Raw genomic sequence first — 130452 nt, 5'->3', positions numbered from 1 at the left:
GATGACAGTGTCCTCGTTAAGGAGGTTTGCAGTGTTGTCTCTCGCCGCGCAGCACAGCTATGTGGTGCTGGTTTGGCTGCTGTGGTTGATAAAATCAGACAGAACCGCAACTTGCAGCAGCTCACCGTTACAGTTGGAGTTGATGGCACCTTATATAAGATGCACCCTCAGTAAGTATCTTTTGTCCCAGGTTTTTAAGGAAAATAGTTTGCTCTTTAACCTCTAATCCCTTAACCAAATAAAACTACTATTTCTCTCCAATCCAAAGTTTTGCAGGAGTCATGCAAGAGACATTGCAGGATCTGGCGCCACAGTGCAAAGTAACGTTCCATAAGTCTGAGGATGGAAGTGGCAAAGGAGCAGCACTCATAACTGCAGTGGCCTGTAGAATCAGGGGCAATTCCCTGGCTAATAGCACAAACTAATTTCTATATCTTGTGTGGCTGTCACTATCAAATATTTTTTCAGTTCTATCACCATCAATGAATCGAATAATAGAGAATGTATTTGCATTAACGTGTATTGCAAAAACAATTTTTACAATGACTGTTTTTAACCCATTGTTTATTCGTATTATTGTTATATAGTATTTTTCAGTGATTTAAAAAAAAAAAAAGCAACAATCAATCAATACCGCGGAAAAATGTTACACTATATTTACCAGCCCTTTTTAAATGCAATCAATGGTTCCGTCATTGTTTTCCAAGATAAAAGTAGATGTTTGCTTATTTTGAATAAACACAAAAGGTACACAATGACTACAGAACTCTATTAACTACTGTAGAGAGTCTTGAATCAGGGATTTTGGACAGTTTTAGGTTAAAGAATGGATCTAAATCAGGGGTGCCCACACTTTTTAACCCAGCAGTAATCATACATACAAGCACCCAGGAATAACTAGCTGAGTGCTAGAGTAAGCTGGGTGGTCATTGTCTGCGCTGTATTTCACTCATGATTTCATGAGCTGAAATTGCATTGTGTAAACAGTAGATTAAAACTCATGCCCTCATTAGTTGATGGTCGCGCGCATATATATATATATATATATATATATATATATATATATATATATATATATATATATATATATATATATATATATATATTATATATATATATATTATATATATATATATATATAGATAGATATGTAGATAGATATGTATATATATATGTATATATATAGATATGTATATATATATATATATATATATAGATATATATATATATATGTATATTATATATATATATATATATATATATATATATATATATATATATATATGTATATTATATATATATATATATATATATATATGTATATTATATATATATATATATATATATATATATATATATATATATATATATATATATATATGTATATTATATATATATATATATATGTTCATTGAATTAACAACAGGTGCAGTTCAGTGGCAACAATCAGAAAACCCTCAAAACAGGACTGGTTTTACATGTGGAGGTCATTTCAAGTTTCTCCCTCTTACTCTTTTTTGGCTGGTTTTCCACTCGTGCTGATTTTGGCTTGCGTATTTATCTCTAGTGGTAGTATGAGGCGATTCCTTAACCACACAGAAGCTGCACAGGTTGTCCAACTTTTCCAGAATTGCACATCCACATGTTCTGCAGCAAGAAGGTTTAATGGGTCTCCTAGCACAATCTCCATAACATGGATGAGATTTCAGGAGACTGGTGGTTATTCTCTGAGAGCTGGACAGGGCCACAGAAGGTCCTCAACCCCTCAGCAGGACCGATACCTGCTCCTTTGTGCAAGGCGGAACAGGCTGAGCACTGCTCGTGCCCTACAGTATGACCTCCAGAGGGCCACTGGTGTGAATGTCTCTTCCCTAACAATCAGGAACAGACTTCACTAAGGTGGCCTGAGGGCCCAACGTCCTGTAGTGGACCCTGTGCTCACTACCCAGCACCGTGGAGCTCAACTGGCATTTGCTCAAGAACACCTGAATTGGCAAGTCTGCCACTGTGCGAGAGCAGCTTCACCCTGAGCACCTGTGACAGACGTGAAAGATTCTGGAGAAGACAAGGAGAACGTTATGCTGCCTGCAACGTCGTTCAACATGGCAGGTTTGGCGGTGGGTTAGTGATGGTCTGGAGAGGCATATCCATGGAGGGAAGCACAGACCTCTACTGCCTAGGAAATGATGCTCTGACTGCCATATGGTATCGAGATGAAATCGAGAAGAACCCATTGTCAGACCCTACGCTGGTGCAGTAGGTCCGGGTTTCCTCCTAATGCACGACAAAGCCCGGCCTCACGTGGCAAGAGTATGAAGGTGGTACCTGGAGGATGAAGGAATTGAAATAATTGAATGGCCTTCACGATCCCCTGACTTAAAACCAATAGAACATCTCTGGGACTTTATGTTTCGGTCCATTAGGCGCTTGACAGGTTGCTCCTCAGATTGTACAACAGCTCAGGGATGCCCTCACACAGATCTGGGGGGAAATGCCACAAGACGCCATCAGTAGTCTCATTAGAAGCATGTCGCGACGTTGCCAAGCATGCATACAAGCTCGTGGGGGCCACACGAAATACTGAAAAGCGATTTGAGTTGCAGAAATTACGTTTTGGGAAAAATGGAGCTTTCTGCCACATCTTTATTTCACTCTGTTTTTATGGTGTCAACACAATTGAGCCCTCTGTATGCTTAAAACTTTTATTTCCATGAAAAGACTTGGCCTCCTTTTGTTCCTAAGACTCTGCCCTGTCGTTATTTGTATAGATATCCAACTTCATATTGCGATCTGATGTATCAAATGTGTCCTTTAAAGTGCTCCTTTAATTTTTGTGAGCAGTGTATACACCCACGCACACACACACACACACACACACACACACACACACACACACACACACACACACACACACACACACACAGCAAATAGTCAACTATCCAGAAAATGTGTGCTAGCCCATGAGTCTCTTGTGATTTGCTTCATGCGCAGAGAAAAAATGTTTGAACATAGCTCGTCAGTTAGGGCTAAAATTAGAGGTATGTTACTTTGGTTGATAATAAATTGAATTGATTTGTCCTGTACAGAATCTCATACTGTATGTGCTGTGTATAAATTCTTGTAAATACAGAAAACTGCACAAGACAGATCCTAAATCAAACAAGAATATCAGGTCAAGCACACTTTTCACTTGAGTCTCACACGTTGCTTTCAGTGACACATCAGAATGCGCTTCCCTCATTGGGCCAAGAACTGTCCTTCGATTTTGTTTTCATTTATTTATATATTCGTACGTCTACTAATTGCTATTTATATTACATGGTGAGTGCCAACCAGATGGGGGTAATCATGTTTGTTTTATCCACGGAAAGCGTAGGAGAAAAACTTTCATCAACGTAATTCAGATCACGTTTTGGGTGTCAGTTTGTGTCCTGTGTGCACTCGGGCAAGTTTCTGGTTTGTATGTCAGTCGTGAATATAAACAGGAAAAAAAGGAAATGGATGGTTTGTTTGCCAATCGTAAATAAGAGGGGGGGGGGGGGGGGGGGGAATTGGGGGTTCGCGTTTGCTCCACGCAGCAGTTTATTCTACACATTGGAGTTCATCCAACAAACACACAAGAAAATGCCAGCAAAAGCATTGCGGTACAACAAGAAATTACCTTTAGCTTTTAGCTTTTCCCTCTATCGCAGATGGCCGGCTGCTTGAGTTGTGTTAATACTTGCTAATCCTGTGTGGCTGGATCACAGTGTGGCGAGTAATGTAACGTACAGTATTGCAAAAGTAATGTAATTATTGTAATGCATTAATTTTTGCTGTGATGTGGGAGTGTAAAATATTACACACACAAAAAATAGTAAGACTGTATTTAAGTAATAGAGTTACTGAATCTATTACAATGCATTTTTGCCTAAAAGTGGTGTCCACTGGATGTGTGATGAGCATATTTATCTACATTTATGTAGAATGGCAAATCCATGTTTCCAGCTATACTGATGAGAGTAATACAAAAGTAATGCAATAGTAGTCTAATGCATTACATTTCAAATACAGTAGTCTATAATGTAAATAATTACGGTACTTTGAAATGACAGTAATAAGTAAGAAATAATGCTTTTCAGTTTTGAAGTAACTTTCCTGACACTGCTGGATAGCTGTCCAACATTGTACTTGACTGGGAAGAGTTGTGTTTTGATTTTCTTTATCTCAGCGGAAACCCGGGGTAACTAAGCAGCATTCACATATTTGCCTCAGCTTTGTAGGTTCCGCGCTATTATGCGCTGAAACCAATGGTGAATTGTATTTGTTAATGCGTTCTCTCAGATAGGTCTCTCTGTGACCTGTAATGTGTGTGCTAACCTTCACAGAACACTGGTAAAACTCAAAATATTCCACCCTTAGACTTTAAAGGGACCATTAATTCATGATTCTTTCACTGAAAAGAAGTAAAAAAAAACTGGCTCTTGTAGTGTCTTTTTTCCCCCCACGTTTTAAAACGTCACTGTTTTACTCAAACACAAACACTCAAACACCGGGATTAGTGATATACAATATTGCGATTGATGTCATACAGTAGTTGTATAAACGGTGGGTCGTTGAATATTTTTTATTTCTAATATAATTTTTAATAAAAGGGGATGAATTCATTTCTTAGGAAGTACATAAGGTATGATGGGGGTTGTGCTAAACGTTGCTTCACTTTGACATATGGAAAAGTATACATTTTTGTTGTTGTTGTTGTTGTTTTGAACAAAACAACTATAAAGTGGACTTTAAATGCATTGGCCAGCACATTTGCGCGGACTGCACCTGAGACGCTTTGGCAAGAGCTATCACATCTATCGAATCTTGCCGCCAGCCACCCACTTGCCTCTTAGGCGAACTGTGGTTGTTTACTCCTCCTCCCTTCGACCTCATCCGTGGCTTTTTGTAATCACATGCTTTCCTTCCATGACACAAAACACTAAAGCAGTGAGCAGTGTAGTTCACATGTGCATTTCCTTTTTTTGTGCGTTTTCCAGAGGTAAAGCCAGAACGGCCCTTTATAAAGACTCGGCAGTGAAGAGCTATTCAGAAGATTGGTTCCCTTGCAAACGTCAGATCTCGAAGTTTCATGAGTGGTGCTGTGTCAGTGCACGGTATGCACACATTACTGTATTTTTCATTGCAGTGTGTGTGCTGTTGAATTGCGATTCGAAGGTCAAAGAAGAGGATACTGTACCAAATGTTAGGTTAAGATCGTTGCCTGTGATACTGGTCAAAGTCACCAACGGGCAAAAGAATCTGGTTAAAAATGGAACTGTTCCATGCTTGCTCAGTTAAAATTCAGAACTAAAGCCTGCTGAGAATCTGATCTTTGGTGAGACGAAGACTGGGTTGCTTAGTGTAGGTACTTTCCAGACACCATCAAACCTAAATGAGCTTCAACAAGGAACAAGTGGCAAAAGCTTCAGTGAAAGGACGCCAAAAACATATGTCCCAAAAATTTCAGATGATTTAGATTTTATTTTTAAAACAATCACATGAAATCCAATCAACTACATTCATTTTTGGAATCAGCATTTTTTTGTCTTTCGATTAAACCTTTGTGAATACGTTTGCCAGTCAATTCATACTGTTATATCATCTGAAATACATGTGCATCCCATACATTTGCCACTATGTGGCAATAAATAACATGGAAGCTGGTGCAAAACAAGTCATCAATTTCTTTTACAAATATACAGTTGTACACACTTTATTGCACAGTGTGCGTGCTCTTGTATGTGTGTTGAGGATCTTATGGTTTTGCCGCCAACAATGTCAAAGACAGTGATCAAAAAAATACTTCAACATGAACAGTAATTTAAAGACAAACAAGATATACTCTAAACAGTGAAGGAACAAGAGAATACATACATTCAGATAACAACTTGCAACTATATTATTGCTGCAATACCACACAGTTGTACTAGCTACTAGCAGTACCACAGGTATATAAAGTGCAGCGTTCACATTTACAGCAAATTGTAATAACACTGGTCGGCGTCACAACAAACTGCACAAAGTAAAAGCAAAGCAGCCAACACCATTTCTAGGGTGATTTGATAAACACACTTGGGTGTTCATGCCCTAATAAATATATATAATACACAATCACAAATCCTAATCTAAGTGTGAAACATCAGAATTCCTTTGATGTTTAAATAGATTAGTAATCCCTGAAATCAGGTGGAATCTCATTTTGTAGTTACAGTTTGTTCTAATCATGTCAGACTTTGTTTATTTCTTCATACACTATGTAATCATAGTGTACTATAGTTGCAAAGAACAAATACTGTAACATTTTTTTTTTTATTTAATACCTCCTGAGAGTATCAACCGAATTGAGTGGTATGTCTTTGAGGCAGGAGATTAAATAGTTCTCTTATTGGATACCTGTGAAACATTCACCAGGTTTTTTTAAAAAAAAAAATTTATGTACAGTACAAAGTGTAAAAGTAATTGTTTCCTCGCCCACCTGGGCGGTAGGTATCTCCTTCAAGCTTGGGTCTTCTACAAAAAGCCTGGGAGCTTGAGCGTTTTGTGCAGGATTTTAGCTCCTCCAAGTAATACACTCTCTGCATGAAGATGTCAGATGTTCCGAGTATCAGCTGGAGCCATCCATCCAGTTTGGGGGTAACAGCCCCCAGTTCTTCTGAGCATTACTGGTACCCAGAGGTGGGCACTTCGTCAGCACTGAAAAAAAATGCTAAAAAAAAATGTAGAATCCAAAATGTCAGAATTCCAAATTTTATCCGCCTTCAGTGGGATAGACATTACGTCATACGTCCGTCAGCCGGCCACACCCCTTTTTGCTTACTGAAATATCATTCTACTGACTTGAATGTTTATCTTGCTGCATCTTTATCATTAAAATTGCAAACAGCCTGCAGTCAATGTGACAATAGTCACTTGACAGTACCACCAAGCTGTGGAGAAATATTCAGTTGAGTGAATAAAGGAGATTGGTTAAATTCACTACTTGGCACATGCATCAAGAACTGTCATGACTTGTGGGGTTGGCTGTGTTTTTGTTGTTTTGCCTTTCTCTTCAGGCTTTTTTTTTTCAAACTGCCTGCGCTGCAACGCATCAGTAAGATGCGGGTCTGCTTTTGGTCGGCGCCACGGTGTCACTAAGATGGCGACACGCTACAGACTTGATCTTTTGTGAGTGCTTACAATAAAGTATTTGTTGTGCATTTTAGTGCTTAATTCCAACTTTAATTGATTAGCCATGGGTCCCAGGATTCCTAGTGATGTCAAAGGTAAAAGTAAGAAGATGATTAGTATGGAAACGAAGCTGGAGGTATTCAAGAAATCCGAAGAAGGCCTAGCTAGGCTACCCTCGCGAGTTATTATGGTCGCAAGTAGCCCAAGTCAACGTCACTCAAAGGTAAATAAAATGTCATTTTTCCTTTAAATATTTTTATTTATGATGATATTTAATTGTAAACATGTATATCATATATGAGTAGCACTTACTATACTATTTAGTTTCTAATTTTTAATATGCATATTCAATTTGAATGTTTTTAAATGGGATTTTGCATGCATTAGCTAATTTCCATAGGTTTCTATTGCCCGCCATACGCCGATTTCGCCTTACGATCCCAACCCCGGAATGTACATAGATATGTGTGTGTGTGTGTGTGTGTGTGTGTATATATATATATATATATATATATATATATATATATATATATACAGTGGTACCTCGGTCCTCGAACGCCTCTATACTCGACCAAATCGGTGCTCGACCAAAAAAATCAAGTAGGTAATGCATCGGACCTCGATCAGATTTTCGGTTCTCGACGAGCCGAGCCGAGCCGACCCGAACGCGCTCCTCGGCTCTTTTCGGCCAACGGGTAAGCGCCAGTTCAACTCAGACCGCCAGCGGAGTAAGACGTTTGTTCGAGTATTTCTTCCCGGATTTAAACTTTTTCGTGTTGCTCTAGCCCTTAATAATGGGTCCAAAGAAAGACAGTGATAAGGGGAAGGCAAAGAGGAAAACAATGAGGACCACTATTGAACCGAAGAAGGAAATTATAGCAAAATATGAACGCGGTGTACCTCGCGTCGCAGTTAGCTAGCGTCATCATGGAAGGAGTAACTCCCTCCCGTCCTCTCCACATCCATTCCTGTATGCCATCAACCACTCTCCAAAACGTAAGTAAATTATACAAAATGGTTTATAATGCTTTATTTATCTTTATCTTTATCTTTATCTTTATCATGTACTGCTTGTGCACATTTACTTGTGCACACATACTTTCCATTATTTCTTATGGGAAAAATGGTTTCGGTGTTCGAACAAATCGGTGCTCGACCACCACCTCAGAACGGATTATGGTCGAGTACCGAGGTACCACTGTATATATATATATATATATATATATATACACACACACATATATATACACACACATATATATACACACACATATATATGGAATTTTTTTCATTCCCTCTTCACAGTATTCTCCCCACTTTGCGACAAAAACAACTGTCATGACCCAAGGGGCTTGGCTGTATTTGTGTTGTTTTGTCTCCATCTGCAGGCGTCTGTTGCCGTCAATGCCTCCATGCAATGCGTCACTACAATGCTGGTCTGCTATTGGTCGGCCTCACTCATTTCAAAATGGCGGAATGTAAAGCTTTGTTCTATCGTGAGTGGTTACAAAACCGTATTTATAGTGCATTTTACTGCTTAATTTAAACTTGAATGGTTTAGCCATGGGTCCCAAGATTGCTAGTGATGTTAAAGAGAAAAGTAAGAAGACGATTTCATTTCCTTATATGGAAATGATGCTGGAGATAATCAAGAAATACGAAACTAGCCTAGCCTAGGCTACCCTTACCAGGGAATATGGGCATAACAAACGGCACTCAAAGGTAAATACAGTAAATCCTTTCTATATTTTTTTTTAGTTTATGATGTTTTCTGATTGTATACATGTATATATACATAGCACTCACTATACTATTTTGATACCAATTTTTAATATGTATGTACAATTTTGATGTTTTTACCTGAGGGTTGTAAATGCATCAGCTATTTAACATAGGTTTGGATTGCCCGCCATACGGTGAATTCGCCTTACGAGCCCAACCGCGGAACGTATTAATCTCGTAACACGAGGCCCACTGTAGTTATTATAATTTTTGTAGTTTGTAATAGTTATGATAACGATGTCAGTTTATGTTAGGCCAGAAGAGAAGGCCTTGCTGGCCGTGACAGGCCACCACTGCATAAATGTATACCATGATTTTATTGGAATAAATTTTCCTCCATGCGCCCGCAATCTTTAACGAACTAGGAAATGAACAATTGTTTTAAATGTAATGGTTGTAACTTGTAATGCAGATGGGAAACGCAACAAATTATAACAGTTGTAAGTCTTCGAGTCAACGAGTTACATCCAGCGTTTTAAGTTTTACCAGTACACATTGGTCTATGCTAAATGAATCAGTTATCCCAGGCTTGATAGAGTGAGATCGACAGCGGGCTGGCCTTGGCCAATGCCTCATTGCGGCCGGCCTTTTTCATCGTTGCCATTTCTATCCCTTGATGTGAAGCGCTCCTCCCTGATCGGACCCCCACACCCACCCTAGTACTCCTGTTCAGCTTCCGATTGCCATTGTTTGACTTGTCATCGCGAACTCTGTTTCTCGCTCCAAATGACCTGTGGTTGTTATCGCCACAGCTATTTCTGTAATCAGTACCTTCTAAAGGTTCTTGCGCAGACCTTCGGCTCCTAAGACATGTTGTAATCCTCCTCCAGCCATGCCAATGCACTAGACTTGAGAAGCTCGAAGTATGGCACACGGCCTGGAATCCTCTTTTAAAGTTCTCATTGTAATAGCCATAGATTATGGGGTTGATGCTGGAGTTGGCAAAAGCCAGCCAATGAGCAAAGGGGAAGATGTAGCTGTTTAATAGTTCTAGTTGGTCTCTTTCCAAGCGTGCATAGTCTGACATCATCATAAGCGTCCAGAGTGGTAACCAGGACAGCATGAAGAACAAGGTCACAATGATTAGCATCTTAATCGCCTGAATCTTTTTCTGTGAGAACACTGGCTTACCCTGTCTCCTAGCCCTCATCTGGGTGTTGTTGGCTTCCTGCGGCATTCTATTTACAACCATAGATGAGCATAGTTTGGCACCAATGGTACCATACATAAGTGTAATGACCACCAATGGAACCAGGTAGATATGAGCAAAAAGAACTGCAGTGTAAACCTTAGTCATCTTTGGGTTGGCGAAGTTTTCATAGCATGTGTATAGGGGTAATGTGTGGTTATTGTCATTATTGTAGACCATGTAGTGCAAAGGAACTTCCTCCACAGTCAATGCAACTGCTGCTGGACACATCATCGCCATTGCCAGCAGCCAGATAAAAACAACAGCTGCCTTGGCAGTGACTATGGTCGACTTATTGTGCAGATACACTATGCAGCGAAACCTGTTGGAGAAAAAAAGAGTGGGTGTTACAAAAAGAATTACTTCAATAAAGAGTAAGATGTGATCAATTTCTTTGCCAGAAGTCCAACCAAAGCTTTTTTTACGCCCATTTTTTGGTGTGAATTGTCTTTCCTATTCCGTTTTGAGAGTTACAGGTTACGAAATAGATTTGTATTGTCTTGGGATTGTCACACATTTCATTTCCTCCATTTACAGCCGGTGTCTTTTTGCAAAAAGTAATGAAATGCCTCGTCGGAAAAATATTGTCTCCTGTTGCGAAGGAAAGTTCTCTACAAAAGACAAAAATTGGAATTAAATAATGACCCAAGACACTTGCGCTCACTCGACCAAGACTGTAACGTCATACAAATGTCTCGCCTCCGCTGCTCAAGCTGGTAATTCTAAAATGTACCCAACTTTCCCAGATATAAGATGCATCTGTGTATAAGACACAACTTTAATTTTGGGGTCAAATTTTGCTACGTATTGTTACCGCATATAAGACGTACCAACACTTTGTATGTAATACAATAATACATGTAAAACCATAGTAAAACAGAATAAATCTCATCTTTGGTAAACTCCTCATATTTTATTGGGTTCATATCTGTAAATTATATATTTGTTACGGGTTAAGTTTCAGGTTTACCACAGTGTGAGTGGTCAGCTGTTGTTTTTCCTTTTTCTCACGACGCGGTTTGAGTTCAATTTGCCATAAATACCCGAGGTTGAGCAGCATCCGTGTTTCACCAAGTTTAGGATTGTGTGTACACTACATGCCAAAAGAATGCAAGGAATAAAGGAGTCAAATGAGTTTACGTGTTCACTAACCGGTGCACGCTTAATTGAATCAGCTGAAGACATCACTTTTTCCTCTCGGTTTGGGTAATATTCTTGCCTTTGAACGAGGATGGACTCGGACCTTGGTTCAGTCTGTCCGCTTCTCTTATTGAAAGTAGTGCCGTGACGAGCTCAGTTACACAAGTGCTTTTAGCTGCAACGGGCCGATGCTAACAGTCAACTGACGTCCCCCTCCTCTAGCTCGTTACGGCAGTGCTTCTCAATTATATTTTGCCAAGACCCCGCCCTTAGAAAACTTTCCGCGCCCCCCCCACTCGACGCCGACACTGATGACGAATAAGAATATTATCTCTATAGAAATGTAAAAGTAAAGTAAAAAAGCAGAAACGTTCAACAACCGTAATGTATTTTTTACAGCGTTTATACGGGTTACGGCTTAGTCTAAAACAGCTCAAGATAACCAAGTGCATCAAAGTGCCTGAAGCAATAAACTAAAGATGAAGATTCTTATTTTATTGCAATATTTCCCCGGGTCATCCCCCCCCCCCCACACACATGTGTGGGGCAGGGACAACAGGAGGTGTTGCATTTACTGTACCATTGTCCATAGCTATAACAAACGTGGCAGCCTCAGGATGTCACTTCTGTCGAGGTTTTTCTGTTTTTGAATTTAGCTTAAGTAGTTTTTGGTTTGTTGCACCTGTCAAATTCGTGTTGGTTCCCCCTGCGTCTGCCTTTTTCTCTCGTCTGCGATCGCAGTTCTCGTGAGTTAAGTTTTGTTTCTCGTTTATTTTGCTACTTTGCCCAGTTTTTTGTCAAGCGTAGATACCGCCTTATTTTGTCATGAAACTCTATCTTTCGAGCACGATCTTTTCGTCGTCCTACATCTTTGGTCTCACTCCTTCCACCTCCGCACGCCGCCATGCCAAGACATGGCACAGGAAAAGTGCCATCCGCATGTAATGACATTTGATGATAGCTAGATCTAGGATCATATTTATTGTTGGTCATTAAAAACACATTTATTTTCAAGTTTTTGAAATTTATAATCATTTATTCCTTTTTAATGAAAACGGTCTAAGTCTTACACAGCGTCCCTCTAGGTAAGAATAAGGCCAGTATCAAAATGCACGTCTGTGCGTCAAAGCCCGACTTAAATAGGATGCACCCAAACTTTTGGCCTCTATTTTGGTGTGTCTTATATTTGGGGGATTACGGTATTTGTTACAGTCTTTGTCTGGTCTCTCTTGAATAAGAGGTCTGCAGTCTCATTGGGGCCACCCTGGTCAAATAAACATGAAACATATTTTTGAACTGCATTTTTTTTTTCATCATGGAAGTGTACTTTTTTGATACATTATTATTTATTATATAACAGGGTTGGTTATTATCATGTCAAAAAAATGGTATGTTTTGTTGAGATGTATGTTTGGGAACCTTCAAGATAAATGTATTTTTCCTTTCGTTCTTTTAAATCCAGTTCAACAAAGTAAATCATGTAAACAGTGCATATCAGTAAAATAAATAAATGTAACCTTTCGACAGCTATTGCCACTAATGTGAAGACTGATGCAGACACTGACACACCCTGCACAAAACCACTCATCTTGCACACGACGTTGGAAAAGGGCCAACCTGTAAAAAGAAAATCAAAGACTGAGAAAATGTAATGAGAAATGTAAAAATGTTCTTTGAAATCTCAAACGTGCTCTTTTAAGAGGAACTTAATACAGTATTTATGGCAGGAAGAATAGAAATCATTCCATTATCTTGATTGCTTATCCTCATTAGGGTCACAGGTGCGCTGGAGCCTATTATGCCACAGTTGTACTCCAAAATAGATCAAATTTCAAAATTCCTAATATTACACTAATACACCTTATTGACAACATCAAAATAGTTTTCGGGAGAGCTTTGAACATAAAGATTTTAAAACAAAAAAATACAAAAGAAAGAAATCACATATCCATAAATCTGTCTTTGCTCATTATTTTGTTGGCATCGATTTAATTGTCACATTTGTGTAGAACAGTGGTTCCCAAATTTTTCGGGTGAGGTGTTTAGCACTTATCTGGGAACGGAGGGGTGCTTTTTTGCTGTTTATCACACTAAAAGTCTGGTCACACACATACTGTATGTATTGCATAGCCTCTGTGTCACCTCTGTATGTTTGAAAATTTAGCGGCACTTGATGAAGCATAAAAGTCATTCAGTTTCAGAGTTGAACTTGTCCTATAATTGCATGTCACATTAGAGATCCATCAGTTCAAACTGCAGCTCCCGTGGCTCCGTTTCCGGGTTTTGTGAGACGGGACAAGACGCCAACTAAAGTTCCCTGTCAATTTTTCCAAAATCACAAAAGCGATGGCAAAATTCCTCATGCAGCTCATCCAGTGATTTCCTATATTTTTTTTCACGTTTTAACTGGTGAATTATGATGCAGTGAAGGAAAATTGCCACCTGCTTGTCCTCTTTCGTCTTGTCCCAAATTCTCTTGAGCATCTTGATGTATTTTCCTGTCAGATTTGGCGAGCCATCTATAGTAACATTGGCACGCACAGTCCAAGGTAACTTGTGCCTCTGTATGACCGCTGATATGCTGTTCAATAGGTACTCTCCGTGTGTTTTTCCTTTCAGGGATTCCATATCCAAAAACTCCTCAGTCAAATCTCTTCAAAATTTTAATTAATCCTGCTGATGAAAATGAAAAGTGGACGGGTGTCCTTTATATCATTGCTTTCTTTCAGTGCCAAAGAATATAATGAAAATGACATGTTTTGTTAAGCTTGCCGGGTAAGTGTTCAATGACTTCAAAATCGCGAGACCTTCGTGAGAAGTTTTCGGGGGATTTTTTTCTTTCAAATTTTGTTCCTGCTCTCAGCACATAAAATGCTTGCGGACCCGCCATGCACTCTTTAAGAAACTTCACTTCAGAGAAAGGCTTGCTGCCTTTATGGGTGTTCAAATGCCAGGAAATACTTGTCTTCCGGCTTGCTTCTTGTACAGTACTTGCTCAAATAAAGATGTTTTGCTGAGCCTGCAAGCTAGCTACCAACCTGTCAGCGCTAGTCCCACGTTCTCGTGTTGAAAACTTGCCGGCGTAATTAGACGCCGTGATGGAAAAGTGACAGCTGATGGTATATTATTTTCAAACCGCACCGGTTTCTTGGCAAATAAGACATACAGCCGTGGACCCGTCGATTCTTTCTGAAGAAGCCGGCCTTCACTGTTAACTTTTCTTTGACATTGCTGCAGATGGGTTCTGTTCTGACCAGTAGAAGGGTGATAGTTGAAAAGGGCTGGTTCACACGCGCTCTCATTCTTCCTCGAGGCTCTGCATAATCGTGTCACTGCGCCTACTCTGCCATCTGGTGTTGACACGCTTGTCATTGCAAGTGGAAATGAACCCAATCATTCACGCCACACCTTCGTTCTAAGACGGGCCGGATCTGGCTCGCGGGCCGCAGTTTGCTTAACCAGTTCTAAGAGCTACGTTGTCTGGGGGTTTATGCCCCTGATAAAGAAACCCCAATTGGGGGTGTTCCATTTTTCAATGTTATTTACACTGTTTTCAGTCTTTCAAAAAGTGAAGGTAACGTTTCATTCAATTTGAACAAAGCAGACCAGTCTTTCTACTCTTTCTATTCACAGTCATTGATTTGTTGAGGAATGCCATTACCATTTCCCTTTTCATTCATTCATCATTCCCTGTCGAACTCAATGGAGTTTATTTCGCCAGGGGTGTTTTATTTCCTTTCTTCTACTTCCTACTGTATATGGTGCGTGCATTACACTATATGGCATAGTGTAATTAGTGTTTACTTAGCCTTCAGGTGTTTGCTTTGCTCGTTGTACTTCTTATTGTATACTGTGCATGCATTGTACTATATGTCACTCAGAGAGTTTATGTGCACCTGCCAAATGTTTGCTCAAGGACACCTCTGGATTGCTCACCATATTGAAGAACATCTCTGCACCCAGGCTCCGTTTTCAAAGTTTCTATATATTCTTGTGTTGCAAGATTCAAACTTCCAACCGCGTGGTTCCCAATGCAAGATCTTAAGGATGAAACTACTGCACCCAAGATCAAAAACATTGGAATTGAAATGAACTACTGGAGAGAGGCTAGGCTGTATCATGTTGAAGTGCTTTTGAGACAGACACAAAAATGGATTTATGAAGGTTATACAGTATATTACATAGGGTGTTACGGTACCTGTAATGAGGTTGTCCACAAGTGTTGTAGGGATGCAAAAGATACCCACAAGGAGATCACTCACAGCCAAGTTTAAAATGAAGAGGTTAGTGACTGTGCGCATATGACGGCTTCCCAGGACGATCAAGCAGACCAGAATGTTCCCCACCATACACAGCAAGAAGATGAAGAGGTATGCCAGGATATAGCTGGTTGCCACATACAAGGAATGTTGGTAATAGGGGAATAGGGTAATATTCAAGGACTCCTCTTGGCTAATTTTAGCCGACATGTTGTCTGATCCAATTCCCATCTCCGCCGTTTCAGCTCGCAGGTTGTCCAGCATTTCCATTCTTTCCTGGAGAATAAAAATGGATGTGGAGATGATCACGCTCACCTAAATAAATAAATAAATAAATAAATAGGTTAGGTTTACAGTGCAGGACTTATAGTTCAATTCCATTTTTTGGTGAAATGCGATTTTTTTTATTTTTTTTATTTTTGGTGAGGTCATTCACATTTTCAAATAAATGTGACATGTATGTGACCTGTGTTTGAACACTAAAAGGCCCGAAACCGTCCCGCATGCGCATTGAGGAAATTGTTGCGTCACAGACAAAAGGCAGCGTAACATGTTTACCAAAGTACCTGGCCATGTTGAAATGGCTGTCATAACATAGCCAAAATATTTTTAATCTATTAATTTAAGGAGTAAATTAAAGAGGGGAAGGGCCAGGTTTTTTCTGTCAATGCATTTTGTACAGCGCAAATAAGGTCTCTCTCTCTCTCGCTCCGAGCGCTCACTGCACAAGAGGGAGAGAGACACAACAGCAAATAAAGTCTCTCTCTCTCTCTCTCTCTCTCTCGCTCCGAGCGCTCACTGCACAAGAGTGAGAGAGACAAAATAGACCTCGCCCTCCCTTAATTGAGTTGTCTTTGCCTCTTCCGCTATTGTTTTGTTTTTTCCAATGTGCTTACAACATAATTGTGATGTTTGTCGCTTATTAATTATGCGTGAGTCAGATGAATTCGACCTGACAGTTCAGACTTAAGTCACATGACAAAAGATTGGATACTTATTGGATTTAGTACCACATACCCCAGTGGCCTGGGTCACATTTGAAAAAATTCGTCGTTCACACTGCCATGAAAAGATCAGATTTCAAGTCAGTTAGGCGGTGAAAAAAAATCAACACTGTGTCACTTCTGGCTGCAGTTTGAACCTAGCCCTAGACCCCTGTTTGTATTAGGATCCAAAACTCATTTGATCTGGACTCATGATGAATTAAAAACAGTATGCCCCCTTCTTTGCTTCGAAGACAGCAAACAGCTCTTTAGAAATAATTAGGGCATTCTGATCATCTGGACCAAGGGTCGGGAACTCTGGAAACTTGAGAACTGTATCCTGCTTGTTTTCTATGGCTCGTGCTTTCAGCTTGCCTGATTCAAATGATCAGGAGAGTTACCAAGCTTACCAAGTTTTAGAACTTGTTGTATCAGATGTGTTGGGATCGGGAGACATCAAAAACAGATTGGGACGCATCTGTCGGAGAACCGCAGTTCCCTTTCCATTTTTTTTCACAAAATGACTAATTAAGATTACAGTCATTGATGCTGATGTATTGAACATTTCAACTACAACAAGTAGTGAATAAAAAGCTGCACTTTCATTTTAGATACTACAACTCATGCCATTCATACAGAACAAAACACTGTAAATAACATAGAATGGTGTTAATTATAAAAACAAAACCACAGCAAAAAAAAGAAAACATGAGTTCAAATGAGGTAGAGAGGTGGTTGCAGCCAGATTCATGTGAAAATTGTACTCTACACCAAATTATCAATTAGTCAATAGTAATGAGTCTATCTTCTCCTGCAATCTCTTTTCAGTAGTCACAACTCAACTTGTGGAGATGTATTTGTCTTTATTTTTTTTTAATCAAAATAATTATTTTTAATAGCAAACAAAAAAAAAAAAACGATTCCGAATCAAACTTAATTACAGGAATCTAAAAGTACTGATATTTTTTTATGTAGATATAAAAAAAAGGTTTGTAGCCAGGCCCCCTTAGCCAGACTTTGAAAGATCTGCCAGAAAGATCTTGCAGAGTTCAATTCACATCCATAGATCAGTGTGAATAAATGGAAGACTGCTATATAACACCACTTTGAAGACACAAAAAGAAAAAGACAGGAATAAGATATGACCCGTCTCACAGGCAATAATGGCTGCCATCAAAACTGGGGTACTTTGTGTGTTTCTGTATTCTTAACTTTTCTGTCGTGGATTTATATTTATCAACTGTAAATGCAAGCCTTGATCTGTCGTTTATGCAGTAGTGTATTCACACATTGATGATGGCCAGACGATGTAACTTGGGTTTATCGTGATGCTCTATTCAATGTTGCTGGTAGTCGAAATGGCACAAAGAAACGGCTCACTGCTCCAACATGTAATATGTTTTTTGTTCGACAGAGCTACTAACATGCCCAATGTACCAAAGATGACACAAATTCAGCCCATGTCAGGAAAACATATCATAGAAAATCACTATATAACAATATAGTTGTCCCACCACTTAAAGCGGGCATGTCCAAAGTCCGGCCCAGGGGCCAAATGCGGCCCGTGGTCAATTTCCATCCGGCCCGCAGCCTCCGTCGTAAAACCAATAACGTCTGACCCGCATGGAGAATGAATCCACTGGGCAGCAGCGCTGTTACGTGCGTGTGCTAATTGCTGCCATCTATAGGCTCAATTAGGAACAGCAAATTAGTCTATGAGTAATTGACTGTATGAGCCCCTAACTTTTTAAAATGGCGACAATCAACAAAAGAACGAAAGTCGGCTGCGAGGGCCCACGGTTCAAAGATGAGTGGAAATTGGACTATTTCTTCACTGAAATACGGAACAACTGCTTCTGCTTCATTTGTAAAGAGACAGTGGCTGTTTTTAAAGTGTTCAATGTGAAGCGACATTACCAAACAAAACATGTGACGTATATGGCGAGATCACAGGTAATGAACGCAGCGAGAAACTGAAACATCTTGAAGCTAGTTTCATCTCACAGCAGCAATATTTTACAACTTTTACCGACAGCTGGATAAGGACAAGTCCGAGAGATTCGAGCATTTGGAAAGAAAATGCTAAGCTTGTTCGGGTCGACGTATTTGTGTGAGTAGACATTCTCGGTTATGAACTTAAATAAGAGCCGCGTGAGGACACGGCTATCAGACTCTCACTTACAAGACATCTTGCGCATCCATACTACTGCCGTAGAGCCACACCTGGCCTTTGTCCTGCACTCCACATCTCAGTTTCACCCATCGCACTCATGCGGATGAGTCATTTTTCATTTAATTAGTCTGAGTTTTCATTAGTCTGAAAACGTTTTTTTTTTTTTTAACTTTTCACTCAGAATAATAACCATTTAAAAATACAATCGACATTTTTAGTTGCTAATGTCATCTTTTAAATGAGCCCTGCACTTGTTGATATGACTATTACTTGTTCATTTCTCTGTTATTGTGTTTACAATTTTTATAAATATTAAACTGCCGTGGTGAGATATTTTTTTTATGTTTCAAATGTAATTTGCACCCAAAAGTACATACAATTACTCCTGTTCAACTGTTACAAAAAAGCGAATGAAAGTGTTAAAAAAAGGGAAAATTCAATTTCAATCTTCAATGTCAATTCAATTTTGATATGCACGTTTCAAATGAACCAAAACACATGCTTAAGATAGCTGAAATTAAAATAAAAAAGCAAATGTGAAACACAGAACGGCTCGTTGAAATGTATTTAAATTAATTGCTGTTATATGTAAAGAACGCCCGCCAAGGTTGGCCCCCCTACATTTTTAACACACCAAATCTGGCCCCCTTTGCAAAAAGTTTGGACACCCCTGACTTAAAGTATGACCTGAATTGCAGTGTAAGAGTAATCCCAGTGTTTATTTTATAAGAAAGTATTGATGTTTTAAAACAGGGGTAGGGAACTCTGCTTTCTCAAGAACTATATCTCGCCTTTTTTCCAGGGGTGCAGCAGCATAACTGCTCTCGTGAGAATTGTATTCCACACACAGACTGGCAAACTCATAAGCATATCCTGGGAAGCTGACCAATCAAATGACTCTGAGACCCTTGGCTCTTTCACATCTGCTTCCCTATTCTCCTTAACGTCATAATCCACTTTATTAATAGATTTTCTTCTTACATTGTTTGTCCGTCTTGAATCAGCTTCTTTCTCTTTCATTGTTTGACTGGTATAATTTATATAATGACTCGACACGCACATTTTATCTTCTTACAGGCGGGCTTAGCAAGCGGCAACGCAAAATGGCTGCTGGCGGCTTCACCTCTCCAAACGGTAAGTAAGCAGTATTGTTAGTCCATTCATATAAGTGAGTCATTGGAAAATGTGACACTAAATATGAATCTAATTTCTGTAGCGGATGTGGAGGTTATATATTGTCGCCTATTTTAGAGGCTACTTGACAGGAACGTGTGGTTTACGTATCCCGTATTCAATAAAAGTAATTTAATAACACTGTTCTCATGACTGATCGCATGTTTGGAGTCAGTGCATGCATCAATAGAAAAGCAGGTAAGCCTGCCCTGCTTTTACAGCGTTGCCCAGCAACTACAGTATACTGGCGGTGCCGTGACACAAAAGGGCAAGACACTTTGTGGCAGTCTAATTTCACGACAGCAGATAAAAACTGTTTCAAAATGCCCCACCTGATGCAACTCACTGTATCTACACTGTTCAGTAAATGTGTGTGTACCCCCCCCCCCCCCCGCATTAACACACTACCGCAATCACTGGTACTTCTGAAGGTTTGCATTTGATTGTTTTTCACGTATTTCTTTTCTCACCCCAGGATGGTGGTGATATATATTTTTCAAAATATGGTTGCCACTTTACTGTGGTAAGCCATTTGATGCCTGACTTGGGGTCCCTAAGCACTACCCCAAGCAGGTGCCTGGCTTAGCTTGTTAAAAGAATCGCCTCTGGTAATATGTCATGTCGAAATGTAGGGATGAAACGTTTGGTTCCCTTGCCTTCACAACATCATAAGTCTGAAGCTACGTTTGAGTGCTCTATTGCTGAAGATCACAATGCAGTTTGATTTAGACTTTTTCCGCCTAGTTTATCAAGACAAAAAACATGTTCTTCTTTAGCAGCAATGTTTTGGCAGACTAGACATTTGTTTGTGAGGTTTTTACCCATAGATAAGTGATCTTGCAAATCCGAGGAAGCCTGTCTATTTTTTTTCCATTCCACCATTGTATAGCAGGAACAGAATGTCTTGTGAACTTTTACTGCAGATTGTCATTGTTTGCCAAGAATAAAGTCCTTTACTGTTCTTTGTTTGCCTTTCATTCACATTTCTTTCCTCATCTTTTAGCACATGTGATGCACAGAAAATGGATCTCAGTGTGTATAAGTGTATAAGATGGTTTTGAATAGTTTATTATACATTACATGTATTGAATTTCCCTATCACTCTCAGTTCACATTATGACCAATAATTTGTAAACTGTCACGGAGAATGCGTTTGTAACAAAGGTAAATGTGGATATTTGTCAATATCTGTGAATGTTTGGCTCAGATAGTATAGAATATAAGGTAACGGTGACAGTTATTTAGCAGAGTCTGTGTAAGCTGACTTATCATTCCCCCTCCATGCAAGCTGTGTAACCAAATTCACAAAAACAAGAATTCACCTGGAGGCATGAGGTGTAAACTAATTATAGCTGTCTCCCAGGAATTACCAAATGTCAAGACAAAGGAAAACCATCGGAGCTATTGAAATATCAGCTTTTATCTGGATCGCTGGTATTTTGATAATTGTTCTTTTGAATTGAAAACTGTTCATTCGGGAGCACCGCAGTCAGCGGTAAAACGTACGGCCCGCAGGCCGGATGCAGCCGTTGATGCGAGGTATTCAAAGAAAATGAATTGGACTAAACCCATAAGTCCGCTGTATATAGTACTGTCTGTGTCTAAATCAAATACCATATCCCCCAAATAAAGGATGCGCCTGTCTCTAGGAAGCATGCGGAATTTGAGTGTAAGCAATGTAAAACCTTTAGCAAGACAGAATGAATACATTTCTTATAATTACTATAATATTAATATATGTATATTTGTTGCAGGTAGAGAGTGAAATCTGTGCGGCTTGCGGGTGAATGAGTGGTCGAGCGAGTGAGATAGGGAGCACTGGAGTCTCTCGCAGCGGGAGGAGCGTTTGCAAATGATTGAATTGGAGGGATTGTCACAAAAACTATTGAAAGGAATGGAAATCTTACCTCCTTGTTTTCCTGTTTTATCAGCTACAGGCTACAGGCTATGATAGAGCTGTTAGCGCGTTAGACCAAAACTTGTGGCAGCCTCACTGTAACCTGCTCCGCCACAAAGAATCACTTTGTTCTTGCAAGCTGCTCTATGTTCCTGTGTGTGTGAACAAGGATGAACTCTGACTGGTTCGGCCTGCTTGCTTGTTTTAGACAACAAGCTGCTCTTGTCAGCCGAGGTTATTCGCCCTAGCTGCAAACAGGCAACTGACTGCCTGTGGTCTAGCGCAGTGGTCCCCAACCTTTTGATCGCCACGGACCGGTCAACGCCTTACATTTATGTTGGGGCCCTGTTATTTGCAAATGAAGCTGCAGTTTAAATATGCCATTCCAAGACGGTTACACACCAAGCTGCATGCTGGCTGTTGCACGCAGGTCACACATCAACAGCTTCTGATGTTTCTGATGGCGTTGCTTGCTTTGCATAACCACGTTGACCTTGAAGACCTGACAACTCCAACACAGCTTGTGCAATAGTATGTTGCTTTTGTTTAGCTTTTCTGTCTTTCATTCGCTTGTACCTTGTCATATGTTTTGTAGATTGATGTATTTGTACCCTGATGATGTGTTGGCTATTTCTGCCACAAGCTTTTGTGAAGGGGCCCAATCAGGATGTGTCTCATCAAAAAGATCTGCTGGCTTACCTATAAATCGTGAAATAAATAAATCAGCAACAGAAAATAACATACCTTGGCATATCTCATCTCGTGGTACTAAGTATTATAGTATCAATTACGCCAAATATACAATGATATATGACTGAATATAGACAACTATTTTGTCTTGTTTTGAAGTAAATTTTCTATTGTTCTGAAGGAAATCCATTTTGAGATAATCAATCTTATACAGAGCACAACTGCCAAACTTGCAAGATGACAGCCATGTTGTCTGATTTCTGGCATTTGTTTTTTAACCAGATGTAAACGTGGGAGAAACACAAGTTAGTATATAAAATGTTAAATATGTTTTATGTAAACTGTTGTAAGAATATACCATTACCTCATGGAGTGTGACAGATAACACAGATGACAGTTAATAACAGGGCGATTCCACTGCATCTGCTCCGCCACGGTCCGTCAACTTTACGCAAGACTTGAAAAAAGTCCACAGATCACAAAGCACAAAAAAGTAAATAAACAAATAAATAAAAAAACGTGTTCTACATCCGCATACTAAGGCAAAATTGTCTTCTCCTTGGCTGATTGAGTGAATGAAGACAAAAGCGACTGCTTCTGCTTGTCTGTGTCATTGCCATCGAGACAAAAGAAGCAAACACTTTCCTCCTGTTAATTGGCACTAACGAGTACAAATATATAATACTGTTTGCGTCGTGATTCAATTAATTCGCTAAAAGTTCAGCACAAATAGATGAATGCCAATATATTAAATGGCCATTCCTACTGTAGGTACCATCTCTCAAAGTCAAGTTTATTGTCAATTTCTTCACATGTGCTCAACATACAAAGGAATCGAAATTGCGTTTCTCACTATCCTCTGCGTTTTACATGTACAATAACAAAGTGCAGGTGCGCAAGACGAGACAAGCAAAGTGCAGGTGCGCAAGACGAGACACATATATCTACGTATATTTAACGCTTTAAAGGTTTTGTGAGAATACAAATGATGTTGTTATTGAAGTTTTAGAACAGTGAGCTTTATTATGGGGATTTTGATGTAGAATCGAGCATTTAACAGACGTGTAACATAGAAATCAGCATAATATATTACAATCACATAACGGTAAATTGCAGTTTAGCAATCTTACAATAATGTTCACCTTCAAAAAAACGGTCAGAACACACTTTCGTATGTTTTGTCGGTTGGAAATTCTTTGGATTTATCCTTGCAATCCGTGTGTTTCTTCTCCGCTCACTCCTGAGTTCCTTTGTTCGTTTGCTTTTGCGGTCTCCGGCAACAGGTATTCAGAAGCGGTATTCACCTTATTGTTGCAATCGTGAATGGCGCAGGTGTTTACCATTGTCAAGTATCTTTCTATAAACACACATTTTTTTTTTCAGATTTTCTCACCGACGTGTTAGGTAGCCCCACAATAAGCCGCTGGGTCAAATGGCTGGGCTCAGTGATGTCACGTGACTACTATGTATACAAATGTGCATCCTTAGGTCATAACTTGGCTTTTGTGGCTGATGGATGTAGAAGAAAGGTAGTGTCTCTATGTGAGGCTTGTGACGATGGCTTGCTAAAACTCAACTTCTTAATCTCTCTCGAGTAAATATGCTCCACGTAAATTCAGCGTCTCGTCAAATATGCCGGCCCTCACAATCTCCTCTCCTCACAAAGAAAAATGAATAACACATTCTCCATCACATACATTTCTCCACAAACCAAGCCTGAATTTCTGACTGCTTGTAATCCTGGTTTGCATCATGACCCAACACACACACACCAACACCTTCCCTCTCCACTTAAATGTGTGTCTCGAGATTTTGTGGCGGTTTCCTATATGACGCTTTTTGAATGTGAACGAGTTTTTCCAGCCTCATGCTATAGCCCTCGCAAGGGAAATGGCAGAAGACTGGATTCCTCCTCCTCATGGCTTGTGTTTTGCCTTTCTTATCCAAGACCTTGGGAGTTCTGCACAGCGGCTGCATCCTGACAGGCCTTACTGTCCTGTATTCCCCTGTTAGTTATTGTTTTTGTTTGTCTCTTGAACAGCTCAAACCTGTTCAACTGAATATTGTTGCCAGGTTGTCAGATGTACTGACAATAAAGCTAATGTGCAGGCATTTCAGATTTTTCGCGAGTGAAGGTATCGCCTACCTTTAGTTTTGGCTTTGAATGGTACAATAAAGCTATTGCTCTACAACTTTTTTACTTCAGTTAAGGTGTAATTTACAAAATTATAAAGTCTACCCCTTACTTAAGTGGTTACACGTATCGTGGCTGTCCAATTAACACATGGTGTGTGTTATTAAAATGATGAAAATATGTTAGTTTTAAACGCATTTCTTATTTCTTATATTGAATACTATAGTGTTGTGCTTTTGGGGGCGAAGGGGTGGCATGGAATCAAGACAGGTGTGAGGCAATGTACGAATGCGTGGACGCAAATGCGGAAACTAATGTTGCAACAATAAAACGATTTGAAGTTTCACTGCTTTACTTTTTCTGACACAGCTTAATATGAATTAGTCAAAAAGCCCTAGAAGTCATCATCACTATCAGACACGCCAAATTGCTCCTTCCATTTAAATGCCGGACATCCTGCGCATCATTTGCGCAAACAGCACACGTTACTCTTTCACGCAGTGGCGGCCCATGCATTTCACACTTAGGTCTTCAGTGATTAGACCGCTCATGTGCACACGTTCGCATTACTGGACTACACAAGCTATTTTTCAGAGCATTTACACATCAATAGACCCGCATCAGCGATTAAAACGTATCATTCTACGTGCCAAAACTTAGAATAAGTAATAATAATTCCAAATTATTTGTCCACAAAGTTTTATAAAGTCCACGAAGAGCAGGCAAACTTGAACAAGATTGTACGCTAAATTACAAATGGTAATTGAATATAAGTGTCACGTCTGGGCATGGTGAGTTGAGTTGGGAGGAGGAAGGAAGGGGACCCCAAAAATGCAGGAAAACTGTGAAATATGTAGTTCAAAAAAGGAAGTTTGAACAAGGAAATGAGGCACCGGGAGCAAAACTGGACAAAGTATCACCAGACAGGTGGACCAAATCAAACAAACGCGAATGGAAAAGAAACGTGAACAAAACCCCACAACAAAGGGCAACCAAACATGACAATTGAATATGAATGACATCACATGACAAAAACATATCAACTCACCCAAAATGGCTGTCCCCAAGTTATTTCAGTACAAAATCTATTCTCCTTTTTTTCCTCAGAAAGACTTTCATGACTTGCTTGTAGAGTTTGTCTTTGCCTTTCATTTCCAATAATAAATCCTTTTGTATTGACATGGATGCCAATGCTGAAAGTCGTGTCGGTCCAATTCCCGTTTGGTCTTCTTCGGCTATTGTGGGTTTTCAAGAAAAAAAGTGTCTGCGGGTATGGCTTTGATGTACGTTCACGTTAACGTTAGCTGTTTGAGCAACATGTTTTTTTTCTTTACGTAACTACTTCCACCGTTAAACATGGTGGACCAACATAGCTAACGTTAACGTTAACCGGAAAAAAATATTCACGCAGCCTCGTTGTTGACAACAAAAAGGCAAAACGGTGGCACTCGACGGAAGTGCGTTTGTGCAAATGCCCTAAAACGGATAAATACTATACTGAACTAGAGGAATCAACGTTTTTTAAACACAGATACAGTATGTGGCGAAAAATGGTCTGGTTTTATGTTATGCGTGCATAATTCAACTCCCCCAATATGGGGGTTGTAAATGAGGGGGAAAAAAAAAACTCGACTTGTACACGGCGAAATACGGGACTTTTTAAACATTTCTTTAGTGTTATACTGCAGGCGACTCTGCTGCATAGTAAATAACACGTCCGCCTCACAGCTAAAGTGAACCGAGTTCAAATCGGAGTTAGCATGATCTCCCCGAGCCTGCGTGAGTTCTCTCCGTGAACTTTGGCTTCCTCCCACACGCCAAAAACATGCATGGCAATTGTAATGGGCATACGAAGACTAAATCAATATAATTGGTTGTTATCGTTCTCCCTCAACATCTATTGACTTCGTTCCAAACTTATTTGACCTTCTTTCCAAATATTTGTTCCATGAACAGATTTTAATGGAAGATATGAATTTAGAATGGTTCACTGAGAAATCCTCCAATTTAAAACAGGCCTGTGAGTCAATAAATCTTAGACAGGTTATTTACCCTCCCACTAGAATGGCACAGCAAACTCAGTTAAAAGCACTCTTATTTATATGATCCTGACTAATGGTCCCCATAAATACCTCTCTACAGGGGTGCTTTCAAACGATATCAGCGAACATTGCTGCACTGCATGTGTCAGAAATACTTAAATGCAAAAATCAAAGCTTCAGATCATCATCAACCACTCTCTAAGGACCTGTCTGTGCATACCTTTAATTCCTTCTGTTGATGATGCTGTGACTTGTGTTTCCACCAAATGTTCCTCTCTGTCATTAGTTAAGATGCCCCTTTCAAGCAATATTTAATTAATGACAGGCGTATTCCCTGGTTCACCAGAGAATTAGCTGGACTACGCCTTGAGCGGGACCCAAAATGGTCTTTAGCCAGAACAAGTAATTCTACTCAAGAATGGCAGCATTTCCGCAAACTCAACAAGAAATGCACCTTCCATGTTAGACAGTGTAAAACTGCCTTCGACTTATTCTTCACTACTGAGACCTTGAATTACCACTCTATGTTCTGGAAAACAATCAAAGCGCTACACAATAAGTCAGCAGCTGCTTTAACACAAAGTTCAACCTAAACGATACCTTCACCTGTGATAAATCGGAAATGCCTTAATTTGTTCAATTACCTCGTCAAAAATGCTCAGGCTCAATTCTCAGGCCGGTAATATTGTAGCTGCTCCTTCCAATTCTGCAGATTCAGCAACAACATCCGAATTGAGCCCTGACATTCACCTTGCCTTGCCTGCGTCTGATGTTGTGCACTCGCGTAAAGCTTTTGATCTTAAGGAATTGGCCTGGCCAGGATAGTCTCGATCCATTTTTTCCTCAAACTATCTGCCACAATTTATTGCAATCATTTTTTTAAATGTGTCTGTCTTGACACAAACATTTCCAATTTTGTGTAAACAAGCATATGTCAAACCCCTGCTGAATTCAGGCGACTCCTCAGATCTAAATAATTATAGACCAATTTCTAATCTCTCAACCCTTGCGAAATGATTTGAGTCCCTGGTATCCAAGGATCGCAGGCCTGCTGGTGCCTATTCCATCTGGCTTCGGGCAGGAGGCCGGCCCCCCTGAGGGGGGGAGTGTAATTGTTTGTGGCATCTTTTTTTTCAGGCACTTTGATGCACTTGGGGTTTTTTCTACTGAACCAAACTTTTGAGCTGTATGAATGCTGTAAAAAAAAGTTGTTCATAGTTTTTGAAAGTTGGATTTATATTGCTTTTCCTTTTGCTCATTGTTAAAAAGGACACCGTTTTAGCTACTGTATACTAATACAATTATATTTTAATAGATAATCATTCATTGTTGGCGAGGCAAGAGGTGAGGGGGGCGCGCATGGAATGTTTTCTCTTTCCTGGGGGCTTTTGCAAAGAATAATTGAGAAGCGGTGTTTAAACTAAGCTCCCACATTCCTTTTATTCATTTCAAGCAAGCTATTTCTAAACTCCTAGTCACCAGATGTTATTGTAATTAATTGCAATTACATAATTACTGTTAATGCTGTGGTTATTATTGCTGTTGCTATCAATTTTAATATCATTATTTTTCACATAACTTTTTGTTGCGTTTCTGAATGTTTGTTGAATTCAGAGCTTGCTGATTAAGTCTCTTTTCTGTCCTTAAAAGAAAGATGGCTGAATGGACAAATTGTTGTTGCTCATGTTTTTTTTTTTTCAAGATGGCACCCACCACGGCAGACATCTCTGTTTCATTCTCCCATCGCAGATGGTTTTTTTTATTTATTTTTGCCTTTTTGTTCACATTGAACGCGCTACAGCAGGGGGCGCTTTTTAACACCGGTAAAGTTCATCATGAACTTTCCTTCAGCCTCGCAGACTTTGGCTTTCCGTTACGCCTGGACGACGGAGCAGCCCCAGCTTCGGGCGGACCGGGCAACCGAAGCGCCTAAGGTGGAAACGAGGCAAGAGGGGAGGCCTGCACGCTAGGCTAAAGGCTAGGGCTGCTAGAACACCTAGCTGAAGTGTTTGATGACATCTTTAACATGTCCCTTGCACAAGCCTCTGTCCCCACCTGATTCAAGGCCACCGCCGTAGTGCCCGTCCCCGAGCAACACGCCGCGACCTGCCTGAATGTCTACCGTCTCATAGCGCTCACCCTAATCGCAATCAAGTGCTTTGAGAGGATTGTCAAGACTCATATAAAAAAAGACCATTCCAGACACTGTGGACCTGCTACAATTTGCATATTGTCAAAACCGGTCTTGCCACCTTGGGTCTGATCAGTTCTTTGGTTTTGTCCGTGTTGAGGTGGAGACAGGTGGACACAGGGCCACAAAGTCTGCCACATTTGAAATTAGGAAAAAATATTTATTTGAAAACCAGAAGTTGGAGTATACATATGAGGACGTGACTGATGTGCGCAGTGATTTTTGAGTCTCTAACCCAACCAATAACTGTGCTATTGATTCATATTGGGCTCATTATTGATAAATAAGCATAAAGGTTTCTCAAAATTAGGCAAAATGATTTTTTTGAAAACTAGCAGTCGTAGTATAATTGCGAGGACGTGACCAGTGGTGTAGTGGGGGGTATACCCGCTTTATTTAGAAGAAGCATTGCATATAGCCACTTCTAACTTCCCTCGATGGGTACCTTTCAGGAATATCCAATAGCACTTTTCCCCCAGGAATGAGGGAGGAATGAGGATGATCAATCGGTCAGCCGCAAAAGCCGAGTTTCGACACATGCATTTTTATATCGGCCGCATTCTTACAATAATGACCGCCGTAATGGGTCGACCTTGAGGATGTACGAGTTATAATGTCTCCAGCCGGTTGCACGGGTGAGATCACACGGAAAGTTATTCCATTTGACTCATTTATTAATTGCCGTCTTTTGGCATTATACCCACAATCATAACCTTGGCGAAACATGGATGCTACTCAACTTCAGGCATTCATGGTAAAATGAACAGGAAACGCTTCCAACTCATTCAAACACTGGCTTAGCGCGGAACAAATACTGTATATAATTTACGGATATGAACACATGAAAATACTGCACAGAGTTTACAAAATATGTTCTTAATTCTGTTGTAGTTTTTACATTTTTTTCCCAAGTGTTGGTGCATCTTATACACGGCAATATTGAAAATACCAGAAGTCGACCGCAAAATTAAATGTGTGTCTTATATACTGTGCGGCATCTTGTATTTGGGAAATGATGGTATTTCATTCAATAACCTCCTCTTTGCTTCAGCTTTGTGAACATATTGCCACTTGGTGAAGCAGATTGTTAATGGTTGATGGGGGCCCTTTCTTGCTGATGACTGTTGTGATCACAGTGGTGTGTGTGGGACAGACAGCTAGAGAGATGCATCATTTTTTATTTCTGTTTTGTTATGTATTAATCGATAATGAATTCCAAAATATCTCTTAAAAAACTGAATATGTTTGCCTCATGATGAATACATTTTACATTCAAAGATTGTGCATGTGTGACTGCTCCTAATTAAGCCATGATAATTTTGTAATAGTTAATCGAAATGATTTTGGTTAGAATGGTTTTATAAGTCACTGGTTCCAAAACTGCCCTTTTTTTTCTTTACTACTTAAAAAAAATTGTGAAAATGGGCGTGACTGATATACATGATGAATTTGGAGACTCTAACCTTACCAACAGGGGAGTTACCGATTAATATTGAGATTATTAATGAATATTAAGCATAAGAATTCACCATATTCGGAAAAAATCCAATCTGTTTTTAATTCTTTGAAAAACGGCAGTTATGGCATGATCTTGAAGAAGTAATTGATTTGTGCAGTGATTTGGAGGTTTTATACGAAGCAAGATTGCTGCTATTGTCTAATGTTTAGCTTCTTAATTATTAACCAGTATGAAATCCCCCAAATTCAGCAAAAGCTTAAGTATCCAAAAGAGCTGTTGAATTATGATCACGGGGCGTTCTTTGATGTATTCATTTGTTCAGTCGTCACACATTGTTATATTGTTCCCCCTTCGTGTAGCAATTTGCGGATGGAGCGCACTCGCTCATCCTCTGCTGCGCAACGAGATCAATGTTGACTATTCAAACCAAGATCGAGGACCTTTTAGATATTTTACAAATTCAGATTTTGTCCGTGTTGTCATTGAGGGATAGAGCCATCATTGGTGCTCAGACGTTTTGACTGAGATCGCGAAAGTTCAAATTTGTCTTTCCAACTTTCCTTCAGTCTCCTTTTGACGTGAGCATTGTACCTCTTTGGTCCTCGTAAACTTCGAGATTCGAGTTTCGATGTGCCACAACTCGCAATAAAACATTCAAGGAGATACCAAAGACACCAACGCCGAATTAAATAAATAACATTTAAAACGGGGGGAAAAAAAGCTAGAGTTTAAACTTTCTATTCAGGTCATTTAAAGCGTCCTTACCTGTCTTAGTGCTTGCTGCGGTAATTCAGGGGGGAAAAAAGGTCGGGGTTGAAAGCCCACAAACCGAGGGTGAAAAAACAACCTGCCAAGCAGCAGATAGCGATAGTTCAACAGGAAAGTCAAGACTGATATGTCCGCCTCTTCGATTGTCTGCGTTTATCCAATCTGTGCAGCAGCGGTGGCCACTGCATGGGTATATATAGCCTGTATGTTGTGATGACATACGAAGCCGTCACCTCGATGAGAATGACAGAATAAACGTGACAGAATAATATCGGGGGGGAAAAAGTGTGATTTCTGATCCGGTGAGGTGAGATAACATCACGCGGAATACATGAGAGGATTAAAAAACACCAGGAAGTCTTTCTGGAGAGATGATAGAACAGTTGTGTCACTGAAAATAGGAAAATTAAACAATGCGGTAAGATAAGCATTGTAATAATGATAAAAATAACGATGCAAGCTCAACGTTTCACACTTCTTTTTTTATTTATAGCGCAACATAAAACAATATGGTGGTATTTTACCAAATACACTATGTATTCACATAATACACCATACACAGCTACAAAGAGAGAACAAAACCACTTTTTACATACTGCATCCTTAACATGGAAAATAAAACAAGAATAATAATTAAAAAAAAACATGAAAAGGAATTTAGCTGCCAGTTATGTGGGTTAATATTTTTTTTTTGTATGATTGGTTGTGTTTCCCAAATTTGGACTTTCATTAAATCAGGTGTTTAATGGGCTTGTAAAAGGAGGCCATGCACAGTGTGATGCAAACGTCTAACTATGTGCGTGTGACCACATTAGACAAAATACACAAACAAGTATAATTAAAGATATAAAGGAGGCAGTACACATTTTCTATTTGTCAAGTTCAAACATCATAGCACTCTTCACAGGAACATTAACAACAACATCCTTAAAAGGGTTTTCCATTTCCATGTGATGTACCAAACATAAAAAAAAATCCAGATAAGTCTCCACATTATACAAGCTGATTCTGGTCTAAGAATAAAGAAGTTCAAGTATATGATGGAATGAATATTACACTTGAGTGCCCTCATGCTAAAAGCAGGATGTCTATTCCTTTCCTATACCTCTTGTCCCCATTAGATGTGAGGGTATAAAATGTTGTGCAGCTCTTATTAAACACTAAGCACCAGGGTAGTTTGAGCGAAAAACTATTGAATCAAATATGGAATTTGATTGCCATTTTCAGAAAAGAAATATGCTGCTGTGAACTAAATAATACCTTGCACAGTAACTTTTAAGGTTTTGTGTTATAGCACCGACTCCCAGAGCCAACCCTAAATTTCAATGTTATGGTATTTCAAAATGCTCAACGCATGCACCTTTTGTATGCAAATATGCGAGCCTGTTCATCATGGTTGAAAAGTAACATGGGAAGTTAAAGAAAAAAAAAAAAACAACAACTAAATCACAGACCCGGTCTATGTACTAAATAAGAAGTGATAAAAACAAGTGCCCCCCCCCCCCAAGATATTCTGCAGATTGCATATATAAATTGAGAACTACATTAGACAACAAAAACAGGTAGACCTAACCAAACAGTGAACGCCCCACAACCTACACTTCGGATTGTATCTGGAGCTACCAGTGTGTTTCCTAAAGCCGTCGTCTTGGATATGATGACTTGCCCAAATGGTGATAACACTTTCATCCCTCCATCAGTCACTTTAATGTAATTGCGTCTCAATGCAAAGACTTGACCGAGTAAGAAAAAAAAAACCAGCCTCATTGTGGTTTAAGGTAACAAACCTGAGCCGCCAGCAAGTGTAAGGCTCACCAATTAAGTGTGGTCTTGTTTTCTAGTGTTCAAACATTAGATGTTTTAAATTTGGATTTTGTTTACAAAAAATAATAACAAAGAATTCTTTCATACACATCAGCTTTAGCAGTAGTTTTGTTATCTTTAGCACAAAAAAAACTACAAAAAAAAACATTTGTATGGTAAAACAAAATGCCTTGAATCGTTTTGTTGTTTTGCGGATTTAAGGTTTGCAGTAGAAGCTTGCTAGTCTCCAGTTTTGTCTTCCGAATTGAACGTGGTCGAGTATTTTGCAAGTAACTACTTTTTAACCAGTTACATTCTGACTTAAGTTACAGTACTTGTGAGAGCAGAACAAATAGTTACCGAGCAAACGTACACGCAGAACACAGGGAACAAGCGTACTGTTGTCAAAATACCCCCAACACTTTTAAGATTCACATACTATCCTCACCAGTTAAATAGTTTTACCTAAATATTTTACTATTTACATTTGTATCTCTCTTCAGAAAATAAAATGAAATAAAAAAAACCTAACCTTCAAGTTGTCAATAATCGTCTTTTTTTTTTTGTCATTAAATCAAGTTTAAAAGTGCTTTTATAAATCTGTTCTTCTCTATGTACAATTTGTATTAGCTATATAAAAATGAAAAACAAAAAGTGAACCCAAAGACAATCATCATTATCACCATTAATAAATAATAGTCAACAAAAGAAAAAGGGTAAAGTGATTGTGGAGGTCTCGAGTACTCAAAGGAACATGCATGATTCTCTGCCCTCAGTAGCAAGATGTGGTTGGAGGCGAAGAAGGTCTATTCACGGATGAAGTGTCTCAACCCCCCGGCCCTCAAAGACGGCCCAGCAACCGGGAACTAGGTTTCTTGCAATCCCAAATACTCACTCGTTTTGACTTTCACCCCCTTCCTGTGACAAAAACCACTTACTAACGCACGCTCGATGGGGATGAACTCAAAATAAGCAATTTTAGGAGACACTGTCCATTGGTCTCACTCTTTGGCTCTTTAACACAAACACGCATGCAAAGTGAGAGATCGATTGACTTGATGCATCAGTTACCGAGTCCCAGATGTCACGCTGCTTATCCAATCTCGTTCCATCACAAATGGCAAAAAAAATAATCTATGGTTACAAGGTGCCCGCAGAAGGACCCGCCGCGTTCTGCTCGAAGATGACAGCACCATGCAGACAAGAGGATGGGCCTTCACAGTAAATCAAGTGTAGAAGGAGAGCACCAAAGTGTGTGCACGGATCACCAAAAGTTCTCCTGTCACTTATTTCCAACCCCAGTTTTCTCCGGAAAAGTTTCACATTTGAGCTTTTCAAAAGGACAAAGATCAGCACTGCCTTTGGTGAACCTGTCAGAGCTCAGCGAACCCTCCCAATGGCTTAACCGTAGAGGGCTCATGCAGCAAAGGAAGGCAATCTGGCTCCTGAACGGAAGGAACATCAGGTGTTAAGTGCCAGCGGGTGTCAGGGACATGCGGCGTCGAAAAGGCAGGCAAGTCTGCCCTCTAGAGTTTACACTTGAAAGTGTTCACTCCTAACTGAGGAAGTTAACTGATCCATGTCGATGTAGTCATTGCAGATCTGGGATCAGTTGGATTTAGCGATCAAGATGAGCACGAAAAAGAGCACGCTTTTGACCTCGATTTCAAATACAGCACCTAATTACAGCATCAAAGACCACGAGGAATAGTGGAATGAAAATCAATCCGAGCTGGAAGTTGAGCACCTGTAAGAAGCTGCTGGGGTTTAGAATAGTAGGAGGAGGAGCGCATTAAGGAACGACAAGAGAAAAAGGCATTTGCAGTTCTCTTTCCGCTTTGTGAAAACTAGCGACTGTTTGAGCTTGGACAAAACTATTTTAGCTCACCAGACACATTTGTATGTTTGTTTGAAACATACCCGAGCGAAGAGGTTTCCGCAATGAAGAGACAGAAGTGCCAAGAGAAGAGACAAAAAAAACAAAACAAAAACCTGCAGTAGATTTTCTGAAATTCCAAACTGCAAAATGTTTCGGTGCACAACTGTGTATTTATCCCGATTTTAGGAGCTCGACGCAAAAGAAACTTTTCAATACGCTAATTTGTGTTATCCACTGCCATAACTTGTACTAACGAGGAGCTTGATCTCTTGTCAGGCCAAAAAAGGCTCCTCCTTTTAATACAAGTGGAAGATTGACAAAGTAAAGAGAATAGGTTTTCCAAACAAGGAAAAAGAAAACGTCTGACAGATTCAGACTGGCTTGAAAACGTACTGAACAAAAGCAATCACGTCATTAATAATAACATTACTGAAAACAACCATGATAAAAAAAAAATGAAAAAAATTCTTCATTATAATACCTGTAATAACAACATTAACAGTAACAATTGCGACCATAATAATATTGATAACAATAGCAATATTTAGAATCATCAAAGTTCTATAAACAAGAAAAAAGCAATGGAGTTCCTCTCCGGGGAAGAGAGAGGAAGAGCACCACAGGCGGCGTGTTGAAAGCCCAAACGCTGCCTGACATGAGGTAAAAAACAACAATAGAAGTGAAAGAGGGAGAAGACGGAGAGATAGCAGACCGTGTGACACGCGAGAGACATTCATCTTGCTTATCCCTCTATCTGGCTAGCCGTCGGTCTGTCGGTGGCCGCGGTCACACAAAGCGGCTGTACGGCCCAGTGAGTTGCGTGAAGGTATAGGGAGACACGTTAACCATTGAGGTGGTGTGGAAAGTGGGAGCTAGCCGCGTCACTGGCCCCTCCCGCTTGTCTTTCGATTGTCCGGCACCCGACATGGCCCCTGCCGCCGTGGCCCCCCATTTGCGTTTCTTGCTAAGTGCCTTGATTTCCTCCTGGGAGAGGCCTAGGAGAGCTGCTTCCTGCTGCCTCTGGCGGGCCCGTTCTGCCAGAATCTTCATTTTGGCCTCCCACAGAGCCAAACCGTGCATGGGTTGCTGGAGGTTTTTGTGCTGGTAGAAGACCAGAGAGATGCGAGAGGGGTGCGAGCGATCCGGCCTTTTGAGCGGAGTGGTCGCATGTAGTTCCCGACGGGCACATTCAATTAGGATGGACCCGTGGGCTGGCGCTACGGCTACGCCCCCGATGTTGGGATCCAGGAAATTGTGCTCACTGTCGGACCACTCCTCCTCGTCTTCCTCCCGGCCCCTGCCGCTCTCGGCGTCGCTCTCGGCTCGACCGGGGTCCCAGCAAGCCTGTTCCGACTGTTGCAGGGCATCGGGGAACAGGCGTCCCTCGGGGGCGGGGGATGGTGTACTGCCTGCCGCTGAGCCGCCACAAGACTTCCAGGCTTTCTCTTGAACCCCAAGGGGAGTGGAACAACGACTTTCCCCGCCTCTGGACCACATCTTGTCCGGGTAGGCGCCTGCAGGATTGCTGTGCTTCAAACCGGGGCTGTACGCACCGTGTCCCATAGCCCAGGCGTTGGGCTCGGGGCTTGGGGCGGGGCTGGCCCAATGCCTGGGTGTGGCAGGCTGAGGTACATGTGAGGGGGATTGAGGATTGCTCCGGTGCGTAAGTAAGAAAGGGTGAGTGAGACCGGGCTGCGGCGTACCCGGATGAGGGGTGCTTGGCCGCGGGGTGGATGGACGTGGAGATCCTTGGTGCATGTTACCTAAATGAGGAGAGGCGGACGGAGGTACGTGGGGGATTGGCGAGGCAGCGGCGGATGCCATCCGGGTGTTTGGGCCGGGGACGGATGTCCACGGCTGGGGGTAAGGGGAGGACCGCTCTTGGGAGTGCTGATGGAACGCCTGCTTTTCCTCGTTAGATAAGGAATCTTCAGGGCGCCGTTTGGGATTTTGATGATCCCAGTTAGCGGGAACAACATTTCCGTTGAACCTGTTTCCCGCCCAAGTAGTAGGCTGAGGGGTGGTGCTGAGTGTGGGGGCGCCGCCTTGACTCGGCCCTCTGTCCTCACAGACCGGCATGTCCATTGGCTCCTGCTTGATGACTGGAGTGCCTCGATTGGAGGACTCAGAGGAAACAGAAGAAGGACGTGACTGGTTGTACTCTGAGGACTGGGTATGAACTTGGTTGGGTTGTTCTAGATGGCCAGGATAGGAATGGGCAAGTCGAGCCTGAAGGCTGTAAATATCGGGCTTTTTGTCGGGCAGGAAGTGCATCCTGCCTGCTTTGGACAAAGAGGCGCCGCGACCCTCGTAGGTCCTCATCTTGGGTGTGAAAAGTGCATTGGTGGAGTGGTCGTAGAAGCCATAGTGCGACGCTGGCAGATTGTGGTTATTGGCATTTACTGGGTCTCCGGCAGAGGGCTGGCCAGTTGTGGGGAGGCCTCCCCTTGCATAGTAGGCAGATTGTGGGAACATGGTCTTGATTGCATCTGCTGTTTGCAAAGAGTATCCATCTATTGATCCGTTGATTGGCTCCTTTTTAATGTTGGGCTTAACTTCTTGTTTTATAATTGCTGGATGTATAAGCAAAAAGGGGAAAACGTTAGAGGCTCTCGTAAGGCACATGTGAGCTAAGCATTAACACATACATGAGCGTGGAATAAACAGTTTGACAAGACTGTGTTGTTCAAATGTACTGCAAAGTCATTTGAACCTCTTGACACATGCTTGCCGTTTATGCAGGCTCACAAGCAGTGAAGATTCAAGTGATACTTAGCCATTTACATCAGTAAAAGAGTTCATATTTTGTCTATAATTCATTTGACAACTCTTTTTCAAGTAAATGAACACATTTAAAAACACATTTTGCCACTTGCTGTTGAATCGAAACCACAGCCCCTCTGGCTGCTAACACCCAGCTGATTCCGTCCTCTTCCACCCTCCCCATTACTATAATCATCGTAAAATGAAATATATATATATATATATATATATATATATATATATATATATATATATATATATATGTGTGTATAAAAGCCATTTTGAGTCTTTTTTTAAATGTACTAATTATACAGGACCATTTTTGAAGTTGTTGACAATTGTTTTATGTTTTCATGTTTTACAACCACAAATATCTAAATAACTATCTCTTTAGTAAACTTTGTTGGTTTGGGTGTTGCTAATGATAAATGTTGTTTTCTGAATCAATAATTTGCAAAAATCAAAATCAAAAGGTAAAGGGGATATTTGCTAGTTTTTGCTCAGTTCCAATTCCTGTGGCATTTTGGGAAAAGATGTTGTTTCTGATGCTGCTTTACCCACATGTTGATATGAATTTGCAGTACATCGAAACGACTTTAGGGTCACTGCAATAATTTGGCAAGTTTGTTCTCCAAATTAGCTGTTCCACGCTTGCGTAAAACAAAGCTGAAATGACAACATTACTCCAACTGCAGAGTCACTGACGTGAAGTAAACAAGACCAACCTTTATTGCCTGGGTGTTGGGGTGATTCACTGAAGCGTACGTCAGCGTTGACCACCGCCTTCTCTGGCGTTTCTGCTGCCTGCTGCTGGAGTTTACTTTTCTTCTTCTCTGACGCAGCTTTCTTGGCATCCAGGCGGCGCTGTCGACACGACTTGGCCGGTTCGGGCAACTTGCGTACTTCTCTGCGGAAAGCCTGAAGCACCTGAATGGCTCCCGTCTTCATCTTGAGAAGCTGGCCCTCCTCGTTGCCAAATTCGTCAGTGGTGGAGACTTTGTAGAGAGGCAACACGTGGAGCTGTTCATCTTGAGGGATCTCCCCCACTGATCGGTTGTCTTCCTTGGTCAAAGTGCACACCTAAAAGCAAGAGGAAAGGAAGCACAACTTACGCACTGTGACGCTGGTTTACCAACCAGTCCCAGAATATTAATGACCATACCACTGTGCAACCATTGTAAAGGTTGTGCTGGTCCTTATGGGCATGGGCGCAGAAGTCCAGGCAAGCAGTGACTCCGGCAAATGGTCGGCCTGCCTTCAAGCCAAGCCTGCAGTCGGAGGCCTTTGTTTCCGACTGACACTGGCGAAGAAAGCAGAAGTTACATGAAAACCGCAAGCAAAACGATGTTGTCATTGTTACTATTACATCGCAATCACGTCCAGAACAGGGTCTTACGTTTCCAAGTAGCCTCCAGAATTTGAGGCAAAAGCAAAGTCAATACAGTAAATGGAAGCGCTCAACATTAACAATAACAAAACTTCCCAACATTCTGATACGCATGTCATTTTTGTAACATGTAACATGTTTGTAATTTAATCATTTTTATACATATTAATCTGTGAACCAACCTGGTTACTGTAGGCCTGAGGGGCCAGTTTCTTATACAGTGGCGCCACCTCCGTGGCTAGATTCTGGAATTGATCCCTGAGTTTGTCCTCCTGGTAGGACAAAAAAAAAAAAAAACATGCAGAAATAAAACAACGTTTGAATGCATTCGACGCTCCAAATTCTGTTTTACAATTGGTCACGATTTAAAGTCAGTCATGAGATCCAGCTGTACCTCTTCAGGGCGCTCTCCCTGTAGCCGGAACTTGCGTGGTGTTTTGCTTCGGGCATATTTACAACCATTGAAGTACATGCTCCAAGAACAGCCAAAGGAAAAGGAAGCGCCACAGGTGTCAGGGTCCTTGCCTTGACATGCACATGTACGACTGCAGGGGGAGACAGACTTCAAGCTCACATAATGAAAGAGTGTAAAGCAATATCTGAATATCACTAGCGTCAGTGAACTTTGTTTTCAGCGCGTTTTTATTTGATTTCTAGCAATCACCTAAAAACGTTTGATCTTGACATGTCTTAAGAATTGCATCTTTATCAAGGTGAAAATGTCTTTGAGTCCCCACTACATTTCAAGCAAGTCAAGTCCTCGTTTGTGTAGAACAAGTCAAAAGTTACAATCTTGCTCAGTCACAACATACCGGTATTTTATGTTGGAGTGAAAAAGAAGTTTTTTGTTTTGTTTTGTTTTTTCGCTGATCATAACACACACACAAAGAATCTATTGACACCGAATAAAAAGTTAAATGATCAACAACCGAGATTACGGGATATGTTTTCAATCATTTCAAAGTTACATTTCAAAACAAATTACTGAACAAAATGTAATCTGTTCATAGTAGTAGAGTGATTCTATACTCTGACTTGTTACTTTGCTTTCTCGCATGACATAACTGACGTGAAACTTGATGTTGACAGCAGGCAGGTAATGTCTTTGTGTGTTTTTCAGTGAGAGATAGCTCGATTACAGATGGTCATGAGGCGAATGTTTCAGACCTTAGCATTCTGGTGCGTGGCTAGTTTTGCACACGTTAAACAAAACAGTACTTTCATGACTAATCAAATGGCACACAATGTTGAAAATGCTGATTTTCAAGTCAGGTGACACGAGTCATACATTTTAAGTCTCGAGTAAAGTGGAGCTGTAATTTACAAACACCGCTGTTTTTGAACAATTTAAGTTGTGCACAAATTAAAGTAGGAAAAAGTACCTCTATTTATGCACTATTTCCTGTATACGAACAGTCTTGGCATGGATGAGCGCGCTGGATCTACAGTATGTCATACTTCTTCGGGTGCTAACTATCACTGGCAACTGAAAACTGGCTGTAGTCCCAGCTTAAGATGAAAAGATGCACTGCTTTCACTTCCTCTGTCATCCAAGGCCAAATGATTGATGTGGTAGCCCCATAATAATTTATTTTGAATTAAAGTATAGTGATTAGATTAGATAGATAGATTAAAGTAAAGTGAATGCTACAGCACCAAAGAGCTAGGTTACCCTTCAAAAAATTCACGATGACACAAATAGACATGGCTATCTGCACTGTGAACTAATTGTTCCTTTGTGAAATAAATCCCCCCCATACACTTACTCATCATTGAGGCCACAGCGTCTACTGGTGGGGTTGCCAAATTTGGTGAGAGTGTTGCTGATCTCACGGTACAATGTGTCAGCCATTGCCCTTGGCACACCTTCCCATGCCATGATAAGGATGATGATGACTGCATCGGCACAGTGATGACCCGCACGATGACGCACCAGACACAGCAGCTTTTCTTTCTCGCTCCCACGACGAATCACCTGAAGGCATTCGGAGTTACTCATTTTTTGCGTTTGTATTTGTACAGGTAAAAACATGAAATTTTAGTCATGGTACATTGTCAATATTTTAAAGGGCCTATATCATGGTATTTTCGGCTTTCCACAGTTAAATACACAAATACATCATACTCATTCCCTTCTTTATAAATACATAAATACGGGAATGGTAGCTTGCGTGCATTGGAAATTCAATTTCTTATGAATTATGACTTTTTTTGGTGGCTAGCTTTCTAACCAGGAGGAAAAAAGGGCTTGTGTACTTGAAGCCCCGCCTCTCACCGTGTGGCTGCTGTGCCCCCTTCATGGTGTCATTCTAAAGCAGACCATTATGGCTGCCCCCTTCATGGTGTCATTCTAAAGCAGACCATTATGGCGAAACAACAACAACAAAAAAAAAGCTAACATCGGAGCGATCATAGATAGGACTCAGAGTTGTATGAAGAAGCCCAAATCAGGCTTTTTACTGGCATTGAAATGAAATGGAGTTGCCAACAAAGCAAAAGACGTGTCAAGAGAGCGCAATACACAATAACACCCGTTCCTTCTCCCCTCAGGAAACCACTACTCCTAACAAAAGGTAACTTATGTACTGGGACATTGATTGACCTGCTGTGTGTGCCCAAACACACATTTTCACCACTTGGGACATTTTCTGCAGTGGAACTTTGTAAGTAATACATGAAACATTTCTGTTTACTTGATCTCTCCTCCAATCGAAAGTTAAACAAAACAAAACAACAACAACAAAAACATGAGAACGTCTGCTCAGCTAAGGGGGTGTATTTAGTCCTGCATGGGCGTTCTCTAAAATGATATAATATTGAGGATATGTGTTGCATCACACTTTGTCTCTAATTCTGCCAAATTGAATTCCTACACTTTATATGCATCTTTTGAATTCTTCATATCTATTTATTTTTAAAGTTTATTGGCACAAGAGGCTCAAATACAGTCCCTGCTGGGACATTTTAATGTCATGAATAAGATTATGATTGAAAGTAGTTTTAAAACAGCCAATTTGCAATGCATGAAAAAGGTTTGGAAACAACTTACCCATTTGGCGATTGGGCACCCTCTTGAGCTTTTTCCCTCTCTGCCAGTGTACACCACTTTCTCTATCCGGATGGCCTCTCCTTTCTCCCCATACCTGAGCATAACGCATAAGGAGTTATTTTATTATGAATCTATTTCTAAATATTGTGCCAGACTGGCGTCACCAAATCCCAGATGGTTTACTGTATACATTTGAACACACATTATAAAGCATTTGCTTTGTTCAGTGCACAAGAGGCAAGAGTTGTGGCATAAACATTGTCATACAGTTAGCTGTTTAAATATTGTCAAAATGAATTCCTTTAGTAATTTTTGTACGCCCCTTTTGTTTAATATGCTTGATTTCTGAATGAATTGATTTATTTCAAAAGTCTATCTTAGATTAAGAGTTAAACACATGCAGCTATTAAGAACTACTTTTTAGGTTCACAATATCACATGACCAAAATGTGACGCATTGTGGGGACAAAAAAGATGTTTTAGTGAGCGCATGCCCTGGATTCAATAAACTTGTAACACTCAGAATAAAGGAGAAAAAGTGGCACAAGGTCAGGGGTAGGGCAATTTAAAACTCAAACTTAAGTCAGCTGTTGCGTGTCTGTCAGTAGTGTGTGTGTGTGTGTCTGTCTGTTTTTAACCCTCGTGCCTACACGGTACCAATGTGGGACCTTTTCGATGATTTCTTTGTGAAATCAAAGGAAAAACACTAGGAAGTTGAAATTTCAAGCTTATTATATAATCATGTTCAAGTTCAAAAGTTCAAAATTCAATCATGCTGCAAATTCTACTACTTTCTTCTATTCTACTGCAAATTCAACTGCAGCAGCTTGGCGTACTAAATAATTACGACGCATATATTCATGGGTACCAGGTTAGACATGCCCACAATCGTTATACTTTACGTTTTTTCGATGGATGTTAAACCTATGTGTTATATTGCATTTCTTGCGGTTTTTGAACCAAGCTCTTTAGCGGTGGTTGAGATAGGCCAACATCATATCATCTTTCTCGAATGACGCTAAGACAGTAGGTGGCGCCAAAGACCACTTAATAGTTATTTTTTGTCCTCTCGTCAACTCCTACGAACATTAACTTGCTTCAAACCAGTGCGAATGCACTTGTAGCTATGTATGAGTGGGGGAAAAGCGGTGAGCTTGACTCCATTTTTCAAATTGAGTATTTTGCCTTGTATTTCATAAATATTAGATATGTATGGATAGAGCTCATGGCACTGAACATTGAGTGGTTTAAAGAAACAAATAATTCATTAAAAATGTTAGTTATCCCGCCCTCAAAAGCAGGTACCACTTTGGTACAAAAAACGCTAGAGTAGTCTTTTTAAAATGAATGCACAAGCCCCGTTTTTGTTTCATCCATTGTCGCATCATAGTCACATATAGTCAGTCTCTTGTCACCAATCCTTCCATTTGTCTGCGTCTCACCATGCCAATTTGCCCGTTTGTTTTTTTCCATTTCACATATCTGCCTGTATTTTTGTAGATTATTTGCTGTGCTGTTTTCTCAGATTTTTATTCCTGCTTGACTCTCACCAATAAATATGGACTATCACACGCATATCCTGCCTCGGAGCCTTTCTGCATTTGGGTCCACGATCCTCACTATCCTGCCAGCTTCCCGCCAACTCCCTGCCTTGCCTGACCGTGACATAGTATTTACATTTGTATTGTTATTTCTTACTTGAACTTACCATGAAGTTCCGTGTGAGTCTCATTTTACTGTGAAATCCTTCTACCCAGATTCAGACAAGGCAAGTAATAATGGTTAATGGGTAAGAAAGAGAGGCAACTGGTTTGGCAACCTCAGGACACTTGACACTTAACTGACTTTGACAGACTCCCGCTTGACAGGAACCACAAAGCATATGAACCAACCACAGTTCCGATAACATTTAAGTGAATATAATGGGAACAAGACGGTGGATTCATCCATCCTGTTTCAGTAGCCCACTCCTCACCAGATTTTCTCTGTTACCCAACACCTGACATGCCCTGCCTGATAGCTGAACCCTAGGCCTGTGTGTCCAAGTCAGTGGTCTTCCCACGGATCCAGTGGTGCCAGCAAAAAATGGATACAATAACCCCCAGGCAACATATCACTAAGCACAGACTCTTTGAACTGGTTGCCAGCCAATTGCAGGGCACAAAGAGATGAACAACCATTCATGCACCTAATCACACCTAAGGGCAATTTGTCGTGTCCAATACATCTACATATCATGCATGTTTTTGGGATGTGGGAGGAAGCCGGAGTTCCAAGAGAGAACCCACGCGGGCTCGGGGAGAACATGCAAACTCCACACAGGAAGGCTGGAGCGAGCTGAAATTGAACCCGGGAGTGTGAACGGTGAGCCGGACGTGCTAACCACTTTTCCACTCAGCCACCCCATTGGATGAATTTGTTTCACTGGAAAGCTTTACTAGTGAGCTACTGGAGAGGTAATCAGCAATAACTCTACAAAAGTCAATGCTCAAAAATGTGACAGTGGGGAAATTTTTTGCTGGTCTGACATTAATCGTTCATAGGCAAAACAGGCGTCTGTCAGGATCGACCCAACGGAGAGTCTGTAGAACCCTGAGAATGTACCTTTGAATACTAGAGACATTTTACAGAGACCTTAAGTATTACATTTCCATTTTTATTTTTGGAAAGAGTAGCTAAATAGGAAGCATTTTTAGAGATGGTGTTGAGGCACCAATAAATGTTTTCCCAACTTCATAAGGCAGAAGAAGGAGAAGATGAAGAAAAGGGACGGTCGATGCTCATAGACACATTTCTAGACGGAAGAAGAAAGAAGACATGCGCATCAGACACGTTGACACAAACTGTTGATTCTGTGTTGGCACTGTGAGACTCTGTTGCTCAATGGGACCTTAGCCACAATACAGAGCGGGATCTGGTAACTGTGAGCCTCTAGAAACTTTGAGTAAAATCTTACGCTCTTTTAGGAGTTAAAACAGCTGCATGTAGCGACATGTGTGCACCTGCTGTGACTGACTACTGTAATGTAATAGATGAAGTTTGCAAATGAGGTATTTGAGGTATGTGAGTTTTTTTAAAGCTCTAGGTAGCTGTTAAATGTGGATACACTGATATAATATATATTTGAAACTACTAACCCCTAACTACAGATAAATGGAGGTCCATTGAAATACTCAGGAGTTGTTCATTCAACTAGAAATCTAATTGTGTTCACATGCATGTAATGATATCCCGCACTACAAAAGCTCAGACAGTAATGTTCAATTTTCAATGACCTTCTACACCTTACACAAAAAAATCATAAATGAAAATTAAATGAAAACGAAAACTGAAATACAGAACATCCCTAATTGGTTCTTAGTGAATTCTGCACAATACCTTATCATAGATCGTCATCAAACTAAATATAGTTGACATATACAGTATATGGGTATTTCTCATTTCTTAAATCTAATTTGTAGCAAGAGGGTTTTTTTTTTTTATGGATGGAGTCAAGGATCAGGGGTTGCGCTGGGGCGTGGCAGGGTCAATAGAACTTTTCAGACGTTGGCTTATGGCTCATATCAAATGTCCTGACAGCTTGATACCTGCCATTGTGATAACTTCAACCTGACTAGATTCGGCATGCCAGTGCGCACAATGGATTCCACTGAATGGAAATCACCCTAAGGTGGCGGAGGGTTTGAAATGGATGTGTAAAGCTCTATAACCACAGGGGGGCTGCTTGGGTCAGGGGTTGGTCATAGGTCATCCAGGAACTATGGGCTCTTACGAAGTGACGTCATTTCTCAAACAACAACGAGATGTTGCTAGCTTAACATCCCCCACAACATCAGTCCTCCGTAGACTAACTCCTCGGCGAGCACGATTACAAACAACCTTTCGAGAAATCAACGCATCAAGGCTCAAAATTAGTTTTTTGGAGAGCAGGTTTGTGAATCATTGACTCAATTCAATTATTTTTAATCACAGGCACCTGAAGCAGGGGTTTTTAAACAACAATAATGTGAAATTATTACTAATTGTTTTTCATGTTTATATTCTCATCAGTTCATATTTAGTACATTTACACTGGATAGCAAGGAATAATAGCAAACAACAAGATAAATTGTGAAATAAATTAAAATAAGGATGTGATCCACTGAAGTGCTTAAGGGACCATTCTTAAGGAAAACCTGTTGGAATCTGCAAAAGTCCTAAGACAGAGACGGAAACATATCTTCCAACAGGACAATGAGCCAAAACATCAAGCCAAATCTACAACGGAACGGTTCACAAGCAAACATATCCAAGTGTAGAATGACCTCAAAGAGTTTAAAATATGAAAGAAATTTCCTTCCACTTGTTTGTTTTATATATATATATATATATATATATATATATATATATATATATATATATATATATATATATATATATATATATATATATATACACACACACAGTCGGCCCCCGGTTTACGAACACCCTGTTTTACGAACAATTCGACTTACGAGCATGGACCACACTTACGAGAAAACCTTTCGTCTTATGAACAATCGGACACGCCGGCCATTGTGTATGCATATATATTTTCGCTTAGTTGCATCAACAAAATCAGCAGTTGACGCTTGTGATAATAACGTGAACGCTATTGCTCTTACAACGTCACAGTCACTGTCTCGGTCACGGTGTCAGTCACGGAGTCAGTCATGGAGATGCCAATATGCTATTGGTCGATTAAGGTCACCCGGTCTCACTCACGGAGATGCTATTGGCCGGCGTCACGTCAATCACAGAAATGCTGATATGCTATTGGCCGAACGCCTTTATCTAGCTTGATGGCACAGCTGGTCAGGATGGAAGGAAGGAGAGAAAATGAGTGAAAAACGGAAGGAAGGAATGTTGTGAAGACTTTGCAAACTTTATCTGTTAGACATGGCTTCTAAAATTGCAAGTGGCGGTAAAGGAAGAAGTAAGAGGATGATGACAATAGAAACCAAGCAGGTGATAAAAAAAATTTTTTTTAAAAACGAAGGAGGCGCACGCATGGTTAACCTTGCTCGTGAGTATGGCCGTAACCGCTCGGCAATCTTCTAAGGGCAAGACTTTCCTTGCCGGGGGACGGACCTCGATCGACAACAAAATTGAGAGGCTTCTTCTATTATGGATTAAAGAGGAGGAAATCGCCGGTGATATGTTCTAGTTTGAGAAAAGTTCCCGTTTAAGAAAATAAATCAATAAATTCTGCGGGTTGGTCTCTGCTCCCCTCCGCCTCCACCCAGCTCAAGTCACGTCGCCCCAAAGGTAAATGTCATTTTTCCTTTGTATATGTTATTTAATTTAACTGTACAATAGATTATGTTATTCATTTTTAATATGTGTATCAAGTCGTGATGTTTTTACCTAAGGTTTTTGCGCGCGTTGCACGCATTCACTAACATAGGTTTGGATTGCCCGTCATACGAGCAGTTCAAGTTACGAGCGTAGCCGCTGAACGGATTAAGTTCGTAACACGGGGGCCCACTGTGTGTGTGTGTGTGTGTGTGTGTGTATATATATATATATATATATATATATATATATATATATATATATATATATATATATATATATATATATATATATATATATATATATATATAGAGAGAGAGAGAGAGAGAGAGAGAGAGAGAGAGAGAAAAGTATAATAGAATAAAGAATAAATTATTCTGCATCAGAATAAAAATAAAATAACTCTCTGTCCCTAATTTACGTGGAGAAACATTTTCAAAAAAACTCTACCTTCTTCGCTTCCTTCCCTCATTCATCCTTTGTGCTCATCATTTGCTCTCCCTCTCTCTGGGCTTTGATATCTATCCTTCTTCCTCCATTTTTTTTCTCCCCCTCTCAGCTATCCTTGCTTAGCCTGAGTTATCATGATGATGATGAAGATGATATTTCCTGATCCCCCTGTTCTGGGTCACAGATTCCCTAAGGACAAAATGTGAGGAGGTGCCGGAGGAGGAGGTGCGTGTAAGGGAGAGGAGACTGAGAACATGCAGGAGGAAGATTCCAACGAGAAGACGAACCGTGTCTCCATCAGGTCTCGTATGGAAGCCACAGTGGGTCCGGATCCCAAGTGATTGTAGTAGGGCCCTTCATCTTTCTCCAGGATTTGTTCTAAAAAAGAGAGAAACTCAATCATGACTAACCCGTGTTCAAGATTGCAAATAGCTTCGAAATATACAACTACAGTGAACTTTTCGTTCAGCACCACATCAAATTCATTATAATACAAGCTAGTTAATGATGTTAGTGCGGAAAGTGTACTATGTGTCGCTCAAGTTAAAATGTAGCAAGAGATCACTTTGCCTGCAGAGGGGCACCAGGGCGTGACGCAAGGCAAACACCGGGTTATATCCTGTGTTTATGTAACACTGAGCTCATTTACAATTTGTGTGATGTTAAATAAATGACTTTATGGTCTTGTTGCTCGGTACAGGTACCTACTGCAACTAATGAATATGTCAGTCACGATAACAGACTTTTCAAGTTGATATGTTTTTGCAGGATGTATCGCAACATAAACAATTGTGTCATTGTTTTTTTCTTTGCCAGTGATATATTGATGCAAGCGATAAAATACATCTTTTTGAAGAGCGAGACAATTTTTCGTCAATTCTCAAGAATACGGAACATTTGCATTGAAATGTCTACCAATAAAATGTAGATGATACATCTACATAAAAATCAAAAGTACACAGTTTCTGTTAAAAAAAAAAAAGCACTTCAACAAATATTAACACAACACGTATGCTCTAAGTCAGCGGTTCTCAAAAATGGGCTGACTGCAGAGGGTCTGTGAAATATACCTGGGGTATTAATAAAAAAATATACATATTTGTGTTAATTTCATTTGATTTTATATTAAATTATAAAAGTATTGACGACTTTTCCATAAAGCAATCAATTCAACCAATTGAATACATTTTTAAAAAGTAATAATGTTGTTATTTGCCAAATACACTCACTTAAACCACGTCATCATCAAGAGCTTGATTATTTAATCACACAATATTTGGTAGACACCTGTTTGGGGCAAATTGACCCAGTTTGTGATGAGGAGTGTGCAATTCGTAATTTTTATTTTGTAAACTGCAGTATGACTGAAAACTAAGATATATTTGTTTACACATTTGTTCAAATTGACCCAGTTTGTGATGAGGAGGCGTACAATTTGTGATTTTTATTTTGTAAACCGCATTATGGGTGAAAAGTAACATATATTGTTTACATACTTGTTGGACCTGACCCAGTTTGTTAAGAGGAGGCGTGTATTTTGTCATTTTTATTTTGTAGTATAGCTGAAAAGTAACATATATTTGTCTATATAATTGTTGTCAATTGAATATGTTGGTGAACGAAAGGGGCACTTATGTTTGGTTTAAATTGTTTATGTTTTTTTGTTTGTTTTTTTTTGGTTTTGCAAACATTTACAGTGGGGGTCACTGGCAAATTTAATTTCCAAAAAAGGGGTCCCAGACTCCCCAAAAAATCAGAGAAACCCTGCTGTAAGTATTGGCAGAGAAAATTGAGATGTCTCCATTGGAATGTTGTCCTTCACCTAGTTTCCCAAAACCATTCAAGCCTTGGAAAATTAGCCTAAATGACCTTGGAAAAGCCTCATTTTTTTTAAAAAGACAATTTGTTCTGCCTAGCAACAATAGTCTGAAGTTGGGTCAAATAAGATAGAATGATCAATACAATATGGAAGGGTGTTTTGTCACTGACTGAACACCCTTCCATCCAACACTGACTGAAAACCTCTTCAGCCATATCCACCAGCCTTGTTAAACACATTATATTTTAACAAAGGTATTTGACTTATCCATACTTGTGTTGACCTTTTTTTAAAGGTCCATGACCCCATGACACCGACCAATAGTAGACCAGTATCTTAGAGACACCTAAGATAGCAGACCTGCAATGTAGTGACGTAAGCAGTGACGCGACTAGTGACGTATTAGCGCGGTCACGGACACACGCTGACCGCCATGTTTGAGAAGTTATTGTTTTTTTATGTCTGAGGCTAAAAAATGGCGTAAAGAAGGGACAAAAAAGCTTTGCGATCCACGACGTAAGGTGAAAAAACGTAAAGCAGGAACGTCGAAAACAGGGGGTCCACTGTACACTGAATATTTTCAAGGTATTTAAATATTTTTTTCTTAATGTTGCTTAGATAATATATATTGGTGTTTAAAGCTAAATATTAACAAAGACAATTTTAGAGATAATGTCGTAGACTGACCGGGTGGAACTTTTTTCGTCTTGCTCCTGGGAATATTAAAAATCGAGGCTCACAACACAACAGAACTGACACACATTAAAGAAAAAAAAACACATATCACTGGAAAATAAAGACTGCCTCTACTAAACATAAGAATTTACTTCTTTACTACTGTCCAATTATTTGAACTTCTTAGTGGAAACTATCACACTACATTTTTGCTAAATATTTTTTTTTAGCAATTATGTTTTTGCTTGTGTGGCAATACGGTCAAGCGAGGTAATCAGAAACAATTCACAATGAATGAATCCCGAGGGAAAAAAATGTATGTCTCCATGGGGTGAGCGGATATTTTTGTTTCAAATAGCCAACACAACCTTGCCATTAATTACAGTGCAAGAAACTACAGTATTTTCAGGAAATAATGTACATTGGAATTCTGACACGGTGCTTCATAATGATTGGCCCCAACTGTAGCTGTATACAGTACCGTATAGAATGTTTTGAATACAGCAAAAGACACTCATTTTGAAATTCAAAGTAAAATTCTCAGTAGAACGACTGACATTTCGCAAAATGTTTACAAATCTTGACAGTGACTTACCCACACAGGTGCAGGTAGGGAAATCTGCCTGCAGATCTTTAGAAGGTGTATCCAACAAGCTTCTGGTGGGGGTGTCTAAATACTTTAAGGGGGACTCTAAGAATCCTTTCAGAGATGGAGAGAAGGGCAGTCCATCCTTAGTGGGTGTGTCCTCCTCAGAGTAGCAAGTGGTGGAAAGAACAGCTACGTCACCCATGGTTTCAATTTTCATCCGTTTCGGCACGGGGGAAGATGGTACACCGAAGGTTTCCTGAATCTGATGTTGCTGATGCATATCAAGAGGAGACTCCTGATTTTGAGAGGTTGACTGGGGCTCGTGCTGTTCCTTCACTGGGGTCACTGTCGATGCTTGGTTTGAGGTAAGTTCATTTTGGGCTTCAGACTCATTTTCTGGGGCATCCATCTCCTTTTTATTCATATGAGGTGTGTCGCTGGACTCGGGAGTGTGTTTGAAGGATGGCGCATTCTGAGTGGACAATGATGTGAGATCCTGGGCACTGATTTCGGACTGATTTATTTTCTGCAAAGCTATAACCGTCTCAGACACAGCTTCGCCTGAGGTCATGTCTGCAGCGGAGTCCCCAAATTCTGCTTCAAATTGCAGGATCAGTTCTTCATATTTAGGGTCTACGTTCGTGAGACCCGACAACTGCGAGAAAGGGTTAGCTAGCGATGTGGAGCTTAAAGCTGAGGCAGCGCTAACATCGCTGTGGGCTAAACTATCCACTTTGTCTGATGTAGCATGGATGTCATGGGTCATTGGTTTGGGCTCAGAGTCCGTGAAGGTGGGGTTGCTTACTGACAATGCAGAATTTGTGGAAGAGGGAACCATCGAGAGGTTGGAACTTGATACCTGAGATTGAGCTGGGGCAGGGAGGTCTGCAGCAGCCGCCTGAGTGGAGTTGCTGTGGGAGGGCAAAAGGGGCAGTGAAGTTGGTTGCAGGTTATTCAGGGTATTGGCTTGGCCCATCATAAGGACAGGTGTTTTTTCCACAGTTATCTGACTCTTAGGCAGGAATGTTGGCATAGAGGCTTTTTGCTTGGTCTTCTTGATTACAATCTGTTTGGGTTTAGGAAGGATAGGGCCTGGGAGCATCCCGCTCATTGTTTTGATGACAGGGGATCCTTGGCTTATTTTCTTCCTCTTCGGTTCCTTGGGCTCCTGTTTTAAGCTCAGATGATTGAAACTATTGGCCTCCATCTTTGGCCACCATTTTTTTAAGTTTTGGAAAGGCGCAGGGCCTGGTGAGCCAAAGCTAGGGGGATGACTAGAGAAGAGATTCCTCTTGTAGTGAAGGTGCTGTTGCAGAGCTGCCTGAGTTGAGTGTCTAATGGCTGCCTGACCAGGAGACATGGGAGTACCGGGGTCATGGCGAACCTGAAACTGACCATTATCCATGTTGTAATGTCCCATGGAGGCAGAATGACCTCCAAAGTCTGGCTCTTGCTTTATTCTGGGCAAAGATGGCTTGCTCTGTGCCTGCATGTTCCCATTTTCGGTAAGATGCTGTGTGAATGGGAGCTTGAAAGATGCATTTCTGAAATTTCCACTGGTATCACCCAGGAGCTGTTTGAGCTCTGACATTGGGTCCGACCGAGCGTGAGGTGCACCAGCATAACGGGGCTGGTGCTCTTCAGAACTTCCACGTGTGCCCTGGACCCACTGCTGGGCATACGGGGAAAAACTCTGATGGTTTCCCTGGCTTGGAAATGGAGAGGTAGAAGCATGGGTGGGCTGACCTTGTGATTGGGGCCTACGGTGCTCACAGGACACTGCCACCAGCTGGTCAGTGTTTATTCCTGGAGGGACGGACTGAGAGCGCGATGATGGACAGCTGACCGCAGGGTTCGGAATCAACTTAGTGCAATGAGGAGCATGCGATGAGATGTTTGGGGCATGTTCGTGATGATGGAGACTATTATTAAGGAGTGCTTGGTCTATAGCACCGGTCCCTTGAGTCCCAGTCCCAGATAACTGTGTAAGGGCTTCTATGGCAATAGCTGTTTGAAGACTGACGTTTCTTTCCTTGGCTATAGAGAGCACCTGGGGAGAGCAGGGAATTGGAGGGAGTTTCGAACGGGGTACTTGGCCACCATGAGGACCTTTGGGTTTTTGTTGTTGCTGGAGGTATGAAGAAGTCACCTGGTGGTGGCCGCCATTCACCTGGAGATAGCGCTGATTCTGATGATGATTTTGCCGAATGTTCGGCTGTTCATGTATGGAGTCAGTGCTGTTGCTGGTGCCTTGATTCTCACTGGTTGCCAACTTAATCTTCTTCTCCAGCCACTCAAGGTAGTCTGGACAATCAGGTCCATCACAGTCGCAGTTAGGAGGCTTGAGACCATGTTTTGCATGGTTCAGTGCTGTCTGGAGGGTTTTCATGTCTTCTGCGGGTGAGTTGCTTGTGTCGGCAGCCCCTGCAGTCTGTCCAACTCGACCCCCACCAGCACCCATATCCCGGGTGAATTTCTCATACAGCTGCACCATGTCAGGCTGCGCTTGGATGCAGGAAGAGGTGGAGGAAGGAGGTAAGGTGCCGGCAATGGCAGAAAACGAGACCAGATTGTGAGCATCTTCCATATCCACATGGTGGATAGGTTTACTTGGGTTTGCTTCACCGCTGTTATGTTTCAACGATGATTGCTGTTGAAGTTTGCCATGTGTTGGCACCCAGCACTGCTTTTGAGGTACAACTGCTGCTTTCTTCTGTTCCGTTTCAAGTGATGTCTCAGTTGTAGAACAGCCATTCACCCCATTGGGCAGTTCCAGGCTCAGCACGCCTTCCTGGAGGCAGTCATGTGACCCAATTTCCATCTGGTCTCTACCTCTGGGGCCATCCAATGAAGTGACTTTGTGAACAGTCTGAAAGACAAAAATAAACAAAAACCGAAGCGTTGAGTTTTCAAGAGAGTGACTTATGGTAGAAACATCAGTGTGCGGTAGGCACTAAATCTTCACATTTACACATTCCCAAGCAATTAAAAGACTGAACAAAATAAGTGCATCTTTCCTTTCCTTTCTAATCATTCTTTCTATGCTCCATGTTTCTCTTCCTCTTTTTACAAATAAACAAGAACACGCCCAGTGCAGTAAAGTCAAATAGATTAGGTTAGCAAGTAAGATATACAGCAGGGATCACCAACCTTTCTGAATCTGAGAGCTACTTTTTGGTACAGAGTAATGCAAAGGACTACCAGTTTGAGACAGACTTCTGAAATGACCAACTTGAGGTATCTGTCATAATGTTCTCGTTATAGGTTAGTTATTGTTATTTTCTTTTATATGGAAAAGCGAACATGTCAATAACTTCTCACAAAATTAAGAAACAGATGTAGTAAATATGTAAATCAAGTGTAATATGTAAATTAAATGTAAAATATGTATAACTTCATAAAATTTCTGGAAAATCATAATGTTGTATAACTTGTAAGCTATTTGCAGAACAGAACATGCCTGTGGGCACTGCATTGGTAACCCCTGGTATAGATTATTGCTTTAGAGGACAAATGGCACAACAATCTGTGTCAGAATTGTTGAACTAAGCAAATCAGTCTGTTAGAAATTAACCCACAGAACAAGGAGACATGGACACACATTGAGGGGCAAACAGAGAACAGAAATAGGGAAGTTATCATTATTGAAACTCTTCGATAATGAATGCACCAAACAAATGTACCCAAACTTTGAACCTGAGGTGACCCACTGTCTCGGTTTTTTGGGAAAGGTGACAAGTTAACTCTGCTGGTCCGGTTGTAGTAATTGTCTTTTTGCAGATATTGCACCAATTGCAACAAAATGTGTCTTTACAAAACTTGAAATCCATAATCGAGACAGTTAAGTATCACTGATAGCAAGTCTGTGTAACTCCTTGTCTAACTACCGCATGATACATTACACTAAGAACAAGGAAGTTAAATGTCCAACTCAGAAAAAAAGGAATTTCAGCATATAAAATAGTAACACCAATTTAGTAGAAAAAAATACTACACGTGAACTACTCGTAAACTACTGATAAAGCTGAATTCAAGTCTGACCAACAAAGATAAGAGCAAACAGAAATCATTTACAGAGTCCAGGTAGTGGCCTACTACACCAGAATGCGGCAGAGTGAGTTTAGCACATATTTTGAAGACAGTGAACTGTGTTGAACGGAATTAGATCGGTTGGATCATTTTTAGTTCAACCAGTCCGACCCAATCCACAAACGCAACGATGTTCTATGTCCTCAACTTCACTTTGAACAACATGCCATAGCACAGATGAGCTGTCACCATGATTGCCTTATTCCTGTTTTTGTCACATGAGCAGATGTTTCACATGAGCAGCTGTTGTACTGTGATGTCAGTATTTCCTGACAAACTTGTAACGGTAGCCACTTTTACCCATCCATCCATTCATCCTAATGCCACTTATCCTCACTAGGGTTGCTGGCCCGCTGGTCCCTATCCAAGGTGTCTTTGGGCAGTAGAAGGGGGTATACCCTGAAATGGTTGCAGGGCACATAGGGACGGACAAGCATTCACACACCCAAGCACACCTAAGAGCAATTAAGTGTGTCCAATACACCTGCCATGCATGCTTTTGGAATGTGGGAGGAAGAACCGGAGCAAGCTGGAATTGAACTCGAGACTCTGAACTGTGAGGCCGACATGCTAACCACCATTCCACTGAGCAGCCCAGTAATAACATTTAGAATGACAAAGAGAATCAGATTTGTATAGGATGAATATCAACTGATCTGCAAGGCTGCAGCATTGGTATCAATAATCAACATCAATAATGAATATAATACAAGATATTGAGTCAGTCCTAGTTAGCAAAAGCTAAATGAAAAAATATCACACTCAGGGTTTGCACTGAATGGAAAGCTCTTGGTCAAAGCAAAGCACGCAAAGGAAAAATAATACCTCAAAAAAACCTAAATAAAAAATCTTTAAATGTTCTGCACTTTGCCAAATTTGATCATTCTACAGGTCAATTGTGCCGAATGTGTAATTTATCATAGTTTTTCATGCAATGAAACATTATTCAGGTTTTCCTTTGAAGTCCTATCCAATTTCTTTTAATGAATTGGATATGTACCCAAGGCAACTGCAGCCTGGACGTTCAGGTCATGCTCATCCAACTCATACATCACCAAAAAGGGTGAAAAGGGTATATACCTAATGAATCCATTTCACCAAAAAATACATATATGCATGGAATGTAAACTGATGTACTATTACACCCAAGCCTCACGCGCGATCTTTTTTGGAAAGCTAGGATGAAAAAGATGAATTAAGACTCATGTCAATACAAATAACCGATTCCGAAAAATGCAGATCCTACATGAGTCGGACAATCCCAATCAAGTATGTGCGGATGTTGAATTACTGGTCAGGCGGTATTTTTGGATCTTTTGAATTCACCTTCTGTGCTCAGTGTCTAGTGATGTTCCCAAGGGGTGGTGATGGCAGTGCTAAGAGGTGGTTTGGGGTTAGAGAAGAGGGGGTTGGCGGGGGTGGCAGCGAACAGCCGGCAGGCAGTACGTGAGAGGCCCCATGTCTGCACTATCAGTGGCATCAGATGGGAAAGAGGAAGGGGGTGGGGGCCGTGTGCGGCTGTTATGAGAACTGCAGTGTTGAAACAGACTGACTGCAACATCCCACTATCACACACACTGCCCCTCACTTACACTGTCCTTTCCTTGTTTTCTCTCAGTTGAAATAAGCAAAAGCAACATGGGCAAAGCGAGTTGAGATGGACCACAGCGGTGGACTTTGCTTGAGCAACATCTGTCAACTATGTTGCAATAGACAGTGACACTTCAGCTTTTATTCAAAATGACTCATTGTCACTGATGGAAATTCAATGACTCCGTCAGCGTGCCTCTGTACAGACTAGGCGATATTTTATCTAATATTCACACTACGGCCGAATCTTCCCTCGTTCGGCTGCACAAACAACACACACACACACAGCCACACATTTCTTGGCAAGCTTCCAAAAGTGCATCCAGAGAGGGGGAAAAAAAATCTCAGGAGACTTTTAAATCCAACGCATCTCGTCAGCTTAATTGACACTGACAATGAAAATGAAAGAGGAGGAGACAAAGCATATAAAGAGTGGTGTTGCTAAGGGGCTCCAGCCACTAAGGAGACAGCTGAACCCAAATCCCTGATTCACAACACTCGCCATCATCCTCCTTCTTCCTTCACCCCTCCCCTTGCCGCTGCCTCCAAGGAGCATGAAGCAGAAATCCTGACTACATGAACAGAGCTAAAGGGCAACTTACATGGTACTAGACGTCCAGACAGAAGTACCGGTCGGAGGACAGACAGCAGAGACGCCGGCAGGGAGGAGCATGAGCAATGTTGAGGTGTCCCAACAGCGATGCGAGCAAATTGAACGCGCCGTGTTGTAATTCCTCCTTATTTCATTCAGCCAGACAGAGAGAGCTGCAAAATCCAGATGCGTGCATTCACACCCGACCAGCCACACGTAAAAAAACACCTCCCCCTAACGCGGAGCACGCCTTCGTCATGGCTTGGCTTCCCCTTATGGCTGCCACTTTCCTTTCTCTCCTTTTTCTTTTCTCATTATCTCTGTCCGCTCCTGCCTTCCCTTTTTCAATATCCTCTTTCTTTCTTTCTCTCAGCTGCACATGCAGTCGGCTTCTCAGTCAACACCCTCCCCCCCACCTCTCTCTCTCTCTCTCTCTCTCTCCCTTACTCTACTCCCCTTCCTCTCATGCAGCCTTTACGTACATCCATCTCCACTGCTCTCTCGCTCTCTCTCCAGTGTGTGCAGAGCGAGGGGCCATTATCTGAGCCACAGCGGGCACGTACGATGGAATGGAGGGGTGTGCAGTGAACAGAAACAGAAAGCGCAGTGGGCTACAGTCACTAGGAAACAGCAGCGCTGACTGCTTTCAGCTCCACCCAACGCACTCTCGTTTGTCACGTAGAAGGCTTTACCCAAGCCTTTTGGTTTGTCCGTTTCAATCCGACGTGAGACTGCTTTTGTTTGATTTCATGCATTGAGCCTTGGACGCACACTTTCATTCATCAGTGGCAGCCACGGGAAAAAGCGGCATCGCATTGCTTGAGTACGCGCCATGCCGTTGTTGCTGTTTTTCTTCCGATAACATTCTCTTTCAGTGAGGCGCACCGTGAGCGATAAAGCGACCCGGGCCGGTTCCTCCATGTCCTCGGGTTCCTCTCGTGAAACCTGCAGTCGATGCCCAAGTGAAGCCACACAAGCGGGAGAGCGACTGTTTTCAGACATGCTAGCCCTTCCGCCAAAAAAAAAAGAAAAAAAAAGGAGAAACTGGAGTTTTGATATCATCTTTTCATTAAGCAACATGGGAATGGAGATCGGATATCGGGGTCAAAATACATGGTGGAAAGCGGGAGTCGGAAAAATGGATGACATTCTTAGATTAGCGAGGATGACGAGCAGGATAACACTCGAGCAGGGAGATTCTTTGGCGAACTTCCTCTTGGAAGAGTCACTTTGCTTGTCTGGCGACCGGCAGTCAGAAAGCCACTGGATTTGCAAATGCGCGAGCCTCGTTGTCTTGTCGACCAGGCCAAGATGAAACCGCCTGTTGTTGGTTCCTAATCAACGTTCGACCATTGCTGTCGCCGTCGCTTTCAAGCGTGTTCTCTCGCCTACTTGCTGGCTGATTGGTCTTGCGGAGTCGCTCCTCTTCTCAATAATCGCTGGGATTCGGCACACGTCCGCAGCCAGGTGAAGGAGCAGAAAAAACATGGCTGCCTCCTCCAAAGCACATCGCCGTCAGCAGCTGCATAGTATAATTCTCTTACACAATTGAGCATTTGCTGACTTCGCCATGCTTTAACAGAACTGACTTCCACTCCTACTTCGGTCGTTCTCTGTCTCTCTTAGCCTCCCCGCTCTCTCATTTTCTAGAGGCTTTCTCGGTCCGCCTCCCTCTCCGTTTCCATCCCCGAGTCTTTTCTTTCTCCAGGTCCAGACCGTTGAACATTGTCTGGCGCTCTGTTGCCGCACGTATTTTTATACATACACACAAAACAGATGAGCGCCATCCCCAGCAAAACGGCGCAGCCTGAGCTTTCCGAAGGAAGGACAGAAGTGGAGCATAGGTCACATGACCATTGCGGGCCAATGAGCGAGAGGAAGGGCAGTAAGCAGACGAGGCAGGAAGCACATGTTGACATGCTGTCGTTACATCATCGGCATCATCACGTCATCATTAGAATCCGCGTTTCCCACCCGCAAACACAATTGCCTCTGCCGCTCGGTGGGCATCACCCACCGCGTGCGTGCACGAACACTGGAAAAAGTTGCACTTTCATTCAAGTAACTGTTCTGGCTCACTCCCCCGGCTGTAGTGACACAGCAGTACGGGCTCAACACTCGCCTTGGATCACACGCTCGGCACTCAAACGTCCTCCTTCTAAAGTCAACTCTTACACTCCGGCTGAATTTTAACATTATCCAACGGTAACACACATTCAAATACTGTATCAGTAAAGTAACGGGACATGACATATCTTTCACGTGCGCATGTTGTGGTCTACCTATCTTAAATACAATTGGGTGAAGGTTGACTTGAATGTCCTTACTGGAGACGTTTATATGATAGTATGGTAGTATGATAGTATGGATAGTATGGTAGTATGATGAAATTACGAATGAAAAAAACATGAAAAAAAAATTTGAGACGAATCAATCAGCACAAATAATTAAAAATGTTGTTACTGCCCTGTATGATTCTTAATTAAAACATAAGAACTATCTATATTTGGGATAAAAAACAAAGACATGCAGTCAGTCAGTCAGAGACATTATTGCCTTAAATTTCCCTTGGTAACATGCTCAGTCTTGATTGACGATCAATTGAACATGTTAGCTAAATGAATTTAGTGAGCTCAATGGGGTTAAAGCCTACACCACAAGGTTCACAATGACCTCATCTGACATCACCTTGGATCCATTTCTAACTCAATCATTGAACCTAATGACGAAAAAAAACAATAGAAAAGTGACCTCAAATCAACCTCATTCATAAAACAACCAGAAATGAAATTCACTGTTGTACACCGATAATTTTCAAAGATAAAACAATGGCACAAAACAAACAGCGTCATATTTTGCATGACAGTCAAATTGAAGTAAGACTTACAGTGAACATGCAGTAACCTGGCAGTGAGTGTAATTTTAAAAGAAATCCCACCACATTATTTCGTCCGACCATCACTCGGACAAGCTGCTCTCCACTGTTTCCTCCAGTTGTCTTTTCTTTGTCTCTGTCATTCTCCTTTTCTCAGCAGCACACAGGAAAAGTAGGAGGCATGACTGACAACACGAGTCGATTGTGAGCGGTGTGTTGGTTTGTCTTGCATATGACTAAGCCTGAGTCATCTCTTCTTCCAAATGAGTGCTAGCATAAACCCCCTAAAACACCAGAGCGGCGTGGAAGTTAAAGTGTCAAACAGCGGTGGGAGGTCTGAGTACGAAATAGCTTGGTTAATATGTCAGCCATTTACATTGCTATAGTTCCGTATCACGTTGCCATTACTACAGTTTGATATCACTTTGCGTCACTATTGTTTGGAAGTTTGCGATGTTCTTTCCTAGTAAACCGTCACATGAGGATCAGTCAGGTTGATCGTGATCTCTAGTGTCAGCTGAATGCTTTTTTTTCTTCACCGCGGAATCCATTGACCTCCATACGCAATCCCCCCTCCCCCACAAAACAAGCCCCGGTTGCCCTGAAGTCTAATGGCATCAAGGTCATCTGAACTCTCTATTTCCCATCCCCCTCGCTGGGCTTTTGCATTTGGCTCTATTTCTTTACCTTCTCCCTTCACTACCAACGTCTGTTTCTCATTAAAGGCAAAGACACGCATGACAGCAATACTGCTGCAAATGCAAAGAAAACGTTCACACTGCACACAATATATGCAGGGCCAGTCAAGGATTCCCTCCCCCTTTCTTGTTTCACATGCACATGACTGAACACATGCATGCTAGTATGCATACAGTATTGGAGTGTTCACTAAAGGTCAGTGGGTTTATTGGAGGGTGGGACCAGAGCAGCAAGGCAACACAGACAACATACCATTGTGCTCAGAAGTTTACATTCCCAAGGAAAAACACAAACAAAAATTAAAACAGTATTTTTACACTCCTCATCGCCAAGAATGCCCTATTGATTTGAAGCTTGTATTGATCTCCTGTGGCCTAGGTTCAGAATTTCTCTTGGATCTCTGTGTAGAGTTTGTTTGTTTTCCCATTGCTTGTATTTTTTTTTTTTTTTTGTTAGGTTTTATCTCCAGGAACTCTAGAATCCTCCCGCATCCAAAAACATGTTTCATGGGCTAATTACATACTTTAAATAAATAGCTTGTCTATATGTGTGCGCAATGTCATCGGATGTAGGCGTAGGCTCAAGTTACTTGACGTTAATGGGGACAAGATGTATAGAAAACAGATGTCTGGATGTGGCCAAACAGCTCATTCATTGCCTCATTGGAACCCAAAAAAAGTTTTGTCCAGCTAAATCGTATATGGTGTATATGATTCTTGGTTAACCCATTCCGAGTGTATGATTAAAATGCCCTCATTTTCTTCAGTAAGTGCCTAGTTCATGCTAGGTTTCAGCTTTCGTAGTTCCTTGTTCCTGAATTTCCTCAAAAAAATGTCCTATATCTAAAAGTGACCGTTTTTCGGTAGTTACAAATTGCTAAGCGCATCAAATAAGTCTGTTATAAATCTGTTCATGGTTTTTGTCTTTTTTTTTTTTTCTCTCTCACCGACGTAAGCAACGTCACGGAGCTCGCGTTCCGCTTATGGTATTGAATAAAAAATGTCTGGCTAAGACAAAAAAAAAAAGCCTCAAAAAAAGACTGATAATAGCATCAGGGATAAAGTTGCCGTGTGTTTTCATTACGAACGTATGTGTATGTTTAAAAAGCGAAGGACCGATTTGACAACGCATATGCGGCATCACCATCCAGCCACCACAAGCACATCCGAAGTATGGTAAAACAAGGCATGGAAATTTAAAAAAAAATGCTATAAGTAGCAGTCAAATATCCACTGGTTTTCAAACAATTTAACGACGGAATACAATAATAAATTAGCAAAGGCCCAGGAGCTGACCAACAAGGTAAACAAAATAGTCCATTCCGTGATTTTTTTTTTTTTTTATTATCACACTTCATGATGGTCAGTGTGTGTATTTCTGAAAATTCACATCTTCATTAATGTAGGATGCATCTTTATCCTGATATCTATTTTTCTGTGTTAACTATTCTAATCGCTGGGGACATATTAACATACTCACCTGCACTTTTGATATAAAAAGATGTGGAGATGCTGCTTTTTTTGAAAAAGAATGTTTAATGTGTGCTCATAGATATGATGCCAAATATTAAGCAATGTTCAATATACATATCGCAATACACCTTTGCTGCATCGGAATGTATTGCTCGCTTTCATGCCGCCATACCAAGCACTAATAAATACCTTAAACCCTTTCACTACAACTCTTTTGTTAAATAAATAAATAAATCCTATGGCATATATTACTTGTTTATAAGTAAATATTAAAAAAATCCTACTTCCATAGACTAGGTTACAGACTGAGATTTTTGTCACATCGGTACTTTATAATATTGATCATTTAAATGTGCCGGAGAAGTGAAAATGAACACCAAACGCCTACAATACATCGTAATCAGTGTAATCTATAGTACCACGCATCTATAGCACATATTATCAATAAATGTCCGTAGTACTAGATTGTTATTTCACGAGAATGTATGTACAATGCAACCTACCTTACTAACAGTGGGCCCAGCTCTGGCTTGTTGTGTATGGAAAAGTTGCAAAAATGAGTAGGTTTATTGCTACAGGTTATTCAGGTTTCAGGTTATTGCTACGATTCCTAGACCTACTGCCATTTTTTGAAAAGCTGTGGAGTGAAAGGGTTAAACCATGAGTTCAACTACTCTTTTTTTGGCTTGAGGAGGAGGAAGAGCAATGTGTGACAACAGATGAGTGTGCTGTATGTATTTAGACCAGGTTGCCCGACTAGCTATTGTGATTACCTGCATGGCATTGAACAAAAAAAACAAACAAAAAACATATATATATATATATATATATATATATATATATATATATATATATATATATATATATATATATATATATATATATATATATATATATTTAAGAATGAAAATGTCAATGAATTAAAAAAAAAAGCAACAATTGAAAAAAAGAAGGACGTCAGTCGTCGCTTGGTTTTTGTTGTTCCTTAATTAACTTTGTTTAAAATTTCTTTCCAAACAACACTGTGTGAATGTGACTGTGTTGTTTGAATGGAGGCGGCATGGCTCGGTGGTTGGGTGGTCGTTTCCCTGGTGAGAGGCTGTCGCTTCAATCCCCCGACAACGGTGACCATGTCGAAATGTCCTTGAGCAAGGCGCTCAACCCCCAGTTGCTCCTGATGCTGCGTCATCAGTAGGTAAATGACTATTTGCTGTAAAGCCAGTCGAGTTTGGAGATGGAAAAGCGCTGTATAAGTGCAAGTCCATTTACATCAGAGCCTACTCAATCTGGTACACTAAATATTATCAAGTTGGTAGAGTGTTGTTGTGACTGTGCTTCCGGGAGGAACTTCAAAATAAAAGCATAACAAGGCCATTCTTATCATACATTACTAGTACCGTAATGTACAGTTTATTTTGAAGAATTGGCTGACTTCCTCACAACATTTGCTTTGACAATGAAACATTGCCTTGACAGGCAGCGCCGCAAGGTAGCCAGTAGTTGAAGTCCTGCCCTCATTGGTATCTACTCCTGCCCTCATTGGTCAATGGTCATACTCACACACGATGTTAGGTAGACCCGAAGGAAGAACAGGAAAGCGCTGCGCTGAACCGGAGCGTTGTAAATCTCTTACCTAGATTTCTTTTCTAATAAATTGGAGTTTCAAGTGTAAACTCTAAATGGTATCAGTTACGGGCTTGATTCGAATGGGACTTACGGCCACTTTTAATACTGTCCAATCATGGCTCTCTGTGACTATAGCCGAGGAGATGGGAACGGGAAGGTACAACAGTAGAGTTACTGTATAAGGTTTAATAATTTAAGATTTAAGTAAATATGTGTTCTGCAGTAGTTCGACGTCCAACGAGTGCCCGTGGCAAATGCATTTATTGTTAACTCTGGCATGTAGGGAACCTTCTCAGCGTATCCCTTCACAATATAGCTTTTTTAACATTTTTTAATGGAAAAAAAATAAAAATCCGTGATGCACTGAGGGCGTGACAAGGAAGGCGCAAAGTAGTAAGGGATAACTAAAAGAGATCGAGACAGAGAAAGAGAGAGAGAGAGGCGTAGGATGACAGTAAAAATATGGCGTGTTATATGCTAATATATTAGAAATTTTACATGATTGAGAAAGGTTTAGAATTTTGTTTTGTTTTTTACAATAAATAAATATTTTTTCAATACAGATCCTTTTGGTCAGTTTTTAAACAAAAAAAAAACAAAACTTATTTCCATTTAAAGCAGAGTACTACTATAAGGGCTGAAATGTACATTAAATGTACACAAAGAGATTATCACTATCCATATGATTTTTTTTTTAATAAGTAGGTTAATATATTCAATACAGTATATTTTTTATTTTGATTATTTTTTTTGTGGGTATTTTTTGGATCAATGCATTTGGTTCATTGTCCAGGCTGAGCCATAACTCCCTACATTCGGCGCGTGCAAGTCAGCATGAAAAGCCCAGCTGGGGAAGACCCCCCCCCCCCCCCCCCCCCCCCCCACAAAGCCCCCACTCCTGCCAAAAATCCACACAAAGAAATAGGAGGAGTGGCTTGGATGAAGAAAAAAAAAACATGGAAAACGGGTGCTCAAAGACAGCATAAGGAGCATGGAAGGCTGAATTTTTTTCAAGGCTGTCTCTTTGTGCATGCTCCTATAACATTAATAATTTACTCAATGCACACCATTTGTTAGACAAGAGCGTGTGACACAAAGGAGTATTGACAACATTTGAGGGACCTGGACAATTGTTAAGGGTGCAAAACAGTCAAAGGCAACTATGCTGCCAGACAATGTGTACAATGCAGGAGAATATTGTGGACATCAAGATCATGTGGTTGATTTACTCGAGCAGTTTTATCTGAAATTAAGCAAACGTATCTTCGAATTATTGTCTAGTGGGAATTAGACAAATATGGTGTGGTCAGAATGAAATAAAGATGGTCTTAAATTAGGCACAGCTCATACTTAAAAGGGAACAACAGAAAGAAAGCAATCCACTATTGCAAAGTGGCTGCCTGCCATCCTTGTCTCTCTCAGGACCTGAGCTAAGATTAGCTCTCCATATGCCTAGTCAGGCGGAGCCGGTCTTAAAGGGCCAGTGCTCAACGTACGTGCGATCGCGGCATGAAGCGCAAATAAATGCACCCGTGAGGGGCCCATTCACAATTTTCAGCTAAGTTACTCCCAACCTGCTTCTGTTGCTTGACCAATGGATAATTTGGTGCATGTTTTAACAGGCTGGTGCGTGTGTCTGTGATGGAAACTCGAACAGCTGTGGCGCCGTGTGACGTGTAAAACCTGGCATGCAGCGCTGCATTCATGTATGAAGCACGCAACCTAGTGGGAGCAGCAGCGCTGCCGGCGGTCATGTGAGAGTTAAAGAGTTAGAGCAACAGCTGAGAGCCCCACCCACATTTCTTTCCATACATTTTTTATTAACTGCGGCATCATGCAGCTGACAAATTGCCTTCCTTTCCCTTCTCTTCCATCAAACATGGCCTGAACTAGCAATGCCGAGATGACAACACTAAGACATTATCGTGCCAAGCTAATGTCGGCTCACTAGACACAGGTTGACTGATGATGCGTATGACATACCGAGGCTTGGAAAACAAACAGGTACAATAATCGATTGCTCATGCAAAAGACGTTTTCCCAAATAAAACTCTTCCATCATGTCAAATTCCAACCGTATCGAAAGGAAGTTTTCAAGGGCCTTTTCGTCACTGTTTTGAAAATCCAAATTCTTGAAACGAGGCCAGCTTTAGAAAATGTGACTGCAAATAATCTTGCACTTGGAATAGTTATGTTTTGTTTGTGTGTTCTGGGACAAGGAGGGCAAGCGAGAAAATATCATAATATCATGTACATAATTTGTTGGAATGTCTTGGAACTAGGGTTATTAGAGCAGCCACAATCTAAGAAAATAACTCAAACTGAACTTAGATTAAAAAATACACATTTTCATTCAAATAAAAGAATAAAAATGGGAGTGCTTTAAAAAAAAACAATAATTAAATGAAACTACCTAAGTCATGTTTGGAAAACTAATTAAAACTATACGTACAGCCAAAAAATCATTCCTTTCTGTCTTGAACATTTAATTTCATGAGTGTACTTTCGCGGTTCCTTTTATATGTTTCAGTATTAATCTATGACCATTCAGAAAAAGGAAATTCCAACAATTGTTTTGGATTTGTAGAGTACTGCACAGTAATTAGAAATTCCTTTATATAGTTTTTTTTCTTTTGCATGACAAATAGAGCAAATATAAAAAACCTAAAACTAATACTGAAATTACTTAAAATTAAACTAAACTGAAACACTGAACATTTCCAACAAGATAAAAACAAATCGACACATTCTAAAAGATCATTCCGAATGAACTCAATTAAAAAAAAAAAAATCTAAATGAAATAGAAACACATTATAGTGAAAAATGAATCAACTCTTCTTGGGACTCCTATATTTTAATCATCAAGTGTGCAGATTCCGGAGTTCTCTTATTCACCACATTTTGGGCATTCTATCATCCGACTTCATGGGAAGAGAGTACATATGTATTAATATATTCAAACCACGTTCATAAGTCTTCACATATAGACAACGTAGAATTGTTTAACTCTCGTTCCCTAATTCAAGCTCGGTCCACAAGTGTTTGCTTTCTATTCTGTTCAACATTCTATCACATGGTAATCATTAGCTTTGACTATTGAAAACAGGGCGTGGCAAAGTAGCACCGTATGGCAACCAAGCAGTCTTTATTTGTAATAACTTCTAACAATTGTGATTAATAAGGGCCCTTACATTGTTAAAAGGTACTGTTTAGGCACTGGTGACATAGCATGTATGGTTTCAGCGATGTGGAAGAAAACACCAAATTACAACAGTAATTGTGAGCCGAGCCCTTTCAACATGAAAGATTCTCACAACTGTTCATATTGAGATTGAAGGGAAAATTCCACACAGACACACTACTGAATTATGGAGATATGTCTTGAAAAGACTATTATACTCACAATCCCTGTAGATGTAATGGCCAAAACCTTTGTTTGAGTAATCAAAGAGCGATTTTCTTTACACAGAAAGTGCATTGAAAGCCATAGTGAATGGCACACTCGTGTTGTCAAACCTTCCGCTTCCTGAGTCTGCAATACACCAAACCACTTCCTACACACAACTACACGCCCATACACACGCACACGCACACGCAAAAACACGTCTCGGATGGTTAGTTGGTTACGTGACCGCCATTGGCTGCATTGCCGGAGCTAAAATTAAAGCTGTGATGCAGTCATACACTCATTGTTGCCCTGGAAACTAGGTCAGTGTTAACCCTTTGCGCACCAGGCTGGGGACTCCACGCAAAGCTAAACATATGATTAACACACATTCCATCTGCTCTTCCGCAGACACATTTTAAATGTCATTCCGCCGAAAGGAAGTCCTGAGCGTGAGAAAGCAAGCCGAGTCTGTCTTGTAACCTGCTGTACGAATAAACTCTCAATGAAAAGTCAGCAAAGTGAGAAAACATTCAATGATCCTGACTTGTCAACGCTTGACCGTTTTGTTTGAGCAGTCATATTAGAACTCGTGTTTGCCAATTGGTAAACAGATAGCAGCGTGACAAGGAAACAAGATCTTCCGCGAGATAAACTTAAGTGAACAGCAACAGCGCAGCAACCGTCACAATACACATAGAGAAAAGTACACAAGAAAACCTTTGCCCACTAAGCAAAAAACGTGAACCACATTGTTGCGTCCAAGTGCAAGGCATCGAAACGTTCACACGAGTTTGACATTCCTTACATTTCGTACAAACGCGGATGACGTATCGCAGTTCAAGAGTCACGCTCATTGGATGTACACTACAGCATATGAGTGTGCAAAACTGCCCACATGATGGCACTCTCTGTGTTTCTCCAACAACCTGTTTGCTCCGTCCTTAAGAATCATCCGAAGAACTCTCGCCGGCCAAAACGCACGCCGCGTATGCCGAGCGTGAAGGGCGTAGTAAGAGCGGCGGATCTCAGCGGCGACACAGTGCAATTTGGTAAGCTTTACAGGCCCAGCAGTGCGCAAGCGCGACCCACTAACTTTTACTCCCTTTACCTCGTTTGACTCCGCGACGAACGCCGGGAAGGACACCGCGCCCCCTGCCGGCTCGCGAGCCCGAATTGAGGGTTCCTCCTCCTCTTCCCGCCTTCTCTCCTCGGCCTCTTGTATCTACACATGCCTGGCGCTGGGCGCCAATCAGCGGGCAGCGTGGGACGCTTCAAACTGAGGACGCCGCTACACATCACTAAGGCTCGTAACGACTTGGAGATGGAAGGCAACTTCTAATTTGAGCTACTTAGACGCACTGGAGATCAGATATGCAAAGACTGAGCGCAACAGGTATAGTCTACACCTGGGTGATCTTTGGACCGACATAACGAGATCCTAACAGCGACACGGTGCTCTCTGTGTGCCGTTCCGGCCGTCCGGACGCATAAGGCTACAAAAATTCACCGAAAGGTCAGAACATACATGCAAACACATACAGTATAGAGTCACGTTGTCGTTGGGTGCACAAGTGACCTCGTTTCCGCCTCTGCGACGCTTTAATGAGCAAACGAAGCAGCAGCCGACGTGTCGGCGACGCGCAACAAAACCCGATGTTCTCTCTTACCTCAGCTGACACTAGAGGGTTCCCCCGACAGCCCGGATCGTTGTCGTCCAAATATTGCACCTTTGGAGCCATTTAACACAGGGGAGGGGGCGGTGGGGTGAGGGTAGAGAAATGGGAGGGGGAGGGGGGAAAAGAATCAATTGAATAATGCGACAGGGGCCATTTTAAAACCACATGCCATTAAGACGAGTGGTTTTGCAGATTAAAGCAACCAAATATGTCAAAGCTAAATTATTGTCATTCCTCTCATCTTCGGCAAACATTTCACAGCACGCAGATGTATCACGTCAGATTTGGCATGCCGGCATTTCCCTCCTTTGCTTAAATGTAGAATAACATGCAGATGTAAATTTAAAGAGACAATTCTACCGAATCTCTTGTTTTTTCTCAACTCTGCACAATATAGAAGTGTCACTGACTATAAGGGTGAAACAGAAAGGCGGTCTTCACAGTGGGGCTGCTTATAGTTAAAACAAAAGATGGTCTCATTTGACACAGGCTGGTCCCCTTGTCTACATAGCAACAAAATGATGCGTTGTCTGAAGATCTAGCTCTTCTCCCCACCACCCACCTATCAATCCTGAAATCGTGATGAATATTTACCCTCCAAGTCTTACAGCTGCCGGGCTTTGTATTCCTTCGTCCGGTTGCAGAATCCCCATCAGACAAGAGCCAACAATCCAGCTCCCCCTCGTCTTCGCCTCAATCCCTCCAGACCTTTCTTCTCTTTCTTTCTATTACACACTTCTTTTTCAGTCTTTCTCTCGCCCTCTCTCTCTCTCGCTCTCTCTCTCTCTCTCTCTCTCTCTCTCGCTCTCCCTGTGTTCCAGCAGCTCATTCAGGAAGCCATCTTGTGTTTTTAATCTGGTTTTGCCGGAGCCCTCGTACGCACTCGCTCTCTTTCCCTCGTCCCCTCACTCCACCCCCCTCCCTTGCTCTCAGTCCCTTCTGGTAGTACGTATTCACACATACACACAAACGCACACAAGCTCTGTGTTTTTTTTCTCCTTTTCCGCACAGAATTTGAACGTCATCTCGAAGACCCCTCCCCCTCCTTAAACATACACATTACTGAACAAATGTACACACATACACATGCGCGCACACACACAATACGTCATGTCAGACATAGTGCACAAAAGCAGCCTGTCCACCAATCAGAAGCCACGCTGGTCTCTGCTGCTAGGGTGAAATTGACAAGAGTGCAAGGGAGTGCAGCTAGCGGGAGGAATGGACGCTGTAAAAAAAGAGGAGGTTAAAATAAAAAAAGGGAAAGGGTTGTTGAGCGTGCCTTGTTCAGCACCATAAAAGAGAGGCTGACATAAAGACAAAAAGTAAAGGTGGACGGGAGGTGTGGGTAATCTCTATGTCTCCTGTCAATTATCTCCTCAAGCTCGCCTTCCCTAAACAATACCTCTGGTATGTGCTATCAAGCGCCATCTGTGTCAGAGCTGCCTGCAATAACTGGACTGGACTGGACTACACTGTCTGCACCTACACGCACGCGCCCAAACGCAAACACCCAAAAAGCACGTCATTCAGCAAACATCCATGCTGACCCAAAGCAAGCAAGGGTGAGCACGGAAAAGTAGGCATATGTACAATGGTAGCAAGTGGATTTGCATAACCGGTCCTTCACATGACAATCTCCCAAAAAAACTTGGTGTGTGTGTTTGTCATTTTTTTCATAATTTTGCCAACCAGATTTGAGTATAAGCACAGATTTTCGCCAAGGGCCTTACCAATCACACATAGCCCTTTGAATGTGTCACCGTGTAAACTCGATGCCTTTTCTCTTTAAATTGTGCCTCCAACGCTTTGTTCAAAAGTCAATGCAGGTAAAACTCTGCAAAAAAAAAAGAACTTTCGAGTAATATTTTCATGCGAGTGCTTGACCGGACGTCGCCACCAGACAAGATGAAGTCTGCGTCCGACCGGCGACTACGCATCGGACGAAAGTGAAGCACACAACGAGCGAGAGGTAGACCGAGGAGACGAGCGAAAAGGAGAGAGGGATGTGGACTGCGGCGAGGCAGTCGCACACAGTGACACAGCGTTTGTAGTGGCTGTCTGACAGGCTCACATGCTTCGGGAAATCCCCTCTGTTGACGTCACGCAAGTCACGTGCGGGAACGTGTGCCCTTCTGTGTTTGTTGATGTGGGAGCGGCCCGAGAGCGCCGCTATGGCAGAAAATACGCTTGCAGGTGGGCCGGGTCATGTTTTTAGTCGCGGTATTACGTTCTAACTTTTATTTGAAACAATCATTTCAGAGGTGAACTATTTTTAACTCTTTAAATATGCAGTTCGTATTAAAGCATATTCAATATGAAGAGGGCGGCTCGGTGGAAGAGTGGTGAGCGCGTCCGCCCTCACAGTTCAGTTTCCCAGGGTCGATTCCAGTTCGCTCCGGCCCTCCTCTGTGGAGTTTGCATGTTCTCCCGAGTCTGGTCACGACGGGTTCCTCCCACCTTGCCAAAACCAGCTTGGTAGGTGTATTGGACATTCTAAATTATCCTTAGGTGTGATTAGGTGCGCGAATTGTTGTTCGTCCCCGTGTACGGGAAAATGACCCAGACCATAGACTAGTGATCAGGTTTGTGGTAAAAGATTTGCACCGATTTATCACAGATGATAGCCCTGTATTTCCATCACGCCTATTTTTAGAAGAGATGATACCGGAGTAGGCTCTTAAGACCTACTTGTAAAGTCATGTTACTTTTGAACATCCATCTTGTTTACAAATGCAAAATTGGATGCTAATCTGCCGGTGTAAAATCCCTTACTCCATAAAATCATTGATAAGAGAACTGAGAAACAATCAACTGGGTAATTGTTAAAAAAAATCGAAAAGAGAATGTAAATCATAAAAATTTGATCCGTTCCCTTCATTACTAATACCCTTCATTTGCTACATAATAAGGGGATGCCAACTAGGTGGAATTTGCAAAATATCACGGAAATAGCACTCTAAAACGCTCCAAAATATAAGTTCATGAAAAAAAGACTATAGCTCACTGTAGTACATGAACCACAATTTGCACTTTTATTTACACTATTTTTACAATTTTAATTGATTTGTTTTCAGGCAACTGACACAGTTTAAAACGTCACAGTGATTTTAAAGCAGATGTGACACACACACACACACACTTGATATTATGAGCAGAGAGCTCAGTAGTGTAAAGATTTAATAAAAAAGGGCTGATTTTAAACCTTACGGGAAAGGGTGGTGTACATATAAAATATATTTGCTTAGGCACTCACAACAAAAAAACTACGGTACAAAGTTGTTCATTCCCTTGACTATTATTTGTTGAACTGCTTAGTACAGGGCATCGTGTATAATGGTGCATTGTTGAAGAGTGTGGCATGTTCAATGTAAATGATGTTTGGAATAGAAGGTTGCAGAAGATGAACAATGTGGTTGCTAAGCAATGAGTTCTTGCTTACTGCAGCCATATGGAGATCAGATGGAAGAGGTTGTGGGGGAGTGTTATTGATTGATCATTATCATTAAAGATAGAACAAGACGAACATGCATTGTGAATGTGCAATCTGTGTTCAATATTGTTGAGGAATTTGGATGTGAATAATAGTGGCGATCGGTTGAAATGTCCTCATTTGCGAATTCTATGTTGTATGAATGTGTACGAGGGGCAACATTACACCCTGTATTTGCCTGTACATTGTACACAATTATCTGATTGGTTGCTGGAGCATCAGTTCAGCATTTGCAGTTCTAGCTTCGTTTTTGTTTACAATATTGGATTGTATAAATGAATTACATTAAGTTGTTGCACCGACGATTTCGTTCTCAACTTGTTTTTATTTTACCTGAGTGAACTCTCACTTTACAGCCAGCTCTCAAATCTCATCCCAATGTCATCTGCCAGCGTTAGCTTGTTTTACTGTTGCTACTCTCTATGTTTTTTTTAATATAATATTATTGCAGTGTGAATATATATTAATGAGTTTTGCATCAATTAAAAGATACTCCATGAACAATATACAAATATATTCAGTAAATAATGAATAGTAAAGTAAATATATATATATATATATATATATATATATATATATATATATATATATATATATATATATGTGTGTGTGTGTGTGTGTGTGTGTGTGTGTGTGTGTGTGTATCGTCGAGTAATTATTTGCAATGTGTTTGTACGTTCACTAAATAATCAATAATTCAATAAATGAAACAAGAAGAAGACAGAATCAAAATCGTGGTTTTGAGTTTCAACTGCTATTTAACCCTGCAGTATTCTGTCGCTGTTTTGTTGAAAATATCCATCCATCCGTTTTCTATTAATCCATTGATGTTAAACATACAGGCATGTTCAGTCCGTTGAGGATGTTGCTCTATGCAGGGAATGGAAAAAAAAGGTTGAAATAAAAATACTTAAAAAAAAAAAAAAAAACTTCTATATACCGCTTTCTACATAAATGTCTGGTGCTAGGGCCTGCGGCTTACAGTTTGGTGCGGCTTCTCCACGACCCCAAAAAATGTGTCTCAACTTTTGCTGCTGCATCTTATATGCCAGTGCGACTTATAGTCCGGAAAATACGGGACGTATACATGGACATAGACATAGACTTAGCCATATAGACACACACTGAAAGAGTCATTTCAACGGTGATAAATGTTAGAAATGGTCCACTGAAATGGGCTAGAGGTCTTTCAGAGGTCAAGGGTTTAGAAATGTGGAGGCAGCAGTAAACCTCTATTACCCAACAACAAGAGAACCTCGGGCAAGACAATGATCACAAGCACTCTTTCATTGTGCCTGTTTACTTCTCAACCACTGACTGAACTCATGACGCACAGACCTACAGTTGTCAATGTCCAGGGCCAAACTAACTCATGACAATTGCTCATGTTTTTAGACCTAAAGAATCCTCTGATAGAATCTTCTAAATGCAAAAGTTTGAAGAATGACTTTCAGTTAACAAACAACTGCCATTTTGCAGGAAACTCTTGAGGAGGGGGGTGCGTCAAACACCCAGACAGCAAAACAAGACAGGACGGGTCTGAACAGTACTGATGAGAACCCTTATTTCCTGTTTGTAGCAGAACAATCCATGCGTCCTTTCTTTGAAACCTTGAGTGGTTCCTCAACTTTTACATGTTGGTTCTGCCTTTATTATTATTATTCCTTAATTGTGGCATGGGGTGAAATGATTAATCAAATTAATTGATGGGGATTTTTAACAATTATTCGATATGTCCAAACCCAGGCAAATTCGGGTTTCAAAATGTCTGTATTTCTCCATGAAAGGGATTTTTTTTTTTTTTTTAATCTGGCTCATTTGCAAGTGTCATAGCTCAGTGGTCATCTCTCAGCCCAGTTATCGAACCCTGATTGCTCCTGATGCTACGCCATCTAGTAGCTAAAATGAAGAAGCCCTTTCTCAGAATATAATCCTTGCTTTTACTTTGAAAAACAAGAAGCAAAGCTTTTCCTATTTGCTAAATCTAAATAATAACATTTCCTTCTGATCACTTTTCTTGTGAATGTAGCTCCCACCCCCACTAGACTTGCTTTAAAATTCAAATGGTTCACATTTCACCTTTTGCATCCATTTTATACAGCTCCTGTCCTCATCCGGGTTGGCAAGTAAGATGGAGCCTATTCCAATTACCTTTGGGCAAGAGGTAGGGTGGACCCCGGACTGATCACCAGTCAACTGCGGGGCAAACAATAACAAATTCGGACCCAGGACCTTTTGACTCTGGCACGATTGTGAGAACTTCTGATACACCGCACTGCCAATAATCATTCCATATGATTTCTTTATAATTCTACCAATCTAGCAAGGTTGTAATAAAAAAGAGAACATAAGAAATAACACACCCTGAGATGAATTAAATGAATACAGAAAATTATAGTATTCACATTTTAAGACAGTTTTATTGTCCCCAAGGGTGTCGGTCCATTTATTTATACACCGCATGTGTATTTTACACACACAACTTCTAAACCGCTAACTCCCTCAGTGTTTAATGCCAGTTTGTGATTATCTTGTAATGTCAACTATGATTTCAACTTACTTCTGTTTGTGTGCTGACAAATGAATCCTTAGTCAGCATCCATACCTAAATCATGCGTTTACAAGCCAATTCAAGTTTTTCCTGTTTCTCCTCGTTCGTTGCGTCTTCCTCCCCTCCCGACTTGACAACCCATCCCCCGCCTTTTCAGACCCCGATGCACATACAAACACATTTAGCCATGCGCGCGCGCACACTGCACACTTGTAAATGTGCACTCTTTCTTCACACACCCACACACACAAACACAAAATAGCCTAAGGTTAACCCCCACCCTCAGTTGAAGCCGTGGAGGTCAAAGGACAAAGCAGAGGCAAATACAGGAATTCTCCTGTGCGGTTGCCTGCACAGCTCCTTAACCATGCATAGAGACACAAACACACACTCTATTGGCAAGGCCCTGGTAATTGGAGATGTTCATAAAACTGACTTCAAATACGTGGCTGTAACTGTTACAGCCTAACACACAAAGTGAAAACATACTGCCAACTCAAATTTGCATTACATGAGCCTAAAAATGGTCCAAAAGCATTTTAGCTATGATTTCTACTTTTGCATGGCTTCGGAGAATTTACACTCACTGTCGAGTAGATTGGATTGAAAGAAGGCAGTTGTCTTAATATGTGACGTGAGTCTGATTTGTTTTACACGGAATATGTACAATATGTAATCAGATTGTGGCCTCCTTCGTATGTGGCTATAAGTCAGTATGGGTCACACGCCATGTTCATCTGACCAATATGTCATTTAACGCGAAAAATGTCACAGTTGTTCAACAAAACAGGACAGGTGGGAAAAGTACCGTGTTTCTCCGAGTACAAGTCGACCCCCCCCCCCCCCCTTTTTTTTAACTGCAATTTGGGTGAATTTTACAAAAACGCCATTATATGTCTACCCATGACTTCAGTGGTTACATAGATCATGACTTTCCAATCAAAACACATGGTATGTGTTATTAAAATGACAAAATTATTAGTGGAAGGAGGTGAAGTGCGTAGATGCAGAAACTGAAAATGATGTTGCCATAATAAAATGATTTGAAGTTTCAGTCCTTCATTTTTTTGACACAGCTGAATATGCTCTTGCATTTTTGTCTTGAATGGATCTCTTAAGCCGTATTTTCCTTTTCATAATGGGTCAAAGTTGTATGGAAAAATTATCCATGCAGCCTCATTTTTGACAACGAACAGGCAATTAGGCGGCGCTCGACTAAAGTGCATTTGAAAGCACAAACGCACTAAAACGGATGCATACTATATCGAATAAGAAGCTTATGTCATAATTTTAAGCCTCTTACATGACATAATATTACTTATTTCACATTTGGATTAATGTTGTTCGGACACAGATATGTGGAGAAAATTGGTCTGTTTTGAGTTATGCCATATAAGTCGCCCCCTAATATGGAGGTTGAAAATGAAAGAAAAAACTCGACTTGTACTTGGAAGAAAACAGTGACCAAAAGTTGGCGATAAATTGAAGGACAATATACTTAAAACTGCCACAAGTGTGTCGAGATTGAGACATACATGCTTACTTCCTTAAATACTGCGCCATGCGATGTCATCACATCACAGATATAGGCCTTTCAAAGGTGCATTGATTTTGAAATGTGAGCAACCAAATAAAACGATTGGATTTGGCAAACGATCTGGAAGGGGCATCATGCTGTCCAGCATGAACAAAACCTGTGACCTGAAGGGAAGCATCACGCTACATTTTTCCCTCTTATGGCGCTCATAAATTATGCTATAACATCAAACAAAACAAGAAGAAAAGTGTTACTACTTAGGCTACTCACCTCCTTGTCCTGTTTTCTTTTCAGTGCTTCACATTTGCGCAGTTTGCATATCTGCTTGCCCGTCTTGCGGTTCAGACAGTGGACACAAGCACCACAGTTCCCTTTGCGAAGGCATGGCGTGCAGGCCCCACATTTTCTCCTCTTCTTCTTTTGAGGGTCACTGGGAGCCAGGGGGAAGAGGCCTGCTTGCTGATGCTCACTCTCAATGTACTCACTGAGTGGGGACGCCTTGGCTAAATTTTTTCTATTAATAGAATGATTCTGAACTTTTTTGCTGAAAAGATCATAAACATCCTGAGAAGGTGGACTGGGCGCTGGCTTTGGCTTCGACATTTTTTCCTAGGCTGTGTTGGGATGTTGAAGGGTTGAAGCACTACTTTACTTTTTTGCCATGCAGAGGCGAGATTGGTGATCCGCCAGAGTTTGGGCTGAAGAACCTGACGCTTGTGGATTCATAGTTGTGCCTGCGCCAGCCTAGTAAGAAATCAAAGTGAAAATCACAACGAAGAAAAAAAAACACCAAAACCAATTGTCTTAGAATAGTATTTTCCACAATTGGCAAAGGACAGTCTGCTACTCGGCAGTGTTCAACTCTTCTTCGATGAATCTGGTAAGCAAGATGAATGCAGTCGATTTTCTACCCCCAATTATGAAAAGAATCTTCAGGTATATCTCAAACTGTCTCCTTCAGTACAGTACAAACCAGTGGAGTAACAACTTGAATGATAGAAGAAAGCTAAGTTACCTTAGAATGTATTTTCATTCACACGTTCTGCTTTCTCAGCCCAACTGTCACTATTTGCCTCATTACAGGATCTACGTGCACTCTTTGGACAGCAACTATGTTTCACCACAGACCCCACACGGACAAGGGCTTAAGTCCACCACGAGAAAGAATGGAGGGGGAGCTGATGTGGCGATGGGCTGATGCCGCGCACTGTCCTCTTTGTCTCGTGGTCACACGCTCCAGTCCACCATCAATAAAAGATGGATTATTCTCAGAAAAGACACATTTTCTTTGCTACTGCTCGGTTTCACAAGGACTGAGTATGTTTTAGGAAGTATTATATAGACAGTAAAAGCCTCCTATTTGTCCTTGTTGAATTGTTAGATATGTTTGCTCAACAAAGGTGAAAACAATCTTTGCGCAGTATTATATCAAGTGTACTTAATAACATCTTTGTTGAAGAGTTATTGAACTATTTTGGGCATCTTTTCACATGCTGGCTCAGATGGAACTGTAAGCAATAAACATACAAGATGAACATGTAAAACAAATAGTCGACATCCACTGCAATACAGCAGGTTAGTGCTTTGACTATTTTTAGATACGGAGTTTTGAATTTGGAGGTTTGGGGTAAGTATCTTAGCTCTGTTCTTCCCTGTATGTGTGAGTTTATGACATGTACTATGGCTAACTCCTGCAATTCATTGAAGGCTGATTTGTCCATAAGGAGGATGCGTAGATGTCCTTTTTCTTGTTTGCAGTTTAAAACACTATGTGAATGCAACAAAACCAATATTTAAGGTTAAGTCGCAAAGCATGCAAATGCAAAGTTATATGGTACATTGAAGCAGATGGAAAGTGAAAGTGAGTACATAAAGACCCTAGATTGAGAATATTTGGAACAATACCAGCTCAGTTCCACACATCTAGACTTGATTTGCGGAAAGGGCGAAAAGCACGCAAAATGTAACGCATCAGTTGAACTACCATGCACAAACACACTTGAGGAAAATAATAGAAAATAATATTCCCCTCTATCTTCTTTTCTGTATGTGGTTGTTGTCAATGCATTGGGAGATATTTTATTTCAGAGGAGACATCCCCCACCTTCAGATATCGCAACAGAATAACGGCACATGAGCGTAGCTACATGGTGACCAGGGGAGGACATGGCCACCTCTTATCACTCTGTGGCCAGCCTTTAAAAAAGGGGCACACTACAAACATAGTGAAGGTAATTAGTACCAGACATGCAGCAAGACATACAAAAGTGGTCTCAAGACCAAATCTTTGGAGAGTAAGCTTGTAAACTTTCCTTTGCGCTTTACAAAACCTATTTTTCCACAATAAAGCGAAATGTCAGAAATGTGACCACGAAGAAAGCCTTTAGAAAGAGTATTCGGGTATGATTGGTGATGTTAAACTACAAAAAGTGCAAATGATGCGTGTCACCATAGTTGTACAAACATTAATTGGTAAGTGTTGAGTCTTCACGTGGTTTGCCACAGGCACAATTTACTCGCGGGTGGCGCGCGACCTATCAAAGCAATCAGATATAAATAACAGACGTCCTAAGATTTACATCCAGATAGTGCGTGTTATCTCCTGGCATTAACATTCTCACTACACACCCATTAGTGTTACGTGTGGGCTAATTGCTGTTAGTGACAAAAACGGCACTTTCACTAAGTGTGAATAGCTCTGCTCACAGTCAGATACTAAAGCGCGCACGTGTCCTCAGTAAATGGTTCACATCAAGTGAGGACTTTCTTCGTCGTTGTATAGGTTCAAATTTTAAAATAAAGACGTCGGATTGAACACTTCTTGACAAACTTCTACATTTAGGGCAAACCACACGCATAAAAATTTTAGGCCTGCTATTACTGTATCATGCGTCACTCACGTGAATGTAGTCCCGTGTTAAAAACATGCTTAGTAACGCCACATCAAGTGCATATGAGAAATAAATGACATTTACCTTAATTAGTGAGGTCAAATTTCCAATCGACTTTCCGTTGTTAAAATAAAAAGCAGCGAAAAAATGACGACAAAGCCGGGAAAAAAATCAAAAATAGTCATGCAAATGAACAAAAAGTTAAAAACGTTTTCGAAGTCGAAACAGACGTGCAAACTTAGAAAATGTCGACACCGGGGGTGAAAACCAAGGGGGGGAAACCTGGTAGCCTTGTAAACTACTAAGGAGGATGTGTCTGTGGACAGAGAGAGCGAGAGAGGTCATCTTCAGTGGATTGAAGTCATCAGTAAATTATGGGCTGGACCTCTGACAGATGAGGGAGGGGTTGATGGTGTTGATGATTGCTTGGGGGGGGGGGCAACCAAGTAATAAGTGACATCTTATCGAATGGCCAACGTGTAGACTTACTCAAACTAAGAAGATTACGTCGATCGAATCATTTAAATCTTTAGGTAAACGCGAGTGACACCTGCTTACAGTTCCGGAATTTCTATAGGTTCTCGTCAATGCCTGTTTTATAAAATGTTGTAACAAAAAACATCAAATGTTCAATGCAATGTACTGCACATAAAACTGTAATAGTAAAACTGTAAAACGCGAATGGTTTGCATGTTCTCTCCGTGCCTGCCTACGTTTCCTCCCTCATTCCAAAAAGCATGGATGGTAGATTGATTGAGCAAAATTGTCTATAGGCGTAATTGTGGGTGTGAAAGGTTGCTCATCGATGTGGGCCCTGCGATAAACTGGCAACCGGTTTAAATGTCTACCCTGCTTTCTGTCCGAAGATAGCTTGGATAAGCAATTCAGATAGTAGATATACTCCTAGGAGCCAGTGTACAACCACTGGCACTCGTACCAAACTATGACAACATGTTAATCTTTTGTTTAATGTAGAGTACATTTTAATATCTCTTCAATGGTGCTTTCTTTTTGTTAGTACTTTAAGTGTTGCGTAATGTTTACAAATATTGCTGCTGGGGCAATTTTTGTACCATCCATCCATTTTTTACTGCTGTATTCTGGAGTCGGGTCACAGCAGTTTGAGCAGGAAAACCCAGACTTCCCTCCCCTCTGCCACTTCGTCCAGCTCCTCCGGGAGGATCCCGGGCATTCCTAAACGAGTTGAGCGACACAATCTCACCAGCGTGTCCTGGGTCGTCCCTGGGGCCTCATCCCAGAACACCTAACCAGGGAGGTGACCGTGAGACATCCTAACCGGGTGCCCGAACCACCTCAACTGTCTTCTCTCAACTCGGAGGAGCAGCGGCAAAACACTGAGCCCCTTCCGGATAACCGAGCTTCTTGCTCTCTCTCTAAAGGAGAGAGACACTCATTTTGGCTGTTTGTATCCGTCATGACCCACGGCTCGTGACCATTGGTGAGAACAGGAACATATATCGAGTGCTTTGCCTTTTGGCTCAGCTCTTAACCAGAATGGACCAATACCACAGCACTGCAGACCAGCACCGACCCGCCAGTTAATCTTCCACTCCATCCTACCCTCACTTGTGCACAAGACCCCTTAAACTCTTCCACTTGGGGCAGAACCTCCTCCCTGACCCTGAGAGGGCACGCCACCCTTTTCCAACTGAGGACCATGGTCTTAGATTTGGAGTGCCCGGAGAGAACCCACATATGGGCTCGGGGAGAACATGCAAAGTCCACACAAGTGAGGTGGATTTGAACTCAGGTCCTTTTAACTGTGAGGCGAACGTGCCATTCACTGCGCCACCAAGCCGATAATGGGAAGTCATACGTCAAAATTGTCCGGACAATAAGGTTCTAGAAACCTCCATTAATCTCAAGACAGTATTCATTCTGATTAATTGCGTTTGTGGAATATAAATTAAGCAGCCAATTCAATCCATTCTTATCCATCTCGTGTTATTACCGTTGTGCTCGTGCAGGTAACGAGACATCATCAAACTCAGAAAATAAGTGATCTGTGATTAGTTGTTACATGAGCAACTTGTGATTGATCAGAAAACTGCGTTTGACCAATAAGGATGTACTGAAGATATTTTAAAGACAGCTTTTGGTTTGATGTCCCCATCCATATCACGTGTGATTTTTGAAAGACGATATGCTTGTCTAATGTTAAATCAAATAAACTATGAAATGACGCGTTTTGGGTTTTAGAAACGTTAATTCCAAAAGTTAACAAGAGACACAACAAGGCAGTGTTAAGTTAACACAAAAATCTTTACTACCATACCTTTGTAGACACAAACATATGACAGACATGGAATTTCATGGAAGCAGGCCACCCTATGACAGAACAGTTGTGTTTTCCCATTTCAAACATCGCAACCACAAGCTGCATCAAACATTGGAACAGAGTATGATGATGGACAGACAAGGCGTTAAAGCGGGATTACGAATACATAGGGGGGTAAGAAAATACTATACAAGTATAATTTAGACAGTCAAATAAAACGATAGCGGGACATGACGATAGGACTTCAAATAATTTGGAGTGGTTCTATAGTACCCTCTAGCGTCGCTGTTGCGGTATCACTGATGGCGGACTGATTTCAGCTGTCTAATGACAATGAGGGAGCGTTCAAAATATAAGAGGTGACCCCCATTAAAAATCGGCCTAGTATTCATTTCTGACTTCAAGAACCGTCTCGGTCTGGCCTCTCTGACTTCTAAATCGAACGTGCAGTCCATCTGATCTATTAATTTCTGACCCTATCCATCTTGAGTCCCTCCCAAAGAGAACATCTTCATCTCTGCAACCTGTGGTGGACGGCAAAAATTATGACCTTGATTGTAACAGAGAAACGTCGTTCTATGCTGTGCACATGACAATAAACACTTCGACTTTGGACTAGTGTTTCGTACCCTGTTGCGTATATGCTGGGATGATAAACACAACTTTCAAAGCGAATCACAGGAATTTAATATTGTACGGAGAAAAATAAATATAGGAAAAAACAGTATACTCAGACAGTGGCAACTTAGCTTTTGCAGAAACAAATAAGCTACACATACAATGATAGCATTTATATATTGCAGGGATCATTTAAAATATGAAAGTGTATCTTTTGCTATATTTAACAGCACTTGAACCACCGCAGCCCTGGTAGCTTTGATTGGCTTAATCAGTTAATAAATATTAAGTTATAGGAGTGCATTAGTAGTATTTGCGAAGTTATTATGGGTCTGCTGGGATAGAAAATGATTACTGTAGGTTGTTTCACCAGGTTCGAGCATTTGATAACCTTGTATTTGCATGATATTGTGAGCAATCATAGATTTTACTAGAGAGTTGAATCTTACAATGTGTATGTAAAAGTGCACCCAACAAATCACATAACAACACATTCCTCCTCTTAGTTCCAAGGAAATTTGAGCCAGTTTGAGTAGAATGTTGTCCTCATGTCCGGACTTGGAACTTGCCAGCCTTTGTCATGTACTTGATGCCTTTGAAAGGTTTATACTTCTCCCCATACATATCCAGGCGATTCACCTTCAGCCCTGTTCAAAAGATATCATAGGCTTTAGTTGATGCTTTTGTTGATTAATGATTAACATTGTGGGTGGCATCTAGAATACATCAGTGTTAAAAAGCCCTTTCATAAACTCTTAAACGTATTCGGGTCATTAGATTTGTCCAACTGCAGTGAGAGTCTAACTCGCTCAGGTTCAGACTTTCAGCATTCATCACCTCTGCTTTCAGGCAGGCAGGGGTAAATTGACCCGGGCAGGATAGACTCATTTACCAGGCGGTAACTATAAAATGTGGGATATCAAGTAATGCATGATAGTGCCTCCCAGTGGACATGACTGTCAATTGCAGTCTAGTCCTGACTCCTTGAATTTACATGCAATTTAGCTGACATGATGACTTTTGCAGGGTCAAGGGCCTTAATTTAATTTGTCTTGATGTTTTGCTTTTATCACTGCTGCATATTTTAAGTGCAGTGCAACAGTATAATAACATTTCTCTATAACCTTGACATTTCTTGCCTGTTTAGGACTTAAAAATAGGAAAACGAGTAGCTAATAAAGACCGTTTTTTCCTGTTTAGACTTTTGGCCGAAAGCGGCCGGTGTTCCCAGTAAAGGTTTAAGATGAAACGGTGTTCATGAGAAATAGATGAAATCTGTCCATTATGTGTGTGGAGTGCGTGGATGTGTGCGCGCATCTGTGTACCTGAGATTGCCATCTGCTGGATTTTGAACTGGATGTTGATGGTAGGGTTCTCATCGGGTTTGGAGGCCCCCGCCTGCAGACTCATTGTGCCCTTCAAGCTGGGAAGCTTCTGGGGGTTGATCTTGCCTACATCCCAAGTCAACAACTGACGCAAACATATACCCGAATGTTAGTGCAGTATTTCATTCACTACAAGAGTACTTAGACTACATAATGCATGCGTTGTCACTTGCAGGTTACTGTGAGTACCTTTGTGACTGGGTCAAAAGTGTACGTTCCCTGAGAGGGGTTAAGATTGGCATTGAGAACCCCCCGAGGAAGCTGACTGCTCACTAGCACAGACTCCACAGCCTTGCCCATGGTCTGCTTGGGGCCGAGCGTCAAGTCGAATCGTCCCTGGGAGCTTCCTTCGCGGAAAGTAATGTTGTGCTTGACGTACACTGGAATTGCCACCAGGCTAAAGAGGCAAGAATAGGAAGCCACTAAGGTCACGTGTTCCATTTCCATACTGTATCATTACAGGGGGCCCTCAGTTTATGATTGAATTCCATTTTTACGACGGCCAGTAAGTCCAAGTTTCTATGCGTACCCAGGGCAATGCAATGCAATAGCAAAGTCACAATTACAGTCAATATTTGATTGTAAAAGGTCGAAAATATGAAATCCCCTCATAGACCGAGGACCCCTGTACTTGAAGTCTAGCAACAATTTTGTGATATGTAGGGGGAGCATCAAAAACACCAACTTCTGAGAGCTGACGTGATAGGAAAGTAGCCGGAAGTTTCCATCAGGAGGGATAAAGGAGAGAATCCGCTCAGCCTCCCATCGCTTGAATCGAACACATGGATGAAAACTGACATCATCCAAAAGCCGAGGATTCTGAGACAGAAAGATAGGAGGTATGCTTCAAGCGTTGTAGGAGCCTTTTTAGACCTACAGTATTTACTCATTTGGGTTTGTTTTACTGTATAGTCTGGAGGTTCCACTGCCCAACAAGTCACATCAAATATTAAGAATTATTCATTATAATTTAATGCAAATATCCAAGCCATCTGTCTTCTTCCACATTTCAAGTAACGGATGAGGCTGTTTAGCTACGTGAAACAACCTGCAGATCTTCAAACTGCATACAAATAACCCCACAACTGCTTTAAATAAGGGAAACATCTGTTTGCAACATTGTCAGTCTGTACCATTGAAAACCAAGGACCTAAATGTCTATAGCGCATCCCTGTTTGCTGCTGGTAAATGTTTCCGTCAACCGTCTGTTTCAAGCTACGTCACTCGTTTGAAACCTCTCACCATAAACGACAATGTGAGGTCAGGCATGCCAGTCAATTTGACACAGGCATCAATGACTCCCTGGATTTCTGCCGTGATGGTGGAACCTGAAGGGGAAAAACCCAGTCACTTTTCACAACAAGCATGCATCTGATACGAATTGTAAGCAGCCAAAGAGCATTACCCGACTTATCAATGATGGCGTCTATTTCCTCCACCACATCAAAATAGGCTTCATTGTTGGTGTATCTGACACCAGTGCGCCGCCATGGTACCACTGACAGCTGGCCAGTGGGGAGCTGTTCACCCACATTGGTGCTGCCTGGGTATTGATCAAATGTCAAACGAGATTAGATTGGGCAGTTACTCAGGCAGACGTGTGCAGAGTAATTGCTGATGACTATTATGTGTTGGTAAATGACAAAACACTCATTACACTATATCAAATGGACCTGCTCACGTAAACCAACATTTACAAGAAGAAGATGGACTTCAGCTCCAGACAGAAAGGAAAAGAAATATATTTAAAAAAAAAAAAAAAAAAAAAAAAAAAAAAAGCTCGTGCTCCCCGGAGAAAATTTCGAACAAGTTTTGAACGCGGTGGAAATAGAATTGTCTTAAAAAAAGATCCGGTTCGACATTAAGAAGCTATCATCCAATTTAAGCAAAACAAAGTATATGATTTTTGGTACAAGACAAATGAAACATCCAAGTCAAAGTCACTGTTAACTCAAATGAAATAGAAAAAGTAACAACTGATGAAAAATTATGCTGGAATTCACATAGATAATCTTATTAAAAAAATATAGAAAAACTATAGGTATCTTGTATAAAACAAAAGGATCTACTAAACAAGCAATCAACTCACAAATTATACTGTTCATTATTACTGCCATATCTGTGTGGAGTTTGGGGTGATACCTATAAAAAAAAAAAAAAAAAAACACTCAGGCCAACAAAAAAAAAAAACCTATGCGAATGTTCAAATTATACAGAGCCAACAAACCAATTGCTCAGCAAATAAATATTCTTAAATACTATGATCTATTCGAATTTAAAACAGCAGTAGGGCAGTAGGCAAGGTACACCCTGAAGTGGTTCAACCATTCACGCACCCAATCACACCTAAGAAGAATTTAGTACTGTATGTCCAATTCACCTGCCATGCTTGTTTTTTGGAGTATGGGAAGAAGCCGGAGTGCCCGGAGAGAACCCACGTGGGCTCAGGGAGAACATGCTAACCCCACAAAGGAAGCCAACTGGATTGGAACTCGGGCCCCTTGAACTGTGAGGCGGACGTAGTATTCGCTGCACCGCCCAGGTTGTGTTTATTTTAATGAAATGTGTTCAATGTTTATATGTTCAATAAATCAATTTAAAAAAAAAAAAGATCAAAATCAAACTGCACAGGCCTATCATGAGAAATCTCTCCTTGCATACATATGAGATCACATTCTATGCATTCTGCAGCTAGGATTATTGAGGGTTGCTCAAGGGTACATTGACAGTGGTCGAGCAGCATACTAATATATATTTGGCTACAATAGGCCTCACACCTTGACCTTCCAATTTTACGGCACAATTCTATAGTAGAGAGGAGTTTCTGCCTTCTGGAGCACGAGGGAATATTTCTCTTTTTTGAGGGGTTCATAAAACGTCTGCAGCTACTGTCTGACATAATCGTACACATCGTACCAGTGATAGTGTTGACCATTGTGCGGAGAATGGTGGGGGGCTTGATAAGCTCTTTGAGGATGTTGGACTCTGTGGCCAAGGGAAAGCCATTGTCCAGCATCTCTTCCAGTAGTTCATAGACGACGACCACATTGTCTTTGATGGCAGCCTCCGTGCATACACCAAAATAGTCCTGTTAAAAACAACACACATGAATGGTTACCACAAACAACAGGTCTTCGGTACACTTAAAGAGTAGACATGAAGAGAACCTGGAACGTGTCGACAACTCTGTGCAGAAACTCAATGACAAAGAGCGGTGGCACCTCGCTCTGTATGACTGCCACAAAGTATATGCGATGCCTGAGAACATTGATGAGGTAGTGGTGCGGGGTGGGGATCACAGGCGGGACGTTCTCCGGTTCACTGGCGCGCTCTTGGGCCTCAAAAAAGTAGTCACACACAGAGCGGCTCACCACGCTCTTCCAGTGCTTCTCCAGGAAAATGTCTCCTGAGGAGTTGACCAGAAAGAGACTGTGGATCATCTTGACTGAAGGCTAGAAAATAGGAGGGGAAAAGCACAAAGGTTAAACTAGAATATACAGTAGGATATTAGAGCTCAGGCTGCCACCCAAAATCTGAGTTCCCTATACAAGTTGGATTCATTGTTTTTTTGTTTGTTTTTTTTGCAGTAGGTCCAAACCTATCTGTTCACAAATTTTGTGAAACTAAAAACTAGAGAAGTTCATATGATTTGTACAAATCTAACCAGTTAGCTCCTTAAAAAAATATATACATACATATATATATATATGTATATATATATATATATATATATATATATATATATATATATATATATATATACACATATATATACATATATATATATATATATATATATATATATATATATATATATATATATATATATATATATATATATATATAATGTTTGATTAATTATTTTGTTTTTATTAATTTACTTAAGAATTAGAATCGTTAGAGACTGAAATCACTCGTTAGCTAGGAACCAGGAAGAGTAAGAAATCAAGGAAAGAAAAAAAAACAAAGTAGACCTCAAAAAGCGCAGTAAAATTGGAATTGGCATATTTTTTTTTTCTATTTCATGCATTGTGATCCACTTGGCTATTTTTTGGTTTACTTTTGACTAACCTCTATAAAAGCTGCAAAACAATTGGGTAACAGTTGTTGAAAAGTGATTTATATTGCTTTGCTCTTTTTTAATGTTTAAAAACAATACATTATAGATCATTGTACTTACAGTCGGCGCGGTGAGTGTGTGTGTGTGTGTGTGTGTGTGGGGGGGGGGGGGGGGGGCAGGTTTTCTCTTTCTGGAGCATAAAGAAAGCTGCCACATATTTCTCTTTCTTAAAACCAACGCACGCACATATACACCCATGCAGACGCGCGCGCACGTTGAGCAGACTGAGCATTCTTCAGTTTACTCCACCATCTCACATGACTTATCTTTTTTTAACAGGAAGAAGGTAGTTCGTGCTCGAGTCTAGTGCACTAGCAAGTCATCACGCAAAGAACACAGGGCACATTTTTTGTTTTGTATACACGTGTTTAGGGTATCGCAACAATGTAGAAATGACAGAATGTAGAGAAAAAAAACAGTTGACATTATGGACAAAAATGGACTTATGCTTTACTATTTGTGGTTTCACATGTCTATTGTCCCACAGATCCACAATTGTGTTTGTGTGTAGCAACTCAAGTAACGTTTTGTGCTCACCTATTGTAATCCTATAATAGTCATCATCCGGGGGAGGGAGAAGTGTAACTGTCATTTTTTCAGTGGATAAAATGTGATATGATATGCAGCGGAATTTCAAGCCGTCACTGCCTTTTTTTTCTTTGCATTTTAGAAAACATTCTCATTATTCAGGATAAGGGAAATGGCATGTTCATTTCGCATGGAAATAAAACACACCCGACAACTGTATGAGAACAACATTAATATCAGATATAGCCTACACTGAATTAGATTAGAGCGACGAACAGTAGCTACTTTGTGACAGCACAACAGCGCGTCCCGATTGAAACCCTAATTGAATACAGTATGCGTAATACGACCAATAACTCGGCGGCGATAAAACGAAACGCTAAACAGCGCAATTTGACGGCGTTCGTTGTTAAACAAAACAATGAAACACATATCTACTCTAAATTTAAACTGGTAGGACAGTTAAAACGCCTGCAGCTCCATCAGTAATAAAATCCTCCAGTCCCTCCTTCTCCTCGGTGTCTCATGACAAGAGTGGAAAAAAAAAAACGTCGCCTCGAACGCGAATAAAAACGCAACAAAACCATTGTTTCCTATCAATTAGGAGATAGATAAAATGATGCTCACGAATTACTTACCGAAGACTGATTCTACGTCTCGGTCTCGAATTTCACTATTTTCTCATTGAAATATGAAGCTATTGTCGCTTCCGTTAGGATCAGCCCCGGTAAAGGAAGCGGAGAAAAACAACCAACCACAAACTGTGAAAATAATCTCAATCCCTCCTTTTTCACCACAGCCATTGGCCAAGAGTACGGAAGTTGTGCTCCAGGCACGTTGTGGTGATTGGGTTATTGGTAAGCTTTGCGGTTCAGTATATGCTTGACGATTGGCCAAAATAAATGCAAACTGACATTTTGTTTTTCTAGCCTTTTCATTTTGCGGTGTTCAAATCAACGAACAAAAACAATATTCCCGCACTCGCACTCAAAACAACTTTATACGGTATATAACATATGTAAATCGGTGTCTCAAGACCATCGTAAAAACAATTACCAGCATACATATTGTTGGATGTATGACCACCCCCCCCCTTTCTAACACCAAAATATTGGTCTCTCATACGTTGTTTATCAATATGCATTTCTTGTACTGAATACTTTAGTATTTATTAGTAAGGATTGAGAAGTGTTGCGTTTCTTTATTGGAATGAAGACGCCACTTGGGTTGATTAGATATAGATATTATATAGGTTACCCAAGTGCTTAGTAAATCTAAAAAGACTAGCCTGGGACTCAAAAAAAAAAACCTTAAAAAATTTCACGAGAAACATGAATGGCTCAACATAATTTATTTCCATTTTATGTTAAAATGTACAGAGTTCTTTGAAAGTACTTGCTAAGAAAGGGGAGTGGGAGCGAATAAATGGAAATACGTACATACAGGAACAGAGAAGAGAGTTGAGGCCGCTGAGTACAGCACAACACTGCACTCAGCCAAACACTTCTCTAATTTTATTTTGCACTCTCTTAGCATACAACAAAACATGTACAATTCCAAAGGATACAAAAAGGGAAGCGATATAAACAGACAAATATATGGAGCTTATTTTTACATGCCTCTTTAATGTAAGGAAGTCATCCTATACACACAAGTAAAAAAAAATGCCAAGTGACCTTTAGATATTTGTAGTCCTTTTGTTTAAAATAGCATTATTATACTACACAAAGATAGAAAAACTCTAGAGATGAGATGGAATGGAAAGGTTAAAGGCATCTTATAGTCACTAAAAGTGAGTAGAAGTTTTTTTTTTTTTTATTGTTTTGAATTTCGTAGTAATTATTACCCAGAGGTGAGCTAAAAAATATGCAGTGTTTTTGTCCTGAAACAGAAGTGAGGGGGGAAAATGACAGTACCACTATCAATGTCAGATATTCATTTTATATTATAGGGGGAACAAAAAAAAAGAAAAAAGAAAACGTGTTCTCTACACAGGTTCTTTTTAATCAAAAAGAGTCAGCTTAGGTCATAATAGAAAGCTGCCCAGTCTGATAAAATTCAGAAAGAAAACAAAGTTCAGAACAGAACAATAGACACAAAAAGTATGCAACGTCAGGTCTTTAAGAAAACGAAAACGCCTCTTTTGACTTTGAATACTGGTACATGGAGCAACAAGGTGAAACGTTCCACCTGCGCCATTTAAACGCCATAACCAACAAAGCTCTGACCCTGCTTTCATACGAGAATGCCTCTAGGCGTGGGCCAAGCCATGCACTACACCAGGCCTTTCGATACACCCTTTATAAGGGCTAACTGTCTATCGCAGTATCTCTAGCAAACACGTAGGTTGAGCGAAAATAAAATGCATATATAAAAAAATACAAGTTTAACAGAATACACATTTGATAAGAAGACACCTCGACCTCTTTGGGCCTTTAACACTTCAGGGGAAGTCAGTTAATTAACCAAATTTCCTTAAAGCAGCTCAGTGGAAATCTCGCTGTTTGTTTTGAAACCTTTAACCAGTAAAAACTGACATTGCACACAGACTGTCAGTGGAGTGTGGACAAGAACAACTGAAGGTGGTACATTCCTGTGCCAACCAGCTTATGCAAGCGCTAGCTGGTATGTGTCTATGTATGTGTCGCTTGATAATGGGAGGTACCACAATATTTACATCTTAACTTGTCAAAGTGACAGAAAACTGGAACATGATGCTACTACTGGATTAAAAAAAGACATTGTCGTCTCCTCTGTGTCTTTGCAGTGTTTTTGGTATGTCGTCGTCCATCCAGGAAGACAGAAAAAGGAATAAACACCTCCAAAACAGGAGGCCCCCGTCGGCCAGGATGGCCATGGAGATGTCGGGGTCTTTCTGAGGACCCTAGAGGGTGTGCCACCGTTTCAGAATGCCACAAATATAAAGACTGAAGCATATAAGAGGCCAGACTGCACACAGATATTCCAAAACAAAACACCAAAAATAAAGTTCATTATGTTTAACAAAACAAGAATACACCTACTATGTCTCTTTTTTAAGGTAAGGCTTCCTATGTCAAAAGATTGTGTGCATGGTTGAATAATCAGACAACTGTCTTTTGCATTTGCAATCCGACAAAGCGCGGTCAGAATTCATCCTGCATTGTCCTTTTCTGCGTATCTTTGTCGCCATCCTACTTCCTCTCTTGCTGATCAAAAGGAAGAATAGACATTTGGGCCGGTTTGCTGGATCTGCAAAGGCCTGGTCGGGTCCAAGTACACACCCTGCCTATCTTGTAAGAAATGGACATAACGATTACACAGAAAAACGGGAAAAACCCCGGTTTCCATTCACTCTGGCTCTCGGTGCCTTCCGCAGCACTGCAGAGTGTGAATACGACCGATGCACGTTTAGAGTACAGCAAGAATCGTCCTCGGAACCTATGTCTTCATCTGCTCATGTAGGGCGACTGTTTTGGGACACCAGCGTAGCTATGATGCGAGGGGCCTGTGTACATCATGTTGCCGTGGTGATTTGGCTGCATAGGCTGCTGGGGGTAACCCTGCCCTCCCATCATTCCCATTTGCATTTGCATGGGGTACTGAGCTGGCTGATTCATGTAAGGAGGATTACCATGGTAACCGCTGTTCATCATCGGTTGGGGCATTCGGTAGCCAGCTGACATGGGATTGAGTGGCGTCATGTTCATGGAATTGTATGGTGCCGGGGTTGGCATGAGGTTTGGCATCATGCCACGTTGAACAGCCAAGGTGCGAGGCGTGCCTTGCATGGCCACGGCCCCGGAGCTGCGACCATAGATTTGCTGCTGGTGTGGTGCCGGGGCCAGCTGCTGAGTGGCTTTGGAGCGAATGGAAATGTGGCCTTTGACAGTCGCCATTTGGCCCTGCAGTCGCTGTGTGTGAGGTGGGGGACCCAGGCTGATGTTGGTGGTGGGCATGTTGCACTGCAGCTGCAGGGAGCCCAAATTCATGGAGCCGGAGCTGAGATTAGAGGGTGGTGTCATTGTGGGCTGGCCCTGAGAAAGGGGCGCATGAGGAGAGGGCGCCAGCCCTGGGTTAGACAGCGAAACACTGGTGGCGTAAGAGGTGACGGAGGCTGAGTGAGAATAGGGCATAGCATGTGGATCCATAATGGTGTTGGTAAGCTGCTGAAGTTTAGCCAGGCTGAAGGTTGCAGAGGGTTGGGGGTACGCCCCCGTGCCAAAGTCCTGACCCATACGCTCATACAGGGTACGGCCCCCTCCCCCGCCCCCGCTCTCAGGAATCTCCATAATCATGGGAGTGGAGCCAAAGCCGTTTCCCATGCTACACTGGGACAGTGGCTGTTGTTGTTGCTGCTGAGAAGCTGGGGCTGCGGGTGGAGGCTGAGAATTGGGGGTTTGCTGCTGCTGCTGCTGCTGCTGCTGAGGAGGCTGCTGCGGAACCTTCTTCTGTGATGACTGCGGTTGCTGTTGATTGGTGCTGGGAGGCCTCTCGATCACACCACAGCTCTGGGGAGACTTAATGCCGCAGCTAGGTGTATTCGATGGGTGAGGAGGGGGTGGGTTTTGTGGGACGGAACCGCCAACATTACTGGCTCCGGGACCACTGTTGGCACTGGGTCCGGCTTGTTGGATGAGACCACAGCTTCCTAATCCGTGCTGAGTTCCTCCATTCCCCGTGGAAGATGTCAGACCGGGGGTTGGCACAAAGGAGCAACTGTTGGCCTGTGAGGAGGATGGAGTGGCTGAGCTGGAGGAAGAGGGGGCAGATGATGGAACTGAAGAAGCACCGGCCACAGACATTCCACCTCCGTTACCCCCGTTTCCCGTTCCACTGCTTCCTCCACCCATGGTGGAGTCATAGCTGCTGGGGTTATCATAGTTCTCCGTAGTGCTTTCGATACTACCCAGGTCACTGAAGCCACTGTCCACCACCTGCTGCGAGTGGTCGGACACGGATGGGACATCCATCATAGGAGACGTCTCCATGTTCTGCTGGGAAGGTGCAGAGAGGGAACTGGGATGTTCTGGTGTGATCTGTGTGTACCCGCCTCCACATCCACCACCTGCCCCATTGGGGCCGGGAGTCCCACCCCTCTGCCCCGCTGCTGTGGAGTCCATGATGGTTGAGGGTAACCCTGGACTGGTCACCGAACGCACAGACTGACTGGGTAGTGGGGGCAACGGCGGATTGGGCAAGGGGCTACTGTGTTGGGAGGCCCCGCAGTCCTCTACTAAAGTTAGGGCCTCCTCCTCAGCATCCCCCGCATGGCTGTAGCTCTGCAGTGTCCGACAGGCGGCAAGTGTCTCTTCACAGTCCTGATAAGCGCCGTGGTGAGGCTCAGTCTCTTCATCCTGAGCTTCGCCTTGTGTCAGAGACTGCACTGCCTGGACCGTCTCCAAGTCTAGCTCATTGGAGTGGTGATGTGGGTGATGTGAGTGATGGTGACCCAGATCCTCTTTGAAGTCAGATTGCTGATGAGGGTGAGCATGGCTGTGTTGGGGTTCAATTAACAGCGCTACATCTTTGTCCTCCGTCTGCAAAGGCTGCAGCTCTACGGGCTCAGTGGGAACAGACATGGCCGTAACAGTTTCCACAGCCGCAGCAGCCGCAGCAGACTCCTCCTGCTCTCGACGCCGCCTGTCTTCCTGCTGTGGATCAGCGGAGGAGGGCCGACACTTTGACTCCTGAACCTGCTCTTCGGGCTCCTCCTCCTCCGCCTCCTCATCCTCCTCCTCCTGCTTGCTGACATAGTTCCGGGCCACGCTGTTCTCCATGTCTAAAAAAGCCTCTCCGCCTTGTGGTTCTTCTTTGACTGGAGGGGAGCTTGCATGGGAAGCAGGCCCTTCCTCCTCGTCTTCATCCTCCTCCTCGTCAGACTCCTGACTTTTTCGTTTCTTACTGATGGTGCTGCTGCTGTTGCTCTTTTCCTCTAGGTGTCCGTCACCTTCATCATCTGCATCATGGTCCTCACTGCGCCTGCTTCCCGAACCTGGCGTGGCTGCCGCTCGTCTTGACAGATTAAGATTATCATGTCCCTGGCTCTCAAATTCTTCTTCTTCCTTTTCGTCGTCTTCGTCATTTTCTTCCCTTTCATCAACCTCAACTTCCTGAGAGCGGAAATGTGAAGCCCTAGGTCCTGGGTTGGATGAGGCGGACGCAGACAAAATAGGGCGGGACTGAGGACGGCTAGATTTGTTCTCATCCCAAGTTCTCCCTGCTTCTTCCTCATCATCATCTTCCTCTTCTGCATCCTCAGGTTCAGAGTTGAGCGGCGGCCTTGGAGCAGGTGCGGGTGGTTGATGGAGCGTAGGGTTCCTGGGAGGTCTACCTCTCCGTTTTGGGACCTTCTGCTCTACTGGAATAGGGAAATAATCATCCTCGTCAGAGTATTTTTCTTTGTTGTCCAAAACTGTTCTCGAACGCTTGTTGTTTCGATCTGTTGAAAGCGCCTGAGGATCTTTGTCAAACTGATGTTCGAGCAGTCTTTGCCTCTCCTGCTCTTGCCTCTCTGCCTCCTCTTGGGCACGCTGGAGATACCAGCTCCGAGGCTTCCGTCCAGGTTTCATCTTGATTTTGGGAGGTGTAGGAGCCCCGCTTGCTTGGCTTTCTGCAGCAGCTCGCTGGTTGGCTCCACTTCCAGGTGGTCTTCCAGGTCCCCGTTTTTTCCAGTGCAGCGGTTTACGGCTCTTCCCCTTGGGCCAGCCTTTCTTCTTCTTGACTGGGACCTCAGGGTTTGCGGCTTGAGTCACTGAGGGCCCTGATGGCAATGAAGCCATAGGGTTCAGCATGGCCGTTAGCTCTAAAATGTGAAACAAACAAACAGGTGTTACATTAAGCCATACAGACACCCATCATGTATAAACACATCGGCGCGTCAATGATTTCCGCTGCACCCACCATCTTCATCTGAATCAGACAGAGTGCAGTGCCGGCCCCTTTTGGGAACAGGGTCCGACAACCTAAGCGCAGAGCGGGCAGGAGGGTAGCGGCGCAAGGGGTGACCAAGGGTTGTCTCTTCTTCCAACCTTGGCATGGGCCTCTCTGAGTCAGAGTCAATAAAGGGTTCATCCAAAACCTCTGTGGTCTCAGAAATGGTCTCTGTCACCACACTACTGTGTGGGAAGCTGCGCTGGCGAAAACGACGCTTTCTCAAAGGCTTCTGGGAAAAGCAGAAAGGAAATTGAGCTTAAATTATTATAGGTTTAGGCTGTATTTGTAGTTTTATATCAAATATTGAGAACTAAATAGCTATTTGTAACAGAATTCTCACTCAAAATAAATATGAGCATTTTATTAGGTACCTTGCATTTGAGCCCCATAGCTGGCTTTGTCAGTATGGGTGGAGAGCATGCCCTGCTTTCCTCATCATCGTCGTCATCCTCTTCTTCTTCATCTTCTTCGCTACTATCACTGAAACCACTCTTTCTGATTGACGGAGAATCATTCAGCCTGGAAACCCCAGGAAGTTGTTCCAGCCCCTCACTCGACTCTTCCATCTCTCTGGGTTTGGGTCCTCTCTTTTTCCTTGGAGGGCGTCCTCTTCGGGTGGGAGTTATGACGGGGTGCCGGGCCATGTCGACTGTGCGAAAGGTCACTGGCTCTGCTTTTCTCTCAAGTGAAAATAAACAGGGGGGGCTTGTTGCAGTGCTAAATTTTCCTTCATCTGTCCTTTCATCATCCTCGCCCTCTTCCTCCATTGAGCGGACTTTAGGTGGCCGTCCAACTCGCTGGCTATCCTTAACTCCTCGACCCCAAGGCCAGTTTTTGGGTGGGCGACCCCGGGGTCTGCGTTCACCATTTGCTGGTAAAGGTGGACGTGGCTGCTGTGGGGCAGGTAGACAACGGACTGGAGGTGACGTCGAAGAAATGTGGCTGACAGTGAAGCCTAGAAAGCCTTTCCCCTCGTCTTCCTCCTCTTCATCTTCATCTTCTTCATCTTCCTCTTCCCTCTTCTTTGCTTGACGCATGTGCCACATTGATGGCAGCTTGTGACTTGGTTTGATCTATTTAAAAATGAGAAACAACACATATCAAAGCTGGTTCTCTGAGAGTGCATGGTAATTGTGTGGTAACATGCAAGGGTTTACCTCCTTGAGGTCATCCAATGTTGGTTCTTGATCATCCTCTTCATCTTCATCATCATCGGCATCAGAAACCACGGTATTGGTTACAATTACAGGAGTCCAGCGAAGACACTCAGGATCGACCTCTAGCTGTCGTGGTCGGGTCTTGAGACGAGCCATATGGTTTTCTATCAACTTATCTCGTCGGACCAAAACCATCCTGACAAGGCAAACACAATTACAAATATTGGGAATGTAATAATGAAACGACATCACCTATTTCAAGGAAAATATCATTTTCTCAACAACACGAGAAGTGTCTTATGCATGTTTGAAGATTATGTGGCCTAACCTGTCTCCCCGTTGTTCAAGCATGTTTAGGCTTTGCAGTGTTGTCGTGATGTCCTGCGGGCAAATCCCGGTCAGTTTGCTGAGCTGTCTTATTGTGATCTGCCGGTCATGAACCCGATGGAGGCACTCTAGAACCTCGCTGCGCCAATAGGCCATGTAGGACAGCCGACCGAGGTCTGAAAGTGGCTTCTCTGGTGATCCAGGCTGGCCCTCACGTTTAGATAACAAGTAGCCTGCAAAGAGGGAGTACACGAGGCAAAATACATGGTGAGTTAAAAGTAGACTACTGTTTCTTTGATGATAGTCAATCACAGTTGCTTGTGTTGTTTTTGAGCAACAAGGAGAGATTATTACTGAAATCAATGAGAAAGCGCCCATAGCCCTTTCGCTGGTACTGTGGAAGAATCATGATGCATGATACGTTGTATTTCTGTTGGCAGTGTTTCTCCTGTAAGGACACAGACATATTCCACCATTAGAGAATAAATTAACGGTCACTTTATGGAGCAGGACTCAGTTAGAACAGCTGGGTTTGCCGTTAATGTGTAAACCCACTAAATGATCTGTTTTGGCAGATTACTGACATTTAAATAGATGCACCTGCAATCAACAACTCATAGGCAGCAGGGGGAGTTTGGCACTAAATGAAGCCATTATGCATGTTTTTTTAATTTCTTGTCCTTGGAGTATTCACATGCAGCTGTTATGCAAGTTATGGTGGTTGAAATAAAGTGAATGTTGTTAGTATTCTCGTGATGGAAAATTCAAGTCCTATAAATTGTATGACTACAATGTAAAAAAAGCTCTTGTGAAAGAAGAGTTTTACCTTTGAAAAGTAGCCGACAAGGTGGCAACCTTTGCTGTCATTCTGTGTGAGGACGTAGAAAAGGAAGGGCTCCACATCGTAGTAGAGTGTCTTGTGATCGAGGAAAAGCTTGGCCAACAGGCACAGGTTCTGGCAGTAGATTGTGCTCACGTTTCCATCCACCTTTCAAAGGGATTAATGACAACACGGATATGAGTACAGTGTTCCCTCTCTACTTTGCGCATCATCTTTTGCGCCCTCGAGACCTCGCGTAAAAAAAACAAGCAAACAAACAACAACAACAACAAACGATATTGCGAAGAGATGCACTGTGAAGGTTCCATGCATGCCAATCGGATGAGTTGACTGTAAATGCAAATCCTATGTGCACTCCTTGGACATCAACTGAGACTGTAGATGATCAAACATGATATATCTATATCTATATATATCTATCTCTATCTCTCTCTATCTCTCTCTCTCTCTCTCTATATATATATATATATATATATATATATATATATATATATATATACACACACACACACACACACACACACGCACGCACACGCACACACACAAACACACACACACACACACAGTCGGCCCCCGGTTTACGAACACCCTCTTTTACGAACATTTCGACTTACGAGCGTGGACCGCGGAGTTTTTTGTCCCCCACTTACGCACAAACCTTCCGTCTTACGAACAATACGACATGCCGGCCATTGTGTTCGTACATTTATTTTCGCTTTGATATGTCAACTACTTTAGAAGTTGACGCTCATCACGGCAACGTCGAACGCTATTGCTCTTACAATGTCACAGTCACTGTCTCAGTCACGGTGTCAGTCACTGAGTCAGTCACGGAGATGCTTTTGGCCGGCGTCGCGTCAATCACAGAAATGCCGATATGCTATTGGCCGAACGCCTTTATCTAGCTTGATGGCACAGCTGGTCGGGACGGAAGGAAGGAGAGAAAATCAGTCAAAAACGGAAGGAAGGAATGCTGTGAAGACTTTGCAAACTTTATCTGTTAGACATGGCTTCTAAAATTGCAAGTGGCGGTAAAGGAAGAAGTAAGAGGATGATGACAATAGAAACCAAGCAGGAGATAATAAAAAAAAAAAAATACGAAGGAGGCGCACACATGGTTAACTTTGCTCGTGAGTATGGCCGTAACTGCTCGGCAATCTTCTAGGGGCAAGACTTTCCTTGCCGGGGGACGGACCTCGATCGACAACAAAATTGAGAGGCTTCTTCTATTATGGATTAAAGAGAAGGAAATCGCCGGTGATATGTTCTAGTTTGAGAAAAGTTCCCGTTTAAGAAAATAAATCAATAAATTCTGGGGGTTGGTCTCTGCTCCCCTCCGCCTCCACCCAACTCAAGTCACGTCGCCCCAAAGGTAAATGTCATTTTTCCTTTGTATATGTTATTTAACTGTACAGTAGATTATGATCCAAACATAGGTTTGGATTGCCCGTCATACGAGCAGTTCAAGTTCACACACACATGTCCGTCTTGGAAAAAAAAACAAATATTTTGAATTGTTCTGTTGGCTTCATTTCTTGCTTTATGAAAATGTTAAAATGTTTGCCGGTGTATCATATAGTTGTGTTGTTAATTGCAAGTAATTGTCCCGCTGATCATCGCTGATGTCTGGTGATCCTTGTGGGTCAAGCCACAAGCAATTTGCTCTGAGAAGGTAAATTGCCAGAACACCAAGCAAGAATGGATTCCTTGTTTTTCAAAGTCTTGTAGATTTTTCTGAAATGTGACTGAATGTACATTATTTGGAAGATAGTGCTACAACGAATTTTAATTTAGCGGCCATTACTTTTTTTTTGTTGCTAATGCCCTTGTTTTGGTGCAAGTGCTCAAGCTCTGAAGATTGATTCAATATTCAAGAGGTCAATGCTGGTCATTTGGAACTAACTTGGGAAGACAATAAATTTAACGAAGCAAGACTGGAAGGGAGTAAAAAGAAACAGACCGAAGTGCAATGATAGTGGTGTATCTCTATGGCAGGGTCATCCCTAATCATTCTCTGTCCTAACTGCTGATTAATTCCACTTCTATTATTCAGACAATTTTTCAGTATTAGTGTGTACCTCAAAAACAGAGACATCATCTTTCCTGTAAATCTCATTAGCTGGAGGATGGAACCAGTTGCATTTCTTCATGTGTTGGTAGAGGATGCTACGGCTCTTCATGTAGCGCAAGCAGAATTCACACAAGTACAGTTTGGGTAGTCTAAAAAAGAAATTTAAAGTAAAACATGATCAAAAGGGTCAGTGCCTATTTTGTAGGCTTACAACAATAGTATTAGCATAGTGCATTTAGCAATCTTACTCAAGGAAAGCAATGGGGGGGGGGGGGGGGGGGGGGGGCGGCAATGACAGACATAGGAAGGATTAAAGAGGTCTTGGTTTTATTTATTAACATAAAAAGGGACTCTGAAAATTCAGACTGAGTGACAAGATAGTTGTCATACACAAAACATTCCAAGGGTGCCTAGTGCAAAATATCTTAACAGTTTCTGTAAAATGAGTGAGATACAATTTGAGATAAGATCAGCAGGTAGAAAAAGAATTTCTATAGTTCGAACAACCCTTAGTTAAACTACCGCTTTCATTCAAGACCTACTTTCTTTAGCGTTCAGGGGGAAACCAATACCAAAATAAAACTGGTAATATCAATTTAAACAATAGATTGCAGTTTCCAGGTTGTTTTTTTTTTTTCAAACACATTTGAATATTCTGCGCACCTGCTATACTCCTGTGGATAAGGGGACGAGTACCATGTCTGGATGTCGAACTTTCCAAATTCAATGACTGATGGACATCGCATCTGAGGATCTGGTGGACCCTTAACTCCGACTTTCTGTTAGTGTTCAAGGTAGAGGAAAAAGTAAAGACAATGTTATTATATTGCACCTCCTATACTATAGCTGTATGAGCATTCAGGAACCAGCATCATTCAGGAACCAGTGAGTCTATTTCTCTCCTTCCACATTGTCAAACTCCTCTTGCACTTTAAACACCCTGATTTTTAAGGCAAGAGAAGGATGACTGCAGGATTGGTCGGGACTTGGCCGGTTCTGTCCCATTTTGGTACGCAAATGCCCCATTACACCAATTCAATGAGGCGCAAAGTCTAGGAAGACACCACGATAGAAAACTCCACCCATGCACGCATTTAGACTGCACTTTGCTCTAGACTTGCTCTCTTCACGGAAATATGGCCCGTCTGAATCAGTTTGAATAAAAACTCGTGTGCATCTTATAACTTGCTCAATTGTGACAGTCTACTATTTTTAACTTATTTTAAGTCTATTGTATATTCCCGTGCACACAGTGCCACGCTGTCCACAGAAGGAATTCTAGGTATTTATTTTGTAAACTTTTTTTTTTTTTTTTTTTAGCTTTTTTTAAAAATTACAAATGTATTGTTTTTATTGCTATTATTTTGAAAAAATAAATATTACTTTACTTTGTAAGTAATTTGTGTTTTGGTTGTTCCTTTCAAGTTTCCAGGTAATTCAATAAATAGTTTTGAAATCAATAGTATTCATGTGTATAATCCAATTTCAATATCAATCAAAATAGTAGTTGATTTTTATTTCTTCCTGAATCACCTAGCTCAAAATAATGTGTTTTCTTGACGACAGGAGTAACATCAGAAACAATCTACATGAGTATCTTCCTCCCAGCAATATGCTTTGTCTCGTCTCCACTTATCCCACCTCTGGGAATCATCATTTGAAGTTTTGATTCATCAATTGGATACCTGTAACGCAAGCTCCTGGATGTGTCTGAACAGCTCAATGTCTTTTTCTGTTAGATTTTCATGACCAGGTAGTCTGTCGTCCTCATCGCGCCAGTCACTGCCTTCTTGATTGTCTGAAGGAGACACACAAACAAGCCTTTGAGGTATTAAGGAGTCAAGAAAGAAGTTGAGGAATACATCATGTCAAAATACATTATGTATGGAAAACGTGGGAATGATGTACTGGTACTGTTAGATTTAAAAAAAAAGGCAACTTAAGACACCTTATCCTTTTCCGTTTCATACACAGGGTAAAAATGCACTCTACGTGAGTAAAAGTACAATTCAAAACAGAACAACTAAAGACAGGACAATGTACAGAAATAAAATATGAGAAACTAAAGTTACTGAACGAAGAAGAAGAAAAAGAAAAACGTTAAAAATGCTTTTAAAAAAACTTTTGAGATGGAAAAGTACTGATACCAGGCAGCGTCTGATATCAGTCACGTCAACAACTAAATGGCATCCATGGCTAAAGACCATTTTACGAAGTCAGGGATGCCCAACTCTGGTCCTCAAGGGCCATTAGATAAGCCCCCTCAAACACCTGATTGAAAAGATCAGCCCGTCGGCAAGCTCTGTAGAAGCCTAACAATGATTCTGATTATTGGAACCAGGTGTGCTGTATGTTTTTGAAGTTTATATTAAGGCTTTGAGTGCATCATTAGCTATATGCAGCTACATTATATGTTTATATGCTATCTCACTGTTGCTACCAAAACATATATCTGTTTGATAATTCAATTTCTGCATGACCGACAGAGAATCTTTTCCTTTAGCTTTGCACCCATGCCCATCCTCTCATATTCCCATGAAGATGCAATCTTGATAAGAATATGTATGTTCAAAACATTAATTATTAATGCTAAGAGAGCAACGCTGTTAGTGTCCTGCATCCAACCATATACAATTATGTTTATATGCTAACTTTATATTCCAATCAGTGTTTCACACATATTGACACACTTCCCCCAAAATTTGTAGCATAAAAGATGAAACCCCCAAAAATCATGAGCCATTACATGGAAATTGAGATATCTCACAGCAGTTTCTTGTTATAATTCTATTAAGATTTTCCGTTTATTTAAACCACAAAATCATAAAACTATAATATGTAGGCCTACTGTAAAAAGCTTCAGTTGTCCACATTAAGAGTCAAATTCTAATCAGGCAAATAATCCAAAACACCAGCAAAGAGGCCCATGACCCTTTAGAAAGTCTTTCTTAGGTTGCCTCAGAAGAGTTCAGACATGGAGGAAGATTGCTGATCTGAAAGTTGCGCGGAAAGCTGTCATTGGCTCACTCCACAAGGTAGGGAATACCCCAGAAAGAGATAGTAAAAGAAGCTAGGTGGTTTCAGAACGCACTTTAGTGGACAGTCAAGTGCACCGAAGAAGTAGGTTAGAAAATGGTTTACGAGCTGGAGAGGCTGAAGAGAGTGGTCAGAAAAAGGCCATTCAAATGTGTGAGGGAACTTCATTGGGAGTGGACCGATGCTGAAGTTGTTACAAAAGAAACAGCACACAGCCAGAGAGCAAAGAAAGACCGTTCTGTTGCCCAGTGATCAAAAGTCCTCTTTTCTGATGACATCAGTTCCGCATCTCATTTGGCAACAAAGGTCGAACACACTGGAGGAAGACTGGAAAATAGGACGATAGAAGATACATGAAGTCTAGTGTCTGTGATGAAGTGGGTCCATGTCAGCTGCTGGTGTTGGTCCTCTGTGCTTCATTAAGCTAAACATAACCGCCGCCATCTAACAAGTACATTTTAGGGCACTTAATGCTTGCTTCAGCGGAACAGCTTTACGGAGATGCTGGCTTCATTGTCCTTCATTGGCACCTGCTCACCATGCTTAAAGTACAAAGTCCTGGTTCAACGACCATGGTATTACCACGCTTGATTGGCCGGTAAACTCACCTGAGCAAACCCCATAGAAAATCTGTAGGGCATTGTCAAGAGAAAACTGTACAGGAAGAAATCTAACAACAAAGAAGAGCTAAAGACAGCAAATGATGCTTGGCGGTCTTCCAAAACCCCTGTGAAATGCCACAAACTGGCAGCATCAATGCCACGCCGGATAAAGGCATCTATTAAATACACTAAATACATGTGTATTAAATACAAGTGTAAGAGTTTAGTCTTCAAGGCCTGACATTTGTGTATTTCAAATCTTTTTTTTTTTTATTGTTACTTTATGTAATATTCTGATAGTCTGAGTTTGTGATTGATTTATTTTTAATTTCTAGACCTGATCATCAAAATTCCCAAAAATAAAACTTGATTTGCATTTAATGAGTTTATATAAAATGTCAAATTCCCCCTTTAAGTTTAATTGCAGAAAGAAAACAACCTTTTCAAGATTTTCTCATTTTTATGAACGCTACCCGTAATTAATTATTTTACGTGTTTATCTTAACGTATCCCACAGCATATTGTAAACCTGGTAACTGCCACTAAGCCCCCACTTCCTCACACCAACCCCAACATTGTTTAAAATGTTAATCTTAAATTCGGTCAGTTGTTTAACCGTAAATTCTCCATTGCGATGGCTGTTCTACCTTTTATCGGAAATAAACAAAAAGGTTTTTATTTACATTCATGTCTTTACAGTTTTCTTTACAATAACACCTAAGGGCAATTCAGCGTGTTCAATGCACCTACCATGGATGTTTTTAGAAAGTGGGAGGAAGCCGGAGTACCCGGAGAGAACCCACGTAGGCGCAGGGTGAACATGCAAATGCCACACAGGGAAGTCAGAGCGAGCGGGACTTGTACTCGAGAATCTGAAGAGTGGGGCGGACATGCTAACCGCGCTTCCACCGTGAGGTCTCGACAAATTCAAGTTATTGTTAATATATTAGCATACCGCTGTCTTCAAATGAATGTTGCGAGTACACTAGAAGTTAGTCAGCAAGTGAGAGAGACAGAGAGCGCGTTTGTGTGTGCGCATGCGTGTGTGTGAAGAAAAAACATACCCGCCCTATCATCTCCATCTCCTTTACGATTGGCTTTCTTTCTGATGCGACACTGCTCCGAGTAGTCCACCACTTCCTGACGCGCCTTGCGACCCTCGGGTGACGGTGTAAAAAACTTTGTCAGTGCGTCGATTAATCCCTTGGTCTTGTTGTTGAAGCGAAGGCTGCTTTGTGTCAGGTCATCACTGTCCCGCATGGAGAAAAGTAATCGATCATCACCAGGGTAACCGTCGCAAGACGAGCTGGATGAGGAATTCGCAGAGGCCGAGCGCCTCCGCCGAGCACGACCACCCAATTTCTTGAAGGGCCGCCCCGGCCTGCAAAGACAGGTTTTGGTCACATGGTCATAAAATCCCGCCTGTGGAGGTCTCTAGCAATGTCCAAAGACATGAATAGAAATGACTGAAAAGAAAAAAAGTATGACATAATGCAGGTAGATCTACATTTCAGAAGCTAAATGTATTTCCGTACCTGTTCCTGGGCCGTCCAAGTGGTGCGTTATAGCGACGTTTGATTTGTGCTGCCTTTTCATGTAAAAGATTCTTTCCCTTTTTCCTTGGTTGGCAGATTTGACATATCCACATGCCTGGATCAAAAATAAAGTAGATATATCTTAATTCTTTAGACTGACATTGAGGAACAGAAAGATAAAGAGAAACACATAAAACATTATTACTGTGTTCTGAATTTATTGGGTAAGTAATCTAGAAATGCAAGTCTCACTTTCTCTTTGAGGTAGATTAGATGGGGGGGGGGGGGGGGGGGGGGGGGGGGGCTGTCAAATGCAATAAAGCCAGAGGTACAAAGTTAAGGAGGCAGTTTTGTTTATTTACCTTTTGGCATCCGCGTGAGGGGAGGATCACAGCACTCCATGTGGAAGCCCCGGTCACATGAATCACAAAATAACATATTGTCCTGCAGACAGAGACAATAAACATATATTAATGATTCAAATGTATTTGGTATTTAGATAGCACGGCCTGATTAAAAGCACACCATTAATTTATCTTTTTTTCCCTTCTTAACTGACTGAAATGAAACAATCTTCCAAGAAGATTCAGTTCACACAAATGTGTATCCTCTTGCCATTCATACGATAAAATAAAACCTTTGCATTCAACTAAACAGGCCAAGATTTCAATGTGAAAACTTGTTAGTTGATACAAGATCATTATTCTTGATTTAAATGAAAAAAAAAAACCATAAATCTCTGCATGAATTGGTCATATATTAGATTATGTAATTTGAGATTAGGTTAGGTTTAGCCATGGGCCGACATTAGCTTCTCATGCTGTTGTAAGCATAAGCAAAAATATCACCGTGTGACGGAATCACAGCATTAAAATTATACTTCTTATTTTTCCATTGAATACAATCTACAAAAATAATTAATACTTCTTATTGTACATTAAGAAATGTGCACCATGTTTAGTATGACTGAATGAGGGAGTGAGTGAATGAATGGTTTTCTTATTTGTTATGTGTTCTTAACAAGTCACAGTGCATGTTACAGTATGTCCTCCAGCAAGATGCTTACAGCCAAAGAGGTTAAGACAAAGACCTCCTCCTTATCCACCATGCATGCTAAGAAGGTTAAAAAAATAAATTAAAAAAATAGGCGATTGCCTTGTTGAGTGAACTCTGCAAGCACTAAATCATATTGTGCTCCGTTTAACGCCTCCTTTGTTTTAGAAAAAAATTAAAGCCCACGTTTCGGGTTGTAGACAGTATTAGCAGTTATTGAAACTTTGCGCTTTTAACACCACGATAAACCGTCAAAACAGTTACCATGGTCCATGCCTAGTTGAGGTTATGGTAAAACTGTTAATTCTTCAGATTTAGATAGTGACCAGATGACATTTTAAGAGATTATGCAGAATTGTTAAAAAAAAAAAAAAAAAAAAAACAAATCCAGAGGTTTCATTGACTTTTTCCACCCATTTCAGATTTTTAAACACAGGCCTTTGTTACAAAATCAAACAGAACGCTTTTAAATATACCGTATATGATGGCGTGATAACTAATACCTGAAGGTGAATATTATGATTTTGCAAATAAAGGTTTCTTTCATTTATGTTTCCTTTTTTCCTCTATCAACCCATTGTGCAAGCGATGGAAAAACCTTAAGACCTCACAGTATTCGAAGTAAACCTTTAGAATAATTAGTACTTGGTTCTGTTATTTGAGTTACAGTGAGATCTCACCTCATACATCTGAATAACAATGAAGAAGGCAGATGGACAAATATAGCACATACTGTAAACTCAAAACTCCAGATAAGCTATGTCTACCATCGTCTCGAGAAAAGAACAGAGGCTTCACCGACACTGTTTATATGCCACTTTTCCATATTTACTCATCTACTCACCGCATTCTTTCCTTGATCCTGACAGCTGCTGCAGGTTTTGCATTCGATGCACTGCCACCACAGTGCCTTGACTCTCACCGTGAGCTCTGGAGAAAACTTGAGACAGGACGGGTGTCCTGCAGACAGGTAGAAGGAGCACATGCACAAAAATGTACATCATTCCCATGGCTGCTGACTGACAGGTGTGACCCACTTAAATCATTATTGAAGGAGCAAGGGAAAAGCATTTAGATTTAAAATATTCCTCAATTGCTCACCAGATGCAAGCTGCCTGCACAGCATTCTAACAAATGACATGCAGTGAGAAACCTGCTGCAGCGTAATAAAGGGACACAATCTTACTATATTAACTTGAAAGGTAGTTAGCAACATTGGTCAAAGATTTGTTACACTATGGGGGGATTGCAAGTGTGCGAAAAATGGCAGCTGTGGATGCTCTATATCATCATCTTTCACTTTCGTCACAAATATGGATGTAAATAAATGCCAGCCATGCTTATTTAAAGATAGCAAGCTACTCACTCACACATACACACTCACACATACAATTACTTTTTTGAGCACTCACCACTGTTGCCACAGTCTGCACAAGAGATGAGTTCCTCAGGCTTCTTATCGCGATTCTGCTCCTTGGTCCCCAAACAGAAGCTGCAGATGGGGATGGGCTCTGCCACAGGCTACAGGGAAAGATACAAAAATTAAAGCGCCTAGGTAAAAGTTATGGGATCAATATAGAGATGAAAAAACCTTGTGTGCCCTACTTGAATGAGTGTTGTCGTATGTGTGAAAAAAGGACACACACACGTGCACACACGCACAGTTGCACACACAGGGAGAATATTGTGCCTTCAATGTAAAGGTGTACAACTTCAGACGGCTGTAATTTTACAGTTACGGAAAGTTGGAGGGCAACAAATTAATTAGTTCCAAAACTTAATGCCAAAGTGGTAAAGTTTCTGATTGAAGTCAGATACATGAGAAGTGGGACGCTAATGTTAACAAGACACACTCGCATTTATGACGAGTATCAAGCAAACAAAACTCCACATCCCAACACAACCACCACATCCATTTTCTGCTCTCTCCCAATAGCTTGTAACGCCTCACAGACAACATTAGCGTTCTGACTGCCTAAGAGATGCAGGCTTTTGACAACAAATTTTGATAGACAGCATGAATTGTCTGGTAAGAGTTCAATTTCGCAAACAGCCATTCTTGTCTTCTCAAGAGCTATTCTAGTCTTCTACACAGAAGTACAAACATGCGGTTGCATGTTATTTGTTTTTGTGAGAAGAGCCTGAATCTATTTTGTCTGTATCTATATTTTATCCATCCATCCCTCCATCCCTTTTCTATAGCCACTTCTCCTCACAAGGGTCGCAGGCTTGCTGGTGCCTATCCCTGGTATCTTCGGACAGTAGGCGGGGGACACCCTGAACTGACTGCCAACCAATTGCAGGGCACACCGGGATGAACAACCTTTTACGCACCCAATCACACCTTAAGACAATTTAGTATATTTTTATAAATCAGGAATCATGAATCAATGTCAATACGCTTTGTGATAAGACACTTGATCGATATCAATGTAATACATTTGGCAGAATGTTTGATTAAAAAACAAAGAAAAAATAAAATCAGAAAGCAAATATAACCTGAAATGCAAAATATTCTGCAGCATGCAGGCAGAAGCTATATTATGGTTTTAGTGCCACACACGCATCCAAGAGAAGAGTTTAAGCAAAAGTTTTCAGTGCACAAGTTCCGTGAGCCTTGTGCTCGTTTGCTGACTCGCAGAAAAAGATCAAAACAAACTGAAACAGCTAACATGCATGAACACATGCACCTCATGCATGTGGCTTGTATGAAAGTATGACCTAACTTTGTTTAAGGTAAATGACCAGTTACCGCAGTGTAATACATGGTGAAATTGAGCAATGCAAACTAGCATGATTTTTAACACCACTGGATAAGTACATAGTGAAGGAGTAAAGGAGATCCCTTGTCCAAGATGCGCGAGCTCCAGTGTAAGCCCACTCTGACCCTCAGCTTTACCATCACACTGAATCCACAATCAGGTGAGTGAGACACTAAAATGCATCTTCTTTTTCATTCCGCCTGTTTTTTGATGCGTTTCAACTCATTCCCAGTTCATCCGATTCACACCGTTCCAATTTCATTTCATTCCAATTAATCGTGTGACGGCTGCTTCCATTTTTTTTCATTCCAAATATTGACAGATTTCCCACAATTCCCTGTTTTCCACGCCAAAAATAAATTGCACACACTTTTTTGTCATCTCAATGTGTGCTTTGTAAACTATAGGTATGTGTGAAAGCCACACAGCTGAAAATCTGAATGCAATGTTTCATTCCATAGCAGAATAAAAATGATATAACAACAGTAATTGTTACAGAGCTATTGATGTCTTTCTGATCTTGGCAAGTGCTAAGAAAAGGTGATAAACCGTGGATTTCACACATATTTGTGCATGATTTTACATCAAAGTAATCAATCATGAATTCAAAATAACGCTTGCTGGGCTAATGAAAATGAAGATAAAAACACATTTGACACTTCTTTACGGCCACCCTGCATAAGTATTGTATGCGCTTACTTGGCGAGAGGCAAGGGAAGCAAGCAGGTCCTGGCAGGGAGGACACAGAAGCATCAGCTTGATTTATTGGATTAATTTTCTTCAGATTCCTGCATCTTACTACCTCCGGTAACCTCACCTCTACTAACGCAGCCACCCCAGGTATTGAGAGTGGGTGTCAAGAAAAAGAGGTCAAGAACCAAAAGTGCTGTAAAAATACAGGTCAAAAAGTGGGGGTAATTAGGCGTGCAAGGTTAAAGTGCTGGGATGTGATGGGGTTGCAAAAAAAACAAACAAACAAAAAAAAAAATCAGAGTACTGTAAAACAGTGGTCTCCAACCACCGGTCGACGAACTGATATCGAGCCGTGGCCAATTTGGTACCGGGCTGCACAATGCAACAACAACAACAAAAAAAAAAGAATAAATAAGAATTGCAGATCAATCCCCTACTACCTGCACTCTGTCAATTACCTTCTAAGAGGCAGCTGATGGCCTGCCAGGACTCTGAGGTATTTTCCAAAGATAAAGCTGTTCTCAAAAAACAAGGCAAGACTTGAACCTTTCAAATCATTTGAATAAGTAGCATGCAAGTAATGAAGTGGAAAGCATGAAATGGGAGTTTGCGCAGCATGAAAAAATAAACGGCTATCAGTTTAGCCACTACTTAATAGTTATTCAGCCACAAAACTAAAGTGGCCTAAAGCGTGTGAGCTTTTGTTCATGCACATTTGCAAGTAGGAAAGATATCAACACTATCTAGAACAGTGGTTCTTAACCTTGTTGGAGGCACCGAACCCCACCAGTTTCATATGCTCATTCGCCGAACCCCGAAAAAATAAAATATGATTTTTTTTTACTGGTGCACGAAATGATTTGTGTATTAATATCACCTTGTTCAAATAACAAAACCAACACAGCGCATGGTAGGAAATCTCAGAGCAGGACGCTTTCAATGACTGTGCCCACTAACTGCAGACTAGACTGAGGGGTGGACCTCTGCGGCGGAGGCCCCACCGAACCCCTGAGACCAACTCACCGAACCCCTGAACCCAAGAACCACTGATCTAGAATCATGAATTCTAGTTCTAATTATGAATTATAATTCATTATTCCTGAGGCATACATTTTTAGTATTTCAGCTTTTTGGAATTGTTCTGCATTGGTTGGATTGTTAAAAAATGCTTAAAATAGCAAGTATGGCTAAGTGCATGGCGTCTCTGCAAATAGGCTCCAAGAGCTAGCTATTCTTAGCTTGCTCTAACACAACCAGTGAAACCAAAAACATGTTTTGGATCAATTCATGATAAATCACACATACGTTTCCTTTTGAGCATGACAGGCATGCGTTCATTTATAATGCAGGAAAAAAAAAAAAAAAAAAAAACAACGAATTTGAAAGTGTTTCTAATTTTCGGTCTGGTACTTATGTACAAAGCATAAAAAAAAAAAAAAAATAGTTGACAACACATAAAAAAATCACCTACACTGCTCACCCATAACTTCTTAAGGCTCCACCTCAAAATACTCATATTTTCTGCATGTGCACATAATACAACTCAGAGGTGGTCTGGTTTTCTTTTTGTGCAACTGGCTGTTGTTATCTCCAAAGAAAAGACTGTGTATTGAGAGAATAAAGAGAGGACAATGAAGACAAGAAGAAGGCACAAAATAATAAGGGTGAAACAATAAGAAAAACAAAAACAAACAAATAGGAAAGTATCGTTGTTGTCCTTGTCTCAAGTCAAGGATCTCATTAACATGGACAGCCAATCATAGCACCTCCTAACACCACCAGCACAAAAAACAAAAACACACACACGCACAATACACCTCTCTCATGGCTCTATCCTCAACACAAGCTCATTGGTCACTTGTTTGCAGAACAAGATTTGGAAAGAGAAACCTAGCAAATACCTCCAAATTGTGTTGAAAAGTTTAAGTATATAATAAGACCCGCTCCATAGTGCCAAACAAGTAGTTGAAATGCTACCGATGACACGGAGATTTTGAAATCTAATCGAAATTGTTGGGAAAACTGCATCTAACACAGATCAGAGGGACTGAGTTTGAACTGCCCTCATGCATGGCACTATGCCAGACCTAAGCATATGGTGGAAAAGTCTTAGTGTAAGCGTGCTCATTTTATTGAACATCAAAGGATTAATCTGGGCGTGCACTTCGGTTCTTCTTTGACTTTTGCGCCACTTTTTCCAAAAGACCCTTTGCACGATCAGGGCTCTAGTCTAACTTTTTTTTTCTTTTCACTGGCAGCACAGTGGCCACCCTAACCTAAAAATTACAAGTGCAAATAGTAAACCTAAGGGCGCGCAATGTACATCGACTACATCAAATTGTGAACAAAAAATATTCAAGAATGAAAAAACACAACAGTAAATTTATTGGTCGCACATGCGGGAGTACATTTCGTGTGCTGTCTCAAATGTTAGAGACAAAATGCCACAGATCATTCAAGCTCACCTCAGAATAATGTGTGAACCTTATTGCTAGACTCCTTTGCTGAAATGTGTTTTTGTGTACACACATACGCACATTCACAATTTTCCTCAAAAATATTCATACCGATAGAAATGGTTTTGTTTTCCAAATTTTGTGACAAAAACGTTTTCATTTTAACAAGTTTCTGCATGAGTTATGTACGACCAAAGTAAAACAATCAAAACAACACACAATTGAAGGAACTCCAAATTTAATGGGTATTTATTCCTAAAACTGTACGACCAAAGTAAAACAATCAAAACAACACACAATTGAAGGAACTCCAAATTTAACGGGTATTTATTCCTAAAACTGTATCTTTTTTAACAGTGACAAAAGTAAAAACTTCTTTTTATCATGGGTCACATTGTAGTTATTGTTTCTGTCAGATGGCCAGTATGACTGTGAAGTCATATCATTTTTAAATGTGTTTATAACACATGTAAACACAGAGGCTGGCAAAAACTGAAGCTTGGCAGTGTGTTTGGTATCATTGTCCTGTTGGACCATCCAATTGTAGTTGAGCTTCAGGTTTTCATCAAGAATCCTGATGTAATCCGCATCCTCTATAATTATCATGACCTTAGCAAGGTTCTCCGCACTATTTGAGGGGAAGCATTCGAATAAAATTATGCCTTCACCATCATACTTGATGGTGGGTATGGCATTCTTTGGCCCGTAAGCAACTCCCTTCAGACATACTGAGCATCCATATGCCCAAATAACTCTTTGGTGCATCAGACCACAGGAGGGTTGACCAAAATCTAGGGTCTTGCTGTAGGTGACCTCTGGCAAAAGACAGGCGAGACTTGGCATGTTTCTTTATGAGCAGGGTTGGCTTCCTAGCCAACTCAATGAGAGAGTCGCCCCTCCTGATCAAGTGTTTCCAGTAAGGCCTCAGTTGTGGTCTGAGGTCTGATGTTACGTAATTAACCTCTCAGCATATTTTCATGGCAAGTTTGGATGACAACTTATGATTCTTTCCACGCCCACAGAGGTTTTTAACCATGTTGAACCTGTTTAACGGTCTTGAACCTCTGCTCTGGGTGGTTGCCAAAGGGAAACCAAACCATTTGGAAATGGCCTAGTAACGCCTTCCCCTCCTGCGTACGCACACAAAAGACACCGACACGGGTCCACACTGAAGTTTTTCTTCGTGACCAGGATGTCCAGAAACTGAGTATGACTGGGAGACTTTTCCTTTATTATACTCTTCCGGATTTTTTTTTTTTAAACAAAGCTGTGGAACAGCCTACCTGTCCAAGTTAGGGCTGCACAATCTGTTGATCATTTTAAATCCCTGCTTAAAAGCTTTTTTTCTCCATGCTAGGCAAATAATCTTGGCTCTGTCTGTTTTTACCTTATTTTATTCTAACCCTGTTGATTTTTACTGCTGTTTTTTTATTGCTATATTTGTGCATTATAATTTATATTTTAGGAACTGTACATGACTTTGGTCAATCCTTTTTGGCCTGTGGTTTGTAAATAAACTTTTACAAAGTAATGACAAGAGGCATTGATACAGTTTATCAGAGCCCCTGTCGTTACTTTGCTGTTGCCGCTAAGATGGCTTTCTTTGAATAATTCCTTGATTGACTGTTTTTTATTGAACATATAAACGCATAGCAAAATTTAACAACAAAATACTAAAAAAGAAAGCTCAAGGATCTGTTCTGAGGATCATTTGTAAGGTCACGTTTTGTTATCACTGCTACAAGTGTTTTATATATATCATACTAATGCTTCAAAGAATAAATCACTCGCATCATTCAGCTAGAAGTGCTAGCAGCACATCCACTAGGTATGGGGTGATATCAGAATCTAAATAGGCATTTTTCTAATTATAAAAGTTTTATTTGTAAACAAAATATATAACGAAGAATTTGTTACAATAACAAACATTTACCATGCAAAATAAAAATAAAGATGTAAATAAAATAAACACAAACCTTCAGTGAGCAAATCAGGTTTTGCTCACCAATAAACTTATTCGGGGGTCCTCAGGTTACAACAGTCTCTACTTACGTTTCGAGGTTACGAACGCGTGCAGTAAACAATTGGCCATTACCATGGAAGTGAAATGAGACATTATTAAGAGGTTTAAAAACAGTGAAACGCCAACGAACAAGTTGTTGCGCACAAGAGAAACCATTTGAGTGCTATGTTCTATTTTTGGGTTTTGTTGATGTCATAAAAGTGACCGTTGAGATCGACTCTGCCTCCCCGCTGCCATTCTAGCCGGCCGCGGGCACGCCCGCACGGCTTCTAACAGAATGGCGCGCGTGCTGGGGCGAAAATGGCCGCCACACTGTTTCCAGTTGCACAGCCCTTCAAAACAAGACTTCTCTAAATGAAATATGGTGCAAGAACAAAATGTATCCGCTGAAACGGGGGAAAAAGGGGCAGACCAATAGTAATTTATGGTACAGTATGTAGAATCTATTAATATTACTTAGACCACCGGTGTCAAACTCAAGGCCCGGGGGCCAGATCCGGCCCGCCACATCATCTCACGCGGCCCGCGAAATGCCCATTCCAATTCAAGTTTCCGGTCAAAATATCACATTTGTAAGTCAATTTGAAATTGTTTGGGGGAAAAAGCAAGCGCTTTTTGCCCTCACCCTCTCTCTGATTTCAAAACTAGTAGGAAGTGTGACAAATACACCCAAAATGTATTTTATCACAGTCATCCAGGCCCTCTGACAGAAACTGCAACTGCAACGTGGCCCTCGATAAGAATGAGTTTGACACCCCTGACAGACTGAAATTCGGGTTACACCGCGTCTTAAGAACGGATCCACGTCGTAAGTCGAGGACCCCTATATCATGAATTCTTTCTGAGTGAACGTATCCCCTTTAAACTGAAATACAAGCGCTTTGTATAAAATAACTATAAATGCACTATGTAGTGTTAAAATGAGTATAAATGCACAACAGTGTTTTAAAAAATGATTGAATAAATCATTCGACTATTATGTGTATTAATTAATAAATACATTGTGGATTCTGTCATTTCATGTCGACAAGAGTATACTTCCCCTCTGGCGCGCAGACGCTCACACAAACAGCAACGCTCTTTGTCTGTCAGTCTTGCTCGCTTGCACTCTCTTTTTTTCTATGTAGTGTGCTCAGTGCAAGCTTGTAGCTTACTCGCAATGTCATCTTATTGTTTTCAAAAGCCGAAACCCTCCAAAACGGCCGACTTCATTTGTTTGGACGAGGGGAAGTTTGATTGATTTGCCTTCTCGGGGTTTTGACAGTTTTAAATAACTGTGACTTTCAAAATTGCGATATATTGCCATTACGGTTATCCGCCCATGCCTATTTCCACCTAAATTTCAAAAACATGTTTTTAGAAGATCAGACCACTGATGGAATAACAGAAAAACTGGTGCACGTGTGTATTGTTTTGACATGGTACACAAATTCCTTTGTGGCATCGTTTGCAACAATGAATTAATTGGGATTAACCACACTATTGTTTGCATTTGGAACATTCCCCAAAAAAAAAAAATATATATATATATATATATATATATATATATATATATATATATATATATATATATATATATATACTGCTCCATGAATTAATGTACCTGTTTTCCAGTGGTTCTGTTTCAAGCTCAAATCTTTCGTCTAAATAAACAGCCAAAAAGCTCACTTTATGGTAACTAATTCAGTATTGTGAGAAATGAAAAAAAAAATCCCAAAACCTTTTCTGGCATGAGAAGAGATGGAAAAACACTCAAGTTTTAAGTTTCTCCAAGGGAATTTACTTCGATGTAGGGCTGCACAATTCTGTCCAAAATAATAATAATTACGATTATTTTGGTCGGTATTGAAATCACGATTATTCATCACGATTATTCCTCACGCTTGGTCAAAAATGTATTTATTGTCCTTTTTTAAACAAGCAGTATATAAACAAGGCTTTGAGGCTTGATAATTACAAATAATAAAAATAATGATCATAATGATAATAATAATAAACTAAAAAAAATAAAGAACTGATTAAAAGAAATTCAACCAAAAAAGTGGCAAAAACTTGGCACACAGAGCGACACAGCAAACTTACTTGCTGAGTGCAAACAAATGAAAAACGTTTAAACCTACTTATTTTTTCAAATTTTTTGCGAATCGGATTTTTTAAAATGGGTCTCAATTGACAGCTAGAACGGTATATATTAGGAATCAGGCGAGAAAATCAACGCCATTTCAGATTGTATTAGGGTGAAAAAAGCAGAGGCTTTTGTCATGCAAACATGTGGTGAAACACTGTCATCTAAAGGCTTTTAAACTGGAATAGAAAGCTGAAATCTCAGAAACATGGCGTGAAGCCAACGTCAGCGTCCTCATTGCGTCCCACTCTCTCAGTTGAGGTTGCTGCTAAATCTTGGTTTATGCTTCATGCGTCAGCGAGCTACGCGTAACTCCACGCGTAACAATGACGTATTTTCAACAACTACAACAACGCGTAGGTGCCAGAATTTCTTTACAGTGCGGAAGTGCCGGGCGGAAAACATGACGGAAGAACTATTGCTTAAAGAAGTTTGTGAATACAAAGGACGACTGTGACCAGAATACCGTAAACAACTCCTGGCGAGCACGCATACCGGATACATACTGGTACGCATACACACACACAAAAAAAAAGCTTGGATGGATTTAGATCGTGTGAATCTACTAGTATTTTCTACCTCTGCTATAAAGTAGTGTTGTTTGTATGCTTAATGAAGTCTTAACCTTGCGTTTGTCCCCTGGTGACAGGATGACAAAGTGCTTGATTTGACATGGCTTTTTAGATGTTAATATCACCAAGGATCATCTTGATTAATCATTCAGTATCATGATCACATTTAAAATTCATTTTATTGCGCAGCCTTACTTCGATGCATATACAACAGACAAACACATACAATTGATGAACGTATTTTCCTGGCACCCAACTCCCTCTGTTGTAGATCCAACCCAATAAACGGTTTTGTCCTCCCAGCAAAGGCACTAAATACTCTCATGCGAGAAAGACTATTGAGTAACTGGGATATGTATGGAAGAGAAAAAAAATGTGGTGGGAAACATTTCAGTCATAAAATCAATGTATGAGGGGTGATGTGCCTTAAGTCTCATATGGCAAATGATGTCTTAACCTTGACTGAGCGGGAGTAATGTGTACGTGGCATCAGAAAAACAGATTTGGGTAGGGATCCAATAGGTGGAATTGATTAGGCAAGCTAAGTATATCAATTAGTGTTGATAAAACAATGTAGCCTCATGTAGACTTCTTGATCACCGCCAACAACAGGGAGCATCCCATGCCTGCAGAGTGACTGAAATAGCCAATCCAGTTACATGGTCACTGGCCCTATTTTGGAGGGAAGTCAGCGCGCAAGTGGCTTTTTCACACGTCCTCTCCGTGACACTGCACATCGACATCGAGAACTCTGGTTCACCTCACTCCAGCTGTTGGGAAGAGGGCAATCACAGGGCAGGGAGATCGCTCTTGCCTATTATGACAGGATGCACATCATGCACACAACTATGTAATCACACAGCTCCACGCACAAAGGCCCCGCGTCAAAGCCCATCCCACCTAATGGCCAAAGCTTCATATTGCTAACGGGTGTTCAGGGAGGCAATGAGGTTTGGAGTCTATATATCCATGACCCCTGGTTGACTTCGATCCCAGTTCACCTCCCCCTTCGTGACCTGGCAATGGCACTCTATTAGGATGGGGGAGTGAGGTGCTGGAGACAGAGAGCGGTATGGGATCTCGCTGAATGGCGCACTTTGACACAAACATCAGAGAATTGAGTACGCAAATCTTACAAATGGGGTCAGAGCTGGTGCTTAGCAATTTGTTTGCATTTTTCCCCTTTCCAGACTTCAGTCAAAGCCCCTCTCCTCTTCTTCAGAAATCACAATCGTAGGCGATGATGCGCCACTGGTAGGCTATGAAAACCCGAGGCCAATCATGCAATGTTTCAGCTCATGCTGAGTAACATAATACAGTAAGTATTCCCAACTACGGACCTCTGGCAAATGGAAATTCCTGAACCCGGAAAGAAAACATATGCATTAAATTTTCTATGACTATGTTACATTAACAATCAATCCCCTTGCAACGAAACTTCCAGTATCCGGAAACCGGAAACTAGTCAGAGGACCGCATTAGCGTAAATACTGGAGGTTCTCACTCGATATAACGAAAACATGTCTGCTCCTCCTTTTCTAATATCATCTGATCCATAACAGCAACATGTAAGTGACGCTTTTGTTATTAGTTTGGCTGTAATTACGAAAATGTTTTAATGTTATTCATATATGATCTACGTCCTGTAGATCATGGCCTCCATAAGAAAAACAACGGTAATGACCACGGAAGAAAGCGTGAAATGCATCCGTTTGAGCGAAGCGGGATACAAAGTAAAAAAAAATATTCAGGAGACGCTTAGACTCAGAAAGACTCAAATCTACGAGACTTTGAAAAACAAGGAATCCATTCTTGCTTAGTATTCTGGCAATTTCCCTTCTCAGTCAAAATTGATTGTGGCTTGACACAAGAATCCCCACACATCAGCGATGAAAAATGGGACAATTACTTGGAATTAGCAACACAACTGTATTATACGCAGGCAAACATTTTCATAAAGCAAGAAATGAAGCCAACTCAACAATTCAATATTTTTTTCCAAGACTGACAAAACTCAACATTATAAATAAAGTACAGTATACAACAATGTCGTTAAGTACGGTACTGCACTGGCGTTATTTTATAAACAGTACAGCTTTTGGACCATGTTTTTGCATTTTCCAGTTCATTAACAACATGTTCTGAATACTGCAGGTTTTGTTTCATAAACAGGTTTTGCACAGTATATTTTTGCATTTTATTGCTTGTGTTGTTACACGTGTCATGTATTATATTAACGCACTTGTACATTCACACAGGACACATACTGCTGGTTCCCATATTAGTAAATTCCGTATGAGGAAAGATTGAACAACGCAAATATGATTCCTTAATAGAGAATACTCCCAGTACATGCAAACAGATCTGATGTAACTCACATCACAGGTAGTCACAAGCTCAAGCATCAATAACAGGGAAACTTAATTACGTACCATAACCCCAAAATTGCACCATGCCACATTTGCAGAATGTCTCGATCGCTAACCATTTTCAAGCTAAAACCTTTTGAGATGGGGACACCAAAATGAGATATTTTCTTTTTTCCCCAATTCCTGCCAACATGTATTCATTTTTTTAGGGTCGACCAATTAAATTGGCCGGTAAAGGCCCTTCAAAAACCATCCAAAAATAATCAACCAAATGGCTGATATTTGCAACTATTTTACTATTTAACTTTTATAACCTCTAACTTCTTACAGTAGTTACATATATATATATATATATAACATATAACACTGGGCTCATTATTACATATAAAGCTATTTCATAACGTTCTATCCTTATATTTATAATGAAGATTGTTGATGCCATTCTGTTGACCTGTCATCCAAAACAAAGCAAAACTTCACTTCAACTAGCAATTTTTCTGAAAGAAATGCAAGGAGGTTGAGCAAGGAATCATCCTGGATGTCACTACTTTACACACAATCTAGTCACAAATCACACCTAAATGAGACATATTCAACGTGTAACAGAAACACCTAAGAGAAGGATTAAGGTTCTCATTATTTCATTAACTAAATGGATTGTGCCAAACAATGCATTCTGGAAACCAATTTTTTCAAACAACATTTTTACCCAGATATTCGCGGGGTAAAAGTTAACATGCCGGCCAGCGGATAGTGGATACCAGCATAGTATTGACGCCTATTCAAAGGTAAACATGGTATTTTGTTTTGTATAAATGTTGAATTTAAAATAATGTTTTAATTTATAATAATGATTTAATTATTTGACTGATTGGGATATACTCTAGCCAAAAATCAAAATCCGCCTCACCAAAAATTCTTTTTGTTTAGGCTGAATGTGAACAAACATTATTATTACAAAATTTAAATAAATACATAAATAAATGAATAAAAACTGTTTGATTTAGCAGTTGTTGTTGTTTTTTTTTAGCTGTGTGTTACTGAGACAGAAAAAAATGATCACTAGTCATCTTCAGAAGTGCATCATTCACAGCTAAGCTTGTCACTGTGTTATACAGAGCCCACGAGTGCATCGCACTCTCTTGGCTAATCCTTCTTTTCGCCTGCATGTAGCCTTGAAGGAAGCTGCATGCTTGCAAAGGCATGCACACACCCACAAATGGCACAGATAAAGACGGGACACAGTCAAAACAGTAGCGTGGAGCAGTCTAAGTCCTCCAAGATCTCCTGTCTGTGAGCTAGTTAAGAGGCGGCAGGCCACAAAGCTAGTTGGGGGGAGGAATTGTGAAAACTCTGCCAAAGTTTGTTGAAGAGGATACACCAGAATGTTCTCATAGCTTGTGTTTCTTATTCAGAACATTGGCGTATATACATCTCCGGGCCCTTAGAAGCAGAGGTTGGTAACCGGCTGCTCTCCCTGTCTCTGATCAGGTTACAAAAGTGGGTGTGTTCCCGCTCTCCTCTGTCGCCTGCATGTCTGCCTCTCCCGCGCTCTACAGCCCATTCTGCCTCTCTTGCTTTCGTCTCACTCCATGTTTCTGCCCCGCTCTCTCTTTCGGAGGTTTGCGGTTTGCATCATCCAGCCTCATATGGCACCACTATGTGCTCTGACGGTCTCTTTTGCATGACTTTGTTCCCATTATCTTTGCTCGTGCCATGGCCAGACGGAGGACAGAGCAGCAGACGGTCCATACTGGCAGGGAGCCATATGACTTCCTCCCAGAGTTGACCTCTCCAAACAACTGATCCAACAGACGACTAATAAAGTAGCAGCACACTTCAATTGTTTACAATGACCATAAGCAACAAAAATCCCATGCTTATTTGAATGGCATTCACATATTTTTTTTTAGATCATGTTGTTAACTGCAGCAACGAACGCCAGGGAACACAGTGGAGCGTACAACATGCAAAGTCCAAATGCATAATTCTCTTGTTTTATCCTCTACACAGTGCTGAGTAGCTCATGAAGAGATGAATGTCACTATTTTTTTGTTTGTAGGTGTGTACTTCATGGATATACAACAGTTGCAAGCTTACCTTGTCCTTCTCATGAGGCAGCAGGCGGACAGGGGGAAGTGATTCCAGCGATACCGTCCCAGTGCCGTCATTGTGGGAGCTGCTGCGGCTGATGAATTGAAAAAGCGGCCCTTGCTTTGCCACACGTCCATGGGCCACCGCCCGTTTGAGGGCCACCCGTAGCTGCTGGTGGAAGATGCCAGGCCCCATGGAGCCGCTGCCCGACAGGTAAGCTGCCACATCAGCCTGGCACTTGAGAAAGCGCTCAATGTTTTTCAAGCAGGAGCCACCTGGCTCGTGGAGACCCTCCAGTGCCCGCTTGATCAGCTTGTTCCAGTCAAGTCCGGGTCTCTTTCCCAAGTGGCTGTGGAAGCTAGCGCCGCTGCTGCCGCCGCCTCCGCTGCCACCCCCTCCGGAGCTTCCACTCCCTTTGGGCTTGGGAAGAGCCAAACGCCCAGGGTTGTCAGGATCCTTGTAAGAGTTGAGACCTTTGTTGGTAACCTTAAGGATTGTCCCATCTTTGACGCTAAGTTCCAACTGTTCCAGAATAGTCTTGCGGTCCAGACCATGGGACATATTGACAGCATTGCAAATGCGCTCCTCGGACGGTCGCTGCTTCTGTTTCTTGACCTTCTTGATGGCCTCTAGGATCCACTGGGTGTAGGTGGGGTTGGCCAGTTTCACCATGACTGCAGTCTCTGAGGGCGCGGTGGCCCTGGAGCCTTTCCACAATCACCAAACAAAAATAAATGTGAACGACAGTCCAAAGACAGACACCTGGCCTGCGCCGAAGCGCCGCCCTCTCCTTTGCTTCTCGTTGTACTTTTTCTCCTCCGCTTACTATCCCTTGTCTTGGGGCCGCACAGAGACTCCCTCTGCAGCAGAGTATGAACGACACGGTAGTAAGCAGCTGACCATAGCACAACCCCCCAAACCAAGCTCTCCACCCTGGAAAGTCAGGCCCACCCACTTCAGCCACAGGGCAGAGGTTGTTATGAATGTAGGAACAGTTTACTTCAAAACAAAATGTAAAAAAAAAAAAAAAATCCTAATAATAAAATGAGGCTGTATAGACAATAAACCAGTCAGTTTATAGTCACTGGTAAAGTAAGCAAAATCTCAACACGAATTGCAAAAAATACCCATGTTCTCCAAGACATCAGTTTCATGTTCAAATGCACAAGTTTGTGTGGATGTTTTTGATGTATTCCAGTTCTTTCAATTCTTCTGGCTTCACGGTCCCTTGCCCTCGCTTATCCTTTTCCTTTCAGTCTGTAATTTCAACTCCAGCAGTATGGTCTCCTCAACACCAGGACGGAGTAGACGGGCTCATCACCCTCATGTCTATTGCACTTCAGCAGCATCACCCTGTATAAAAAGAAGAATAAAAAAAAACAATGTTAAAAATACCTACGACAAAGCACGGGTCCAGTTGACAATCAGGCAACACAAGGAAGAGAAAAAAATTAAGACATTACTGGCATACCACGAACTAACAGGTATACAAACAAGGTCCTGCTTACACTGCTGACAATGAGCTTGAGAAACGCTTCATATTTGAAAAAGGTCCATAGAGTGAACACTACCAATCCATAAAGTATTAACAACCAACATGTTCGCAGGTTAGTTTAGCTGAAAATTAGGAAAATAATTAAAAAAAAAACACAAAACATTGACACAATGTACAATATAAAGTTGACTACCTGGCGATTTTGTTGGGGACCGTACAACGCAACGAAACACCGTTAGCAAACATTAGCCGAAAGGCTAAGCTAAAAATCCAAGCTTGGTAAGTTGCCCCACATCGCTCAAGTGTTTCCTGACGTTTTATTTACTCCCATTGACAAAATAATGCAGGCGACTGTGTGGCAACAAGCCTTCCCGCTAAACGCTGTTGTTTAGCAAGCTAGCGTTAACAGCTAGCCAGTGCGCTAACGTTACGACCGTGTTACTAACGTTTACTCGTCAAGCCAAAATGTAAACATGGACAAACGCACGGCTGGCGAGAAGGCGAGCCCATAATATGCAATCTCCTCCTTTGGCGGCCGCGACAAGAGCACCGTAAAAACGGCCGCCAATAATCTCAATTTGAATGTCATTCTCTTATTAAGGTACGATCGCGGCCTTGCACTGGGTACAATGCAACTCTCTGACGGCCATATCAACTAGCGAGCAAGTGCAGGAATTAAGGTATCATCCGCAAACATTGATTAACATGGAGGAGCCCGCGGTTTTCAAGCTCGGCCTCGTAAGGGGAACCGTTGAGCGCTTCGACGAGCCGAGTCCCGACAAGCGGTCCCCACCTCGCTGACGTCCGCCCTCCCACGTAACACTCCGCCAGCCTGCCGAGGTGCGGTGAAGACAAGAAGGCCGCTGGAGCCCAGCGGCTAGGCCTCGGCTCCCCGCTCCCTTCCTCCTCCCCCCACCCCGCTCAGCGCCCAGCAGCCCTCCGTACCCCTCTCTCCTTATTCCTCTCTCGGTCCCCCTGAAAAACCCGAGCTCCGGTTCTGGTTGACGGGGGGTGGGGGGTGGCGACGCTCCGATCTCCCGATCGGTGTTTACAAAAGCCCGCGGAGCCCCTCCGTCCCGCGCATGCCGTTACTCACCGGAATCCCGTGTCGATCCGCCGGGGGAAAGGTGCCAAAACCGCGCAAAACGGAGACAACAACAAGCCTAAAAATGCAGCCAGAGACCAGAGGCTCTCGAGCCGACGCCATCTTTGAGTGAAACGGAGCACGGCGGTGGGGGAGGGGTAACGCTGAACCGTCAGGCTGGGCCAAGGGACCGTCTGCATGGTGCGAGGCGAACATCCAGGGGAGGAAGAAACATTCACAGCAAGGCGGTGGGGGCGGCGGCGCGCTGTTGCTATGAGAGGCCTACGGATATTGCCTGGGCACGTGAAATGGAAGAAAGGGACAGATGGTGGCGGCGGCGGTGGTGGTGGAGGGGTGAAGAAACAGTTGAGGTAATCTCGCAGTCTCTGTTGTGCCACAGCCGCACGGGAGACGATGCAAGGGAACGTCTGCATTTTTCTTCGCGGCTGCAGAGGGACGAATTCAAATAAAAGCCAATGAGCGCGCGTTTAACGTTAGAGGGCATTTAAAGATCAGTGAGACTTTCCGTTGCGTTGCAGTCAGTTGCGGCACCTCTGGAGTTTGAAGTGGAAGACTGACACATGCATTCACTTCCGAAAAGATTCCCAAAGAACGCGGCACAATCTTGTGTTGAACTCCGTAGAAAAACATGTCATTCTCTGTGTTCCGCAAAGTACTGTTGTCCAGTGATGTAATGTACCGCATGACTTGAAAATCCACATAAGACAAAATACTAAATACTGTATAATAATAATAATATCTTTACCCGCCTTTCCGTATGGAGTTGGCATGTCCTTAATTGCTATCCTCACGTATGGTTACACTTTAAACTACGCCCCCCCCCCCCCATTAAAAAAAATGAACCTGTTGAGGATTCATAACTGTTTATTTGTTTGTTTGTTTTTAAATCAAAAACCAGATTTTAGTTATGGTTTCGCTAGAACCTCTATATGGTATGATTTCAAAAACAACAAATACCAGTTGTTTTTATTTTCATCATAAGGTTGATGTATTCATCTACAATCTAGGAGGTCTTTCACCACACAATTCACAACTGAGAGATTGTAGGTTCAAGGCCTCAAGCATTTAGATCATGCTCAAGTGTCCTTCAGCAAGACTCTGAATCCCCTGTTGCTCCTGATGCTGCGTCATCACAGATAAATGATTTGTCAGTGTAAAGCGCTTTGAATACCGAAGGTAGAATAGTGTTATGTAAGAAAAAGTCCATTCACCATTTATTAAAATGAATTCCTAAATACTACATGAAATTGTAACACATTAAGTTATGAAGCTATAATAGGGAAGCTTTAAAAACAAAAATCAAAACAATAAATGGATGGAAAACAATCTTCAGATGACGTAACTTGCATTTGACAACTGACAGCCTTCTTGTTCAATTACCTACAAATGCTGAAAACCCCCCAGGTGACAATTAAATCATCTGCAGCTTTTGAGTAAATTTGAGCGCATGGTAGTCCTCGGAGACGTGATGTAGAATCTCTTACAGGGAGCAATTAGAGATGTGTTTTCCCATGTTGGATGTATCTTGCGAGAGGGTGCACCGCTATTATGGGTTGACAAAGTGATCATCAAATTAAAGTGTCACGGTCATGCTTTAATCACAGTTTATCTAGTTCAGACTGCAGTACTTCTTGAGGGACATATGAATCCGCATTGACAAGGCACTCATCCTTAATGCATATTACATATATTACATTAGAGTGTACAGTGGGTCAACTAACAGATGGACAATACTCAGGAGAAGCCTACACCACCTCTAAGCAGCGATGAATAAATAATGGCATACGCCATAATCCGCAGCACAAACACTGGCCAAAAATATATAGCGAAACAACCCACTCAAAGTGGCATACGTGGGCAGCGGGGTCAAGTTGTTTCTTCCTTGTTAACCAGAAAGATATTTTTTTCTGTTTTTCAGTCAAAATAGAGCAGCAAAAACTGTCGGGAAAATATTTTGATGCTTCACCTGTCACATCGGTTTCTTTATTGTGTGTTTTATAAGAAGTGATTCTTAGATGTTCCATTAATTTGAAACAGTGTTTAGAACATTTGCTGGTGATGTATCAAAGTGGGAATGGTATGAGCACTATACCATAAATCAATAAACACTGCTTAAAAGTTATTATCAAGTTATAGACTCTACTGCTGGGATTATTTAGTTAGCTACTTTTTTTTTAATGTTGAGGTACATACACTTGTACAAGGACTGGGACGGATTCTAATTGGCGTAGATCAATGCTGGTTTTGAATAGAGTATTAGTCTGATTTTTATTTATTTATTATTCGATAGATGTCCGTGTAGTCCACTTTTTTGTAGGGAGTTATTTCTGATATCAGTTGGGTAAAAAATAACAATAAAAGCATTTTTTTAGTCGTAAATTCCTACCACTTCCACGTCGTGGCATGTCTATCTGGCATGCAGACGAGGAAATAAGTAATTCCAGGCTTCCTTTAATCCCCTAATCCCTCCTTTTAAAATTTCTGTTCTCTGTGCACCCACCTGCTCAACTCCTGAGCCCTAGTAAGCGACACCAGGCCCCTCGGACGGATCCTCGGACGTCCTACAGCTCATCTTGCTTTACTTCTCGCTGTCCCGTTTCTATATAGTTTTTAAATGATAATCGTTGTCTCGGTTCATTTTGTAAACTCTTTCTCTGAGTAAGGGCTTCAAAATAGAATCTGACTGACTGGCTGCCTGTTAATATTCAGTAAATTCTGATGGATTGAGACCAACAAGACATTCATTGTTTAAAAAAAAGGCTATTAAATGATTTATGACGATGATTTGTGACTTCCCCGTTTTGGATATTACAGCTAGAGCATCAAAAAGCCTTATCATATTGTTTCTTTGTTTGATACAGCGCAATGATAGAATAACTGGCACTGTTAAGTGATTAAAAATTAGAGATTAATTATGATCTGTAAATAAAATGATCTCGTTCTATTCTCACCCAAAAATATATCAGAAAAACCCTCAAGCAGATTTTTTTCAATAAAGATACATACATCGTGTTATTGTGGCAGAAAAACATGTTATACAACAAAAGAGTGGATGCAGTCTTATTTTCTTCAACAGATGGAGTTGTAACCTCTTACCTACTGCTGTATTTGAGACTAGCCTGAAGTGCAGGCTGCAACCTTTAGTTCCAACCGTCACAATAATTGTGGTATTTTCTTTTGTCTATTCTAAATAATTGCAAATTAACATTAAATCATCCATCCTTTCCATTGCAAACTCAAACATGGGGTGTTCTTGATATTATTTGGCAAAAAGCTTTGCATGGCTTACTCGCTACATTAGTGTCTTTATTGCTTTACTGCTGCAGTCACAGCTGGGTGTTTTGCATTTATGTGATAGGCTGAACTTGAACTGCTTCTGTAGTAAACAAGTTCCTTCTCACAAAGAATACATCACTATACCTTTATCAGAGATGCCGTTGCGGCTTTGTTTTTTCCAAATTCAATTCCCCGTTCATCAGACTGAAAACTCCCACGTGTCCGCATTTTCACGTCTTCCTTGCCCTCCCACTCACAACAGGAACCTATCAGGTTATGCCAAACACTATGACAGCCAGTGTCCACTAATCCCCAAAAATCAAGCTCAAGAAGCTTAATGCGTAAGAACGGTCCTACTCCTAATGATAACATAAAGTTAGAGATTAAACATTAGATCAACACAATTAAAAAAAATAACCCTAACTGTGATTGTAATTAATCAATTGCAAATAATCTTGTAATTTAACAACCCTGAGAATGACATTCATTGTCTGAAATGGTTGTAATTGGCTGGAAATGTGTTCACATAGTACTCTGCCTCTCATCCAAAGTAATGGGTAATGAGATAGGCCCAGCTCACCCCTGACCTTAATGAGGACAAGCAATATAGAAAAATGGATGGATGGATGGTTCAAAAGGTCAATTTTTATTTGTTGAATTAATGTCCACTAGTTTAAAATTAGTGAAGAGTGAGGGAAAAAGATACACCACATTTTGGAAAATATTTAGCTCAAATAAATATTTCGGACAGTTTTTTTTTTTTTTTTTAAGTTAAACATTCAAAAGAATCCTATGAACTACCCATCCACATTCTATCCCGTGTTTCTTGCTTGAAGTTGAGCAGAAGTCCTCTACCAAAAAAGGGGACTCCATTTTAATTGTTAGGGCATTCTATTCTACTATCCATAATTGTATGGAGAAAGGACATAAATGATATTTGAAACAGAACCTTAAAGCTCCAGTGTGTAATATTTAGACCATTAGTTGTTTAAACAAATGATTATAAATTTCAAGGTGTAAATAAATGTGTTCAATCACGTCAACAAACTACGGAAAGTGAATGAGGAAAAACTTCGCCAACATAATTCAAATCATGTTTTGGATGACGGTTTGTGATTATATATATATATATATATATATATATATATATATATATACCATTCAAAAATAAAAGAAGGAGAAGGAAGAGAAGTGTGGGGGTTCACTCTATGCAGCACAAGTTTCTCGACGGTGCACAATGATCGCGCTATGTATTTGAGTTCACTCACCAAACACATAATAGATCGCCAGCAATACCTCGCAATACACCAAGAATTTACCTTGGAAAGAATGGCCTAAAAAGCAGCTGTGGCTTTCATGTATGGCAGACAGGCCGATGCATGCTCCATGTTGTTAATTCTCGTGTGCCTGGACCACACTGCATTCTACCTGCCTGGTACGAGTTGTGTTTGCATTTAGAAAGAGTGTGGAAAAGTGTTAGATTTTCACCTTAACGTCCATACTGTGAAGCACTTGTCTCAGTCATCACGTGTCGGTGCCGATGGACTGCCCACCTCTGGCTGTGGCTTCATTGTTTGTATCCATGCAAGTCTGGGGACGGGGTGACTAACCAGTGTTTACATATATTTGCCCAAGTTTTGTGCATTCCGTGCTATTGTGCACTGAAATCACTGCCAGACGGCCACAAAACATGCATCAATCCATTTTCTTGACCCCTTATCCTCAAGATCCTGGTGGGTGATGGCGACTAGTCCAACAGCGTGAATAACAGGGCCAAAAACAGGCTTTTTACTGTGAGCATATGGTTAGCAAGGACATTTACTGACATTAAAATGCAAAACTCCGTCAGTATTCATAACACTAGTTCCACATGCGTAAATTGTGTACCATGACGTTGTTTGTCCGGCTGTGTGCGCCCAAACATACATTTTCGCCACGTAACCATTTTCTACAGTAAAACGTTGTAGCTAATAAATGTAACGTTGCCGTTTACTTGGCCGATTCGGTGCAAAATCTTGAGTCCGAAACCAAAACAAAGCTAAAAAAACGTGGATGAGGTCGGCATGTATTATCTTTTGCACAGGCGGTATGAGGAGGTACTATTTGCTCCTGTCATAAGCACGCTTCAAGCCATTGTGATCTGCACAGGCCGGGCCGATGTGAAAGCGCAGAATAAACAAGGAAATGCATCAGTAAAGGAAAAAAAACACTTTGGGGGTATTTAGGGTGAGAAATTAACATTAGAACACAGTTAAAGCTCCAAAAAGTTGGCTAATATGTTATGGTCCACTTAAATCAAAATGCATTTTGTTTACCTATAAACCACATGACAGATTTACTGATTTACAAATAATTTACAAAAATGAATTGGGTATGCACACTTTTGGGCTCGGAAATGTTGTTGTTGTTTTTTTTTTTTAGGGTTATAAGATTTGATTGAACTATGCGAACATTAGGTGGATAACAACGATGCATTCCTGTTGGTCTTCATTGACAGGCTACAGCGAGGGAATGTACAGTATAAGCAGCAAAGAAGCCATTGCTTACCACATTTGTGAATTCCTGTGTTTTTTTTGTTGGGGGGGGGGGGGGGTGCTCTTTGATTAGAGTGAGGCAATGTCCATGACTGTTTTTTTGTCCGTGTGAATCTAGCAGGCTTCCTGCTGGGCCTGGCTCACTGCCAAGTCCCCAAACTCTCAAATCGAGTGAAGCCTCCGCTCCTGAAAAGAGCTGAAATGTACAACGGAAATTTCCAAGCCCAGTCCGCCCAAAAGCAGTCCCCCACCCATAGAGTAACAACACCGTCCTTAGCCCACCCTCTCCGTGACCCATGCTCCCTCCCCTGCCCGAAATCTAAAGAGACAGACAGCAGCTGGAAGGTGAGGTGCAGCTTGTTGGTATTGGGCTCCAACTCAAAGCAGATACCTATTGGACCGACTGCTTGCTTCAACTTCCTGCCCGCTCGCTGAAAACGGCACCTCCTTCACTCGTGAAGTGCACTGGACTTTAGAGTACACCTGCTCAGCTGAGAAACAGCAGAGAATTCTTGGCTTGACAAATCGATGGTCCTGCTGTGTTTAACAGTCATTTAAGTGGCTGTACGCTTGCAACGGGGGTCTCTGACAAGCCCATTATCAAGAAATAATAGTGTGACTTTAGCACTACTAAGAACAGGAGACAGGGGAGCGGTTATAGTCGTAAACATTGCTGAAGGTAGAATACCCTAACCCAGTGCTTCTCAATTATTTTGCAAAGCCCCCTCTAGAAAGAGAAAACCGTTCACGTGTCATTTTCACTGCACAACATGTGGCAAAATGGCCACCCCCTGAGATTGAAAATAATGAGTAGGTTTTGTTGCTTAATTCATATTCTACAAATGTAATATTAACCACAATGTCCTGTTCAGACGAGCGGGGCCGCATACAATATTAATGTAGAGAAAATTTTTGGATAGACTTCCCCTCAAATATGAAAAACAGTTAATTTATCGACTACAATTAGATACTGTATCGCTTACTTACTAGATTTTGATTTGTAGTCTTTGGTGTTCACCAACACAACGTCACAATCTTCCCCCTAACAAGCACAGCTCACACTCAAGTCAGTCAGTCATAATTCAGCAACAAAAATAATTCAAACATGTCCATGGGTTCCTCGCTTCAACTTTTCTCGTTTCATGACACAATTATAAGTAAATATGGACTGCACTTCTTAAAC

The 130452-nt window shown here is 41.3% G+C and overlaps 5 protein-coding genes and 2 long non-coding RNA genes across 11 annotated transcripts in view; 3 read left to right on the top strand and 4 right to left on the bottom strand.

Annotated features, from left to right (window-relative positions):
• hk2 (hexokinase 2) overlaps nucleotides 1-758 on the top strand; it is a 36122-nt gene extending 35364 nt beyond the window's left edge. For all 3 annotated transcript variants that reach the window (XM_088410785.1, XM_088410777.1, XM_088410767.1), the window contains exons 17-18: nucleotides 1-170; nucleotides 269-758. The exon at nucleotides 1-170 is cut by the window's left edge and continues 67 nt beyond it. In XM_088410785.1, coding sequence (XP_088266911.1) covers nucleotides 1-170; nucleotides 269-425 — 327 coding nt within the window. In that variant the 3' untranslated portion in view covers nucleotides 426-758. The remainder of the gene's footprint in view (nucleotides 171-268) is intronic.
• An 8291-nt stretch (nucleotides 759-9049) lies between these two features.
• On the bottom strand, nucleotides 9050-15831 carry npffr1l2 (neuropeptide FF receptor 1 like 2). Its single transcript, XM_088408278.1, has 3 exons — nucleotides 15501-15831; nucleotides 12820-12919; nucleotides 9050-10484 (listed from the first exon to the last, which is right to left on the bottom strand). The coding sequence occupies exons 1-3, from the start codon at nucleotides 15829-15831 to the stop codon at nucleotides 9488-9490; spliced, it is 1428 nt and encodes a 475-aa protein (XP_088264404.1). The 3' UTR covers nucleotides 9050-9487.
• Nucleotides 15832-18368: 2537 nt separating this feature from the next.
• Nucleotides 18369-39092, top strand: LOC148430107 (uncharacterized). Its single transcript, XR_015864842.1, has 4 exons — nucleotides 18369-18497; nucleotides 18580-18654; nucleotides 19795-19851; nucleotides 38359-39092. It is a non-coding gene; the product is annotated as an uncharacterized LOC148430107 (long non-coding RNA).
• tet3 (tet methylcytosine dioxygenase 3) lies at nucleotides 31535-76990 on the bottom strand. 3 transcript variants are annotated; one of them, XM_088408259.1, is made up of 11 exons: nucleotides 69401-69846; nucleotides 68798-68857; nucleotides 50805-53667; nucleotides 48003-48093; nucleotides 41953-42046; nucleotides 40670-40878; nucleotides 39298-39448; nucleotides 39086-39175; nucleotides 38679-38816; nucleotides 38242-38596; nucleotides 31535-37326 (listed from the first exon to the last, which is right to left on the bottom strand). In XM_088408259.1, the coding sequence occupies exons 3-11, from the start codon at nucleotides 53617-53619 to the stop codon at nucleotides 35540-35542; spliced, it is 5730 nt and encodes a 1909-aa protein (XP_088264385.1). In that variant the 5' UTR covers nucleotides 53620-53667; nucleotides 68798-68857; nucleotides 69401-69846; the 3' UTR covers nucleotides 31535-35539. The 3 variants fall into 3 exon arrangements, with proteins under 3 accessions (XP_088264385.1, XP_088264377.1, XP_088264392.1); XM_088408251.1 differs by lacking the exons at nucleotides 68798-68857; nucleotides 69401-69846 and adding an exon at nucleotides 76658-76990; XM_088408266.1 differs by lacking the exons at nucleotides 68798-68857; nucleotides 69401-69846 and adding an exon at nucleotides 57080-57425.
• Nucleotides 67925-77927, top strand: LOC148430105 (uncharacterized). Its single transcript, XR_015864840.1, has 3 exons — nucleotides 67925-68179; nucleotides 68270-68643; nucleotides 77055-77927. It is a non-coding gene; the product is annotated as an uncharacterized LOC148430105 (long non-coding RNA).
• A 3615-nt stretch (nucleotides 77928-81542) lies between these two features.
• On the bottom strand, nucleotides 81543-88980 carry ap3m2 (adaptor related protein complex 3 subunit mu 2). The gene is made up of 9 exons (XM_088432309.1): nucleotides 88867-88980; nucleotides 86748-87032; nucleotides 86497-86668; nucleotides 84986-85123; nucleotides 84823-84908; nucleotides 84266-84399; nucleotides 83770-83977; nucleotides 83521-83665; nucleotides 81543-82842 (listed from the first exon to the last, which is right to left on the bottom strand). The coding sequence occupies exons 2-9, from the start codon at nucleotides 87018-87020 to the stop codon at nucleotides 82742-82744; spliced, it is 1257 nt and encodes a 418-aa protein (XP_088288435.1). The 5' UTR covers nucleotides 87021-87032; nucleotides 88867-88980; the 3' UTR covers nucleotides 81543-82741.
• A 583-nt stretch (nucleotides 88981-89563) lies between these two features.
• On the bottom strand, nucleotides 89564-123635 carry kat6a (K(lysine) acetyltransferase 6A). The gene is made up of 17 exons (XM_088417629.1): nucleotides 123451-123635; nucleotides 120866-122212; nucleotides 107178-107286; nucleotides 106610-106725; nucleotides 105075-105156; nucleotides 104713-104827; nucleotides 104242-104558; nucleotides 101225-101337; nucleotides 100203-100318; nucleotides 99547-99688; nucleotides 97454-97615; nucleotides 96982-97075; nucleotides 96629-96860; nucleotides 96301-96496; nucleotides 95515-96216; nucleotides 95111-95372; nucleotides 89564-95012 (listed from the first exon to the last, which is right to left on the bottom strand). Exons 2-17 carry the CDS (start codon nucleotides 121529-121531, stop codon nucleotides 91657-91659), a joined length of 6780 nt encoding a protein of 2259 aa, XP_088273755.1. The 5' UTR covers nucleotides 121532-122212; nucleotides 123451-123635; the 3' UTR covers nucleotides 89564-91656.
• Nucleotides 123636-130452: the final 6817 nt, after the last annotated feature.

The sequence above is a fragment of the Hippichthys cyanospilos genome, chromosome 1 (genome assembly GCF_059441005.1).
Source record: "Hippichthys cyanospilos isolate Australia breed blue-spotted pipefish chromosome 1, RoL_Hcya_1.0, whole genome shotgun sequence".
In the NCBI taxonomy this organism is placed as follows: Eukaryota; Metazoa; Chordata; class Actinopteri; order Syngnathiformes; family Syngnathidae; genus Hippichthys; species Hippichthys cyanospilos.
This window is presented reverse-complemented; position numbering and strand designations above follow the sequence as displayed.

Excerpts from the sequence above, each read along its gene's own strand:
- npffr1l2 (XM_088408278.1), bottom strand. The coding sequence starts at position 15,831 with ATGGAAATGCTGGACAACCTGCGAGCTGAAACGGCGGAGATGGGAATT. Across the intron at positions 12,920-15,500 it reads TGTGGACAACCTCATTACAG|GTTGGCCCTTTTCCAACGTC; the intron begins GTACCGTAACAC and ends TTCTTTTTACAG. Across the intron at positions 10,485-12,819 it reads GTGGCAATAGCTGTCGAAAG|GTTTCGCTGCATAGTGTATC; the intron begins GTTACATTTATT and ends TTTCTCCAACAG.
- tet3 (XM_088408251.1), bottom strand. The coding sequence starts at position 76,990 with ATGTCGAAGCCAAAGCCAGCGCCCAGTCCACCTTCTCAGGATGTTTAT. Across the intron at positions 42,047-48,002 it reads CGAGACCTGATGGAGACACG|GTATGGGGAGAAAGGAGAGG; the intron begins GTTCGTCTTCTC and ends CGTTATGCTCAG. Across the intron at positions 39,176-39,297 it reads AGGGAGAGCGCCCTGAAGAG|GAGGACAAACTCAGGGATCA; the intron begins GTACAGCTGGAT and ends TTGTCCTACCAG.
- ap3m2 (XM_088432309.1), bottom strand. The coding sequence starts at position 87,020 with ATGATCCACAGTCTCTTTCTGGTCAACTCCTCAGGAGACATTTTCCTG. Across the intron at positions 85,124-86,496 it reads AATGGTCAACACTATCACTG|GCAGCACCAATGTGGGTGAA; the intron begins GTACGATGTGTA and ends ATCAATACCCAG. Across the intron at positions 82,843-83,520 it reads CCAGCAGATGGCAATCTCAG|GGCTGAAGGTGAATCGCCTG; the intron begins GTACACAGATGC and ends TCTTTTGAACAG.
- kat6a (XM_088417629.1), bottom strand. The coding sequence starts at position 121,531 with ATGGTGAAACTGGCCAACCCCACCTACACCCAGTGGATCCTAGAGGCC. Across the intron at positions 104,559-104,712 it reads CTTGGACGGCCCAGGAACAG|GCCGGGGCGGCCCTTCAAGA; the intron begins GTACGGAAATAC and ends CTGTCTTTGCAG. Across the intron at positions 96,861-96,981 it reads GCGCTTTCTCATTGATTTCA|GCTACTTGTTATCTAAACGT; the intron begins GTAATAATCTCT and ends CCCTCTTTGCAG.